The sequence below is a fragment of the Sorex fumeus genome, unplaced genomic scaffold (assembly GCF_029834395.1).
Source record: "Sorex fumeus unplaced genomic scaffold, SorFum_2.1 ptg000006l, whole genome shotgun sequence".
Lineage (NCBI taxonomy): Eukaryota > Metazoa > Chordata > Mammalia > Eulipotyphla > Soricidae > Sorex > Sorex fumeus.
Genome location: NW_026606063.1, coordinates 47000196 through 47122091, shown reverse-complemented (window position 1 = coordinate 47122091; position 121896 = coordinate 47000196). Strand labels below are relative to the sequence as shown.

The window sequence follows — 121896 nt, the reverse complement described above, 5'->3', positions numbered from 1 at the left end:
ACTTATCACTGTCACTGTCACTATCCTTCCGTTGTTCATTGATTTGCTCGAGCGGGCCCAGTAATGTCTCCATTGTGACACTTGTTACTGTGTTTGGCATATCGAATACATCACGGGTAGCTTGCCAGGCTTTGCCGTGTGGGCAAGATCTCTCAGTAGCTTGCTGGGCTCTCTGAGAGGGGCGGAAGAATCGAACTCGGGTCGCCATGTTGGCTGCGTGCAAGGCAAACGCCTATCGCTCCAGCCCTTTTACACTTATACTGTTTTATTTGTGTGGGGTCACATCCGGCTGTGCTCAGGGCTTACTTCTGGCTCAACTCAGTGCTCAGGGATCACTACTAGTCAAGTTTAGGGCCTTATATTTAGTTCTTGAGATTTAACCCTGAATGAATGCAGGCAAAGCAAATGACTTACCCACTGCGCTATCTCTTTGGCCCTTACACAGGCTATTTTAAAGTTATTTCCAGGGGATGGGAGGGAAACTGGGGACACTGGTGGAGGGAAGCAGATACTGGTGAAGGGATTAGTGTTGGAACATTCCTGAAACTTTCATTCATTTTTCATTTCATCATCCTGTTAATCGTCGATTGCCTCGAGCAGGCCCCAGTAACGTCTCTTTCATCCTAGCCCTGAGATTATATTCACGGCTCTTTAGGAGAATGAGACCCATAATTGTTACTGTGTTACTGGTATTTGGCATATTTGGTACGCCACGGGGAGTTTGCCAGACTCTGCCCTGTGGGCAGGCTACATTTGATAGCCTGCAAGTATGTCCAAAGTAGGAATGAGATAATAAGATGTCATAAAAAAAAAAGTTCTGATAAGATGTTCCAGGATCTGGATTTTATAGTCTCTGAGTCTTGGCCGCTGATGGGATTACACGGCGCCAGGGGGCCAGGTGGTGGGTGTGACCCCCGCCTGCTGGAATTTGGAGGATCTGGATGGAAGATGCTCGACTCCAAACCCAGTAGGCTTGGAGGTCTTGGCCCCGGAACCCGCGTGGCTTTGTCCCTCTGCCAGAAACTTTATCTTCCTGAAACTTTATCATGAATAACTTTGTATATCGTGATTTACAGCTCTAAGTATTTCCTTATATAAACCCATATGGGGACAAATTCTCAAGTTAGGGTTGCATATGCACATGTGATCATATGTATACCCACACAAAGCACTCTCTTGGATTCCTGCATCTATGATCAGTTCCACTAGGACACATAGGGGTTTGTATTTCCCCAAAGCTTCAACAACACTGACAAATCATTGTGTGACCTTTTGATTTCTTTATGTATATTGAGTGCAAAAGTGATATCTCAGCTAGTCTTAATATGCATTTTGCTATTTACTAATGACATTGAACTTCTGTTCAATTTGTATTAGCCATTTGAGTTACAACTTCTGAAAATTGGTTATTGAGTCTCTATCAGTAGTTTGACAAAGATTCCTTGTTTCACCAAATTTCAGTCATGTTCTTGAAATTTCTTTTTTTTTGTTTCAGAAATCATATTTATTTATTTATTTATTTTAATGAATCACTGTGGGGTACAGTTACAGATTTACAAACTTTTGTGCTTACGTTTCAGTCGTACAATGATCGAGTACACCCATCCCTTCACCAGTGCCCACTCGCCACCACCAATGATCCTGGTATCCCTCCCACCACCCCCACCCTATCCCCCCCACTCCACCTGGCCTCTATGGCAGGGCATTCCCTTTTGCTCTCTCTCCTTATGGGTGTTGTGGTTTGCAATAGAGGTATTGAATGCCCATCATTCAGTCTGTAGTTTATTTTTAGCACACATCTTCCATCCCGAGTGGGTCCTCCAAGCACCCCATACTTGGTGGTCCCTTTTCTATCTGAGCTGCCTTTTCCCCCAGCATGTGAGACTGGCTTCCAAGCCGTGGATCAATCCTCCTGGTATCCATCTCCGCTATTCTTGGGTGTAAGTCTCCCATTCTGTTACTTTATATTCCACAAATGAGTGCAATATTTCTATGTCTCTCCCTCTCTGACTCATTTCACTTAACATGATACTCTCCATGTTGATGACTTATATGCAAATTTCATTACTTCATCCTTTCTAACAGCTGCATAGTATACCATTGTGTAGATGTACCAAAGTTTCTTTTACCAGTCAACTGTTCTAGGGCACTCGGGTTTTTTCCAGATTCTGGCTATTGTAAAAAGTATGTAATGAACATACAAGATGTCATTTCTACTATATTTTCTTGACACTTCTCGATCCATTTGTGCACCTCCTTGTAAAAGTCAGCCTTAGAATTTCAAGAATCACACTAAATCAGTTTAATCAGTACTCACAGAAACAACTCCCTTTATTATATATGATCAGGTTCCTCATCATCTACCAGGTGATGGTTTCATACTCTGATGTCTTCAGCAAGATACCCATGAGATCAGTTTAGAACTGAACGCTTTTTGCCCTTCATGTGTCACTGAGTAATTTTCTATCCAATAATCCTGCCCTCCTCCTAGGCTATAAATTCCCACTTGCTGCCCTGTGTTCCTCTCAATCCCTGCACAACAGTCCCTGAACCTGTAACTGGAGACTGCCTTACCATCTTTTACAATTTCTACTTGGTGCTTTCTTTGATCTGCTGGTGCTCCTTTTACATGCTTGCATATGCTAGGTTTTAATTCCTTGCTGGTTTGAAAGGTCTCCTAAATATTTTCTTTCAGTCTATCCTTTACCTGCATTGTCTGTTGGCCTTCATTGAAAAGAAATTCTTAATCTTGCTGAAGTCACATCTCGGCTGGAACTTTGCGTGCAGGTTCAATTCCTAATACAAACGGTCCCCCAAGAACCACTAAGAACACACAATGAGTCAAAGAAGTCCCCAACCACAGTAGGATATGACCACCCCTGTAAAAAACTCCGAGGGTGGCTCTTCCCCTGGCCGCCCAGGTTCTGGGGGGGCCTGGGGCGCCTGGACCATGGAGCAGGCGGTGGAGGAGATGAGGGCCAAGCCGGCTGGTTGATCAGATGCTGTTTATTCCAATCTCATCCCTGTTCACTGTCTCTCTCTCCTTTTCTCCTGGGCCCTGATCTGGAACCCCTCTCTCCTGGCTTGGGCTCTGGATCTCGCCCTTGATCTTTGCACTCCATCTTGTAGCCTTCTTTCTCTCTTCGCTCCATGTGCCTGTTCCTGTATTCTTCTATATCTTCTCTCTCTGTCCCCCTTGCTAGCCTCTCCAGGGTCCATTATGATGCCCTGCTCTCTCTCTCTCTCTAGCTCTCTTGTCTCTTCAACTCCCACTCCCCACCCCCCCACCTCCCCGCACTCTGGGCTGACTCTGCACCCAGTCAGGTAGCAAAATGAACATAAGAAAGCCCTTCCTGAGGGCCCACCAAATTCAAAGGGAACACCACCTAAATGGTATTTCAAAGCCCTTCCTGACTGCCCCAGGCAAAATACCTCCTAAGGTGTTTTTCTCCTTTCCTCAGTCCAATAACTATCAACATCTTAAATACTAGTTATTTTTGTATGGACACAGTAAGAGATACCATTGAGGCTTGTAGGGCAGCTCTCCTAGGATCATCTTACCACAGACTTAGACTATAGCTCTCAGGCCAGATTAATCATTCCTAACCCTAGCAGGGTCCAAATCTAGTTAATACTTTTTGGATCATGACAGCATTTGTCCATGACCAAGCTCTTAACTTATAGTTAAGCATTATGGCACTTTGGCCAGGCCCATCTTGATGCCAGGGTAGCACATAGCTTACCGCTTGCCCTGGTTCCATCCAGTCCCTCCTCAGGACCCTGCTTTTGGGGGTGCTAGGAAGCAAAGACACCTGAGGCTTAGGTGAGAGAACAGATGCCCAGGAGGGAAATATCACTGAGTCACTTTACAAAAGTATGTCTTCTTGTATCCATACAAAAAGGACATTGCTCTGAATAAACTATGCAAAGGACTTAGGGAGAAGAGAAAAACAGTATTTACAAGTCAACAGAGCAGAAAGAAAGAAGTTACAAATAAACACAGAGGAATGGGAGCATTGTGATTGGAGCAACCCAATAAATCTAAACTACCCTAGGCTATGCAGGAAGGACAAAACAGTGTTACCCTATACACTCCCATTTCTTTTTTAGTTTTATTTATATGCACATTCCAAAATCTGAAAGCTATTCTACATGCTTTTCTATTGGCATTTTCAATTTGTAACTTTATAGGGGATGCAAAATACTAAAAAAATATGATTATAATTTTGGGGCACCCTTCACATTGTGAACACATTTCTGGATAATAATTCTATTTTCATCCATAATGTGGTTTATCGAGTAGTAAACCCAGTGACTTTGGTGCAGATTGGTGACTTTAGAGGCAGGAGTCCTTTCTAATGCAGGCATTAGTAGGTCCATGGGATACATATTTTCTCTCTCCTCGCTCTCTACCTAGTCCAAGCCACCAAGATCCCATACTTAAAATCTGGTGTAAACTCCTACCTGGCTTCCTTGCTTGTATTTTTGGTTTTCCCCCATTTATTCTTATCGTAGCAAAGTGATAGATCTTAGTATGGGCACATAATAATTATTTATAAACATTATTGTTATTATATTATAATCAGCTATTATGACAGAATTTGGCACTCACTAAAATACTTACATATGAGAAATGTTTAGTATCATACATTGTACTAGTTAAATCAAGAAAGGCTACAATCAATCTTAATCAATCTTTTGTTTTACTAAATTTAGACCAACAATCTACCTTTCATCATTAGGTCTTTGTCATGGCCCCAAGATCACCATCCTTACGATCATATGTCCTCACTGCACAAGATGTGCATAGCTGGAGATTTAGCACTATAATATATAGGGAACGTTCTGTAATTTGTTTAGCAACTCAGCCCTTGCTTTAAGTTCATATTTTAAACTACTTTTATCTTTTTCTTGGGTCAGTCAAGGTCCAGTGAAAACAACAACAAAAAAATCATATAGTAATCAGAACAGAGAAAGCTTATATCATGTATAGTAACTAGAATGGCAGGATGAGCTACTAGAGTGAAGGGAATGCTAAAGGATACAGGAATGGTAACATGCGGTGCAGTTACTATTTCTAGGTTCCCACCTTGATATGCAGTTAAGCACAGTTGAGTTCCAGCACCTACTGGCTGGTATGAACCACAGGGAAGGAAAACTACATGAGAATAAAGAAGGGAAGCATTTTTCTCCTGTGATAGTTTCCACACTTTTTACTGACAAAGCATCATATGAGCTATAAAGTCACAGTCACAGTCACAGTCCTCCCGTTGTTCAATGATTTGCTCGAGCGGGCCCAGTAATGTCTCCATCGTGAGACTTGTTGTTACTGTGTTTGGCATATTGAATACGTCACGGGTAGCTTGCCAGGCTTTGTCGTGCGAGCGAGATACTCCCGGCAGCTTGCCGGGCTCTCCGAGAGGGGCGGAGAAATGGAATGAGCTATAAAGAAGAAATGTTTTTATTTCAGGGTTCAACTCCAGCATTATAAAACACAATAATGAAGGGTAGATTTGAAATGAAGAATAAGTTGAAACTGGAACATCTATTAAAAGAAATTCTCTTAAATGGAGAGTTTTAATTGAGTTCTGGTGAATGTAAGTTTTATGATGACAAAATCTAATCTAATCTAATGTGGCATATACATATCAAAAGCACCCAGGAATTTGTGAAAATTCAGAAAATAATGTCAGTAATTCATTAAATTTATGTGTTGCCGGTTAACCATGACGTTTATGCTGTTAAACCCTTAGCAGTGGAATTTACACTTTGTGCTAATTTCTTGAGATTTAAAGTCAATGTCTGATTTGTTCATATTCTTTCCCCTAGTCATAGAATATTGACCAGCTGGTATCATACTTATTTTTTTGACATTATTTCACCAGGTAATTTAGGAACCTATTGATTTACTGGTAAATCTTGGTAAGGTTGGCAAATCAATGGGTTCCTAAGTTAATGAAATATTGTGAACTACTTTATAAAATAAAAAAATTAAGAAAATTTAAAAAATTCAATGGGAGAAAAATAGGTTTCTAAGTTACCTTGTGAAATAATATTGTCAAAAAAAAAGAAATATGGTATCAGGATCTGATTATTTTTTGGTGAACAGATGAAACTGCACTTCTGCTGCAAAAAGCTAAGTTCAAACCGCAGAGCAGAGATTGAAGTCATTGCATTTAACAAGAAAGTCTGGCCTGGCCTTTGAGACTTTCCCACTCACCAGAAACTATACCACCTAAGGGTGGACTTTAGCCAAGGGACAGGGCAAAGATAGCTAACCAATGTGTTAACCCTTGTTTAAAATTATGTCCCAGTGTCATATAAGCCAATAGACATCCTCCTGCTGCTGCCTCAATTCATACTTACAGTCTGGATTTGGTCATGAAATGGCTCAGAGCATATGAATCAAACTCTGAGATTCAACTTCATTATCTGTAAGATAAATTTGGAAAATATTATACAAGTGCATGTTGAAAAAGCACAGTTCTCCAATCAAAATACAACGATTTACATATCCATTATTCCTTTACGTGAGTATCCAGAGAGGTCATTGTTGTTCCAGGATGGAAATTATGGCAGGCCCTTACATTTTCTAGCTACTCTGACATCACAGACTGTCAGTTTCTGTTATAAACACTGACTGAATACAGAAAAAGAACGTCTAGTTTAATCTATTAATCAAAACTCCAAATCTGATTTTAAGGACACACCCTTTCCCCTTTAGCTCAAGACTGCTTCTTTCTGAAACTTCTTATAGTAGAAAGGGGAAGAGGCATTTGATGGCCTTCCTCAGCACTCCTTCCTCAGGACTCCTTTCCAAATGCATGATGGTATCATTATGCCAGCTGCCTTCCTGAGATCCACTCTTTATCCTTTCTACCTTCCTCTCTGTGTAGAGGGGTTGACCCAGCATGAATGTTCTACCTTTCCCTTTGGCTTCTTCTGTGAGGTGTGGTCAGTGTGGAGCCCAGAATGAGAAACAAAGTTGAAGGTATTTAACCCCATGGGTTTTCTCAATGACTTGGTGAAGTCATCTCTGGTTATGTCAGGTCATTGCTCTTCTTACTGTGCTCTGTTCCAAATAACACTCCCTTCCTAGGTTCTGATAATATCCCCGAAGGATGTCAACCACTCTATTGCTTCCAAATGCCTAGATCCTAGACTATCCTTGGGGTTTCTGTTACATTCACCAAATCCCTTGTAAATTGTCTCTTGAAAAGGAACTCTTGTCAAATTATCCTAATTTAAGTGTGCCATCTGTTTCCTGTTGGGACCCTAACTGGAAAAAAATACATCAAAATTCATATTGCATAGCAACACTTGAAGTTAAAAAAAATCCTTCGTTTTTTCCTCTTCAGACTAAGGCTGATCACAAAACTCACTCTTGACGCTTGCTCCACAACATTATTATCAAGATCGCTCAAAAACTATGCTAGTGTACATACTGGGTCAATTCTTTGTTCAGAAAACCAGAATCAGTCTCTCGTCTCCCTCAGTGCATCTCTTTCTTTCCTTTAAGGACTTTCTCTGTGGCAATCTCTCCCACTGGGAGGAACATGTATTCTAATTAGCTTAAATATGTTCTTGAATTAGTCTAATACATTCCCAAGAATATGTTAATTTTAAAAGATAACTCCAGGATATAAAATGAAGCTCTACTAACAGAAATTTTACCCTGTGTCTCTGGGAGTTAGGAAGTTTGACCTCATCTAATGTGACCAAGATAAGGCATAATTTTCTTGCATCTTTGTTCTCAATCATGTCATCCAGAGCAGAGCTTCAAAGCCCCTGTTCCAGTGCCTGTACAGTTGTTCAGAACTTTACAACACATCAGTTATGACCAAATTTTAGCACATATTAAGAAGAGCTTAGGTTTCCCATTCTGAAAATATACAAAATATACCAAAGATTTATAATGCTTTGTAATCTTAAAATCATTTTTATAATGAATCCTAAAATCATTAATGTCACCTCTCTTTTTCACATGCCTCTGATCAGTCTTGCCTAAGCAGTCAGACATAAAATGAAGGAAATCAAGTAAACAACTTTTTAGCAATCAGGGGACCCTAAAATAGCAGGGGCTTTGCTATAGGTTAAGCACATACCACACACAGGCAATCATTCAAATGTGGTACCTGCCAAATAAGGCTGACAATTTATACTTGGCTCTGAACTGGTTATTTGAAAAGCCTGCTTGTTGCATGGCATCAATATAGAGGCTAATTCTGTCTTGCAGCCAAGGTCCTACTAGAAAGTCACATTCATATGATGATTCTCACGTAGAAACTAGTAGCTTGTGTGATTTTTTTCAAATGGCAAATTAATACAAAGGTATCCACTAGTGCCTGTAGAGTTAAAGTTTTTTTTCTTTCTCTCCCTCCTCTGGTTGAAATTGGTTTTATCCCACAAATATTTACAGTTTGCTATGTGCCAAGTACTAATTCGGGGGGAGGGGGAATCTATTCACTGTTGAAGAAAACATGAATTCAAGCCTGTTGCATTCCATGTGAGAGGAAGACAGGTGATAAATATGTAAACAAAACAAATAAATAGTGTAATCACGGATATAGTACAGTGGGTAGAGCATTTGCCTTGCATAGGGCTGGCCAGGTTTGATCCCCAGCATCCTGTATGATCCCACGAGGAGTGGCAAGAATGATTCCTGAGTGCAGAGTCAGGAGTAACCCTTAAGCATCACTGGGTGTGGCTTCAAAAGCCCGGCAAGCTACCGAGAGTATCTCACCCGCACGGCAGAGCCTGGCAAGCTCCCCGTGACGTATTCGATATGCCAAACACAGTAACAACAAAGTCTCCAATGGAGACGTTACTGGGCCCGCTCAAGCAAGTCGATGAACAACGGGAGGGCCTTTACCTTTTTAAATGAAGTAGAATGTGATAAGGGCCATGAAGAAAATTAGGCAGGGGAAATATGGTAGATAGTACCCAGGTAATGATGTGGTACCTGGTGATATCTGAGTTGGGACCTGTAGATGGAAGGGAGGCATGGGAGGCTGCAGTTTGACAGTTTTGGGAGAAAAGAAAAGAAACTTCTAACCTAGGGTTGAAAGGATTCTGGTGTTTTGAGAGAAGAAAGATAGGAATGTAGCTGAGACAGTATGATAAAGGGCTTGGAAGGCCATCGATGAGATAAGGCTGAAGAGTCATGTTAAAAAGATATGTGAGGGGCTGGAGCAATAGTACAGTGGATAGGGTGTTTACCTTGCACACTGCCGACCCGGGTTCGATTCCCAGCATCCCATATGGTCCCCCGATCTGGGACCAATCTACTGCCAGGAGTAATTCCTGAGTGCAAAGCCAGGAGTAACCCCTGTGTATCGCCACTTGTGACCCAAAAAGGAAAAAAAAGATATGTGATGCTATTGGAGGTTATGCAGGAAATCTGGGAAGCAATTTGGCTCACTTTATGTATTTTTCATTTATTTTATTTTGGGGTCTCCTAAACAGTGCTCAGAAAATGGAGGCTACTCGTGGTGACACTTGGCCCAGTGTAACTTGGGCACAGCAGTGCTGGAGGTCACCAAGGCCACTCTGCCAGTACTCAAAATCATGGGGAACTAAACTTAGGGCCTTTCTATGCTAGCATGTGCTTCAGCCCTTTGAGCTCTCTCTCTGTCCTTAATTTATGTTTTAAATTAGTAGGTAGTAAAGTTGGCTACTTTGTGGAAGGTGGCTGGTAGAAGAAGACACAGAAGCAGAGACCAGGAAGGAGGTAGCTCAGAAGATAGATCCCAAGGGTTCGGCCCAGGCTATCAGCAATGAGATTGCTGCTAGCCCGTAGGGTGCTTTTGTGAAAATTAGGACAGGCTCCCTTTTTCATGAAGTGATTCTGAATAACAAATGGAGTTAGTGGGGTGTGAAGAAGAGAGGGAAATACAGAACAATTCTGGATTCCAGGTTTACTCCTCAATACCTCACAAAGGAAAAAAAGTAGCAGTTACAATACTGGCATTAAGTGTCCCTTCAGCTGACTCTGGAAACCTGACATTGATACAATGTAGATAACATTTGTGAGAACTTCAAGCAACATGTTTGCCTTCCCAGTAAATTCTTGCCACACCTCCTTGAGCCCCATAGGCCCCAACTTCCTGCTCACTGAGAAGGTGGCATGCCTTGAATTATGGGGAGAGAAAAAATCCAGCCCCAAATGGGAAAATCATCATTTATCTTTGAGTTCTAAAATAAGATTAAAAATGCATAGCAAAGCAATAGTTTGATATCAAATATTCTTAATTAGCAAAGGTCAGACTTTGTTAAAGAGAAAATTATATTTGCAAACACCTTTGAAGCTGAACCTAGAAGAATACCCCCATAGAAATCATAGATAGTGCCAGGAAGAACACAGGAGATGATGTCAGAGCCATTTTTCCATAATGGAAAAAGGAGAGAGTAGTTCAGACAAGAGGCAGGAAGCTGAGAGAATCTGAGGGCACCTCACCTCTGCTGAGACAGCAGAGGGTTGCCCCAGCTGAGTGGTAAGGGAGCCCTTCAGCTGCTTTTCAGTTGTAACCTGGCCAACCACAGAGAAGGGGAAATTCTGTTTAGGAAAGGAGAGGACTTAAGGTTGTACTTCGAGTTCTCAGGGCCTGTTCAGTCTACAGGAGACCCCAGGGAGAATGAAGGCTCATAGCATTAATAGGCTAGAAGAGTCCTGGTCTGGTGCCAAGAAGATGCAGGAACAGTGTGGTCTCTATAGTTAGGGCTGCAGCAGGTGGGATCAGTGGAGGCCCAGAGACCAGGAAGAACAATTTCTTCACCCAGGGAAGCCAGGAAGCCTGTTGGTAGAGAGATTTCCCATGTACCTCTCTGGAACTTCCTCTACATGTGGGCAACAATTTTGGGAAATGGAAAGGGGTAGGAGAATCCTGGGATGAGGAAGAAACCAAAACACCAAATGGCTTCTAAAGGATTTGTTTTAAATTTTAAGGATGGTAATAGCTTAATGGACAAAATTTAGTTTTTCTACCCAAATCATGAGTGGTAGCTACTTAGCAAGAAGTTGTTATAGACAAATATCTCTTGGAACTCTGCCACAGCAAGGCACCAAGCTCCACAACTCTTGAACTCTGCACACTACCATACCATCTCAGGTAGATCAATCACCCAGCTGACAATATGATGGCCTTTCCGGGACAGGGCAGGTGCATTCCCCTCCCTCCCAGTAGGTTGGTTTTGTAAACTGTCATGTCTCTCCATGACCCATCTGTGCTTGGCACCCAAACACAGCCCATCATTTCCTGTAGGAAGGCTCTCCCTTCTACAAGGGAAAACATTCCCACTAATCTCATCACTCTTGTTTGCCAACCTGGATTGAGGCATAAAATGAATCAGTGAAAGAGAGCAGTTCCCATTCTGGTTATTTCCACTCCTTTCCACTGAGAAGCAGTGGGGAAGTGGTGGAAAGGACTTGGAAAGTGGAATTAAAGTAAGACTTAACCTTTGCCAGCTACTAGATTTGGGACTTCAGATGAGTTTATTTTCTGCATATCAGAGTTAATGCAAATCTCATTGGGTTAACCAAGCACGAATCTACAACTCTTTAACTGTTCTCAAGACTCAATCCAAGAGAACAGAGGCTAAGTTTATAACATCATGCCATCAGTTAAACTCTTCTGCTTTACCTGTTTCTATCTAAGACATAAACCAATTTTCCTCTGCTCTGCTTTAATTAATGTTTTCATTTGCAAGTAACAGGTAACTCAAGCCTAAGAGTTTAAACTTTAAGGACTTAATTGATACAAATAGCTTTCTCTTCTTGGTGTTAGCAAACCAACACCACAGCCCTTCCTTCTGTTGAATTTTAATCACTTGGATCTAGATTAGACTGTCCACCCTTGAGCCAAAGATTGAAGAAAGGGAAGAGGGTTTAGCATGATTAATTTAGAGCAATGGTTCTAAAATGTAAGCAGAGATGTTACCTAGAAGGTATTTGGAAATGTTATGTTAGAGATGCCACTGGCATTTGGTGGTGGGAGTCAGTAATTTTTATGTCTTTTGATTACCAGGACAATCTCATACAATGAAGATTTGCTCTGACCCAAATGCCTATAGAGATATGTGCCCTGCCAAGAAATACTGGCTTAGGGGCCAAAAAGAGTGAGCTGAGCGCTTGCCTTGCATGTAGCCAACCAGGGTTTGATCTCCAGAATCCCACATGGTACCTGAGCACTGCCAGGGGTGATTCTTGAGTGCAGATCCAGGAGTAACCCCTGAGCTTCACTGGTTGTGGCCCCCAAACAAAAACAAACAAAATAGAAATGCTGGCTTAGAATAGTAGGGGCTTAATTTCCTCTGAAGTACATAAACCAGTCCAGTTTGACTCTTGACAAAAATGAACACCTAGCTTCCTCCTAGTTTTATCTACTCCTTTTTGCATTCAAATATTTTTCAGTGCATTGTCATCCTCGACAGTAGACCTTCTTTCTGTAGTACCTAACTATATAAATTCTGTAGCAGATGCTCAGTATCTTCCAACACTTTAATTTAAAGTGTAAGTAAGCACATGAATATCCATGATAATTTGTCAGCCCCTTTGAAGCTTACTGTGTCATGGAATGAAACTATAGCCAACGAATTTTAATAGAAGTAGGATATTCTTCTCTTGATTTTTCCTTCTTGTTGACCGGAATGAAAATAAAATGAACAGAACTAAAGACATGATTTTAGATGAGAACATGAAAGCCAGATCTTGAGGATGACAAAGCAAAGAACTAGAAGAATCTTGACCCCTGACACTTTGGTGCTCTATTCTTGTATTCCTATATCTAGATTTTTATGTAAGATGGCAATCAACTCCTTTTATGTTAAAACAGCTGCTATTTTTGTCACTTGCAATGAAACAACCAATACAATACTGAATCAATTTGCCTCCTCATGCCAATACCAGGCATTCTAAATGCTGATGGTCAAATCACCTAAGTAGATCAGCGCCAATACCTACTACTCTATCTCCAAAAGAGACTTTAGTAGTGCAACAATGATTCAATTCTCTCCAATAGCTACTGCATTCTTCTTTATGCTCCTCAAACATTCTGCCTGTTCTTCTCCCATATCAGTGCATCTCTGCTTTCTTAGCAGTTTTCCTAGGAGTCCAACAGAGGAAAGAAAGTGAGAGGTGGATCACAATGGGCACAGAAAACCCTTATTCCCCCATTGCACTGGAGTGAAGTTCTCTCCTATTCCATGACCTGAAGGATGTTAGGAAATTGTAAGTAGTGCTTCATTCTTCACAAAGGGTGATGGGTCCAGTTATATGCAGGACAGCTTGTTATTTTTAACTTCAGCTTTTATGGCAGATCAAATCTTTGCCTCCATCAAGTATTTTATTTCCTTGAAGAGACCTTCCTTCAAGAAAATAAAGAGGAATACCTCTATTGCCGAAGACCTTTATGAAATGAAATCAGAGAAATAATTTAAATTCCACTGTGCAGGTCCAAATTATATTACTGATTTAGGACTCCAAAAGAATTTTGCTTCAGGCTACTCTTTTAATCATATTGATCACAACACAGGGCACTTTTGATACTCTGGATTTGTTTGCTCCAGTACATACTACCTCCCAGTACGTTTGCTAGTCATAGAATAGTTTTTCTCCAGGAGGTTCCAAAAAAGGATCAAGTTTTAGATATTATTAACTTATTCACTATCTCAACGTCATCAAATAACTGATCTCCTGGAATTTCACAAAACATTGTTGCTTAGATACCACAGCAGAAAACAAAAAGAAAACACTGGTATTTCAGAAATGCTATGCTAGCTGGAAATGAATCCCACAAACAGAAGCAAATGAAAGGGCCTTAATAGTCACTGTACTCTTGTTATCCAGGAAGATGATGTCACTGAACAAGATTCCATTTTGTTTAATTATGATCGTATTCTCTAAAGACTTCCATCACCTTCTCACAAACAGAAAATTTGAAAAAAACAAGTAACAGAATAGATTTCCTGGCAATGTTCGCACATAAAACCATGTGAACTTCTCGTGTATAAATCCCTCACACGGAACTATTTACTTTAAAAGTGTACTTGAAAATGAAACTGAGCATTTGGAAACCCCGTGGTTACTATCATTGGTAAGCAGGCTTAATTTACGACAACGAAGAAATACATGGAAAGGTTAATAGCAAATTTACATTTGAATTCCTATTATAACCAAATATTTTTTTGCTAATCAAAAATATGTTAAAATAGGTGTCAGGGGTCAAATAAAATTACGTTCTGATGGAACTGTGTTGAAAGTAGGTAAAGGGATAGATCTGACTGATAACCTTTCAGAATCTGTATTACAAACCATAATGCACAAAAGGGGAGGGAGGAAGAGAGAGCCAGAGAGAGAGAGAGAGAGAGAGACACAGAGAGAGAGAGACAGAGAGAGAGCAAGCACAAGAGTGTGAGTGAACCTGCCATGGGAGGGGGGTAGAGGAAGAGAGGCAGAAAGGAAACTGGGAACATTGCTGGTGGAAAATGGACACTAGTTAAAAAAAAAAATTCTGATAGAATAACAGTTCCTTGAAATGCAGTTAGGGAATTTGACCGTTTTGGTTACCTCTCTTGAATTTTGTCCCCTAAACTATGTCCTTCCAGTAGGGTTTCAGCTATAAGTAATTCGGAACATTCTTTCCATTAGCCATTCATTCACTGACTTAAAAGGTCCTTTGGCGCCCCAAGATGACTCAGTGTCTTAAAGTACTTGCCCCACAAGTAGCAGACAGTGAGTTCAAACCTTGGTGATGCTTGCTCATGTAGACGCAATCCTGACGGCTGTGCGCGGTTTGGGATCTCTGGTGATAAAGGGCTGGGAAAATGTGTCATTAAAAGGGCCCAGGGCAAGCATGAGGTCATGAGTTTAATCCTTGGTGCAGTAGCATTTGCTGCCCTGGCTAGGAGTCCCAGCCAGGGCAGGAGAAAGTCCTTAGGCTGAAGATAAGATCTTATGTTCACTTAAGAGCTGTCTTCGTTGTATTTTGAAGAGACTGCTGAGCTCCCTGATTAAAGTGATCATAAATTGATTAGACTGGGATCATCTGCTCTTACAAGTCTAATTCCAAATGTAGGTCCAGCACTGAAGTTCTAGGGCACTAAAATGAGGCCAAAGTAGTATTAAATTCAAAGTACTGGATTACTTATTCCCATAGGGTATCAGGCAATGATATTCATAAATGTAGTTGGATCCAGGGAGTTAAACATGATTTTACAAAATTACAGGAAATGTTGGCCTTGACATAACTAGATCTTCTCTGAAAGGGAGGCTGCTTATCTTGATATTTTCTCACTCTTTACTCAATTTCTACTTTATCTGCAATGAATAACTGACTATTGTTACCTATTCTGATAAAGAAACTTCTAAGAACTGTTATCTGATGCTAGAATGGATTAAGACTTGGACTCAGGCCTTGTCTGAAGAATTCCTTGTATTTGTGAAGTTCCACCCAGACATTTTCAATGGCACTTTTGTATTAAAAGAGGGGATTTAAAAGTTTGGCAAATAAATATAGCCATATTTGAAGTTGGTTGTAATAATAAAACTATTAAAAGTATCTTTAAACAAATTTGTCAACTTTCAAAATCTTATAGCATATACTATAGCAGAAAACACACTTTAATGCTTCTCTGTAAAAGGCTATAATATATCCCAAGTCTCTTTAATTTCGTCACAAATATCCCTTCAGTTAATTTGTTTGCTCTGCAAGTAGACAGCAACTGTGTGTTGGATTCAGGGAGTTTTGCCTCAACTGAATTAAATAAATTAAAAAAATATATAATCAATTTTTCTATTTGTGCAGTATGGTTAACATAAAAATTACATTAACCGTCTTGTGAGAATTTACACACTTAAGCAAACACCTGCAGCCCCAACCCCACCCCAAAGTCTTCTTGAGAAGCTATACTTATTTCAAAATTGGGAGTAGTTTGGGGTGTGTGCTTTATGAGAGCACCTGTAAAATGAGGAGAAACTGTTATGATTCCTTCTTACATCTCCACGTAAATTACTATGGCTTCTCTGGTGGCGGCAATAATACATTCTCAAGCTCCCACTCTTCTCACTGTCTGTGCAAACTTCACTTTGGAAGTAATTACTTTAGGGATCCTAAGAAGCATAGAGGGGGATTCCTCCCAGTACCCCTCTTCAGCTGCCAGCTGATTTCTGCTTTGGGAGCTCCTACAGGCTGTGACCACCTTTCTGTGGAAAATTTATTCTCTCATTCCTGTACTTAGCTTAGTTCAATCCAGCTTTTCCTCAAGTACTGCCTCTCATGATTCAGGACTTAGACATTTAAAATTCATAGACAACTACTTGCATTAAAATCAATGGTATTAAAATTCACAGACAACTACTAAGATGCAAAGACAGATTGAACTAGTCATGAATGCAAGTCATGCACTATGCCACTGAGGCACACAGCCCTAGTTCTCGTGCTACTCAGGGTTTTATCTTATTTTGTTACAGTGCCACATGAAATTTCCATGTTTCAAATGAGAAAAATAAAACCTTTTTGTGCTCTTTTTAAAAATGCTAGTGGACTGGAGATAATAGCTTTGCATGTGGGTGGCCCAGGTTATAGATGTCTGGGATCACATGGATTCCCAAATATTTAGCCTGGAGAAGATACTGAGTACCATCAGGTGGGTCCTCAGATAAGACAGAAAATCTTGCCATTCTTTTTAACTTCTGGTTTTGGGGGCCACAACTGTTAAGTACTAAGAGCTTATTACTGGCTCTGTGCTCAGGCATCACTCCTGGTGTGGTTAGGGGACCACGAGCAGTGCTGGGGTTCCAAGTTGGGTCTGCACAGTTATTGATGTTTATTCTTCTTTGCATTATAATCTGTGGCATTACTGATAATCATTATTAATGGTAATGATTACATGATTAAAGGTAATCATTGGAAAATTATGGTACTTAAATCCCACTCAGAAAAAAAAAAGAGGGGAGAAGTAACAACAGTAACTGAAGCAAGCCTTTTAAAGTTCAAATTCTGCCTCCTTATTAGAGCCACGGAAAACTTGGGCAAATTATCAGAGCTCTAGCAAGTTTCTTTTGTAAAAGGAAACAAAGGCTCTTATCTCATGATTCCTTTGTGTTTTAAAGTATCAGTAATATATTTAGAATGCTGCATTTAGAATAGTGCTTGTCACAGAGCAAATAAATGACAGCTGTGAGGAATTTTTTGATGCTGTGGTTTAATATACAAGCTGCATTTTATAATCTAATGCCAATCTAAACAAACCAGCATTCCCATCATATCACCTAAAAATATGTTTGGACACAATACAATTACACTGAAGAAATATTCTGATCTTAATCTATGTTCTGCTTATTATGTTATTAAATACAGTTATATTTTAAAGAAAATTGAAAAGTAAAAATCCAGACCTAAGAGTCTAGAATTGTTTTCTGAAAACATGTGTGCTAGGGATTAAACCAGGGTCTCTTCCAACAAGATTAGGGCTCTAGAGTTGAGCCATATGTGAATATATTCTGAATATTAAAAAAACAAAACCTGATTTTGGAAAATACAGCTGTCAGGGCAACACCCGCCTGGGTTTGATCCCCAGCACTATACAGTTCCCTATCACTGGATATGGCCCTGGAAGGGCCTGGGCAATACCACAGTGGCTTGGAAAATACCCTAGACTGCTAATCTAAGGTCTCCTGAGCACCAACTGTGAGTTCATACAAATAAACATAAAACAAACACAACTTGTGCTCTGCCACTGCCAGAAAAGAGCAGAAGTGGCAAAACATTCAGATTCAGTTAAACTGAGGACAAAGATTTTTAAATGGCAACCATGAAGGATAAAGGTACATATGAATGAGAAAAGTGAAAAGCTACCAAAACACATTACTGGGGCCAGAGAGATAGTACAGTGGGTAGGGTGTTTACTTTGCATGTGGTAGACCCAGGTTCAATCTCTGGCATCCCCTATGGTCTCCGGAGCACCGGCAAGAGTAACCGTTGAGCACTGCCAGGTGTGTTCCAAAAACAAACAAAAGAACATAATGCTATGCCCAGCACAAGATTTTTCCAGCAACTCTACAGCAGCCCTGACCTCCAGAACTCATTTCCTCAGAGGGCAGCCAAAAATTAAAGAGAAAGCAGAGGGGGCCCAAATTTCTGTCTCAGTGAAAGGAAGTTCATCATTAGGAGGAGTATTTTATTTCTAAGTGAGCAATAAGTCTTTGGAGAACACAGGTCATTGTGTTACGACAGTAGTTTTAAAAAAAAACAACTATGCAGTGAAAACTTACTTTTGTGGCAAGTATCTCCCATAATAGGTATCTTAATGCTCAAGATTTAATTCCTGATTCCAAAACCTATCCCCAAATCTATTCTCATAATCTTCTCTTCTTCAGTAAGACAACTCCATTCTTCTGTTACCCAGGCTGAGCAGAGTCCTTTGATTCTTTTTTCATACTCATTATCTAATCTGCCAGTATATATTGTAAACTGTCCTCAAAACATAACCAGATTTCGTCAAACCACTTCCTCTTCAACTTTAACCTTGGCCATAGTCCTTCACTCCAGGATTAATGAATTGGTTGCCTAACTAGTCTCCCTGACCCCACTTCAATCCATTTGGATTCTATTGAAATCAGGACATGTACTTCCTTCCTACCTACAGCTTCATCTCAGAGTGAAAGCCAAATTCTCAGGAGGCCTCCATCCCCACTTAACCTTTGTCACTTTACTCAACCTTACCTCTGCTATTCCCCCATTTTCCAACCAATCAGTTGCACTGGCTTCTGATGATATAGAGTATTTAAAGGGAAAGAAAGCACAACTAGGCAAAGCACATGCCCCTTATATAATCAGCCCCAAATCTAATTTTCTGACATTGCACGGTCCCCCAAGCACAGCTGGAGGTGGTCCCCAGTACCACTGGGCATGCAAAGCACAATACTCTTGAGTCCAAGCTTTCAGGCATACATATCTTGTTTCCTCCCACCTATCTACCCCCACAATATTCCAAGCACACTTCCAATTCAGAGCCCGTGCAATTGCTAGAGCACCGTGTGATAAATGCTCCTCTGTGTAGCCACTAATCTTACATAATTATCAACTTTCCAGTGGGGTTTTCTCTTGCCCTGATACTTAATATTGCAAACTCTATACAATCTTTCCCTTGCATTATTTTGTATCTTTTTTCCAACTCAATCTTCAATACTATCTACTATCACTCAGGCTCTTTATTTCATTTCAATCTCCCCGACTCTGATACATACCTTATGAAGGAAAGGGACAATTTTTCTGACCACATCATACAATAGCTATACTTAGGAATTGGTGCAGTGGCTACGCCACTAACTGCTTGAAGATCGAAAGTACAAAATCTGAGGGTGTGGCCTTCAAATATACTTATATGTGAGTAATACTGTAAATGGGAGGCAGATAATGAAGATAGTTCAATTAAGGGGTCTTTTTGTGATGTTATGCTTCAGGCAGAAACACAATAGATCTTTTAACATGAGATCTCTGAAGTGAAATTATAAAATGTTCCTCTATTGCTTTTCATGTTCTAGAAGATTTTCTATAAATGGAAGTAAACTAATTTCAAGATACCCTGATAAAAGTATGGGAAACCATCATTAACAGTATTGTAAATCACAGAATCTCAATTAAGTAAAAAAAAATAATTCCTTTCTTCTGAACACCCACCATCTTGCTCCATGACCCTAATATTTCAGTGGAAGCAAACTGAATTTTCAGTAGCACTGTGGGTAGTACTGTTCTCCCGCTGTTCATCGATTTGCTCAAGCGGACACCAGTAACATCTCACAACAAATTGTGAGACTTGTTACTGTTTTTGGCATATCGAATACGTCACAGGTAGCTTGCCAGGCTTTGCTGTGCGGGTGAGATACTCTCGGTAGCTTGCTGGGCTCTCTGAGAAAGGTGGAGGAATCAAACCTGGCTCGGCTGCATGCAAGGCAAACGTCCACCCACTGTGCTATCGCTCCAGTCCGAATTTCCAGTACAAATTAAAAAACATATTTAGATCACTCTGATAAAGAGGTAAAGACAGAAAGAAAGCCACTTTCGTGAGAATAGCATTAGGAGACCTAAAATAACGATTTCTTCTCGGCTAGATTACTGACATTCCCTTAATAAGTAAACCAAGCAAGCAGAAGTGTTCTATTAGGCTTTGGCAAAATGACAGAATATTCAAAATGCTTGAACAGAAAAATACCTAATAAATCGAATTACCTGTTATCAAAACTTGAATTTGATAGAAAAGGAACCAGATTTTTCCAGCTATTATGAGCATATTCAAGAATATTCAGAAAAACATCAATCTTTTATGGTCACTGAAGCACTACTTAGTTTAGTATGCAACGTACAAAAAGAAAACTCTCTTGAGTAGGACTTAACTCAGAAAAGGTCTCAATTATTTACCCACTAAAGAAAATTCATTTATTAATATGAAATGCTTTCACAAGAGAAACAAAGATTTAAAATGTTATAGTAACTGAAAATTCCTCATTTTTTTCCAGGTAAATACTTCTAGAGTGTGAGGCAGATTTTCCACAAGTCAGTTACACAAAAATGAACCCATTCTCAGTTATGCAAAAATGAATCCACAGAGACAAATTGAAGTTTCTATTTTGAAAAGTATTTTAGTTTGAATAAATTAATTGCAAATAAAAATCAGCTACAATATATAGCTTGAATAGAAATGACTAGAACAAATACAACACAGGACTTGATTTCCTTGCATTAGTCACAAAACATGTGACAATCTAGAAAACTTTAAAATCAATTATACATCTTTGAAAAAGGGGTAACAGTATTTACTGATACATCACAACTAGTAAACTTATAATACAAGTTTCCTGACATGCATTTCCTGAGTGAACCCAAATGATCATTTTTAAAAACAAGGAAATTTTGACAAGTTGAAGTAAAATAAAAAAGGTTCATGGCTTCTAAGGAACAAGTTTTTTTGTTTTGTTATTAAATCAAAAGAAACTTCAGAACAGCATTGTAATTGGATAAATTAAAGCTATGCTACCACGTAAAAAATTTTCTAGACAATTATTATATAATTTTTTGAGCTAAAGGAAAACAAAGATCAAAAAATAATTCTGTCTACTCTAAAAGTGTATTTATTTCTACAAGTGTCACAAAGGGTTTGATGTAGTGCAACTGTCTATACTTTGTGGTACATTAGAAAAAGGGGCAAGGAGGAGAGACAAAGTTTCTTGCTTCTGAAGGCAAATATCTTACTAGTATTAGGAATAAACAGACCATACAAGTATGTTCCTCTACTCCGCAGTCTCTGGTGCTTATCAGCCAACCAAACATTCCTCTGAGTCACTCTGTGGCAACTCTATAGAACTCAATTCCACAATTAAGGCTGGTCTGTTAGATTAAAAAGGGGGGCACTAATGTCATTCAACCCATTACATCTAATTTCCTAATGCCTGGGTAAGGACAAATAGAGAATAGTCATTTCTTTTTCTAAAAGCAAGTCAATCCATTCTTTTTTCTTGTTAATTTATGCTTTTCCTCCTGGGAAATTTTTTTTTTCTAGAAACAGTGAACAGATGAACCACAGTTTATATCTAAAAAATAAACTTGCCAAATGTTGCTGATACTAAAAACAGATTCGTTATCATGGGAGAAAAATAGATAATCTGGATTAAATTGCATATTCAAAGGAGCATATAAAATATTTCTTAACATTAAATTTTTGTTATAGTACTACAATTGAAACATCAAGGAAAAAAATCTTTCCTGGTTATCTTCAATGTGGTTAAAAACAAATACCTTTTACACAATGAGAATATGAATTTGGTTTTATAAATATTCTAGTTTATCAAATTCCATATTGAAATGGGGGGTGGGGAGAGCTCTCTTGTCCTTCTTCCTACTTTGAAAATCCTTGAGTTATGCTTGCTAAACTACCATTCACACTAAAAGTGTGACACCATTGTTACCATGCTACTCTATCAAAAACATTCTAAGATATCTCCTATAATAAAGATAAATAGAAAAAAAGTAAATATACATGTTGCGTATTTTACAACGTTTGCAACGAACTGTAAACTAACATAGTTTGAACCAACAGTACCCTCAGTTATACAAAACAATTTTCAGCACTGAGGATGGGTGATTCAAAACACTAAAATGAAGGCATCAAATTAGACTGTCTTTTTTTCCTCAAAATATATCTTCCACACTCAAAAATTCAGAAGTCTGGTTACTTTCGGAAATTCTTTTGCTTGAGTTTCCCAGATTTTTTCTCATAAACTGCTATTATAAAGGTTTAAAAAATTCTTCATCTTAATGCAAATGACCAAAGCAGAGAAACTGTGATGTGGACAACAGGTTGGAAACCCCAACTTGCTTAGCTTATAAACGTATACCGCAGTCCTGGAGGACAACTGTCTGTTAGTCTAGAGGTCCTTGGAAAATAAGTCTGATGTAGCCTTGTTCACCAGCCAACTGATGTGCGCAAAAGGGACAGGCTGCATGGAAAGTGTGAGTACCATGAGGAAGCGGGATCTGGGACCAATAGGCAGTTGTCTTTTCGGAACATACATGCCCACAAGGGCTGAATGCATGGGTGGGAGGGCCGGCGTCCACATAAAATCCAGCTTCGCATCCAAGCCACAGAGGGACATAAGGACCAACAGACCTACACATAGGGCATTCACGATCTTTTCCATCACGTTCTTCTTTGTTTCCCCAGTTATGATAGCCATGCACATGGCCGCAGTTTAAATATACCCATGGTTGCTTTTCATCAACAACATCTTTCCTCTTCATACTAGGAAATGCTAGTGTGTTGAACCCTACAGGGCACTGAGGTCTTGCTGCATTGATTTCCTGTCTTAAAGCTTCTAGATGCTTCACTGTAGGAGTGTGGGAAAGGCCTTCTGCTGTACGCCACAGCAAAGTTGCACCACACAGGTCAATTAATGAGCCATCTTGTAACTGATTGGTTTCAATCTCCACCTGTAGGGGGAAGGGTGAGGTGGAAATCAAAAAACATATTCACCACTGTGTTTTGGACTTAATAATATTTGGGGATGACATGTTCCTTACCTGAGAATCAGCATTTCCTAAATATTTAAGACGCTCTAAAGGCAATAATGACAAGTGTTTATATCAAGGATATATATTGGATAAAATATTGAGCAGTAACAAACCTCTTTTCAGCTTTAAAGAGGACATATGATTAAACCATCTGGGTAATTAGTAAGTTTAATATTTACAGTTAGGTAGATATCATGTAAGGTCATAACCAAAAATAGAAAAAAATCCTGTTACTTATTTTGCACATGGAATGCCAGAGATCAAACCTGGCACCCTGCCCACTGTACTATGGCTTCAGCCCTTTAACTCCGTTTTTTTTTTTTTTTTGGCTTGTTGGGCCATTACCATTGGTCCCCAGGAGGGCTTACTCCTGGCTCTGGGTAGAGGTTGATGCTTTAATTTAAGAAAGGTAGGGGTGAGACAGTACAGTGGGTAAAGTACTTATCTTGCATGCACTGACCTCAGTTTGATCCCTGACATCCAATATGGTCCCTATAACCCACCAACAGTGATTCCTGAGCACAGAGTCAAGAGTAAACCCCTGATTATTACAGGGGTGGCCCAAACCACCCTCCTCCCAAAACAATTTTTATTTTTAAAGAAATCTTAGGTCTCAAGATATACTAATGTAGTAGAAATAAAACATCTTTAAACATTAAGATACAGTCCCTAGTATAGTATAATATTTGATGATCAGTGCTTCACAGTTAGACTTGGTACTCTGCGTCAGCAGCAGATTTAAGAGTGATTTAAGATTTAAAAGTATTTGGGAAATACTTGTAGTCCAAATCATCCAATGTGCTGATTATGGGAGATAAAACAGGAAATTACATCTCAGGACTTACCATTTTTCCTCTCTGTTGAGCTGATCTGGTTTCACGCAGACTGAATACATTTCCACATACAGATATTTCTCTCCATATCCCAGGCTTGGAGTCTTCTGTGAACCCATTGCGGGGATGCATAACAAGAACACCATTAGTGGTTAAGCCATCCATCTGCCCATCTGATGTCTTCCATTTGGCAGCCTTTTCCTGGTAAGAATAACAGCAAGTTTCCTTTTTTTTGGTGATTTTTCAAATAGAAAAGTATATATTTAAAATGTATTGTTCGGACAAAAAAGATTTTACCCCAAGAAAGATGTTTTTGGACGAGTCAAATCCTGCAGCATAAATTCGTGCTGTAAATGGGGGATTCCGTTCACATATGATTCTACAGGCAAATCTCGATATAGTACTTTGCACGGATTGTGTATCTGAATTAGTCTGACTTCCAGGAACTGTGTCAGTTACTACAAAATCAATTGGACTTTCAGTGGATCGACCAATCTAAAAGGAGAAATTAAAAACATCCATAAACTTTCAAAGGAAAATAGCTGAAAATTCATTCAATAAAGTCACAGGTCCTGTGAGACAGTAAGGTAAGAAAGACTTGCATTGCATGTGGCCAACATGGGTTCAATCCCTCGCACTGCATATGTCCCTGACTCCCACTAGGAGTGATCCCTGAGCAGAAACAGAGCAGCTCTGGGTGTGGCCCAAACCCTCACTCCCTGCAAGAAAAATAAAAATCACTAAGCCACTAAAATGTCTAAAGCTCAACTTATCATATGCTTAATTCTGAGAATATCTGTATTTTTGAAAACCAATCTCAGACTTTTTCTGGTGCAGTAATCAGGGAGCATAGAATTAAGTGAGAACTTATGACCCAGTAACACTCAAGGGAATAAAGAATTTAATATGACTGAGCTTCCAGATGATTACAGATTTAATTATTTCACTGTAAGAAAATATTCTACAATAAATTACAAACTTTAAGAAAACAGTGAACATAATTAAAATATTTTATGATTCCAGGATATGACACCAAATATAATTTTTTTTTTATAGAGTCAGGAATCGAACACAAAACCTAGCACAATATATGTCAGGTACTTGACTACTGAGCAACATCTGTAATCTAAAAAGCATTTTATTAAGTTTCAATGCACTGATGTCTTTATGAAAGTGTACAAGAATGTTCTTCTTCTTCCTTAAGTTCATATTCATATGGCCTTGTTTTGAGGTCTTATGTAAACTTCATACGTTTTCTTATGTTTTTTTTGGTCAGGTGTCAGTTATTTGTTGCTACATGTCTAAAAGCACACCCTCTTCTAACTAGCTACTCTTGTTCTGCTATATGTTGAAAAACCGCACTGCAAAAGATTCTTGTTGAACGCCTAAGAAATTTCTAGGTAGTACTGAAAACAAATTTCAGTACTATATATGTATGCTCAGGAGACCACATGGAATGGATCATATGGAACCCAGGTAACTTATATGCAAGGCAAACACCCTACCCACTCTGGCCCCTAATGTGGAAAATATCTAATATGCTTAGGTGTCTTTTTTCATTTTATTCTTGTTTCTTACATTTCAGAAACTTGGCTTCCAGTTCTGGTAGAGGAAGTGCCAGCAAATACACATCTTCAGAGGTGCTTATCATTTTGAAAGATAACATTTGAAGAAAAAAAAGATCAGAGAAATAGATGATAAAAGTAGAAACAGTCATAGGTTCTTCGGAGATAGTACAGGGGTAGGGCATTTGCTTTGCATGAGGATGACCCTGATTTGATCCCCAACATCCTATATGGTCTCCCAAGCATGTCAGTAGTTCCTGAGTGCAGAGCCAGGAGTTACCCAGAGTATAGCCAGGTGAGGCCCAAAACCAAAACCAACACAAAGAAATGATCAATTTATTTGATTTTTGACAAAGTAGTATTATAAAAAGCTAAAGAATGTGGTGCTGAGAAAAAAAATACTACGATGGCTCTTGAAATAATTCTCTGTATAGTTATGTCTTAAGAATGCTTGTATCAAGACTTTTAGATAAAAATGCTAGTATTTTGTCTTATCATCAAGTATAAAGTCCAGGATAGTTTTAAAGGAGAAACTGATTGGTTAATAAACATAAGACTGTATATGCCTTTTATTTTTAAATCAACAATATTCAAAGGAAATGGTCTCAGACTTTTGAAATGAAAGGCATTTCTCCTATTATAAAAAAATTAAAGATTTTATTAAAGAGTCAGAAAAAGAGATCTCAAATATTTTTCTATTAATTATGGAAGATATCGCCAAACCTTTTCATCTTCATTTAATATTAAAATTCTTTAATCAAAAAATAATTGGAATAATAATAGATTATCTATTTAAATCTGTAAAAAAAACCCCAAGAATTTATGAAAACCAAGTTAAGGAAGATACTATCATAAATTCTATTTACATCTTTGATTTTTACATCTATTATCTATCAGTTTGTAAAAATAACTGCATGAACTAGAACAAAGAGTAAGAGAAAAAAGCTGCCTTTTCTCTAATATCTTTCATCAAGTATGAAACAAGTGTCACTTCGTATTTTTAGAGACTGCCATGAGAGTGAAAGGCAGAAAAAAGTAGCAAACAATGGTCATATACATGTATAGAATACTTCCTGGTTCTTTCTTTTGGATAATGATAGCTAATGGAGTTTTAGCCACAGCTACTCACTCTTATTAATACTTGTACACAGCTCTGAAACATTGACTGTACTAACACGTTTCCCAATAATCATGAAGGATGTTCTATGATCTCCACTTTATAAGAGGAAATTGAGGCAGAGAGTACCTAAGCAATGTTTCCAGGAAATCTGATTTCAGAAACTATTTTTCAGTCATTCCAAGATATTTAAAAACGAATTTAGAAATTAACATATATTTTAATAAATACATTATGAAAACACAGCATTCTTTAATGGCAGCAAAAGTTACCTTTATAATGGGCTTTATATATTCTTTTTAAAGGCAAAGAACCAAATAATCTATTATAATACCTGAAACATATCAGTGTTGCTGTCATGAGTATATTCAACCACCACTGTCTGGGCACGAGATAAGGTGTATGATATGCTATGCTGGTCCTTGTTGCTTATTGCCTAAGGAAAGAAAGAGTAATTGCAAAAATGAGTAAGTAGGCCAATCAGATTAAAAAAAGTTAGGCTTATTATATACATGTTTTATCCTTGAGGTATGGGGTAGAGATTAATAACTTGCATAATATCTACTGTGACAGCAATTTCTTAATTGAGCAGAGTATATAATAAATTGAGGAGATATTAACATAATTTTGTTGTATAAAAAATACTAAAAAATCTGAGTCGCCCTTGGTAGTATTTTAAATAATTAAGCAAACAAAAAACCAAATTCCACATAGAGAACACAACATTTTTCAAGGGAAACTTTATTTTTAAAGTAATTCCAAGAGTTAAAAAAGTTAATTAATAAGCAGAGCTAAAAGTATTCCTAACCATTTTGTGTCTCTCTGAATGACAAATACTTGCTATGTGCTAGCTGAGCTATAGAAAAATTCATAGAATGATCAAAACATTATCAAAGGAAACTGATATAATACCTATGACTATATTCCTGACATTCAAATGTACAAAAAACTGCCAAAAATACTTTTCCAGTTTTGTTTGTAGGCATTTCTATGTATCTGAGTTAAAGATAGTATCAGAGGAATAGAAGAATGGTACAAATTAAGTGGAAACAGTTTGTACAGATCAAAGAGTTGCTCTATATACAGCAAAAAGACTAACTGAAAATAAGTCATTCTTAGCAGAAAAACCAAAAAGCTTCATAATTTTACTACGTCTTAATTTGTAGTTCCGCTGTGCTATCACTTAGGTCTGGAGCAACAGCACAGCGGTAGGGTGTTTGCCTTGCACGTGGCCAACTGGGGTTCGATTCCTCAGTTCATCTCAGAGAGTCTGGCAAGCTACCGAGAGTATCCCGCCCACACGGCAGAGCCTGGCAAGCTCCCTGTGGTGTATTCAGTGTGCCAACCACAGTAACAAGTCTCACAATGGAGACGCTACTGGTGCCTGCTGGAGCAAATCAATGAACAATGGGAGGACAGTGCTACAGTGCTTTAATTTGTAGTTAATGTGTAACAGATAAAGTCTTGAGACATTAGCTCTAATGTTAATAAAGACTGAAAATTTCAAATACACAAAAAGAATAAACAACTGAGTATTTCCCAGTTAGCTCTATCCAAGTTTAGTAATATGTCCTTGTCTGATTTTTAAAAAGCAACTGAGGGGCTGGAGTGATAGTACAGCGGGTAGGGCATTTGCCTTGTACGCGGCTGACCTGGGTTCAGCAGTAACCCTAAGCATCGCCAGGTGTGACCCCAAAAGCAAAGATAAATAAATGAATAAAAGAAAAAGCAACTGAACTCTAAAAATACAACAGACCCTTCTTCACATGCCCCTCATTCTCTATAGGGGTAACCAACTTTCAGAATGAATACAATGAAAAATTTTTAAGTACTGATTTATAAAATATAACAGTTTAAAAAAACCTATTATTTAATTCAGCTTTAAACAACTTCTTTTTTTTTTTTGCTTTTTCGGTCACACCCGGCGATGCACAGGGGTTACTTCTGGCTCACACACTCAGGAATCACTCCTCACGGTTCTTGTGGGACCATATGGGATGCTGGGGATCGAACCCAGGTCGGCCGTGTACAAGGCAAATGCCCTACCCACTATGCTATCATTCCAGCCCCTAAACAACTAACTTTTAAATCAACTGACTTGATAATTGCTCAGTATTTTCAGTTAGTTCTACATGACTCAAAGGATTTAAGAACAGATTTTTTTTTTGAGGGAGGGTATGGGCCACACCCAGTGGTACTTAGTGATCACTCCCAGCAGGCTCAGGGACCTTATGGGGTGCTAGGGATCAAACCTGGGATGGTACGTGCAAGGCAAGTGCCTTACCCACTATACTATCATTCCAGGGTCTAAGAACACATTTTTTGGTCTTTTATCTAGAACACAAAGAACAGACTTAGACTTTTGGTTTATTCTGATTTTTCTGGTTATTAAATCAATTTTTAAATTTCTTAAATTTAGAGTAACACTATTTCTAGAACTAAATTCTCACTAGACTAGAAGGAAGTTTTCTCCATAACCTCACTAATACAGTCTTCCAAAATTTAAAGAGTCAGTATTTAATTATAAAGTTGTTATCTAGGGCTGGAGCAATAGCACAGCGGTAGGGCGCTTGCCTTGCACGCAGCCAACATGGCCGACCCGAGTTCGATTCCTCCGCCCCTCTCGGAGAGCCCGGCAAGCTACCGAGAGTGTCTCGCCCGCACGGCAGAGCCTGGCAAGCCACCCGTGATGTATTCGATATGCCAAACACAGTAACAACAAAATCTCCAATGGGGACATTACTGGGCCCACTTGAGCAAATCGATGAACAATGGGAGGGCCTTTACTTTACTTTACTAGTAAAGATAATAAAAAGCTGACAATGAAAATACGAGAAACACAACAAAGCAAGGAGCAAAAAGTGAAAGTCTTTATAGAGCCTTGCACGAGGCCTTTCTAGTAGCAATGTAAATTCCCTGATTCTCAAGGCCGGCAACTACATCATCCTAAGGACTTGAGGATGTCCCAGCCTCACACCCGTTCATTAAAATTAAGGAATGGAATTGTTTCGAATATCCACACACTCATTTGTCCAATCCTTTTCCATCTGGCACATGTTTAAAGACTGTTACCAAGTGCCTTCTCCCATTTAAACAATAGCAAGCTTCTGGTACAGAAATGTTCAGAGAGAGCTGGAGAGACTGCTTTGCGTGCAGGAGGCCCAAGTTTGCTCCCAGGCAATGCTGCTAGCATGGAGCATGGAGCCAGCAGTAACCCTGAGTAGAGCCAGAAAGAAGTTGGTTCTGAGCACCTCTGAATGCATCATAAAAACAAAACAAAACAAAATAAAAAAGAATTGTAAAGAGTATGCTAAAGAATGTAAGTGACATTTATGGTTTTCCAATTTCTCCAGGTTAACACAATTTATTTTTTAAATTTTTACCTTTGCAGCCTGAGGAGTACAAGCAATATGCACAGTGCTGGGCTTCACCCCATTTGCCTTAGGTCTTTTAAATAAAGCAAATCTACTTTTCCTTCTTCCTCTGTCTCCATTTGGGAGAGACCCATTATACCTGAAGGGAGAAAAGAAGTTTAGAATAAGATGAACATATTTTTAAAGCAAATATTTTACTTTGCCTTACAGGATCAATTCCCAATTATCAATTAACATAATGTAATTATCTCAAATTCATTTTAGCAATCACTGATCCTCAAGCTAGTATAAAACAAAATGAGATTCTTCCTGGCTACATTCCAAAGCACAGAGAACTTACCTTTTGTATTATACATAGTCCTAAGATTATACATAGCTCCTTTTTCTTCCCTCTTCTATTGAAGAACTGATTAATAACATATCTGTCTCCCTATGATTCATTCAACTTTTTTGAATAATAAATGTTTGCATGTGCTAATATAGCCTTTAGAGGAAGTATGAATTGTTTAAAATAGAATCACCCTTAATTGTGACTCGAACACTTTAAAATAGCCTATCTTTTGAAATAAATTTTAGACTTGCTTGTTAAAAGTTTCAGTTACTTGAATATACACACATTGTTGACAAAACTCATCCAATTGAGAGGACTGCAAAGTAACAGTTTAAACAAGACAATGGTGAGTTCTTTGTGTTTCCTCTTATGCCCAATATACCCTATATTCAGAGCTAAAGAACTCAACAACCCCAAATTACCAATTGGGGAAAAAAAACCAAACCAAAAACAAAACAAAACCCTAACCAAAGGATGTTTTCTGTAATCAAAGGAGCAAGAAAAGAAGCAGCATTACTAAGACAAAAAACTTTCTACTAGGAAAACAAACATTCAACTACAGCTAGATTGTGTGTGTGTGTGTGTGTGTGTGTTGTATACTCTAAAGGTAAGTAAATAATCAAGGACTTGAAGTAATAAATGAAGATAAAACATTTGGTATTTATTCTGTTGTAAGCATTACTGGGTTCTATTTCATATATCACTTTAATTCATACATTCTCACACGAACCCTGTGAGACTGATATCACTTCCCATTTTTACAGATTAGTAATTAAAATTATTCCTCAGAGAATTATGTTCCTCGGAGTCTCAGAGATATTATTATTATCTGAAAGTCAGGCAAGTGACAATGGCAAAGTCAAAAAGATAAGTCTAAATATTTGCCAAGTCTTTTAACCTTTTTGCTACATTATGGCATAAGCAGTAGTTTAATGATAAACTCCTCATTCACTGCAGGGAAGAAATCAGGCAGGGTACAAGGAACCATATGTGAGGCACAAAGAGGAGAGCTTACTCAAAGACTGCCATGTGCAGAAAAAAAAAACTCTTTATGAAAAACGAAACACTAAATTCTACTGGAGCAAGGAATTGGTAATTTTGTTTAAAAAGGAAAGTCCCTTAAGAGACTATCAATTTGGCTAGTTCAGGCTGTGTGCTGTCTCAAGACCACAATGTGGTTTATTATACTGATCCTCACTATTGTTCACTAAGTTGCAGAATTTCTTCCTCTTCTAGAAACAGGCTCTTTCTTCCATGTCAAATTTCTATAGCTCAAAACACTTTGCTAAGCAACAATAATACAAAACTGCTGATCCTATCCTGTGCTTTACCTCTTTTTCTAGTGGGTTGAGAAGCATTATTTGTATTTAGATACCAAGTGCCAGATACAGAAATGACTACTATTAATGAGGATTAACTGAAAAAATGCTAAGTGAAATGATTAAATGTATTAAATTTAAAACTTTAGAAGCTGGTGTGCTAGTTCAGTGGATATGGTGCTTGCTTGCACATGCTGACCTGAGTTTGGTCCCTAGCATGTTCTGTATGTTCCCCAAGCCCACAGGAAGGATCCCTGAGTACAGAGCCAGGAGTAAGCCCTAAGTACCTCCAGGTGTGGTCCCAAAACATCAAATTTTCTTTTGATTAATTTTAGTCTTTAAATGATTCCAATTTCCTGCTAAGAGAATTTAACTTAGGACAGGTGTTTGATAGTTTAAAACTGCTTGTTATCAAAATATAAAGATATCTATTCAAGTGGCATTACAATAGTTATTTTATTAAGCTTATTGTCTCTTTTTTTGGGGGGGGGCAGTGGTGGTGGTTGTTGGTTTTTGGGTCACATTCAGCAGCACTCAGGAATCACTCCTGGCTATACTCAGGCAACTGTATGTGGTGATGAGGTTAAACCAGAGTAGCTGCATGCAAGCCAAGAGCCTTTTTACCCCTGTATTTTCTGGCCCCAACTTTATGACTTTTAAAGTTCTGGGATTTTTTTTTTTGAAACATAGCCAGTGATGCTCAGGGGTCACTCCTAGTTCTGCACTCAAAATTGCTCCTAGGGGTGCTCAGGGGACCATCTAGGATTCCGGGGCTTGAATCCAGGCTGGCTGTGTGCAAATTACAAAAGCCCTGCCTGCTGTAGTATCACTTAGACCTTAAGTTCTGGTTTTGAGGGAAAATTATTTGTCTCTAAGGAAATTAGCTAATCTTCTCTGTCATTTTCAGGAGAGGAAACAAAGGTCCAAAATGGTTAAGTGGCTTATACAAGGCCATATGGCTGGCAATGTTGGAAACAGCTCAGAGTCTAGAATTCCTCACTCTCCACCAAGAACTTAAGCTTATTATCTCCCCAGTTTCTCTTATTTTATCATGTGAAATGACAGGTACATTCTCACTGAAACATGAACTTATATTATCAGGCTGATTCTAAAACATCCTATTACGTCTAGAGATTTCTTTAGGCAGAAGAGAAACAGCTGGAAGAAAGTAAAATGTATGATTTCTAGTTTTTGAGATTTCTACTTAATTGACGAACATGAGTCTCATCTCATTTTGACAGTTATAGCACTTTAGATGAAATAAACTGAAATATTGGCATCATCTTTTCTTCAGTCTTTAGACGGTCTCTGTAGTAGCTGTATGAATCACAGTACTTTTGAAGCCAACAAGTAACAAGATCCTGGGCTTCAGTCATCAGGAGTCTTATACAAGTCCTTTCATCATTATACAGGACCATAATAATAAGCACAAAGCAACAACTACCTCACGCAGTTTCAAAAAGCAAATAAATATCAATCTATTTACATTGATCTAAAGGGAATGATTCTTGGAAAAATCAGTTCAGATAATTTTTTTCCCTAAAATATGGGATAGGGACAAAAGATAGAGTAACTTTAAGTTCAAACACACCTTTCATTTCTTTAAGAAATTGTTCTTATGATTGCCACTCAATGCCTCTTTTGCAAACCACAGCACCCAAAAGGAGAGAGAGAAAAAAAGGGAATGCCCTGCCACAGAGGCAGGGTGGGATGGGGGGGGGGGGGGGCGGAGGGATACTGGGATCTGTGGTGGTGGGAAATAGGCACTGGTGGAGGGATGGGTATTTTATCATTGTGTAATTGAAACCCAAGCACAAAAATTTGTACGTCTACAACTGTACTTCATGGTGTTTCACTAATAAAAATTAAAAAAAAGAAGAAACTGTTCTTTCTAGGAGTAAGGATGTGGCAAACTTCATATGGCATTTAGGTACTTATAATAAACAGTCTAAGAGTGATGCTTCTTGATTTAGTAATAGCACTTAATGGCTTCATATCCTTTTTGGAAATAAGTATGATATGAATTCTGAAAAAATAGACTTTTAACCTAATGTCAAAGTTCTGTAAGTTTTTCAATGTCACGTGTCATTGGATGGAGAAAGCTTACCCTAAGACAATGAGTTCACCATATTTTACTGGTGCTTTGGATGGATGATTTTCTTGATCAGGAGAAAACATGAGCTTGGCTTTTTTCTCAACTCTCTGTTCACTGGTCAGGAGCCTTGGGACACCTTTTGCATTATTTCCTAAGAAGGGAAAAGTTATCATTAATGATGTGAACAATGAACTTCAGTTTACTTAATTAAAAAAAATTTAATTGAATCACAGTGAGATAATCACAAAGCTTTCATGATTGAATTTCTGTCAAACAATGATCAAGCACCTATCTTTCCACCAGTGTACATTTTCCACCACCAATGTCCCCAGTATCACTCCTGCCAATCCTACTCCCTGCCTCTGTGGCAGACAATTTCCTTCTTTCTCCCTCTCTACTTTGGGGCATTATGATTGGCAATACAGAGACTTAGAGGCCACCATGTTTGGTCCTTTACCTACTTTCAGAACACACCTTCCATCCTGAGCGATTCCTCCAACCATCATTGACTTAGTGATCCCTTTTCTATCCCTGCTTCCTTCTTACCCAGTTCATGAGGCAGGCTTCCAACTGTGGATAAATCTTCCTGGCCTTTGTCTCTACTGTCCTTGGGTGCCAGTCTCATATCACGTTATTCTATATTCCACAAATGAATGTAGTCATTCTATGTCTGTCCCTCTCTTTAAGGGTGGAATACCACTGACCAAGCAAGTGGAAAAAAACGTAAACAAATGGGACTACATTAAACTAAGAAGCTTCTGCACCTCAAAAAATAAGAAGTGACCAAAATAAAGAGAGCACACTGAATGGTAAAAATTATTTACCCAATACCCATCAGATAAGGGGTTAATATCCAGTATATGTATATACAAGACATCAGAACTATACAAGAAAAAAACCTCCAACCCCATCAAAAAATGGGAGAAGAAATGAACAGAAACTTCCTCAAAAAAGAAATATAAATGGCCAAAAGGCACATGAAAAAATGTTCTACTCACTAATCATCAGGGAGATAGATACAAATCAAAACAACAATGAGATATCAGAGATATCATCTCACACCACAGAGGCTGGCACACATGTGGGGAGAAAGGGACTCTTTTTCATTGGTGGTGGGAATGCCGACTGGTCCAGTGTTTCTGGAAAATAATATGGGCATTCGTCAAAAAAAACCCTAGAAACTCAGCTTCCATATGATCCGGCAATACCACTTCTGGGAATATATCCCGGGGTGCAAAAAAGCACAGTAGAAATGACATCTGCACCTGCATGTTCACTGCAGCACTGTTCACAATAGCCAGAATCTGAAAACAATCCAAGTGCTCGAGAACAGATGACTGGTTAAAGAAACTTTGGTACATCTACACAATGGAATAGTATGCTATGTTAGGAGAGATGAAGCCATGAAATTTGATTGTAAGTGGATGGACATATCATGCTAAGTGAAATGAGTCTGAGAGGGAGAATGAATTCCAGTTTAAATAAAGATGTTTTCTAGTAATTCCCAGTAACACAATATCACACAAAGTATCCCATAGTACACAAATTATGTGTCATTTCCCCTGTTCTATAATGGCTACATATTTGATAGAACTATTTAAATAGGTTTAGGCTGGAGCGACAGCACAGCGGGTAAGGCATCTGCCTTGCACGCAGCTGACCCGGGTTCGATTCCTCCGCCCATCTCAGAGAACCCGGCAAGCTACCGAGACTATCTCGCCTGCACAGCAAAGCCTGGCAAGCTCTCTGTGGCGTATTCGATATGCCAAAAACAGTAACAACAAGTCTCCAATTTGTTGTGAGACGTTAATGGTGACCGCTCGAGCAAATCGACGAACAACTGGAGGACAGTACTACAGTGAAGTGCTATTTAAATAGGTTTAAAATGTAAATCTGGAGTCTTCTTTTTCCAGGAAGATGAAATAAGGTATACTTTTCTGTTTCTTTTGCTTGGTACAACTAAATATCCCTGAACATTATATAAGGAGGTCCAAAGAAATAGCTCAGTGGCTAACTGCACCTGTCTTGCAAGCATGAAACCCTGAGTTTATCCCTGGTGCTACTCACATATGCTGAGTGTGTTCTCTGCACCTCTGCCACCTTGAACTCCTGTGGTTACAACAGAATATGTATAAACACAACCAAGTGTGGGGAGCCCCTGCCCGCCACTTCCTCCCCTGCCCGCCACGTCCTCCCCAGCCTTTCATCTCATTGGCAACAACAACAAAAGGATGGGAAATAAATGAAGCTTAATTTAATAAGGAAAAAACATATTACAAGATACAAACAAACCATTGTAAAGGCAGACTAACCAGTTGGGACCTTGGGTCCCAACTAACGATAAACTGATGAGTTCTCTGAGTTTCCTTTTTTGGCCTAATATATTCCATACTCAACGCTAACGAATTCAACATCCTAGAAATACCGACAGGCAGAGACCAAGGGGGAAAAAAACTTAAAAGTTTGCTTTCTGTAATCACAGGAATAAGGAAAGGGTGGAGCAGGAGAGATAGCACAGTGGGTAGGGCTTGTGTAGCCAACCCAGGTCAATCAGGTGCCACGTAGGGATGTACTATGTTCTCCCCCCTGGCTTCACCCCCACCCCCTGCCAGGAATTATTTTTGTCGATCCTGAGCAAAGGGCCATGAACAAACACTCAGCATAGGGAAGGAGGGAGCAAAGAGAAAACTTTATAGATTAAAAATCACTTTATATCCGGCCAACACAACACAAAACACTCCATCCCCATACTCCCCCACCAGACACTAAACACACACCTGCTGCAGTTGCCTAGATTTCTACCTCATGAAACGACATGGAAAGGTTCTTTACCACCACGATAATGTCAGCCAGGGCATAAGCCAAGACTTGCACTCCTCTGGCTGTGACATAACCCCCATTTCTGCTCTAGCAGTATCAGCGTGTACCATGTGGGAAGCAGAACCTGCACCCCACCCAACAATAACAAAGAGCTCTTTTCATGCGGAGGATGAATAAGGAATCAGGAATTCTAAGACCACCAGTGGAATCAGAAGGCACCCACGAAGTCACTGCCGAAACGTTTAAAAAAGGCTAATGAAAACAAAAACTGTAAATAATATCACTCTCAGAATACTATAATAAACTGCCCAAATTGCAAGAGAAAGTGACTCATCATTATCTGAAACTAGGAAGATTTAAGATAATGAAAAAAAAAATCAATGGATGCCCAAGCTGGGGTAACATCAATGTTGCCTGGTAGATATTAGTGTGCAAATCACCTAATCTAAACAACAGAGAAAATAAAAATCTAATTCCTTGTGGATCTAACATTTGTAATCACTGGAACCCAGAAGAACTAAGAATGAAAGTGAAAGTTCTCAAAGAAGAATGGCTGAAAATGTTACCAATTTTGGAAAAAGAAAAATAAAAAAAACCTATAAACCGATTAAGTTAAACTCCATGCATGATAAAAAAAAAAAGTCATGCCACGTCACATTTAATTAAATTTCTAAAACCTATTAAATATAAAGAAAAAATATTTTCTTTTCTTGGAAAGCAAGCGTGTGTGTGTATGTGTGTGTGTGGGTGTGTGTGTGTTAGTATGTGTGTGTTCGTTCACCCATCAGTGGACTAGAGAAATATCTTGGGCTGGTAGTGCAGGCCTGGCAGTTTGGGGTTCTGGTTTGGTGATTCAGAGCTGCTCAGGACCATCAGTGCCACACATACTCAGAGGTCATGTGGTGCCAGGGATGGAATTTGGGGTCCTGTAGCTATGGAAGAACATGTGCCAGTTCTCTGAGCTATCTCCCTGGTCCCAAGACAGAATACTTTGAAAGAAGCCAAAAGAGAAACTATACCTACCTGTGGGGGGAAATAAACAAATAACAGTGGATATCTCATTAGAAACAAAAGAACACAAAAAAAGTATTAGTAATAATAAATATTAATAACTGTCCTCTCATTGTTCATCAATTTGCTCAAGCGGGCCCAGTAATGTCTCCATTTTGAGACTACTTGTTACTGTGTTTGGCATATCGAATACGTCATGGGGAGCTTGCCAGGCTTTGCCGTGCGGGCAAGATACTCTCAGTAGCTTGCTGAGAGAGGGGCAGAGGAATAGAACCCAGCTAGAACAGGCTGGCTGCGCGCAAGGCAAACATCCTACTGCTGTGCTATAAGTTAATAGAAATATTATAAATGAAACATGATTTTAGGTGCTGAAAGGACAGCTAATCAGAACTTTATATCCAGCAAAAATGTAGGAGAAATCAAGACATTCTCAGACAAAGAGAGAATTAAAATAATTTGTCACCAGATTTACTTTCATGAAGAGCTACAGAAAAAATTTTAAGCAGGAAAAAGTTAGAAAAATGCAATAATAAAGTTTTCCTTTTGGGTCAGAGAGACAGCTCAAAGAGCCGGAGCACTTGTTTTCATACAGGTCAGGTTCAATTGCCAGCACTGCAGGGTCCCCCCAGTACAGTCAGGTGTGCCCCCCCCCCAAATGGAAACTTAGTTTCATATAAAACCTGTAAAAAAGTGTTTATAGCAACTATTCCTAAGAGTGCAAAATTGGAAACAACCCAGATGTTCTTTACTGTGAAAACCATTAAGACTTCTGAACAGCCGTATTGTGGAATACTTCTCAGCAACAAAAAGGAATAAGCAATTGGTACATGAAATAGCATGGGTCAGTCTCTAAAGAACTTGAGTAAAGCAAACCTCACAAGATTATATAAATGATTCCTTTTTTTATGCAATCCTTTTGAAATGACAAAATCATAGAAATGGAAACTAGTGACTATCGTGGGTTATAGACGTTACTGGGCCCCCTCGAGCAAGTCGATGAACAGTGATACAGTGATATTCTGGAATACTATTTTCTGTGTGTACTAGGAAAATATGGAAAGTTAGCCATAAAATCCATTTCTTAGTAAGTCTCAACTGTTTTTGAGACTGTTTAAGTTTTGGGGTTTCTTTTTTGGGATTTTTTTTGGGGGGGTATATTCATCAATGTTCAGGGGTTATTACTGGACCCACATCCGGGAATTACTCCTGGCTGTGCAAGGCAAGTACCCTACCTACTGCACTATCTCTCTAGCCCAAGAAATGACCATTTTGGCTATCAGGAGAGAGTTCTGCAACACTCACAAGTAGAGAGAAGGAGCCGCTGCAGGTAAGCAAAGGACAAGTCAGAGAGGAGAGCAGCAGTCAGAACCTGCAGGTCTTGAGGGTCATTTAAATGACTGATTTGGTCGATACAAAACTTTAGTCGTTTGTTGTTTTGGGTTTCCCTGGTTGTGTGGGAGCCATGAGGGCTAGACCTAGTGGTGGTTTCCTTTTCCTAAAGGAAAGATTTCTACCTCTCTAATTGTCAGTGAAGGAACTCTGGAAAACTAATCTTTGTCTCAACTGGTCCTTCAGTAAGACACAGCTTTTCCTTTGTTATTTACATGGTATATAGCTTTTCTGCTTACACCAAGGCAGAAATTTTGTGCAAAATTTTTACCCTGGGAGGGAAAAAGAGAAAACAAATGGCAAGCAAGGAACAAACAGATATAATGCAGATGTTTATACAATCTTTTCTACACTTCTATTTGGCAGGCAGTAAGTAAGCATAATGGCAGAGGGCACGGAAAGGTTGGGGGATGCTTTAAAACATGCAAATTATGTACAACTGTGTATGGTTAAAAAAAAGTGAATTATATACTGTCTTGATGAAACCTTTTCATCTATACTAGAATTCCCCTGTTGCTGACTGCAAAGCGGTGACTCAAAAATGTTTTATATGGTAAATTTACAGCACTTTCTTCATAAAAGTGAAAATTTGGTTATATTTTTCATAATTAGCAGAACTAATAAACTGCACTTTGCCATTACAGGAGAGAAAGGATGTCAGCAGTAGGAATGTAAGGTTCCTACTTCAGATCAGTGACTTTGAATTTAAATTTTCAATATAGCAAAGGAGGATGTGAACTCCATTCCTCCTTTCCAGTTAGGGCACCCACCTGAGCAAACTCATATTCCCATCCTAGGGCAACTGAATATCAAACCTGTTTTCTAGCTCCTGCATGGAACACTTTTTCATCTTGAAAAAGTAACATCTTTCCATGGTCAGTACTCACTCCTTACACCAGGATTTCTCAACCTTGGCACAGCTGAAGTTCTGACACTACAGGGAAGCTTAAGGGCATCCCTGGCCTTTAGATCTCCTAGACTCCTAAGTGGCACCTTCTATGATTAAAAAAAAAATCTTACTGATCTCCCCCCATTCCCCACACCCTGCTCATGTACCAAACTGAAGGAGACAATTTTTTTTGAGAAGAGTTTCACTGCTTCTGCCACAGGGCTTGTAAGATATTTAATAAATGTTTGCTTACAAACATCATCATCCCAATGTCTTAATGGGTTATTACTAAGACCTGTGTTATAAAGGCAATGGCTTTAAAGGTACCAGAGGCAGTTTCGGTGTTTTATTAGTCCTGAAAGAGTGGCTGAGATTAAGAATGGGAAACTACCATCTTATCTTGATAGCAATTAATTACTAAAGAATTCTGCACATTTAAAATTTTTTTTCAATCTTAGCAACTTCTTTCTAGTGATTGAAGGAAAGGAACTGGAGCTAGGATTACCATAGAGGCAGCACTAAGGCCAGTGCTGGGTAGCCTGACGTTTAGAAAAAGACTAATCTGTGGAGGCCAGATAAGGAAGTATCTTCTTGACCTAGGAGACCCATATCTAGAAAAATTAAAAGTGGGTTTTGGAAAGCATAAGGGAATCCTTTTAAGTCAAAAGGGGTGTCAATTTGAATCAACCTTGGATTAAGGTCTAACTTGCACTTGCATAGAAAGTTAATTAGCAAAATGCTTTCATATAAGATTATTTTACTTGACCCTCACAATAGCTCTGTGAATTAGGTAGAAAAGTCTTATTAAACTCCATTTTCCAGATAAGAGAACTGTGTGTGTCAGTCAGAAAGGTCAAGTGACTGGTTCAAGGCCAAACAGGTAGTATCTGCCAGAGTTAGAATTGAATCCTGCTATTAATTAAACATAATAAACTCATTTAATTTTTGCTACAACTATATCAAAATCCTTTACCACCGCTTTATAAAAGGGAAAATGGAATACGGCCAACCAGGTTCAATTCCCATATTGTCCCCCAAGTCTCACCAGGAATCTCTGAGCTCAGAACCAGGACTAAGCCTTGAGCACTACAACATGTGGCATGTGCGCAGACGCAGACACATACACACACACACACACACACACACATACACACACTAAAAACGGCGGGGCCAGGGAGAGGATCTGAAACTCCTAGAGTTAAGTAATACAAGTTTCTTCATACGTCACAGTAGCCAGGTTGGCTAGAGTTGAGTCCTAAACAGGAATAAAAAAACCTTATCATGAACCCACTTTTGACAGCAACTAGAAAGTAGAGCTCTGTAAAACTCTCAAACAAGTTACACTCCAGTACAGACTGTAATAGCTATGCAAATATGACTAGTGCTGTTGGAGACTAAGTGGACCTCTGTCACTTCCTTAATACTCACTGTATTTGTCAACCCTACTTCCTGGTGGTGGCAATAACAAAAACGTCAGTAAGCAAAGTGGACTTTGCATGTTTGTTTCAAAAAATGGGGAGGAGAAAAAGGTAATCCCCAACTGGAAAAGCAGGGTGCTACATTGAGGCACACTGCTGGTACTTCTAGGCAAAAAAATACGCATTACAAGTGGGTTCAGACAATAGAGTCACAAAAACTATTATGTACTTCTGAAAAGCAACAACTAAGAAAAAATTTTGCAGGGCAGTATTCTTGACTGGGAAAAGGCAGTTAAATACAAATTTGTCACCTTAATGTCAAACGATCAGGTAAGTCCCCACATCTAAAAACTGTATTTTAAAAGGCAGAATTATGGACTCAAAACTTTTTCTACTATCTCTGCCCATGCGTAGCCTATTTTCAAAGTTCCTATAATGCTATATACTTCTCAGAAACAAGGGTAGAAACTGTTTAGCCATTTAACTCCTAAACAAAATTCCACAGCAAACGGTAAAACTGGTAGGATTAATTAGCAACTTGGAACAAAAGTACAGGATTAAAGCACATTTGTGGGAATTTCTATCATAACACTAGTGGCCAATTCAAGTCAATTTTATTTTCATAGTGGCTAATACTCATGGATTCTGTCTGTTGTCAAGTACTGTTCTATATGCAATTTACACCTATTACTTACAGAGTTAATCCTCTGAAGAACTTTAGAAGATAGGGCTACTGTAATTCAGTTATTTTTGCTTACTATTTGTAGTGTTGGGTATTGAACAATAAGCCTCATTTACAGGTAAGAACACTGAGGTTCTAACTCAAACCCTATTTAGCACTCCAGAACTGCTGAAAGCACATAAAAGGGAGAGGCGGAGAGAGAAGGGGGGGGGGGGGAAGAGGGAGGGAGAGAGAGAGAGAGAAGAGAGAGAGAGAGAGAGAGAGAGAGAGAGAGAGAGAGAGAGAGAGAGAGAGAGAGAACACAGTGTTAAGGTGCATGTCTTGCATGCAATCAACTGGATTCAATATCCAGCACCATCAAGAGTAAAGTCCTGAGAACTGCCAGGTATGCTCCCTAAACTGAAAACAAATAATAAAAGCACATGAAGTCAGAGGGAGAGAACAACATTGGGAAACAAAATTAAACAAATAAGAACCGCCCTCCCCTCTTTTTACTATAAGGTATTAAGGACTGAGAGTTTACATATGCTATTACTTTAACATGAAATAAACTATAATACCAATAGTTCACATTTTCCCAGCAGTTCAGTCATTTAAAGTTGAGTTTAAATGTTCCTTGAACAGGGGACAGAGATATAGTACAGAGGCTAAGGGCCTTGCCTCACATGTGCCCCAACTAGGTTCAATTTCTGGCACCAAATATGCTCCCTGAGCTCCGTCACAAGTGATCCTTGAGAGTAAAACCAGGAGTAAGTGCTGAGCACAGCTAATTATGGTCCCCCAAACCGAAAATGAAATAACTTGGCTAAAAATGAATTTTTCTCAGTCTAAATCTGTAACAGTTGGATAAAAAAATTAATCGAACCCGTCATATTTTTATATTTTAAGAGTAAATAATATTGGGGCTAGAGAAAGAGTATAGCAGGGATGCTTGCCTTTCACATACCTAACTCAGGTTCAATCCCTGGCAACTCATATGGCCCCCTGAGTCCTTCCAGGATGCAGAGCCAGGAGTTTGCCCTTAACATGGCCAGGTGTGGTTCTCCTGCAATCCATAAAAAAGGAAAATAATAGTATAGGCCCTTAAAAACAACAATAACAACAACATTGTGTTGTGTAATACATTTTTAGGTAGCAAAGTTACTTCCAGAAATAAAATTATCTAGGTTATCTCTAGTCTTTATTTTAAACACTGATGAGCAAGAAACAAGCATTTTTTTTTAAAGCATCAATAATAGTTTCAGAGTATCTACCCCAAGACATCTATTAACTGAACTGAGAACACTGACTTCAAAGTGGGAAAAAACTGGCAGATACCATCTTTTTTGTTTTAAAGAATACCTTTTTGTTTCAAAAACATTTCATTTTATTTTTATAAAATTGCTCACAATGATTTATTACATTCAATATTCCAACACCAACCCCACCACCATTACACCGTCCCACCACCATTATTTCTTATTTTCCCAAACACTACCCAAGACTGCCCCAAAAGCAGGTGTTAAGTGATTTATTTTGTATTGCTTGTTATAGTTCATTTGCTAAAAATGATTTAAAAAAAAGTGTGCAAAAAGATTGTATCTCACCCAAGAGCCATTAAGCTCTTGTATGAGAGATGGACATGTTGTTACAGGTTAAGCCTTGTGTGTTAATATTTTCTTAATCAAAATTGGATCCTTCCAATTTACATCCTATCCAATGAGTAGTATGTGTGCTATTCCTATTATATCAGTGATGCAGAGTATGAGCTGGCATGGTCACACGCTGTAGGAATTCTAAAATTTTGATGGGGTGATAGAGCTGGAGTTAAACTTTTAACTGGATGGAGACTTTGGAGTCCAGAAGCATCTGGCAGACACCATCTTAACCAACTAAACAAGGTTATCAGACTTGTAAGATAATTTGATATATCATGTATCCCTGATTATGATGCACTGAGGATACATTATTTCTGTGCTATGTCTCCTCCAAATATATGGTACCAAGATAAAACCAGAAGGGGGAAAAAAAAAATCAAACAAATCTCCAACTTATATTAACTTTTTACAAAATAATTATTATCAAAAGCACCAACACAATAAAAGACAAGGGCAGACGGAAGGAAACTTGCACACTGGAGATTAATGAGCAACAACAACTCCATGTATTGTGAAATCATAAACTGGGTCCTGGTAGTGGATCTCTACTACCTCCACTACCCGGCTGCTGCCACACTCCAGGACGCTTTCCAGACACTTGAACCAAGACTCATGCACTACTGAAGCCCCATAGAACAAGATAAGCGGAACTGTGAGACCTTGGACTCCAGGCTCAATAGACCCCGGGACAGAGATTCTCTGCTTGCTCCCACCAACAACAGGTGATAAAGGGATTAAAATCAGGAGCCCCACCCTACCCTGCCCTGCTTGCTTCCCAGGGATTGGATTGCACACGGAAGACCCACCCTACCTCTACAGGTACCAGATAAATACCTCACCAGCAGACCTCCACTACCTCCACTACCCAGCTGCTGCCACACTCCAGGACGCTTTCCGGACCGCGTGGCCACTTCACGGTTGTGCAACACATTATAAGACACTTAATATCATTCTTCCAGAATTGCCGTACCATATTTGATAGTAAAAGGATATCAATGGAAAACTATCTAAACTTGCATATTGAATATATAGTTTGACAGTACTATGCCAGTCTCCATTTCCTGGTTTTCAGAAAGCTACTTGGTAATAGATTACTAATTAGGAAAAGTGGAGTAAAGAATATTTATAGGGGCTGGAGCGATAGCACAGTGGGTAGGGAGTTTGCCTTGCACGCAGTCAACCTGGATTCAATTTCCAGCATCCCATATGGTCCCCCAAGTACCGCCAGGAGTAATTCATGAGTGTAGAGCAGGAGTAACCCCTGTGCATCGCCAGGTGTGACCCAAAAAGCAGAAAAAAAATATTTATAAACTCATGCTATTTTTCCAAGGCTAGAAGTGTTTCAAAATAAAAAAGTTCTGAAAAAAGAATTCAAACAAGTAGACAAAATAGCCCTTAAAATTTATAGTAGGCACTGAAAAATGAACTCGAGTCAACATTTGCCTGTTTACAACCTAATGGTTCAAGTCTTCCAAGCTGTGCTGTTCCTGTTGGGTAGCAGTGCCTGTCAAGTGTCCTTTTCTCCACTGAGAAGCTGCCCTACTCACAGCTTCACTTTCTTTTGGTCAGGAAAGTTGTTACTACACAACTGTGTTATTACTCATTAACTAAGTGATATCTGAATCAAAGTAGCAATCCATTCACATACTATTCAGAACTTAATAAAACAATGTTTTATGTCTTTTTCTTAAAAAAAAAAAAGGTTTTATTAAAGGGTAATTTTAGGACTGATGGGATAGTACAGAGGTTAAAGCACGTGTCTTGCACTCAGACACCCTTGTTCATCCCCAGGCACCACACATGGTGCCTGAACACTGCTGGCGTGGTCCCCAAAAGCCTCAAAATGAAAGTAAAATAAATTATAAAAATTTTAAAGGACAATTTTACTTTTGAAGTAAACCTTTTAGAAAACACTCTGCGTTGTTCAACTGTGCTGTAGCTTCTGAATTAATGCTGAACACACTAAAATCTCAAACAGTATTTGAATTTTAAGTTTGATCTACTCACCTGAACCCTAAGCCTTTAAGAAGAGTCTGGGAAAGAAAATATGGGAGCAGAGAGGAAAGGTGAAAGCAGCAGGCTTGGATAATTTTGATGTATTTCATTAAAAAAAAAAAAAAACTTGAGGTCTGTTAAGTAGCTGTAGCAGATATTCTAAAAACCTAAGGAGGGTTCTTCTCAAATCTACAAGAACTACTTAGTAGCACACAATTTTCCTGTATTATGAAACAGTGACAGCATATTCTGTATCTCATATAATTGGTCACAAGGACTGAATCAGAACAAAGCTTCAGTGAGTTTTGCATATCAAGGAAAAATGTAGCTGAAAATTCAAATTAAAACTTAATTACTAACAGTTTCTAACAGTAAAGTCAGTTATTTGATTAGAAATAATTTTTAAAAGATGACAATAACTAATCTCAGTTATAAAAATTTCATCAGATTTTTAAGTTTTCTCTGGTTCAGGAGTTCTCAAAAGCTACAGCTGATCTTTCTTTTGACCAAATCATAATGTTTTCCCCATAAACTTTTATAGCAGTAATTTAGAGACGTTGTGTGTGGGAGGCTAAGAACATCTATTTTTTAGCACAGTGAATATTTTAAATCACTCAGTGTGGTATTCCTATTTAACTTTCTCTATTAGGAAAATGGTATATAGAGCTGAAATAATTCTACAAATTTCCTCTTTCCACTCTGGTTTGTTATCACATTACAAATACGCCTATTAGATAAATAATTACTATCAAATTTTCCTCCTCAAATTAGCAACTTTTCTTTTGCCAATGGCTTAAATTTCATTTTATACATGTAAAAGAGAGGGAGTATTTCCCCCTCACAAACAGGTTAGAAAAATTAATAAGATAAATCTATATTATTGGGCACTCTGGCAATAGTCTAGCTGATTCGATTATTCATAAATTTTCTTTACAAAAGAAGAAAAATGACTCAATTATACCTTTTCTTTTAATGAAATTAAATGGTTCAGCAAATAATACTGCTGGAAATTTCTGACTGTTCATTTTTTAGTACAAAGGTTTCCTACCCATCAATCATTAGGTCTAAAATTAATAAATCTCTTCCCAGAATCAGAGGAAAAAAACAAAAGAACATTTAGATAGACCCACTACTTAATATCCTTATAAAGCACGATACTCAATTTAAAAAAAAACTAATTTTTCACTGCTTTCTGAAAATGTTTATACAGTAAACTGTAATTGTCTTAAAGGCTTAGCTTTTTAGAAGATAATTTATAACCAAAATCCTAGATTCTGAATAAGCTGCCAACAGCTGACCAAAGTACAATGACAGTACCATCATTCTGGCACCCAAACAACTTTCTTCAGAGAGCAGCATAATTCTGAAACTTAGTAAATCAAAAGGAAACAATGGGACATATTATGTTCTAGAGCACTTTTTAAAAATACTGTAAAGCTTGCATTGAAAAAAATATTATAGAATTCTCAATTTTCTGACCAATAATCACCAGCACTAAACACTTGTAGTTATTTTCCTCATACTTTCCTTAAGACTGACAGGAGGAGAGATTAACAGCGTACATTCCCCCCCCAGACACACAAAAGCTCTGGGGCTTGAGATTTCTTTAACCCTCTAATACAGATATATATATTTAATGAATACATAATACAGTTCTAAAGTTCAATATGTAAAAATTAAAAACAAACAGTCTGATTGAATCAAATTGCTCTCTGTCATTAATCCTACCTTTACACTGAAGCACTGACAATGACAAAACTATACAACAGAACACTTACCTCTTTATTCCACTGCTGGCAGCACAAGCAAGACAAACAGCCTTCTCATCAGCAGATAGAATCCAGATAGTATTAAAGCATCTCCCCATTTACAATTGGAATACACTGAATTGCTGTCTGCTCAGTGTTCTTTCACTTAAGGACTTCATAATATGTGTGGGTGGGCCTGTATTACGCAAAACAGGTAAACACTATATAATTCTAGATTCTATTGGCTGAAATGAGAGCTAACTTCTCTCTTACCTCCTCCCTAAGGAAGTCTGTAGCCCGAAAGGGAAGAAACGGAAGTCAAAGGGAAGCACAGAACAATTTTTAACACAGACTTGATTTTAAGATCTGGAATAAGGTACTTCCAAAAGGAATATTCTATTTATTAAAAGGCTGACTGAATTAACTGTTGAAGTGCTCTGCTAACTGCCAGAAGTATGATTAAGATGCCGAAGCTGAACTACCTTTTCATAATAGGGTAACTGCCCATTTTCAACATTTAATAAAATAGTCAATCTGTTAAGAAACATTCCATTTTGAAAAAATAAAAAAGAAGATTCAATCCAATTCACATGTAAAGAAAAGTATCCTCTTAGCACTGTCAAATAAATCTGATTTTTGAGATCTTGTTATAAATCACTATATAATTCTAGGCATAAGAAAAGGTGAATATTCTATCACATTTTCAATTACCATGTTTATTTCCAGCTTTATACTTAAAATAAAGTGAATCCATTTGGAAAAGCAAAGCAGAGCTAAGCTGGGATTGGACTGCTTTCTCAAACAGCTACTGAAGGCACCAAAATATACTGGCTTTATATTTTTCTTATCCTACTTATAAGCTTCATTGCTCACTACTCCAAATTCTCCTTTTCCAAAATAAAAGTGGTCAAGGTTTGTGCATGGAACCAGTCTAGTCCCCTAGTGAGCGAAAGAGAAACTGGTTTTATGTTTTTTTTTTATATTGGAAGGGGTGGGGGGAGTGGGGTGGGGGAGAGGTAGGGTGAGACCCAGCAAAGCTCAGAGCTTACTCAGGGTTCTTACTCTAGGGCAGTGCTGGGGGCGGGGTGGGGCATGGAGGATTAACAACTGTGGGATACACCTGGGTTGGCTGCATCAAAGTAGGCACTCTACCCTCTGTACAAGTTCTCCAGTCTTTTATACTTTTAAAAATATGTTCTAAATTAAGTTCAAAAAAGCTTGTTCATACCTGCTCAAATAAACTGCATATGCAAAGAGTCTACCCTCTCCACTCATTAAAGTCATGTTCCACTTTGTGTAGAAGGGTCAATATTCCTTTATATAAACATTCTTTTGGTAGCTCCAAGTCTAGTAGTACCTTGTCACCTACTGTCTTGGCACACAAGGAACCACTCTTTATCTTAAGAACTGCAAATCTACTTTTTTCTTCTGTTGCTTCTCGGCATAACTTTGGCACATCCCTTGAAGCTATTCTGCAGTAAATATGCATAACATTTCTTTTGCTCATTCAGCTGGCAGCAGGCCCACTTAACTTATTGTGAAATAAATCTGCTCAGGAATCCTACTTTTTGTTCAACAAAGATACCTGTCCTCCAGGAAATATATCCATAACATGATCTGGAAAAATTCTAAGTTTTTACTCTTTGGTGATCTTGCCTGTCATGTGAACCAGGGCTGATGAGACTACTCAAGAAGCCGGATGTGACAGGTTCAATACTCATACCAAACAGAATGTGGTTGTGATTCTTTATGCCTTAAACTTGATTCCACAATAAAATCTGAGAACCTGCCATTCTTTAGACCAGCATTATTCAATAGGGACCCCCTAGAATATTCCAAAGGAGCTAAAGGTGAAAATCAAGTGGAGGGCAACACATAAGACCAACTGTGAGGGTTTGTGGTAAGGGGCCAACTGGTAGGACCAGGATAGAGGGGGGCACCATAGGAACACAACAATCTTGGAAGGGACAACAGGTGAAAAAAAAGTTGAGAAACACTGTTCAGGTAAACATTTTGGTTCTCTTAGTTGAGTGTTTTTCTTGCTCAGCTCCTTGAGTAACTAGGTATCTACAGCTCATATTCTATCAATTGAACTACCTTAATAAATTAAATACAGCACTCAGAGTAGAAAAATTTCTTATATATTTCAAACTGTGTTTATACCAAATAATGTGTTAAGGGAGTATGTATATTTTCAAAAAGCTCTAAGTCACTAAATATAAAAACATTCAGGGGCTAGAGAGAAAGAACAGCAAGTAAGGTGCTCACCTTGCATGTGGTTGAACTAGGTTCCACCCGCTATGGTTCCCCAAGTATTGCCAGGAGTGATCCCTAAGCAAAGAGCCAGGAATAAGCCCTGATCATCACTATTTTTGGCCCAAAAACCAAAACCTAAAACAAGCCATCATATTTTCTTAGTAATTATAATGGAACAAAGAAACAACATGAAGGGAGAGAAAGGGCTAGATTAAATTTCTGAACTTCTCTTTCCTGGTCAAACTCTGATTTAGTCACTTTTGTCACTTAAGAAAACAAAAACAACTTTCTTTTTCTTCTCACATATACTTTATTTACAATGTCTGGCTAATAATATCAACAAGACCAATCAAATACAGAAACTAAACTTTTAAGTAGGTTTCTTGGCTAGTGGAAACCAAAGTAACCAAACTCTGGTACAAGGCTTATTAAGATGTCTTAAATATCTATATAGCATCTGAACATAGCAATGATCTCTCGAGCACAGTGAAAAATGTAACAGCTCATCTCAGAAAAAAACAAACAAACAAAATCCAAGCAAAACAAAGTACACTTACCTCACAATTTCTAGGACTTTTCAAATGTTTCTTTTCTTATGGTCCTATTTTTACCAGCTGAAGTTTAGGCATTGACTTCACCTTTTTACAACAACTGATCTCTGAGACCGTGATTCTTGTCTAACCACCTCCAAACACTTCTAAGGATGTAACCAAAGACTCATTCCTCATAGTTCCTTTACTTCTAGCCACACCCATAGCAGGTGTGTAAATTATTTCATCCTTTAGTTCTACCTCATTGCTGATGCTTAGGCTGTGATCCTCTAACCTGTAAGGGTAATTCACATAGATGGCATCTGCTATTCCACAGTAAGGTTTGACCAAGTACCTACACACAGTTTTTTCCTTTTGGGAAAAGTTACTTTGGAACCTAAGATTTTTCAACAAGGCATATTTCTACCCTGTCAGGGGCAAGAAGGAAAAAAATTAACTGGACTTCACTGTATCATACGACCAACTTTTGAAACTGGAAAGAACTTTAAAGAATACTTTATCTTGTTCAGGGCCTGGAGATGTGATTCAGGGGTAGAGCACACCTGCCTTGCACACATTCTCACATAGGTCCCCAGCTCTGTGGCACTATAACCAAGTACCCGTGGAAAAAAGCAACCAGTGTGGAAACCCTTGCTTCACAGTAAGAAGGAAAGCTATCAGTGATCACAGGATACATAAGGGGGGTACTAACAGACTTCTTGTTTCTAACTTAAGAGTTCATGAATTTTGGAGGGAAGGACTAAGTCAGTTAACAAGTAACTGATCCCTTGACAGTTTGGGTATTATGATATGACAAGTTCAAGAATTCACCTTTAGAGTGTGTGTGTGTGTGTGTGTGTGTGTGTGTGTGTGTGTGTGTGTGTGTTTACTGCTATAATTACCATATAGGGAAAGCTAAAAAGATGACAAAAACTTATGAAAGAAATACCAAATTATTTGCTCACTGGATTAGCTATATTTTTCTAAATCAGTTACTTAAACTCCTACTGTGCAGGCTTTGCTCACCTGGAAATTTCCTTAAACAAATGAGAGAAATCTAGATATAAAAGAACTGTTATAAATAGTCCACAGAAGAGGGATACTTGCAAACCACATACCTAATACAGATGTGCAAATATATACAACTGAAAGACTCTGGCAAATAAAATAGGATTTACCCGATATTTTTATAGAGGATCATCATAAACATTTCTATAAAGAAGATATACAAATAGTGGTAGTACATGAAAAAATATTGCTCATTAGCCATCAGAGAAATATAAATCAAAACTATTGCCCCAGTATTCTAATAAAGTAGGCTTTTGCCAATTTCGTGTGAATGTTAATATGCCTGACCCAAAACGTATGCTGTGGCAGACACAAAAAATTCATTTTGAGATTCTTGGAAGGTCATCTCAAAGAAAGAATTAGGTAATAAGAGAAGTTAACCTGAAAACGTAAAGGAAAAATTATGCCAAAATACATCAGGATGAAATGGATGGTGTAAGACAAGATGCAACAAGAGAAACAGACAGCAGGACTGAACACTTTTTGTTACTGATGCTCAGTCTCAGTAATACTGTGAAAATCCTTATCAGTGAATCCAGAAGGCTAGGGTATGCTCCCCTCACCATTTGTGTACAAGATGGAGAAGCACTGGTTCAAGAAGCAGGGATGGGCTGATTCCTTTCCATTTCCTCAGGCTGAAGAGACCAAGAGAAGGCCAGTAATAGAGATCTTTTCAAGATGGGTGCGTAAGTCCATTCTGTATAAACTTATTCGGAGACTAAATTTTAATAAATTATGATTATCATAGCAATATTTCCTAAACAGTTTTAAGTGAATCTGGTTTTTATTTACTTATTTTCTTTTTTTGGGTCACACCTGATAATGCACAGAGGTTACTCCTGGCTCTGCACTCAGGAATTACTCCTGGAGGTACTCAGGGGACCAAATGGGATGCTGGGGATTGAACCCAGGTCAGCTGCGTGCTAGGCAAATACCCTACCCACTGTGCTATCGTTCCAGCCCCAGTGAGTCTGGTTTTAACATTCATAAATTGGCTCAAACTGGAACTTTGTTGTCTCCTATATTAATTTAGTGGTGGTTAAAGTTTTGTTCTTATTTTCAATGGGACCTTTACTACAGCAGCTATAAGTATGTTAACCATAGTTCTTTTCCTCTTTGAAAAATAATTACTGTATATGAAATGAGAACTAACCTGGTAACCATAGGTAGTTGCCTCAGTTTTTTTTTAATGTCAGAATTTAGTTTTTTTTTTTATTAAGATCTGAATACAGGAATGAAATTATTTTTTCAAATCTGACCATCTTTATTTCTGTCTTATCTTCTCAGATAAAAAGACTCTTCCCACTCAAATAATTTAGAATCTATACCCTATATACAAGGAGAAATACCATTTTAAAAATTATTTTTAAAGTAAATTCAGTACAAGCTAAGATAGGTTGATAAGCAGTATCATCAGTTTCTTACACAACAGTGCTCAGGGCTTATTCCTGATTCTGTGCTTATGGAAATATATTTTGTGCCAAGGATCAAACCAAAGTTGGGTACATGCAGGACAGCATCTAATAAACCTCTGTGCTATCTTTCTGGCCCTCAACTGGTTCCTTTATACTCAAAACTAAGAGCCCACCTGTACTAAAATTGAGGTAAAGAGGTGAAGAAGCAGGGGGTTGGGGATGTGCTAGTTCTGGTGTGTCCTGAGTTCAGTTTTAAAGTACGTGTGCATGCGTGCATGTGTATGTGTGACTACTACAGGGTCAGATATAATTTGTTTTTATTTCAATAAGCTGAGTTTCATTCATTTTACGATTCTCAACCAGAATCATCTCTATTAATATTTCATTTACTAACAAAGTATTAGGCATTATGTAAACATTATCCTTTACAACAAACAAAACTAATGAACATAATGTACTTTCTCTCTGACCAAAAAAACTGCTGATATTTGAATCTATACATTCAGTCTTTTATTTGATTATTGTTATTTTGGGGTCATACATGGTAGTGCAAATTCCTGGTGCAGTTAGTACTGGGGGACCAAACCCTGAGGTTTCCACATGCCTAGCATGTGCTCTAGAAATTCAAGTCATTTCCCCAACCCTGTTTTTAACTTTGATCTTAAATTCTTTATCACTTAGTTTGTTGAAGTACCTATTAAAAAGAAATGGCCAAGGTTCCTGTTCCTATCCATTACAGCTAATCAATTATATTATTCATACTTATTAAACACTTGCCAAAAGCCCCTTTTTGTCATGCCGGTAAAAAGAAATCTTATAATTAAAGTTTATTTTGTTTTGAAAAGTCAGGGTTCTAAAACTCACAATGTTACTTTGCAACTATTGCTTCACTTGCCTTCAACATTGTGTAGGTGGAGGAAAGAAACCAAGACATTCAGAACAAAATGTGAAGTGGAGAAATTTTTAGACAGTAATAAATTGTGAAAACCACTTAAGCCTACTGTCAGAATGATCTTTTGTAAAGAAACATGAATGCAGGCACTTTAATATATCTCTGATATTTAATGAAAAAATACTAGGCTCAGAATACCATAAATTTATATCTTGTTTCAACTAATTTGGACTCTTTCATGTAACTCAATAAACTGCAATTAAAATTTTGTTGAATTCCTCTTTGTAGTGCTTTTTAAAAAGACTAAGCTTTTCAAAATTCATATTCTCCTGCCATTAATGATTATGAAAACATTCTTAAATATTTATAAATTTTGCATTTATTTTGGTGGCCACACACTGTTGTGCTCAGAGCTTATTCCTGGCTCTGTGCTCAGGGATCCCTCCAGGGGCTCCTTTGGGGGAAGGTAATGATATGAGGTGCCGAAATCTGAAAATGGGGGTCAGTCATACCAAGGGCAAGCCAGCACCTTAATCCCTGTACTATTTCTGGCCCAATAAATTTTCAACTAAAGTCACAATGTAGATTGGAAAGTCTACTGTAAATGAATCTTCTATATTTGTAAACTACACTAAGGCCTACCTAATGACTAAGAAAAGCTGTTGATTCTAGAAAATATGCAATACACCTAATATTGTTGATTTATAAACAGGAATTTTAAAAAGATTCAAATGTTACCTAGTAATATGTATATACACATACACACACATATACACAAATATATAGTAGTCACTGTCACTGTCCTCCCGTTGTTCATCGATTTGCTCAAGCAGGCCCATTGTGACACTTGTTACTGTGTTTGGCATATCGAATACATAACGGGTAGTGTGCCAGGTTTTGCTGTGCAGGCAAGATACTCTCGGTTGCTTGCCGGGCTCTCCGAGAAGGGCGGAGGAATCGAACCTGGGTCAGCCACTCACAAGGCAAATGCCCTACCAGCTGTGCTTATTTGTTTTGATTTCTGGGCCACACCTGGTATGCTCAGGGCTTCTGGCTGTGTGTTGGGGGATCACTACTGGTGGGGCTCAGGGGACTACACGGAGTGCCAAAGATTGAACCTGAGTTGGTGTGTGCCAGGCAAGCTCCTACCCACTGTATCTCTCCAGCCCCACCACACACTGTTATGAGAATGTAACACAACCCACCATTCAATAGCTATTTGCATGGAGGTGGGGGAGAGCAGTGCAGAGACTAAAACTAGGGCCCCACCTAATGCAAGGGATGTGCCCTAACCGTGCTATACTCCCAATCTCCATCAGCTATTTACTGTGTCTCCTGGTGCCCAGGGCTTTGCGCCAACCACTCAGATCTGGGAACCCGACGGGGGACCCGCATTTCCATCTTTTCTCCACAGACAGCTTTGTAACCTTGTACTCCCTGTCCCACCGTCTTGTAAGACTTTTCCCCCCTCTTGCTCTTTTCCTTTCTTTCATAACATAGGCCTCTTGAATAAAGCAAGGGCTGGATACGGTACAGCAGGTAGGGCGCTTGCTTTGCAGATGGTTGATCTGGGGGGTTGATGCTCAGCACCCAATATGGTCCTCTGAGCCCTACCAGGAGTGATCCCAGAGCACAGCTGGTGTGGCCCCCCCAAACAAAAACAAAGCAAACAAGAAAAAAAAAAAAGAAAAAAAAGAAAGAAAAGAAAAAGCAATGTGAAGTAAAAAGCCAACTATTCCAAAGCAAACAAGAGTCTATTCCCGACGGAAAGAATCTGCCCAGGGGTTTCTGGGGCGCCTGGCCCTACTGCTCTTGACCTTAAAAGCACTGGCCACCATGGTCCCACGGCTCCAGGGCCAACAATCAGTGGGTGACACGTCCAGGGCTCATGCTTATCCTGACGTCCAGCCATGGCACGCTGACTCATCCTGGCCACTGCAGGGATGAGATTTTTCTGCCCTGCTAAATGAGAAGATTTTTTTTGGGGGGGGGGGGGTGGGATGGGGGAAGGGAGGTGTTTTAAATGGCAGGATATAGAGCTCAAGCTCAATTTCCATTTACGTGAAGGCTCTGGGTCTCGTTCTGCCCAAGTTCGGCTTGCAGCTGAGGTCTGCCCTGGGTCATGCTTCACAGGCCGGAGCAGTTCCTTCCTCCTTCTCTCCAGAGACGCCTCTCTGGGAGCTAGGAAGGGAAGAGGAGAGCCTCTTTCCTGATCATGGTGCACCTTGCCTGGAGGGTGGTGTGCTCGGGGTGTGGTTCTGCAGAGCTGTGGGTGTTGACCTGGTCCCCTCCACTCTTTCTCCCCTGCCTTTTCCCGAGGTCCAGACGTGGGACTTCTCCTTCTGCAGGGTAGCGGAGGCACATCTGGTGGTGCTCGGGACTTGCTCCTGACTGTGTGTTCAAGAGTGACCACTGGTGGTGCTCAGGGGACCATATAGGTAGTGCTGGGGATATAGTAGTAAGGCAATGTAAAAATGAAAACTGTTAAGTCTTCATTCTTCTAATTTTCTCCTAATAACAAAGTTTTATTAGAAATTATTTTTAAATTTAAAACCATTTATCTTTTAGATTCATCATAATTCCAATGCTTTCCAATTTTCCCCCAAATTTGAAGCAACATGGTTGTCTCTGTTACATATATCATACTTTAAAAAATATATAAATAAAATGGAATACATAATAATGCTCACTAAATAATAATTTGCTTTTTATCTCTTTTGTTTAGGGGGAGGGTGTTTAGGGAGAAGAGGAAATAAAAGTGGAGTTGTCTAAAAAGTATGTTTGTTTCCCAAGAGTCAATAAACATACTAGGCATAGAATTTAAGTGCAAAAACAAGGTTCAAAACAGACTCTTTCTTATACATCATTCTGATATTTCAGAGTCCACTCTCCTCAAGAACCAGCTTCCCTTCGAAGGCTACAAGACTGTATTTTCTGCCTTTTGTATTGGCCAATACGAGTTTTTCTTTTCTTTTTTTCTTTCTGCCACATAATTGGAGAAAGAGAAAGTCATCTATAGAAGTTGTAAATAGCAAACAGATGTGATTTTTTTTCACCAAAGCCCTAAGTTAAAGCTTATAATAAAATTGGGCATTCAACTCTGTACAGAATCTAATACAAAGACATGATAAATCTAAAATTCCTAGTCAATAGCAGCTGATAAAATTAAATTCAAAGGAAAATTGCTTGGGAAATTTTCTTAAGACTTTTAAACATCCTAAACTTTTTAAAAACAGGCAAATCATTGCATAATTTCAAGAGAGGAAATAGTTAACCATAACCACAAAAAGTATTCACTTTAGGCGCATGACAGGAAAGACATGTTGAATACCCAAGTCACAGAAAGTGTTTAGCATATAATTTAACATGGTAGTAAGCCACAAAAACTAAAGCCACTTATATAGGGGCTTAAGCACAGTGGGTAGGGCATTTGCCTTGCACATGGCTGACCCAGGTTCAATTCCCAGCATCGCATATGGTACCCTGAGCACCACCAGGAGTGATTACTGAGTGCAAAGCCAAGAGTAACCTGTGAGCATCCCTGGGTGTGACCCAACAAGCAGGAAAAGAAAAAAGAATAAAATAAATTAGTGATTCCATTTCTGTGGATTTTGGTGACAGTTGCTAACTGGAACGAGGCAAAAAACAATACAAGTGGCATAAAATAAACTAAGAAGTACATACCCTTGTACTTCTCAGATCACAATGAAGTGAGTTTTTTACCTGGGTATTTCAGATTTCTACATTTAAAACACATGTACAGCTTATTTATTACTTAGCTCTTATTAATGTTCTTAGTAAATAACGTTGTTTATTTTACAGATAAAACATACAGAAGCATCTGTGAAGACTTGGTTAAGAGTCTATATATATATATATATATATATATATATATATATATATATATTAGTTACTAAGAGTGGATGATTGCCTGCCTGAAAGGGTTGTGAGAATTCAAGTGCTTAACTCACAACAGTAGCTCAAAATGGTTTGTTATAGTTTTGGTAGTCAGCTGTATATTTTTTATTATCAGTTATGTAAAAAATAATTACTTTGTGTAGAGAAACTATTTCCTGCTAAAGAGAATTTAAAGGTAGACAATCTTCAAAACTAGTATTTTGATGGGAAATAAAATCACTCTTTAAATAAAACCTAAAGTAGTCAAGTACACTTGCAATTCAGCAAAAGTTGACCTCAACCACAGGAATCTGAGGTACCTTTAAGAGGTGGATTAGGCAGAGTTTATTTAAGGACTTTAAAGTCAAGACAGAATTTAGAACTGAGGTGAGTACTTAGAGAAGAAACTAATGTACCTACTTTATCCCCATCCTCCCAGATTCTCAAATGATAAACCAAAATTTACTGACTACTCCAAAACCTGCACTACTCCTAAATCTTTCCAGTTTAGTAAATGGCATCATTATTAACCCAGTTAAGTCCTTAATACCATCCTTCTCTACTTCCTCTATGTCCTGTTTATCACCATGCCCTATCATCTTACTTCTAAAACATAACTTCCCCACCTCAGGGTCTTTGTTCATGTGATCCCCTCAGTCTAAAACAATACTGTCTTGCCCAGCAGAGCTTGGGGATCACTCCTGTGATGCTGGAGGGACCATGAAGTGCCAGAGATTAAATGAGGGGGCTACAGCCTGAGGTATCTATTACCTCCTTAGAAGCTTTCTTTGATGCCTGAAACAGTAAACGGATTAAGGTGCCTTACATGCAACCGATGCTGGTCCCATCCACAATATCACATATATTTCCCCAAACATGTTCAGGAATGATTCCCAACACAGAGCCCAGAGTAAACCTGAAACACAGCTGGGTATGACCCAAAAACTTGAAGAAAAAAAAAAATCCTGGCCTTCTTTGACTGTCCAGTATAACACGGGCTGCTTCATGTAATTCTGATAACGCCTTACTTTGTATTTGCTCTTATATTGTTTTCATTTCACTCTTTCATTGTACAAGTACAATTGTCAAAGGGTAATTGCTTAAAAAAAAAAAAACAACCTTAGAAAAATAACTTTGAAAGTAGTAGTGTAGAATGTGGGAGAAGGCCAGACAGGAAAAACATGAGGAGTTAGAAGATCCTCTGGGCGGATCTCAAGGGTATATCACATGCTTGGCATCTGTGAGCAGCTGAATTCAATCTCCAGCACTACATGCCTGCACAGAACAAAACTGGCCCCCATAGGAAAAAAATCTTTTAAGACCCCCTCAAAGCTGGGGAGATGGTTAATTAGTACAGCTTCTACCTTCATGTGTTAAGACACTGGATGGATCTCTAGCATGACAAAAGCAAAAAATAAAAAATATCTGGAGAAATAGTCAAACTAAAATAGCTAAACTCATGCTTTGCATGCAGAAGCCCTGAATACCCCAAAATGACAGGGTTCTCCCAACTACCATCAGGTGTAGCCCTAGTGGCACCTAGTGTAGCCCTAGTGGCACCTAGCATTGCTGGTCCAAGCAGCACTATATTTCTGGGCATAAACACTGAACTATGGCAGAGCCTGGCAAGCTACCCATGACGTATATTCGATATGCCAAACATAGTAACAAATCTCACAAAGGATACCTTACTGGGCCCGCTTGAGCAAATCCATGAACAACGGGAGGACCGTGACCGTGACCGAAACACTGAACTATCTGGCCTGTCTACTGACCAGGCTGATTATCACCCTGAGTGGCGTGTGGGCCCCAAAAAAACTGCTGCCCCCCTCCCAAATAACTCAAGACCTTCTGAGAGACCAGAAGAGCCTCATAAAAACCCTTAGTACAGGGTCTAAAGTACCTGCCTTGTACAAGGCCAACTCCAGTTCAAATCTGGGCACTACATATGGTCCTCAGCCCTGCCAGGAGTGATTCCAAACGACAGAGTCAGGAGTAAGCCCTAAGTACTGCCAGGTATAGCTTCCAAACAAACAAACAAACAAACAAGACAAAACAAAAAAATTTGCAGAGCTAGAACTTGGGCCTCTATTCCACTGCATTCTACTTCATTATGTACCCGCCAAACAGACATATCACTTTGAATTTATCTAATCTGAGGTTTAGCCATAGAAACATTTAGGTATTGCAGTGGTATTAAATCAAGTTATCACAGACCATTTCAATTTGTTCCTACTTCATTTGGAATTTTATTCAATCATTTGTTTACAATGTCACAAAATGTCTTAGTTCCCTGCTTCAGAAGAATTTTATAAACTGGGTGGCATAAAAACATGGATTCATTTTTTAAAGTTCTAGAGACTAGGAAGTCCAAGATCAAAGCAGATTCAGTGCTAGTTAGGGGCAACTTCCTGGTTCAGAGGCAACAATCTTTTGCTATGTTTCACATGAGAGAATGGCAGAGTTCCCTCTACAATCTTTTATCAGGCAATTAATCTCATCCACAAGGGCTCTACTCTCATGACCTAATCACTCCTTCCCACATACTACCATGCCAAGGATTAGGATATCTACATATGAATTTTTGGGGGGGAGGAGGGCAGGGAAGACACAGACATTCTATATACAGTCTTATGTGAAGTAGTCTATATACAGTATTATGTGAAGTAGAAACATGCTATCCCCGCCTGACAAGAATTCTGAAATATACATAGTATATTTCAACACGAACACTCAAAAATGTGAACTCAAGAGTCATATTTTTATAGGTAAATTATTTAAGGTCATGTAATGTGACCTTATATTAAGTTTGAGATGTCATATTTTCACCTAGAATGCCAATCATCAAGCTACAGGGTATGCTGTGTACCATAAAGTAGTTTGAAGCTGGTTTGAGATCAGTTATTAGTTCAATCTGCCGTGGTCTGTTCCAGAAAAGGCTTTCATAAATTTGATGACCTTAAAAGATATGGTAACCGAGTCCACCAAAGGCTAAGTGAAATATATGAGAACATAGCAACTGAACCAAAAATCTAGTCTTTTTGATTTCTGATATGGTGGCTTTTATTCTGGTCATACTGCAGCTCTTCTGTGACACATTCTATGTAATCCTTTCTACTCAAGAAAAAATAAAAATTCAGTCAATTCAAGTTTAATTTTGAATAAATACCTTCAAAATTTTATGTTCTATGATATAAATATGTGTAAAGTACATTCAAAGATTAAATGAAACTCTCAATCTCTAAGTTGTATTACTGTGATCAATGAATGATCTCTGATTCAAATTGTTTTATTGACAAGTTTACTTCTTGGTGAGTTTTAAGTTTTTTTATAGCAATTCTTTAGAGTTTAGCCATGATGACTCAGGGTACCTAGATGCTATGAAGAAGCTTTCAATTTAAGTAGTGGGAGGAAAGTGAGGGGGTATATTGAATCATTAACAACCTACTCAGTTCTGAAACCTAACAAATCCTTTTTGGAAGCCATTTTAAACACAGCTTCAGGAGGCAAATACTAGTGAAAGCCTTAAAAGAACGGTTTTTGAAAGCTGAAATATAAACTAAAAAAAAAAAGCGTGCTATTTCTTATAGATATGGTTTTAGCAAAATGCTTCACTTTATTAAGTAAGTGCCAATTGTGAATTTTAAAAATGGTATTACTAAAATTACAGATCTGCTCTATGCTGAGTAAGTTTTCAGAGGGACAGAGAGATAAAATAGCAGGCGAAACACTTGTCTTGCATGCAGCTGACCAGGGTTCAATCTCTGGCACTTTGGATGGTACCTAAACCTGCCAAAAATGATTCCTGATTGTGGAGCCAGGAGTAAGCCCTGAACAGTGCCAGGTGTGGGGGGGAAAAAAAGAAGTTACCAGAAAGTCTTTCTATAGTTCTGTTTTTTTTGTTGTTGTTGCTGTTGATTTTTTGGACAACCCCTGACAATGCTCAGCAGTTACTTCTGGCTCTGCATTCAGAAACCACTCCAGGCAACGTTTGGGGGACTAAATGGGATACCACAGATTGAACCCAGGTTGGCTATGTACAAGATAAGAACCTTACCTGCTGTACTCTCCCAAGCACTGGCCCTGGTTTTTCAATCAGAAAAAAACAAACTTTAAGGAGACACATTTTTTTTTCCATTAATGTAACATTTTTAATGATCAAGTCTTATTTTGTAACTTGGATATATTGGTGCTTTGGAAAATTATTTTATGTATTTACATTGTTGTAGAAATCACACCAGGTGATGGCAACTGGGTGCCCTGTAGTGTGAGAATTCAAGTCAGGGCCTTGTGCACATAAGGTCATGTGCTCTACCCACTGGAGCCACAACCCTGGTCTTTTTGATATGGTATGGTAGTAAGAAAAAAATCCACTACGTTAACTGTAGTCTAAAACTAAACAAATCAGCATTTAGTGCTTCCAGTACATGCAATTCATTAAATCTGGTATAAACCCAAAGAAACATTAAGTATTATAGATACTAACTGGGCTGGAGCGATAGCACAGTGGGTAGGGTGTTTGCCTTGCATGCAGCCAACATGGCTGACCCAAGTTCGATTCCTCTACCCCTCTCGGAGAGCCTGGCAAGCTACCGAGAGTATCTTGCCTGCATGGCAAAGCCTAGCTACCCGTGACGTAGTCGATATGCCAAACACATTAACAAATATCACAATGGAGACGTTACTGGGCCCGCTCGAGCAAACTGATGAATAATGGGAGGACAGTGACAATGACAGATACTAACTGCAAGAACCAGGAACACAAGGGAGGGAGGGAGGGAGGGAGGGAGGGAGGGAGGAAGGAAGGAAGGAAGGAAGGAAGGAAGGAAGGAAGGAAGGAAGGACTTAATTGTTCCTTCTAACGATTAAACCAGTTGATATGCTGAGCTTGGTAATAAGCATCTACCAACTGGCAGAATCAGGGCAAATCAAGTCACAACTCATTCTATGGACAGAACTTATAAACTTTGTCACCACGTTACTGATATTCTCTCCTTTCTACTGTCAAAAAGAAACTCAACAGAAATCGTGATACAATTTTTCCAAGACCATTTGTGAACTAGTATTAAAATGAAGAATCCACGCCACATAGACACTGTTTTCAGAAAAGACAGCGTATTTAATTTAATTTTTGAAATTTTATTAGGCTGTTAAATTTACTATCAAATCCTGGTAATTTAGGTACAGGTTCTGAATAAGGCAGGATTTACTCATAGCATCTCTCCACCAGAACACACACCAAAAATCTCAAAAAGGGCAAGAAAAGATAAAAAGAAAAACAATTGGGAAAAATATTACACTTGCCATCTACAAGTTAATTCTAAGTCCACTTTATAGATATTAAAAAATGTCACAAACAATTGTAGAAACGACTATGGAAGACCAATGGCACCACCAAGGTTGGCAAAAGAAGATAATAAACTGGGCTAATGGGAGTGATAAAGAGATGAAAGTGAGAGATGAAATGAAAGAGACAGGAATGTATAATTAGTGTACCTTTGCAAAAACAAACTGTAAAGAATTACCTGGAACCTGATGCTGCAGAAACCTACAGAGCTTAAGCAACAGGTTTAATTTTTTAAATAGTGCTTAATTATTGCTAGTTGTCATCATCTTCATCATTATTATCAGTTCCAAATTTAAATATAAGGCTTTATCATGATCTTAATGTTTAAACCACCATAAAATGTTTCTTTTGCAAAACAATTTTTCCCCTTAAAGTGGAACCAGATTATTAGTGTTCTTTCACTTTACTTAAAAATTTGGGTCTTAGTTCACTAGGCCATACAAAGTTTAGATCTAAGTTACAAAAATTACCTTGTAGTAATTACCTTGTAGGAGCCCTTTTTTCTTTCACTTTCTAGCTCCCTTCTCTCCTCCCTGCCTTTGTCAGTCTCCTCCAATATGTTATTTATTTATTCCATAGCCACCTTTTTTTAAGCAGATGAATCAGAAAGCTAGTTAAGGTGTTTCAGAGTTAATGGAAAGCAAAATAATTAAAAATATAGGCTATGTTCCAAACATAGGCTAGTGTTTAAAACACATTAAATAGTGCTATCTAGCAGTTCCTGGAGCGATAGCACAGCGGTAGGGCGTTTGCCTTGCACGCAGCCAACATGGCCGACCTGAGTTCGATTCCTCCGCCCCTCTCAGAGAGTCCGGCAAGCTACCGAGAGTATCTCACCCGCACGGCAGAGCCTGGCAAGCCGCCCGTGACGTATTCTATATGCCAAACACAGTAACAATAAAATCTCCAATGGAGACGTTACTGGGCCCGCTTGAGTAAATCGACTAACAACGGGAGGGCCTTTACCTTTACTTACTTTATCTAGCAGTTCAATCCTGAATAGTATTTGTGAAGTACATGAAGAAAAATGTGGTTGCACATGCATGCTCGTGTACACACACACACGCACACACACACACACCCCATCCCACAAAGGTATACATGGTTGTGAGTGAATTAAAGAATAAGAATCCTAACAATTTTCTGTAAAATATTTAAAACATCTTTGTTAAAACATTCCTTGTACAGTTTTATATTAATATTCTTTAGTGGTTATTTAATATGTTATTATAACTATAGTTTACAAAGTCTACTCAATCATATTCTATCTACTGGTGAAAAATATCAAAAAAAATAAGAGGAACTATGGATGTATCTCAGTGGTAGAATACAAGTGTCAAATGTGTCAGTGCCTAGTTTTGATCCACAGCATCACAAAAATAAAAAAGAACGAAACACCCACAAAAGAAAATACCTTCCCACATGTGAAATTAATTAGAGAACGTTTTCAATTCAATGTTATCAGTAGACTAAAAATCATTGAAATGAATTTAGTGTCAGGGTTTGGAAAACTTATTCCAATCTATAAACTTGCACGATAATCATTCCAAACTTGCAACTTCTACAAGTATATTTTCCTATGATTACAAAAAGAAAAAGAAAAAAGAAACGTATTTACAATCCAGAAATGTGGCTCAGTTGATAGAGTTCCTACCTTGTATGCTTGAGGCCAGAAGTCTGACCACCAAACATTATCAATACCTCCACTCCCCACCACTTCATGTAACAAAACACATGTGAACTCCAGACACTAAAACAAATTCAAACCACTGGACAGTAATTTCTGAAAGAAAACTAATGTTTAATGTCTTCTTTTTTAGGAAGGAAGGAGAGGCCTTCAAATATTTTGATGAGACCCAATTTTCCTATAGTTTTAGTAAAAGTTTAAAAGCAGTTGTTTCATGGGAAAGCAGAATGTTCTTGAAATAGATATTAATCTATTATATCAAAGCAAGAATACAAGGGACAGATTTATTTCTAACAATAGAAGCTCGCTACTCTTTCAGTTCCACAACTATAGGTCATAGGAACAACAAAGGTATAAAATTTAGTAACAGTGTGTCATTCTTAGATCATAAATGCATGAGACAAAAATTATTTGAAACTTTCCTTAAGTATTAAAAAACTTGCATGGGGACTGAAGTAATAGTAAGATAGTTTGCCTTGCACTCAGCTAACCTTAGTTCAATCCCAGTCATCCCACATGGTGGTCCCCAAAGCAACACCAAGAATAATTCCTGAGTGCATAGCCAGGAATAACCCCTGAGAATTGCTGGGTGTTACCCAAAATGCCAAAAAAACAAACAAAAAATGCATGGCCTCTGTGTATATCTGATGTTTTAATAAATCAGAACTTAAATTACAAATGGTATATTCACTTTTATATTAGTCTCTCTTGGAAATAATATATTCACACAAAGTGATGCTACAATTGACCAGAACACTTTAAATCTACAGAGGATCAGATTTTTTTAAAATTTTTATTTATTTTTTTGCTTTTTGGGGGTCACACCCGGCGATGCATGGTGGTTACTCCTAGCTCATGTACTCAGGAATCACTCCTGGCTGGTGCTCGGGTGACCATATGGGGTGCTGGGAATTGAACCTGGGTTGGCTGCGTGCAAGGCAAACACCCTACCCACCATGCTACTACTCCAGCCCCCAAGCCCCCAGAGAATCAGTTTTTTTAGAAACCTGTGAGACATATCTTCAGACCTCCTAAGCATTTCTTGAGAGGGTCTTACAAAGAACATTTTAATTAAAAAATTTAATATATCACTCTGAAAATTGCATTATCAGGATGGATCTGACATTTTAAAATAGTTTGGTTATTTTCTCTTTTTCCTGTCAGAATCCTTTGAGTCATAACTGATAAATAAAATGGGACCTTAGCCTAATAGCCCTTTCTTCTATTTACAAGTAGCTATTTTCATATGTAGCCCTCAAACTGGTTTAGATGGCAATTTTTTTTAATGGAGTTCCAAAAATTACTTTGCACAATACTAACGTTATTGAAGTTTTAAAAGGCTTCCAGGAGGGTGCCTAAAGTGGATTTATTATAGAGAAGTGTACAGTGTAAAATAAATATTCTTACTTTAAAGTAAAACTGGACAACCAGGCCTTACACAATCTGGTCTCTTCTATTCCCCTTTCTCTTTCTATCTCCTGCTACTTTTGTTCTAATCCAGCACACAGGTCTTCTTGCTGTTTGTTGCCTTGTAGTAAAGCTCTCCTATTTCAGGGACACTATTCTTCTTGCTCTCTCTGCCTGGAATGTAGAGTCCCATGATCACCTGCAAGGTTATTACTCCCTTACTTCCTTAGGTCTTTACTCAAATGTTCTATTTCTCATGCTGCCAATGAAGTCTTTTCTGAATCCCCCTACAATCACATACTTAAAACCCTCACTTCCTCTGCCCTATGTATGCTCTTCTATGTATAAACTGATCACTATGTAATTTTTCAAATGTACAGAAAAAATGTAAAACACTCATGTATCTACCATCTCTACCTTCAAGAGTTTGTAATATATGGCCAATCAAGTTTCATGTATGTTCCTCTGCCCTCCAAACTAATTTAAAGTAAAAAATTCCAGGTACCTATATTGTAACTCTAAATGGTAAGAATTCTTATTTTAAGACTATATTGCCAAACCTAAGAAACGTAACAATTTCTTCTCCCATCTATCTAGTCTGTGTTCAAATTTCCGCTATTTTTCATATATATATATTTTACGTTACTTTGTTCAAAGCAGGATCTAAGGTATATCCCATACACTGCATTTAAGGAATATGCTTATTCCAAATCTCTGAATCTTATTACTTCCCTTCCTGCTCTTATTTTTATTATTTTCTGAAGAAACGATTTCATCTGTGCCTAAACTCTAAAATATTTTACTCATTTATTTCACTGCAGAGTTAGTACAATGTAAGCACTGTAAAACAGATTTAAGTCTGTATGATATCAGCACCTAGAACCGTGCCTGACATGTAAAAGGCATTCAATGAATACATACTGCATGAATATCTGGCATTCATGCCAAATGTCTACTGCCCACAGCACTCTTTCCTAATGAGTCTGAACTAGAACTCCTGAACTAGCAACTCCTCCTTTACTAAACCTAAAATCCTAAGCAATCACCACCAACCACCATCAGATTTGGTACCCAAGGTGAAATGTACTTACTATTCCTACTTTAGCCAGTATATCACCTTTTACACTGAAATTTAGCTGAAGTTGATCATAATAAATTACTGACTATATTTCTTGTCATGTATGTTTAAACATGTCTTGGTTTATTTTAGCCAATCTTAGAGGGAAAAACAAATTGCAGCCAAAAACCTAACAAGAAAAAAAAGTGATTGATGGTGGGAAACTGGGGACTATATATTTTTAGTTAACAACATCCCTAGAGATCAGTTATAAACTAAAAATCAACAATAAGCTATCTGAAAAGTAAACTACATGAATACTGCATTAAAAACTAAAAAAACAAAACAAAAAAAAAAACAAAACAAAACACCACTCCATGAATTGTCAAGTTTAACTGGTAGATAACAAATGTCAAGATTTTCCCTTTTACGAATATAGCCTGTTTCCTTTAAATAGTTACAGGAGTGATATAAGATGTATTGGTATAAGTAGACTCTAAGAAAACTTGAATATTCTGAAAATATATTCAGGTCTTCTTAGACTCATTTACAATTCATTTCTCTTAAATTACCTGATGGAGCCCTTTGCCTTTGAGTTGGATGGAATCTATGCTAATTAAAAGGCTCCACACAGATATTCAGGTTTCAGTAACTTATTTTAACTTGAAAAACAATCGGAAATTACCTAACATTCACTCAAGGAATCTTGTTTTTTCTCTGTACTACTTGCAAATTCATTGAGTAAAAAACCAAAAAGAATGCAGGATCAACAAGTTAATAGGTTAAGCATTAATTTTCAAACTCTGCAAGAAAAAAATACTAGAAGTGGTCTTTTAACATTAAAAACAAACAAAAAATTATACCAATCTTTTACTGACCAATATTTCTTTATTTCTTATCTGGAGGTTCCCATATTTGTCCTGGAAAATATTTCTCTGCAGAGGTCAAATTTAGTGAAAAACAATTAACCCTTCACATGAGTGAAAATTTTCAAACCTAAATCTCTTGAAAGAATGGTTTCTATTTTTCCCGTACAATGTATTTAGAGAGAATCTAGAAAAGATGGTAGAAATCTATAAACAGAAGTGTTAAGTGAAATTCACGGTTTCTAAGACTTCAGTTAGAATTCTGTCCTTCAACTCATGCTGCCAGGAATCTTAATATTATACTCTTTAAAAACATCTTCATTAAATCTTCTTCATTCTGTTCATTTCCTTTTTCCCACTGGCTCTTAAATTTATTTTACTCACCTCAACTAAGAAACATAATAAATGTAACATTTAGAATAGTACGATTTTTCAAAAAAAAATAAATCCTAGAGCCATCTCTGCCAAATTATCATTGTGAAATTTTAACATACCATGTGTACAGTTTAAAAATACATAATAAAATAATCTTCCTGTATTTTTCAGGTAAGTACTAAGATCTGTACAGATGTGCCATCTATGTATGTGAGAATGTTAACTTTCAAATCTAAGTCTTTAAGCTTAAAATCTTTTATTAACTATAGAAGCTTCTCTCTGAAAATATTAAGTTGTGCACAAAGTATACTACAGTGGTCCTTATCATCCAATCTGTTGGATAATAATCTAAGTACTGGACAGAACTCTGGGGACAGAACTCTCGATATCCAAGAAACATTTTGACAACATGAAAGGAGGCTCAAACAAATCAAATAAACATACTTAGGCTTCTCCTTGAAACTTGTCTGTCTAGCACTCAATAGTACTACAGACTGTCTCCTGCCCTGTCATTCCAATTCCTTTTACAGGGTCCCAAAGAAATTTAGAGACACCATATTTCATTCAACAGAACTTCTGCCTTTGGACTCCCAGTGATGGAGCAAAGTCACCGTATTAATCATTACCTTTAAGTACAAAAACTTTAATCCAAGAAGACATTAGTACACCTAAGTTCGTCACAAAACTACTTACAATAGCTAAATGTCCATTAAGGAATGGATAAAGAAATTGTGGTGTATCTATACACACAATGAAATACTACTCATCTGTGAGAAAAGATGAAATTTTGCAACTTACTGCAACTTGGAGAGAATTGGCAGTTATGCTGAGTGAAGTGAATCAAAAGGTAAAATATAAATGCCACATGATGTAGCTCAAATGTGGGCTATACAGAAACTAAGAAGGAAACAGACAATACTCAACGGAAACAAATCTTGAGACATGATCAACAGAGCTAGCTAAGGGGTAAGGGGGCTGGGGAGTGGGAAGGAATTGTGGTTTTTAACAGGTGGAGAGACCCGGAATCACTGGTAGTTGAATGAGTGCTCTGCAACTTACAAATAATGACCCTAATACCATGGAAATAATACCGCAATTAAAAAAAATAAGTACAAAAACCTTTGTAAGTTAGGGTTGTAAATTCTTCAACTGTATGATCCTTTTAAAGTGACAATTTTAAGGAGGGCAGAAACAACATTTTCCCCCACTCCCATAAATATCTGCCATTAAGGGAGAACTTTTTGTTTTGCTTTGCCATGCCAGGGATTTAACTCAGGTCTGTGCATACAAGGTATGAGCCTTACCACTAAGCCACATCCTAGGCCTTCTTAGTTCATTTTTTCCCCAGGTCAATAAATATTATACCATTATGACACTTCAATAACACTAATAAAATCCTAAGTGACAGTTTTCTCTTTAAACACTGTAAATTAGATGAGACATTATAACCATTACACTACATCCAACTTTCCACATATGGAACTGTTTTGTTTTCTTGTTTATAAACTCAAGACCTCTTTTTAACATTCTGCAGAAAAAAAAGATAGGTAGGTAGGAAGACTGAGGCTAATTTTTTTTTTTAAATCTCTTTTGGTTGGCACCACAGTAACTGAAACCTGGGGGGTCACTCATATTATACTATGAAAGGAAATTCAAGAGAATTTAGGGTAAAAGAAAGTAGTACCTATGACTCCAGGTCTGATTCACCTCAGGAAATAACCAGTAGAAATGAGGCTTGATTTAAATTTTTGGGTACCTTTCAATTGGTTCAACTACCAAAATAAACAAACTCGCCCTCAGAGTTAAGTATTTTCCACCAGAAAAGGCTGTAGCGTGAATAAAAAGCTTAAGGAATTTATAGCCTGTACTTATGCCACACAAAGTTTTGAGAGATGCAGATCACATCACACAGAGAAAAAAACATCGCCTGTTAAAAAGAAAAACAAGACCTGAAGAAACGAAAATTTAAATTCATACAACACCACACGCTAAACATTCAAAGTTACTAATTCACAAGTCACAAAATTAAAATAATTATAGAATACATAAATCTTATGAAGGGGAGGTGTTAAAAAAAAAAGGGTGGGGGGGCCACGCCGGTTCTGAAAACAAAAGATCAGCTGCTGGGAAAGCCAAGTAACAATGTGCTGAGTTAAGGGGGGGAAAGTCCACAGCCTTCGAATCAAAACAAATAGATAAGCTTTTCCTGCACTCAAAGCTTCAGTCCTGAGTACAAGCAGCCCTCTCCAAAAGTGCTCAACATCCACTGAGATCCCGTTTGATTCTCAACGACAGCCGTGCTGGTGGAGCTGTTCAAACCGACACGGGTTTCCTGTGCGCCGCGATTAAGATCAGTGAACGCTACATTTCTTAGTCGCTCTGCCTGGCCCCCAGCCTTCCGCCCGGAGGGACCCACCGGCCCCCAAATGAAAGTAGCTGAGGAGCAGCCGCGTTTAGGATTTAGAGTCTTTCCCACACCACAGGAGCGTTTTTCAAGAAGGTCCTTTGAAGGTTCCCCCCCCCCACTCCCCTTCACAGTCAAACACGAGGAAGAATTATTGTTTGAACTACCTAACAATTACCCAGACTTCTTTTAGACTCCAGTTAACCCCGTAAGGAAAACGAGCATCTTGAACTTTTCCACGGGGCACTGGAGAACGAGTTCTTCCCTCATAAACGCTTTCAAGGTCTCCTCGGACCTGGACGAGACGCGGCAGGAGGATCTGGCGTATCCATCAATTAAGAGAGCATCTCGGGGCCTCAGTTTACCCACTTACGGAAACGGGCGTATCAACTAGTTTCAGAAGGGCCCGCGGGGGGTGGGGAGGGGTGGGAGTTGTAATTAATTTGTGTGCGTGTTTTTTTTTAATGCCCTGAGATGCAGAGATGAAAGGAAACGGCGAGAGACTCGCCGAGATGATGATGATCATCCTCCTCATCATCATAAAAAGAATGACTAACTTGAAAGTCGGCGTTACGTAAGGAAAGGAGAAAGAAGTTGTCAGATTCGCACAAACAAAAGAAAAGCCCACCGACCCCTTTTGTTTCTCCGGCCTTGCCCTCGGGCTCCCCGGCCCCCGCGGAGCCCCCTCGGGCTGCGGGGCGCGCGCGCGGGGCTCGGACTTGGCGAGGGGGAGGGAGCGCCGGGCCGGCTGCTCCTGACAAAGGCGCTTCCTCCAGCGAGGGCGCGGGATGCCGGCGCCGCAAACTCCGCTCCCGGTCGCCGCGGCCGCGGGGGCGCGCAAGGCGGCAGGCGGGCGGGGGAAGCGTCGCGGCCGCCGGCCGTCCCCCCCCCCCCCCCCGCCACCTCCCCTCAACCCCCAGCCGGAGTCGCCGAGGAAGTTGCGCGTTCTCGGGCCACGCACCCCGCCGCCGGCCCTCCCGCGGCGTGCGGCGGCCACACTCACCGGACAATTGCTGGTGGCCCGAAATCCCTGCACGGCCCCCAGAGGCCGGACGCGGAGGTGAAGTGTGCGAGCGCGGGGAGCGCCCACGGACCCGCCGGCGTTCGGCCGCGCCTTCCGCACCGGGCGGCCCAGCCGGGGCCGAGGGGGAAGTTGGCCGCGGAGCCGAGTGCCCGAGGAGCTCGAGGTGGAGGGAGAGGCGCGGGGCCCGCTTTGTGGTGCGATCCCGGAGGGCTCGAGACAAATCGGTTGGCGCGGCGCGGCGGATGCTGCTGCTGCTCCTGCTGCTGCTTTTGCTGCTGGTGAAGGAGGAGGAGGAGGAGGAGGAAAAAAAGAGGAGGCGGCGGCGGCGGCGGCAGCGGCGCCCCCCGATGGTCCCTCCGCCTCTCACCGCCTCTGGGTCACTGACACACACTCGCAGGGAGGGGAGGGACTAGCGGGAAGGCGGGGCCAGAGGGAGGGAGTGCGGGCGGGGCCACAGCAGGAGGCGGCGCCGCGGCGCCGAGGGGTCTCTTGGGATTTGTAGTTTTCTGAAAGCATGTAAAAGGCTACATTGTTGTCGCGGACATGTCCCGGCTCGCTCGCTCTCTGTACTGCGCATGCTTCCGGGGAAGTGGTTCGTCCCCACTGTTACTATGGTCACCGACACACTGAAGACGAACATGTTCAGGGCCACTGTAGATTGAACAAGGCCAGTCTTGTACTGTGGAGCAGTTGGGGATCCCGCCCTTAGCTAGTCCTTCTTCCTTCGCTCCACACCCCTCCCCCCGACTCCTAACCTCACCACTCACAAGTGCCCATTGAAACCTAACTTTGGTCGTTTTATTTCGGTCTTCCCTGCCGCTTGGATTTTCTAACAAAACCTAAATTACAAGTACTTCTCCATACAAATTGTCCCAAGCCAATCTTATCAACCTTGATTTCAATCTTGTGGCCCAGGCTGTTAGGAATACGCTATCAGAACACCACAATTTCTTAATTCAGTTAGTCACATCTGAGTAGAAAAGGTAAAGATTAGGATTGAGATGATTACACGATGGTATAAAACACTACAGTTGATAGAGGGAGTTGTGGAGGGTCTTAGGTACAATGGTAGTGGTTTTGGTGGGGAGGGCTCAAACTTCGTAGGTCAACTTTAACAATATTGTAACCCTGTTTCCAAAACTAGAATAAAAATACAGTGTTAATGTCTAAGACCAAAAAAATTATTAATTTTTGGTGAAATATAAGTAAAGTTGAAAATTGTTTAGCTGTATCTATTGGCGAGTATTTATTTGCCAATGAAAGGCCTGAGCCAAGGTCTGAGTATGCTGCTGGGCTGGTCAGCTACACCCATACTGGCTCCCAGCTTTGAATCTGGTGGAGGAGGCTGGTGAAAGAACAAGTTATTGGATCTTCAGAGTGTTAAAGGTAGCATGTTACAAGGATTTATGTTTTCTACCTACTGAGAGCCTCAAACTCTGTGAAAGAAAACAATGCATAGACATCAGAAACATTTAGAGCAGGAAAATGTGAAGTTTTTCAAATAAGGCAACATCAGCATCATAAATGCTTGTGTCTACAGACCACATAATTATTCATGCATTTTTAAAAAAAGTGCATACTATGTCCCAGGTGCTTTTATTAGATCTCAGAAATAAAGATACAAAACAAATGCCTTGTTTTTAAAGAGCTTTCTGTGCAGAGTAGGAAACAGGTAAATAAACAGACTCTGTGACAAACACTATAATAGGAAAGTACATAAGGTGCTTTGGATACACAGCTACCTCAGATACAAACAAGGTCAGGAAATGCTTCAAAGAACATTTAAACTTGAAAATGACTAGGAGGAGTTAGTGTGTTTGTGTACTTTGACAAAGGAGGGGCCATAGAGAAATGAGTGAGAGCATTGCAGGTGCAAGAGCAAAGTCCTAAATGTATGAGATCAAAAATAATATTTTGGTTCAGCAAAGAGTTCAGGTTTGCTGATGGTAGAATGAAATTTGGTGAGGGTAGGGGGAATGAAAAGAGGAGAGACAGAAAAGGTAAAGGAGATGACTTAGGTCATGAAGGACCTTATATACTAAATATGGAATGTGACATTTTTTTGAGGAAGCAATGGAAAGTCATGCTAGAATTATAGACATGAAATTTTTGTAAGATGCATTTTAGAAAGACTTTTGTTATGTTTGGCATGACTGCACCCTGTTAAATTATAAGAGGAAAATAAAAATTTAATAGAATGAAGGAAGGCGCTAGCAGCGATAGAACACAGAACTGAAGGTAATCAGACATTACTTAAAGAATATTAGTAGAACTTAGTGCTTATGGATGAAGGATAAAGGAAAGTTATAAATTCTAACACTTTTGGTTGCAAGCAGCAGAAAACCCAACCCCAGTGACTAAGCCAATAAAACAATATTGACCCAGGAATTTTAGTAAAAAAGTAAGCTACAGAGGTGAATGATTCAATAACTTGATGAAATAATTAAGGACGTTTTTGTTTCACTGCTTTTACTTCCTTACAATTAACTTTTTGGCCTAATGGCCTATGCCATTAGTTTTACACTTAAAGACAAGAAGAGTAACTTTTGGCAATTCTTTTCTCAGAACTCCCAAGCCCCACCCCCAGACCTTATTTATATATCTATATATAAACTAAAAATGGAGGTCATGGAATGAGACCTCCATTTTTAAGACAATTACATATAGCCTGGAGCAATAGCACAGCGGTAGGGCGTTTGCCTTGCAAGCTGCCAGCCAGGTTTGGTTCCTCCACCCCTCTCGGAGAGCCTGGCAAGCTACCAAGAGTATCTTGCCTGCACGGCAAAGTCTGGCAAGCTACCCGTGACGTATTGGATAAGCCAAACACAGTAACAACAAGTCTCACAATGGAGACGTTACTGGGCCCGTTACTGGGCCCGCTCGAGCAAATCGATGAACAACAGGAGGACAAGTGCTACAGTGCCACATATAGCCTACCCCTAGGCTCTATAGATGCTCACTTCCCCAAAAGTTGTGATGAGGAGGTGTGGCTATCCTAGAGAAAACTGAGGACATTGACCAAACAAAATAAGCGACGCTGAGAATTGGGGACCACAATATCTAATATGGCGAAGGAAGATGACTCAGAGGCTTCTGTGATTATGAGTTAGAGTGCTACTCATTGACTTAGGGAACACAGGAAATCAAAGTCTTTGAATTTGATGAGTTCTGTTAGAGTTTATTGAGCTTGATATTATTGAGCTTGAGATGAATCTGTTGTCCAGATGGAAAAGTAGAGTGAGCAGTTATACAAATTCTTTGAAGAGAACTATGGACAGCAGAAATATAAATGGAATATAGCACTGTAGCACTGTCCTCCCATTGTTCATCGATTTGCTCGAGCGGGCCCAGTAACGTCTCCTTTGTGAGACTTGTTGTTAGTGTGTTTGGCATATCGAATACATCACGGGCAGCTTGCCAGGCTTTTCTGTGCGGGCGAGGTACTCTCGGTAACTTGCCAGCTCTTCGAGAGGGGCGGAGGAATCGAACCTGGGTCAGCTGGGTGGGCCACAGGTGCAAGGCAAATGCCCTAACCACTGTGCTATCGCTCCAGCCCTGTCATATAAATTGTAGTTAAAATTATGGAAATGAATGAGATTATCCAGGAAGACTACACAGCAGGGAAAGAGGGAGCATAAAAATACTGGTTTTCCCAGACTTAGAGGACTCAGAAAGAAAATCATGAAATTGACTGGGACTAGCAAGAGAACTAGTAAACATGTGCCCATACATAAACTAATGCTCATTCAGTATATATTACTTTGAAACTGAGTCACAGTAACAAGGGAAACACAATTTAGACATGTGTTGGGAGTTGAATTCTGAAGCTCGATGTCAAAAATTAAAGTGGTTCAATGCCTCTTTTGCAAACCACAACACCCAAAAGTAGAGAGAGAACAAAAAGGAATGCCCTGCCACAGAGGCAGGGTGGAATGGGGAGATGGGGGGTGGGAGGGATACTGGGACCCGTGGTGGTGGAAAATGGGCACTGGTGGAGGGATGGGTGTTTGATCATTGTATAATTAAAACCTAAGCACAAAAATTTGTAAATCTACAACTGTACCTCATGGTGTTACACTAAAAATAATTTTTAAAATAAAGTGGCCTTCAGATATGTTAAGACACACACACATATACATATATATGTACATTCTGAGATTTTTTTGCAGCTATGTTCACCATATAGTTTTTGTACAGTTCTTCAATTTTAGCCTTTTGATTTCATGAATGTTTGGCCATAGAAAATGAGTACATTTCCTATTACTATCTTTTGGTCTACGTGTCCAATTTATTCCCCATACCTCTCTGACCAAAGCAACTATCCTGTTCTCACTTTTCTGCTCTTTCAAGTTTCATGCAAAAAATCATCTACATATTTTGCTGCAGAAATCAGCACTGATAAAGACCAGTGAAATACAGAGGAGCAAGTTCTGAGAGTTGAGAGAAATTAGGATTATTACACAGGAGCACCTGGCAGAGCCCCTGCTCAAAAGACTGGGCAGACCAGATTGTTGGTGGTGGTGCAAGAGGAGGGGTCCTGTTTTATAGGGTATCTGATTAGGGAGGTGGCATTTGCAGGCAGCTGATGGATAAGTACAGGAGCATAAATTATTTTCATTTTTTAAAGATTTTATTATTTAATTACTATGAGATAGACCTTTAGAAAACTGTTCATGATTAGGTTTCAGTCATACAGTGTTCCAACACCTATCCCTCCACGTGTGTACATTTCCCAGCACCAGAGTCCCCAGTTTCCCTCCTATTATAACCTGTCACACCCTATCTCTCCCAGCCTGCCTTTTGTAGCTGGCTCGCTCTCACTTTCTCTCTCTCCCCTCTCTCTTTCTCTCTCTCTCTCTTTCTCTCCTCTCTTTTCTCTCCCCCCTCTCTCTCCTCTGTCCTCACCCTCTCCTTTTGGGTATTGTGGTTTGCAGTACAGATATTGAAAGCTTCTCCAGTATATCCCTTTACCTACTTTTAACACCCAGTGTGATCATTTCTATCTATTATTGTCATCCCGGTCCCTTCTTAAGTATGTTATTTGCAAAGCAAGGTCAAGACTATCTCAAGGTCACAAGCACATTTGGAGTACATTCTGTGGTTACAAAGTAAGGTTATGACCATCTCAAGGTCTTCACAAGTGCATTCTGTGGTTACATATAGTAGCCCAAATTTGAGCAGTTCTCACTCCACTTGCCCTTTGAGATGAGAGAAGCCCATTTTCCTCTCCAGTTTCACTTGGAACTCTTGTAAATAGGTTTGGAGATGGTGATAATTTCTTAAATTCTGAAGAATTTTGATGAGGGAAAATTGCTCAGTATATTTCACATTTCCTTACCTTCTGGTTATATAAAAATCAACTAACAATAATCTATTTCTACCTTCTCTCCAATACACATGAAAACAGTATATAAGGATAGCAATGATGAGAGAAACTATAATACTGATACCTAGCTCTAAAATGATACAGGGGAAATCTTATGACTTGATTAAATTGTTAAAACTTATTTTTCTTCTTTTATTAAAAATAATCATCCACTTAAATGATTCTCAGATTTGAGAATTGCAAGGGTGTGTGTGTGTGTGTGTGTGTGTTTGTGTTTGTGTATGTGTGTGTGTGTCTTAGGTACATTTTAATCGTTGAATAATAAGTAGGTTATCTTTTAGAACTCTTGCCTCCCAACATTTTCCCCTGAAATAAAAATATTCTCATCTAATGTCCTCAATGTCTCCAAATAGCTCATAATGAACATGGAACACATTCCTATTTTAAAACTGTGAATGGCACATAATTTGAGGGCCTGGGCTTTCACTCAAAGATTTGTAGGCCCCAAATGTTGGCTTTGACATTTTAGATACATTTGGAAATGTCAAAGACAAGCTAGTTAAGATTTTTATATTTTAAAGTAGAATGCTTATACACCAAGACTGAAGCCTTTAGATGCTCAATATTCATTTAGCCAAAATGTACATAAGCAGTTATTTTGAAACTTTAAAGAATTCTGCACAACAGGAGAACTGGAAAGCTCATAAAAAGATCTAGATCGTGCTCCCACCCCTATTGATATGTGCACATTTATGTACTTATGTCTAGTACTTGTACTTTTTCATCTCAAATTTGTACATGCTTTCATTCATCACATAGTTATTAAGTATATTAAGGTTTTTGCTGCTTTACCTTTATGAAAATCATAATATCTGTTTTGCTAATAGAAATCCAAAGAGGAAAGAGATGTGAAAAATTTTCTAGGGAAAATGCATCAGTGTTTATTTTGTCATAGCCAGCCTCAGCATATACCTGAGCAGGAAGAGCAGCAGCACCAAGCTTCCTGATTATTTACACTGTCTTTATGTTAGTCAGGTCATTTCTTCTTACTTTTTATCACATGAATTAATGTTACTCTAGGTGTGGTGTATTCTTTGATATGATTTAGCAAGTGACTTTTGATATCTTGAAACACTCAAAAAATCCAAATATATTAATGGCAATTGCTTCTTTACTTTCAGTTCATTTTTATATAAGAAAGATTTCATAGGAATGCTCCTCTTTTAGAAAGTGAAGGATAAATGTAATATGGTACCAAAATAAGGATGCAGGGGCTGGAGAGATAGCACAGCAGGTAGGGCATTTGCCTTGCACACGACCAGCCCAGGTTCAATTCCCAGCATCTCATATGGTCTCCTGAGCACGGCCAGGAGTAACTCCTGAGTGCAGAGTCAGGCGTAACCCCCTGCATCGCCAGATGTGACCCAAAAAGAAAAAAAAAACCAACCGGATGCAAAAATTAATTAGCCATGTTTAAAAAGCTAAAAAAATTTTTTACAAGAGCCAGAGATAAACCCCAGCACCACATGGTCTCATGAATACTGCTGGGAGCAACCCCAGAGCACAGCAGAGGGAATAACCACCAAGCAGTGCCAAGTGTGGCCCTAAAACCCAACACATCCCCCCAAAGCTTATAATATTGTAAATAGATAAAAGCAAAAAGTTTCGCCCAAACTTTTCTGGAAGCATATTTCAGGAATAATCATTTTTCATGAGATTACAGTCATAAAACCTTTTAAAGAGGAAACACTAGAGGCAAGTGCTGAAAATGGGTAAGTACTCATCAAGTAAGCAAAGACATTGAAGGAGAACTTACACTGTAAGAAACTACATGAAAGAATGAAGTAACAGTTTAGAGAACTGCAAACACTTCAATATGGTTAGCTTATTGGGTGTGAAATGGGTGTCCTGAATGATGAGGTTGGAAGAATTTTCTGGGATCAGATCACAGAAGTTTCTATATACCAGGTATGTCAAGCAGTTTGGCAATAAGGAACTGCTTAAGGAAGAGTATATAAATCATATTTGTGTCTGATGACTCACATTGGGCTGGAGTGATAGCACAGCGGTAGGGCGTTTGCCTTGCACAGCAGCAAATATGGCCGACCCGAGTTCGATTCCTCCACCCCTCTCGGAGAGCCTGGCAAGCTACCGAGAGTATCTCGCCCGCACGGCAAAGCCTGGCAAGCTACACGTGATGTATTCGATATGCCAAACACAGTAACAAGTGTCACAATGGGCCCGCTCGAGCAAATTGATGAACAACGGGAGGACCGTGACCGTGACCGTGACTCACATTAACTATGAGAACAGTAAAAGACTATGGAATCATTTAAATAAAAGATTGCAGATAGACCAACTGTGGGCATAAAAATAAGAAAACATGGGGTTAAAGTGGGTAATACAGTGGGTAAGGAACTTGCATTGTGTGTGTTCAACCCAAGTCCTAGCCCCAGCACCCTATATAGTTCCCCCAAACCCACCAGGAGTAACCCCTGATCACAGAGCCAGAAGTAAACCCTGAGCACAGCTTGGTGTGGCCTCAGAACAAAAAGAAAACAGAGAAGAAAAGAAAGGAGATACTAGATACCAAAGATGTTTAAGAAGTAAAATAAACAGAACTTGGCTGTTCATTGATATGGAGGTGAAAGAAAGAGAAGAGAAGATTAATTCTGAAATTTATGGATGTGTAACATTGGAGTAAATGATAAATATAATTAATGTTAAAAGAGAAGTAACTTTATGGAGAAGGTTAATGCATTTAACTTGGGTAATCACTGTCACTGTCACTCTCCTCTCGTTGTTCATTGATTTTGCTTGAGAGGGCCCAGTAACGTCTCCATTGGAGACTTTGTTGTTACTGTGTTTGGCATATTGAATACATCATGGGGAGCTTGACAAGCTCTGCCGAGCGGGCGAGATACTCTCGGCAGCTTGCCGGGCTCTCCGAGAGGGGCGGAGGAATCGAACTCGGGTCGGCCATGTTGGCTGCGTGCAAGGCAAACACCTTACCACTGTGCTATCACTCCAGCCCAACTTGGGTAATCAAAGTGACGTAATGAGATTTGGAGACGACCGCTGGACTAGAGCTGTTACCGACTGGATTTCATGGGATGTCAAAGAACCGCATGGCCGCCCGCCAACAAAATAGTCAGACTTCTTCGTCAAGACCCTGAACAATCGGTTTGAGGCTCCTCGTGTTCCTAGAATGAACAGACACCACTGGGCTATACTAGCACGTGACAGGGACGAATGAAGACGTTACTGGCACCCGCTCCAGCAAATCAATGATTAACGGGAAGTCAAGTGATCAAGTGATCAATCAAAGTGACAATATTCTGTACATGTGACTTAAATATTTAGAACTCATAAGTTCACTAAAATCAAAAGTGCAGATAATACCACTCAGGAAGAATATATAGAATAATAACAATACTAAGCATTGACAGTTATATTTTTTGTCAGTTGTAGAAAGCTTTTTGTTCTATGTTATCAGGTTTAATCCTTGCCACAAATCTATGTGTACTTGTAAAGATTAAGTTTATGTGTCAACTTGACTGTGCCATAGAATGGCCAAATATTATTCTGGTTGTGTTGTTGAGGGTTTATTTCGATGAAATTAACATTTGAATTTGTAGACTGCATAAAGCAGATGGTCTTCCCTTAAGTGTATAAGCCAGCCTTAACAGCACAGAGAAGCTGACTCTCCTGAAGACAAGAATGAATATAATCGTTTGCCTGACTGCCTTGAGCATGGACCACCCTGTTCCACATAAGACTCCATATGACATGCAGGTGCTTTTTGCTTCTTAAACCTGTCAGAAATTATGAGAACTACATCATTTTTCCTGGCGCTTTAGCTTGCCAACTACAGATCTTTGAAGGTGCAAGCATCTGTAATCATGTAAGACAAGTCCTTTTAATGAATCTCTCTCTCTCTCTCTCTCTCTCTCTCTCTCTCTCTCTCTCTTTCTCTGTGTGTGTGTGATAGATTTTGATTTTTAATGAACACATTGGGCTGGAGCGATAGCACAGTGGTAGGGTGTTTGCCTTGCACGCAGCCAACATGGCTGACCCGAGTTCGATTCCTCCGCCCCTCTTGGAGAGCCCAGCAAGCTACCGAGAGTATCGCGCCCGCATGGCAGAGCCTGGCAAGCTACCCGTGACGTATCCGATATGCCAAACACAGTAACAACAAAGTCTCCAATGGAGACGTTACTGGGTCCGCTCGAGCAAATCGATGAACAACGGGAGGACAGTGACAGTGACAGTGACAATGAACACATTAAAACAAAACAAACAAACACTGTCCTCCCGTTGTTCATGGATTTGCTCGAGCGGGCCCAGTAATGTCTCCATTTTAAGACTTGTTGTTACTGTGTTTGGCATATTGAATACGTCACGGGTAGCTTGCCAGGCTCTGCCGTGCGGGTGAGATACTCTCGGTAGCTTATTGAAGAATATATGTCCCCAAGGTTCTAATCAGTCTGATTTTTGGTCTGGTTTTTGTTTTTGTTTTGGGTTACCCTTGGTGCTCTAGGATTGCTCTTGGCATGCATGCAACTCTTTGCAGTCTCTTCAACACTGTCAGTCTGGCTTCGGGGCCATGCCTAGAACAACATTATGAGATACTGAAGAAGATAACATAATATAAAGAACATATTCTCCAAATATTAGCATAATAATGACCTTTCCCACTTCTAATCTTTCAGAAAATTCTCTTGGGAGGCTTCAGCATAAAATAAAACCTGAGATCTTTGCTTCAGTCTCTTCCTTAAAATTTTCCTCTAGTTTAGGGGCTTAAGCTATAGGCAGCAGGTAAGGCCTTGCATGTGGTCTACCTGGGTTCCATCCAGGACACCCTATATGGTACCCTGAGCGTAAAGCCAGGAGTTAGCTTGAACATAGCTGGGTGTGGTCAAAGAACACAAATTCCTCTATTTTGGATATCTACCCTAAGCTACTTCTTAGAGTCAAGTTCAGAGACATTTTTAAGTGTTGTCACACTGAGTCACAACATTAGTATCCCTACACTCCGAGACCCCCTTTACCTCAATCAAGATTCCTATAGAACGTTACTCTCAGAAAACACTCTCAAAATAGCATGTTGTAAACCATGGGTTGCTAGATTGGGCTTCCCTTTGTTTATATGAGATCTTACCAGCAGTCATTGCATTCTAAATTTAAGAATTTCGAAGATTATCTAAGAAGTTAAAAAAAGAAATCCCTGACATGAGGGTCTGGGGGCAAAGATTCTGAAAGTCTACTAGGGTTTTAATGGTGGTATTAGGGATAATAAGACTATTATTATTATGATGATGATGATGATAAGCAACTGTTTTAGACCTGACCTGACTTATCAACTTTTAGAAAAATTGTGAAAGGAAATCTTATCTCCCAGAAGACTAAAATTCAGGAAAGTCCTGTCACCTAGTAGTTTTACTGATTAGTTAGAATGAAAAGAAATTCAGCAAAAACCTTGTCCTATACATATAAATTAGTAGGATTAATATAAAATCAGAAAATCAATGTATAATACATGTAGTTTCAGCTTAAATTTTTGTTACTCAGTTTCTAAATTTGATAGTTCAATAAGGACCATGTAATACCATTTATGATATCATTTTGCTATCTAAAGCAATCTGTTGTAATTCATTGACTACTATAGCTAGCTACCCTCATCCTTCACTCTCCAGCTCCAACTATTTAACAGATAATTCAGGTGAAGGATTAGACAGGGGTAATATGAATAATCTCACAATGGAGACATTACTGGGCCTGCTCAAGCAAATCAATGAACAACGGGAGGACAGTATAATAGGAGTAATCAAACAGGTAAAATTACACCAAAGGTAGATTTGTATGTAAAAACTTGAGAACTATCACAGACCTGGTTAGTGATCATGTATAATTTTAGATCTGAAATTTGGGAATGGTCTTCAGCAGGCATTCATTGCTGCAACTTATCTTCCCCTTTGAAAATTATCTGCTCTGTTGCAATCATTGAGCAAATGCCAAATGCCTTCTGGGATGTTCTGATCCTGCCAAGAGTACCCACCTCCCTGAGCTCTAATGTTCAGTAGGAAAGTTCTTGAATTTCCACACACTAGATGGCCACACCTAAGGTTTGGTCAACTAAACCTAACAAGCATGTAGTTCAAGTAGTCCCGTAGATCTCTTAGGCAACGAAAGATGTTCAGGGAACAGAAGAATTTCGAGTATTGGTAGTAAAGTGTGCCTGTTTAGAGCTTATGTCTGAATCAACACAGAAAAATGAAATTGCCATTAGAATTCTACTGACCTTGGGGTTGAATTATATCTTGATTGATAAACATCAGAAGATCCACAAAATAAACTTGATTGATAAACATCAGAAGATCCACAAAATAAACTTTTCTTAATAGATAAATGGTAGTGAGATAGCTATAAATTAAGAACCCTTTCACAGTTTGAGGTTCAGTAGAAACTGTTGTTTATTCAATTTTTAATTTTAAGTGATCTATTAGTATATACTACTTATGCTTTTATTGTGTGATCCTAAACTATTTGTTACTATTTACTTCTCAACAATACCCATCTGCCCCCATATTTTAACATTGTGTTTGTTTCTAAATTCCAACAGATTACTCAACTGTAAGATCAGATTGAGGTAGAAGTTGAAAACTTAAGCTCAAAGAAATGAAGCACATAATGCAAATATTTAGTTTTTCTCTTTCACTATGGAATGAGTTAGGTGTTTTTAAAAAAACATTAATACAAAAGGACATATGCACATGCAGCACTATTTGCAATAGCCAGGATCTGAAACAACCCAAGTGCCCAGTAACAGATGAGTAGATAAAGAAATGGTGGTCTATATACACTGGAATAATGATCAGTTAAAGGAAAGATGTTATTTTTCATTTATTGCAATTTGGAGAAAATTAGAGATGTCATGCTGAGTGAAGTGAGTTAGAAATAAGAGATAAAAATGGATAAACTTATTAGAGAGTATAAAGAAACAAAGAAAGAAATTAGACAATCCCCAATGGTACTAGATTTTAAAATGTGATCAGTAGAGCCTGGACCTGAGAAGGAGGGGTGGGGGGTGGAGGGTGAAGACATGGAGAGGGAAACTTCAGTGAAGGGATTTATTAATTAGCATTGCAAGTATAAAACAATGACTTCAATTCTACCTTCTGTGCTATTGTAAACAATGATACTTCAATTAAAAATAAAGATACACAGTCCCTTGAATTTTTATTGATGACATGCTTATTGGCATGGTTGACTTCATTGAGTAAAAGGTAAACATTTGCATGTGAAACACAAACTGGTTGGTTTAGCAGAAATCTCATATTTATATAAATGGAAAAAAGAAAATGGAGTCAAATAACAGAAAAAAAGGGAAAAAAAGAAAAAGTTTGTCTTAGTCTTATGATTAAAAAATAAAACACCAGTTTTCTTCAGTTCATTTATCTAGTAATGAATAAACTAGTATCCACTAACCCAGAGGTAAAGTTAAAATCTCTGAGCTGCTAAAAGAGTAAGAAAGTTTGAAAAGCTACAAATTAATGCTCACAAAGTTAATTAGTAATTTTTTCCTAACATTTAAGCTCATTTAAATAAATGCTTTTCATTCACTCTTCCACAGAAGACTAAAAGAATGTTAGTGTTAATTCCCCCCATGTTAGGAATCTGGGAAGAATGGGTGGCAAGTGGCTCTGGCAATTGGATCCCTTCAGGGAAACACCCAATAGAAGGCAATAGAAGGAAGTAGGACAGAAATAGCAGAATAACTTTCTACAGCAGTCATATTATAGTGATACTACACACACACACGCGCGCACACACACACACACACACACACACACACTTTATATTTATAAAATTGTAAAAATATTTTATTGACTTCATTGAGTAAAAGGCAAAAATTTTTTAAAAAATATTTAAAATATTAAAAAAATATTTTTTTCATCAGAAAGAAAGGACAAGGGCTGGAGCAATAGTAGAGCGGGTAGGGCTTTTGCCTTGCACACGGTGGACCCAGGTTTGATTCCCAGCATGCCATATGGTCCCCTGAGCACCGCCAGGGGTAATTCCTGAGTGCAGAGCCAGGAGTACCCCTGTGCATCACCGGGTGTGACCAAAAAAAAAAAAATAGAAAGAAAGAGAAGGACACCAGTATACTTTTAAGATATTTTACTTAAAATCAAGACCTTCAGTGCTAAGTAAGCAAAGGATCTTTCCTTCCTTCCTTCCTTCCTTCCTTCCTTCCTTCCTTCCTTCTTTCCTTCCTTCCTTCCTTCTTTCTTTTTTCCTTTCTTTTATTCTTTCTTCATGCCTGTGACTGAAAACCCTAATCCCCAGACATGCAAAGCAAGTACTATATCACTGAGCTACATGAGAAGGATTTACTTTCTTTCATTTTTATTTTTTGATTTTGGGTCACATCCAGCAATGCTCAGGGCATATTCCTGGCTTTGCACTCAGGGATCATTCCCGGACAGTTCAGGGAACCATATGAGATGCCAGGATAGAACCTGGGTTGGCCGTGTGCAAGGCAAGCACCCTACCCACTATACTACTTCTCTGGCCCCAAAAGGGTTTATTTTAAAGAACAATGGATGTGGTAAGTTCTAAATGCAATATTATCTATACTTCCTACACTTTCCATAACTATAGTGTTATATTGAGTATTGATGATTTGTATATGATTGGGCCTCTTCTCTATTAGAATTAAATATATAAAACTACATTTTTACAGTAACATTTGATTTCCACCTTTAGAAAAATTAGCCAATTATTGCATATCTAGTGGTTTTTATATAAGGGATAGATTAGTTAGATAACTATTCCATCAGCTTATTCCTGGAAATATTTGAAAAATGTTTATAGAAAGTTTTACAAGGAAGATTAGAAAATAATATTTTTATCTATTGTACATTACTTTTATTGGCTTGTGTGTTCTTTTAAATGGCATGGGGGTATGGTGACGCCAGCAGGTCAATCTGTACCTGTGAGGCTAATGCATCAGTAGCCTGATGGTGCCTTCAGACTTCCAGATACCCCCAAATTATTGCTGTGCCTTTGGTGAGACCCAAAAAACTTGGGGCAAAGTTTACCAAGAAAGTAAAAGGCCAAAAGTTAGGTATGTGGGAGACATACCCACAAACCACCTCCAGCTATGTAATTGGAGGCAAGCCTCTCTGGTTTCTGATCAAACTGCTTAACGGCCATGATCCCAGAGACTCAGAGTCAAATCTTGGAAACCAGCGGCTTTTGGCAGAGATCCGTCAGGTACCTAAAATGGGTTACTGATACCGGACCACCCCAGGGGGAAAAGGGTGCTGTTCCTCCGCCTGCTCCCCCTTGGTGGCTTGGTGGCCACCATCCTCCAGAGGCCACTGGACAGTCAGGTTTGGGCCCGCAGTGATGAGACACGTGGGGCCTCATGGGATGGGGGTGGAGCCGACCCTTTCCTCCCCGCCCCAATGAGATCCTGAGTTGCCGCCAAAAAACAGCCTCTCTGGCTCCTGATCAAGCTGCTTAACTAAAGCCATGATCCCAGAAACTCAAAAATAAATCTTGGAACCCAGTGGCTTTTGGCAGAAATGCGTCTGATCCATGAAGTAGGTTACCAGTGCCAGGTCACCCCAGATGGGAATAGTTTTCGTGCCTTGGTCTGTTCCCCCTCTGTGGCCACCATCTTCCAGAGGCCATTGAACAGTCAGATTTGGGCCCACAGTGATGAGACACACAGGGCCTCATGGGATGGGGGTGGAGCCGGTCCTTGTCTCCCTGCCCCAAAGAGACCCTGAGTCGCCGCCCATGAATTGCCTCTCAGGCTCGTAAGAAAGCAGCTTAACGGCCATGATCCCAGAGACTCAGAAACAAATTTCGGGACCTAGGGGCTTTTGGCAGATATGCATCTGGTCCCTGCACTAGGTTACTGTCTCTGGGCCACCCCAGGGGGGAAAAGATACTGTCCCTCTGCCTGCTCCCCCTTGGCGGCTCGGTGGCTACCATCCTCCAGATGCCACTGGACAGTCAGGTTTGGGCTCGCAGTGATGAGTCACATGGGGCCTCACAGGATGGGAGTGGAGCCAACCATTTCCTCCCCACCCCAACGAGATCCTGAGTCGCCATCCATGAACGGCCTCTCTGGCTCCTGATCAACCTGCTTAACGGCCATGATCCAAGAGACTCAGGAACAAATCTCGGAATCCAGCAGCAGGTTTGGGCAGAAATCCCTCCAGATTTAATTGTTAAAATTTCGGAATTCCAAAATCACGCGGCCACTACTGTGGCCCTGTGACATCATATGTTATTCATAACCAGCAATAGAAAACAAATTGTCTACTGTTGCCTTTTTGGCAGATCTGTGTGTTGGGATAAAATCCCAAATAATAATTGTGGGTCTGGTGTCAAAATATTAAATGTAATCAAAATAGAGATAGAGTAATGTGAAAATCATCTGCCCCACAGGTGGGGGTGGGTGTGAGATGGGGGTATACTGGGGATTTTGGTGGTGGAAAATGGGCACTGGTGAAGGGACGGGTGTTTCATTGTACGACAAAGACTTACACCTGAAAGCTTTGTAACTTCTTTCACGGCGAATCAATAAATAAAATTATAAAAAAGGAAAAAAATAAAGTCCTTTCTTGTTTAGGCATGATATAATTTTAATTAAAAAGTTCAATTATTAAAAATTTAAATTGTTAATAATTCTTACAAATCCTTAGTGTAAGAAAATAACTAGTAAAAAGTTTAATCAGTTCATGATATTAGACATAATATTCAAATAAAAAATACCATTTGCAACTGAATATTTTAACATTTTACTTGTGTTACAAGAAAACTATGAAGAGACAGTTTAAGCCTTCATAATTGTGTTCTTAGAAGTAACACTAAAACATAATCAGAAAAGTGTAATAATTCTATTGGAATGATGTATGCATGGAAAATATGATTAACTATTAACTATTCTAAATCCTGTTATCGCAATAAAATTTTTTTAAAAAAATATAGTAACAACAGTAAAGTCTCCACCAAAATGTTACTGGAAATAATAAGTGAATATAATAAAGTTTCAAACTATAAAATTTAAAAATGCAATAATGCATAAACATTAATTGTTGTTCAAACCTTTGTGTAAATTGTGGGATTTTTTTTAAGTGAGAAAATGAATGTTGTTTAAGATATAAAACTTGGGAATATATTTTAGTCCTGGTGTTTACATGATTGATGGAGGATTGTAGCTCTATTTTTCTTTTTTTCTAGATTTTTCTAAGATAGTTTTAACATCTAATTTTAATATTCCATTCTGAAACCATGTTTAGATATTCACTTTTAGATTATTGACTTTTATTTTCATTTGAAAATGTTTGGATTTCATAAAGTAATAGTCTAATATTTTAAGGAGAATCTTTGTTTTTCTTTTACCCTGAATGATAGTAAGGACATCAAAAGAGTTTTCAAATGTGGATCCTATACTAAAAACTAGAGCATTAAATTAATAAAGAGTAAGTGATTTTGAAGAAGTCTTTTAGACTTCAGAAATCTTATGAAATATTATTTAAGCCTTTAACATAGATCTACTTATGAAGGTTTATTGTGGCAGAGATAGTCAGAAACATTTAATTTTAAAGCTTCATATAACATATATATACTTATTAGTCTGTAAGCTACTCTAGAGTCTTTAAAAGAAAAGATTTTAAAGTATTTACCATTTCTTAAGACAGCATTTCAACCATGTTAGAGAATATATCTTCCCTTCTAAAAACACTCGCTATAATTATATTTTCTAAGAAATTATTTAAATGTTGAATCAGTATGACAGACCTTGTCAAAACAACAATTGAGTAATTGGCCTAGAATAGTACTTTGCACACCTAGAGACTAGAATCATTAAGAGAACATAATGTCCTGCTTTTTTTCCTTTTAAAGCAAACAAGTATTTTAGAAGTAGCTGTATGAAGACAGAACATACCTCTTTCTTGCTCATTAAAGAAATGTTGGAAGTGATGCTTATGTCTACCTCCTTCACATCATTTTAGAAAAAAAAAATCAAGATTATAATTTCTTCCCTTTTTGTCTTTACAACTTTTAGTTGGTTCAAGTGTTCAAGATCTCAGGGGATGATGTCACCTTGAATTTTCAGGTGCTGTATTTTCAGTATCCTAATGCCCAGGCATACACAGTGAGTGGTCCCTAAAACCAACTTGTCTTTGTGTCCTCCTTATGTGTCCTCCTTATGTAGCATGTATTTTGTGATGGTAACAACATACTTCTTTTACATTGAATTACAGTGAGATATACAGTTATAGCACAGTGGTAGGGCATTTGCCTTGCGCACAGCCAGCCTGGCTGAGCCGGGTTTGATTCCTCCACCCCTCTCGGAGAGCCCAGCAAGCTACCGAGAGTATCTTGCCCCCACGGCAAAGCCTGGCAAGCTACCCATGATGTATTCAATATACCAAACACAGTAACAACAAGTCTCAAAATGGAGACATTACTGGGCCCGCTCAAGCAAATCAATGAACAACGGGAGGGCAGTAATACAGTGATACAGTTAAAAAGTTGTTCACCATTATTAGGTTGAACGTATAATGTTCCAACACCTGTCCCTTCACCAGTGTACATTTCCCACCACCAACGTTCCCAACAACATGCTTTTTACATGTGAAAAAAGATTTCAAATTAATATATTTTCTGAAATTAAAGTAGTCACACACACAGCCAACGTGGCTGGCCCAAGTTTGATTCCTCCGCCCCTCTTGGAGAGCCCGGCAAGCTACCGAGAGTATCTCACCCGCACGGCAGAGCCCGGCAAGCCACCCGTGATGTATTCGATATGCCAAACACAGTAACAACAAAGTCTCCAGTGGAGATGTTACTGGGCCCGCTCGAGCAAATCGATGAACAATGGGAGAACAATGACAGTGACAGTGAAAGCAGTCACACAGAAAGTTATATACCAGTACTAATAGTATTGACTCATATTATGACCTTGAAAAGTTCTTTAAAAGACAAAATTAGACACATGTACCAAGCAGAAGTCTTATAAACATTTACGTATTTGTGTAGATTGGGCCAAAAAGCTGCCACAGTAAACTTAACACTCAATTCATGTTAGGAAGTTTAAAATAAGGGAATATTTCTGTTTGTATTTATTTCCTAGTTCTGTGTCTTTTTATAAGTAATTGTAAGTAATGATACTAATTTATAAGTAAATAGTAAGAAGTGATACTAATTTACATTCTGACTAACAGCCAAATCTTTTATGAAGTCTTGCAAGAGTACATATGTATATACTTATGACTAGATGGATCAAAGATTCCTATGTTATAAACTTTTATGTCTAGAAAGATACAAATATAGTGCAGTGTTTGAGTGTTGTTTCTGAGGTATTTGACAATTTTTCCCAGAGACCACTTGTGGATAAAAATAATGAATTAAATGTTATGATGATTTTCATAAAAGAAACTTGTTTTATTTACTTTAAATACAATAATTTGCTCTTTTACCCAATTAGTTTTTGTAACTAAAAACTGAAAATGAGAAAAGGGAACCCATGACTTAAATATATTTTCTCTTGTTCGTATTTTAAGAAGCTTAATATACACATAATGATAGTAAATTCTTATTTAATTAGATAAATATTTAATAATGCAACTTTTAGACAAGATATATATATATAGTTTTAAAGTATAAATACTGTTATTTATTCAGCCATTGATTAAGCTGACCGAAGCTGGCATGGACTACATATTATTTTTTCTTTTATTTAATTTTTAATTGATTATCTATAAGATTGACCATTACAAAACTGTTGGGCTTCAATTATACAATAATCCAACACCCATTCCTTCACCAGTGTACATTTTCCACCACCAATGCCCCTCATTTCCCTCCATTATCCCTCAAGCTCTCCCACCCCCCTTACCCCCAGACTGCCTCTATGTCAGGGGCTTTTCTTCTTTCTCTCTCTGCTTTTCCTTTTGTTCATTATGGTTTGCAATACAGGTAGTAAGAGGTCATTGTGTTTGTTCAGGGCATTCAGTATTTTTATCGGGAAAGTAAGGCCAGAGTAACTTTTTTTAATTGGGTGGCAACTTTGGGGTATGGATGACTGCTGAGTACAGGGAGGTGAGGGCAGTTAGCCCATCCAGACCCCGAGAAAGCCTGGAGATTTCAGTCACAAAACCTACATACCCAAATTTTCAACAGATTATATCTTGGTGAAGTCAATCCAGAAATGTTGGAGTCCATCCAGGGGCATGATAGCGCTTTTGGATTGTGGAAGCAAGTAGCTGGAAAGGGGGCTTCGTGGGCGGACACCAGGTTGCCCCAGACCCCTCTGATTTACCATGGTCTGTTCAGCCTTGCATGGATCTGAGATTAATTCTGGCTTTTGATCTCTTTTGAGATTTACTTATGGGTTTCTGAAGCAAGGCCAATAAATGAGCTTGTATAGCACAGTAGGAGGTGGCTTATGGATGTGGCTCCCACATACCTAACTTTTGGCTGTTTAATTTTCTTTGAAACTTTGTCTAGCTAGAGGCATAGTGGCAAATTTTGGGATATCAGGAAGCCTAAAGGCACCATCAGGTTGCTTGATGCACTTGCTCCATGGGTACAGGTTGACCTGCTGGCAGCACCACACCCCTACACAATATACTTATCTGAAACTTTGATAGAAGCTTGATAGTTGTTTTTCCTCTTTGTTAAAGCACACTACACATAACTGGAAAAAAAGCATATCACAATATCAGCATTGTATATGATGTACTTTTTTATATTTTTGACTGTACTTTTTATATTTTTATATTTTTGACTATTGACTACTTTTAGCTGCTTAAGACAGTTACAGTGAAGGAATGTTTGCTTCAAACTTAAATATAGCACTAGTGGTCTCCTAAATTTTCTAATCTAAGTTCATCAACAAGGAAGAGCAAAACCTTTCACCATCCTTTATGGTCAGAATTCTTCTGTGATGTCATTCTACCTCCCCAATGTTCACCAGCAGGAGATCCAGCAGCAGCTCTCAAGGACTCCATTTCATCATTACTTGCATTAGCTTAGTTCACAGTTCTTTTCCTTTGCTGTGCATCTGATATCTCCAGAGAGCCTCTTTAATTAGTTTTCAACTAAAAGGGTTTTACTGAAGAGGAGAATGAACATTGGTTGCTGGAGAATTTCACATGAATATACCACAGACAATATATTAAAAAATGTACATAACATGGAATCAAAGAGATGTGTTATATTACGTACATGTTATGTTATGCGATGTTAGATTCCACTGTTCCTCCTGCATTAACATACGCCTCAGAGACCTGGGACCTAGGAAAACAGGATGAGAACACTATTCGGGTCTCCCAAAGAGGAATCGAAAGAGCTGTGCTTGGAGTATCACGCTTCACTCAAATGAGACAAAGAATCCGGAGTTCTGACCTCCGTCAATGGTCAAGAATCAGGGACGCTGTCTCGTTTGCCAAGACATTAAAAATCAGATGGGCTGGACACGTAATGAGATTTGGAGATGACTGCTGGACTAGAGCCAGTTACTGACTGGATTCCACAGGACATCAAAAGATGGCGTGGATGCCCACTTACGATATGGTCAAACTTCTTCATCAAGACCCTGAATGATCAGTTTGAGGCTCTTCGTGTTCCTAGAATGAGAAGACACCATTGGGCTATACAAGCACACGACAGGGACAAATGGAGAAGTTACTGGCACCTGCTCGAGCAAATTGATGAGTAACAGGATGTCAAGTGACCGCGTACACAACATATTTTTCACATTTGTGCCAGTAAATAGATGGAATCATCGTCTGAGTGATTAGATTTTTAAATATCCTCTACAGACACCATTTTATCAATGTGAAGCTTTCTCTTAATATGATTCACTTTATATGCTGGAATGTCTGCCCTTTTCTCCCTATTCTCAACTGCTATTAGGTAAGAGTCTCCTAGTAAGTTGTAAGTTGTTTTTTATTCTTTCAGTTTCACCTTTATCTAATATATTCTGCACCTGATGACAGAATGATCTTTCTACAAAGCAAATCTGATTATATCACTCTCTGAGTTACATGTTTGAATGTTTTCCCATCTCTTTCAGGATGTAATCCAAATCCTTTAGTGCTCTTTAGGATTTTGCCTCTCTACCTAAATCTCAGTTGTTCTGCTTCCTTTCAAGTATTATCCATCTTATAGGCATGATAAATGGCACTAAAGCACTGCTCTAAGACCACCATAGCTTTTATATCCAATCCCCTGGAAAATACCTACATGTTCTTTGGGACTTTTCCAGAGTCACGTTCTCTGAGAAACCATCCCTGAAGGTAGCTATAGTGGATGCTGTGGTGTGCTGCTTGTTACTCCACCTTAGATTTCTTTAACCCTTTTACACTTGCAGACCTGCCCCTGACCTGTGTACTAGTCCACAGATATGCAATTTTAATGTAGGTGATAAACCAGATATTTTCAGCCTTTCTATACTTGTGAACTGGCACCTGTACATGGACTTGTTAAAGTTGGTAAAGAGTTGTTAAAGACAACTCTTCCTCTGAATCTGGAGATTTAATTCAGTGGGTAGGGTACTTGCCTTACATGCAGCTGACCTGGTTTCAATTCTGGGACCCATAAATTCCCCTGCGCTTGCCAGAAGTGATCCCTGAGTGCAGAACCAACTGGGTGTGACCCAACAAAACAAAACAAATAAACCAACAAATAAAATAAAGACAACTCTTCTACCTCATCAGGCCTAGAATCTCATTCTTCTAACTTCTGACCAGGGTGGTTACAAATATATCCTATTAAGTTTCATTTTGGAGATTGCCCTTAAAACAAGTTGTTTGCTTACAGTCATGCCTTGCTTTCTATGGGTAACCCCTATAAAATGAATACTTGTTATCACAAAGCCTGGCTCTGTTGGAGTAACTCTGTAGACCATCCTAACGCTTTATTTTTTTTCTATGGGAAAGCTTAAAACTTGCCACGTCATCACTGATGGTCACCTCTTACCAGTGCATCTTTTTCTTCCACCTACAGATCTTAATCCTGAAAGTATGTTTCTTCCACACAAAACTTAAAGTCTGCTTTATGGGAAACCAAATAGCAACACTGGGTTAGAACCAGCAATACCACTTGCTTAGTCCTATTGTTTTGTCCCATTATATCATAATTGTCTGTTTACTTTTGGGTATATGCCTGAATCAAGTAATTCGAGAACAAGAGTTTTTACTTTTGAATCTTTTCAGCTTCACTTCATTTTAATTTTCTTATTAATATTTTTAATAAATGAATTTGTAAATGGATACTTGAGAGAAGATCACCATCACCAAAAGCCTCTGAGGGGCTTTCCTAAAATAAGTCCTGAACCCTTTAGGAATAACTCCAGAAAAATCCAGGATTATCTCTTCTAAGATGTGTTTTAGGTTTCCTGCTGCTCATACTTTGTGAAATTGTGAGGAACATGGATTTGGAGGTCTGAATTTAGAATTTGGCAATGAATTCTCACAGTCATCAAAGACTTGAGATTCTGATCAAATCATGTAAGTATCTCATTTCCATATCAGATAGAAAATAGTCCATAGATATTGCTTGGTGGTAAATAAATGAGCTAAAGTCTCTGTAAAATGATAGTACATAGTAAATAGCAAGTAAAATTTGCCCGTTTTATCTCCTTTTTTTTAATTGAAATCACTCTGTTTTTGATAATGTGCAAAGAGGTACAATTATAGTAGTTTGGTCCTACTGAGATAATCTCACTGTCCCTTATTTTCTTTTTTCTAATGCTTCCCCCCACTCCAGCCTCCAATATGGAAAATACATTATTCTGTGCTACAGTTCATTTTTTAGAAGTGAAAAGTTGCTGCCAAAAAGATCTACTCAGCACTGCAAGTCCCTACTTGTTTCAAGTTTTGATATTTATCATGAGGCATCAAACTTGCTACTGGCAAAAGGTGTTGCTAGGTGTGTCTGAGAGTGAGCAAATGGCATGAACATAACACTACCTGTAATGGGTTTCAGTGAAGCATAAGAAGGGCTAAAATGATTAACAGAAGGCACCCCAAAAAAAAGGTTATAGGTATGGTATCCCACATTTAGGTACTTGATTTAGTCATCTTTTTCATTATTTTCTTCTTACTACTTGGAAAATCATATTTCTCAGCATTCCTGTAGCTGGTGAACCATGTGATAACTCTGACTAATATTTGGTAGAAGTAATTTATCACTTGTAGGTGAAATATTTAAAAGACATTGATGAGGTCTCATGTAGAAGTCTGAAGTATCTAAGGACATGTCCTAGAAAATCTCCCATGCTTGGTGCAGATTTTATAAAAATCAAAGTAACTTTTTGTTGTGTTAAACTGCTGAAATATCCATTTTTCTTGCCACCACTGAAAGATTTAGCCATTTCTGACCAATGAATTGGGGCTCAGAAAAGATTTTAATAAATTTATCATTTCAGGTAAAACAGGAAACCATGATTATCCCTGAAAATAGACCTAGAAGGTTGTTCAGGATCTTCATTTCTGAACTCTATATAGTCAAATGCTAAAATAATTTAGATTCTCTGTGCATAATAGTTCTTTTCTGTGTCAGCTTCTCTTACCTCAAATTGCTAGTTATCTTCCTCTGTATCATTGCATCTCTGTATCATCCATCTTTCATCGTGTTACAAATAAGTTAGGCTGATTTGGATAATCATCAGAAAGTATTCTGAGCCAGACTACTTCTTAGCAGTCTACAAATTGACTTTCTTTGAGTCAGCTGCACTCCTTAGGTACAATTAGCAATAGCAACGGATTTAGGTCATGAGATACAAATCATAGCCACCCAGATTAAGGAAAGACTTGGGGAATTCCTCCACTATCAGGAACAGGGGGTTGATGTTCAATTTGTTAGGTACTGTGATTATGATAGATGCTTGTTAGTCTGTGTACTAATCTCAGATACAAACCTTTCAGGTTAGTGAGAAAGAGATTATTACTACATTGCTGTGCCAATTGACCTTAGAACAAGTTGAACAATGCCTTGGTCTTAACCTTAACCTTAACCTTGTGACTTCCGGGCTGAAAAAAATTTTTTATTGAACTGACTAGTTTTACTAGTCAAGAAATTTCCCTAGATAAGCCAGGAAAAATGGATCCATTGACCCTGGGTCAAATGCAGAAATTTTCTGACCTCCAAGACACTTTTTTTTTTTCATGCTGCACCTAGGTATGCTCAGGGTTTACTCCTGGCTCTGTGTTCATGAGGGATTACTCCTGGTAGGCTTCAGGAGGATCATATGAGTGTGGTTCTGGAGAATCAAACCCCAAGTCAACTGCATGCAAGACAGGCAATTTACCTGTTGTGCTGTTTGTCCATTAGCACTTGTTAATCAGGATATAAAAAGCTTGATGCCAGAACTGTTTTCTGGTTCAGACCAAAACAAAGGGTAATAGTTAGGATGAAGGATAGCTTACTTAATGGACTTAGAATGGCCTGGATATCACATGATCCCCTGAACATTGCTAAGAATGTACCCACACTCTGCTGAGTGTGGTCCTCCAAACAAACAAACAAACAAACAAACAGAAAAATAAAAAGCTGTAGTTGTTTTAGGTCAGTGTTATAACCTTTGGTTTAACTATGGTTTTAATGTTAAAAATAAATTATTGCCTAGTCCACTTTGCCCTGGGCATTTGATTACCTATTCAAAATATGAAATGAGTTTCCTTTCCACTTTTGTTTTCTTGCTTATATTTTGCGTTCTTTTTTTTTCAGAGCTTACTACTGGCTCTGCACTCAGAGATCACTCCTGGCAGTGTTCCAGGGACCATACTGGGGGCCTGGGATTAAACTCAGGTTGGCCATGTGCAAGGCAAGTATTCTGACTACTATCTTATCTCTTCATCCCCTTTTCACTTTTGATGTCACCATTGTACCCCCATAGTTTCTTATAAATATGATTTCCAATGTGTGATAGTCTGTGTTTATTGTTCATTTATTTACATGCCCACTGTACTATCTCCCTGGCCCTTGTTTATTCCATCTTAAAGTTGATTCTTAAACTCAGTCTTTATTGTTTAACTTCCTGAGGATTAGTTATAAAGGTTAGTACAGGAATGGAAAAGGGGTAAGGCACTTGCTTTGCACATGGTTAACCCAAGTTCAATCCCCAGCAACTTACATGGTTCTCTAAGTACTGTCAGGAGTGGTCCTGAGGACAGAATCAAGGGTAAATCCTGAACATAACCAGGTATGGCCCCACTTACCCACTACCCTCTACCCCCTCTGCAGCTTAATATCTTTTTTGTTTTGTTTTTTTTACTTAGTTTTGTTTTTGTGTGTGTCAGTGCTCAAACCCAAGATCTCTTACATACAAAGTATCCCTGACCTTCTTCTTTTTCCTAAAGTTCTCTAAAGACCTCTGAAAAGATATTAACCCTATAACAACTCTTTTCTCCTCTCCCTATCAACACACCCACCTCTCCTACCCCAATCATTGTTCTGAGGTGATCTCAGTTGGTGTTAAAACATAATAAGCCATTTAACTACTATAAACTAAGAATTTCTGGTAGCTAAATTATTAAAAATAAACATAATGAAGGAAAATTTTTCTTGATCAGAAATGTCTTACTGCTATTTTAAAATTATCACATTTATAGGTTCTTACAACTTTCTTTTGAAACTGAATACAGAATAGATATCTCCAACAGAAGCTTAGTCAGAGGTACCCAGTGAATTTAATAGTTTTTTGAGAAACCCTCACCCATTTAAAGTAATTTAAGACACTCTCATTTATAAAATACATTCCTACTCCAGGGATACTAAAATTAAAAAAAAAAAAACATGTGCTATAGATTGTACCATAACATGGTTACCACAGACATGGGGTCAGTGTCCTGTGGGTGAGCAGTCTTGGGGGTGTGGGGAGCAAACTAAACTTTAACTGAGATGACATTGGATTCCCAACCCTGTCTCTTATTAGCTAAGTGGCAAAATAACTAGTAACTTAAGTAAAATAAAATAACAAAATAATTAAAATTGTGTAACCTGGGGCAAAGCATTTAATTGCTTTGAGCTTAGGCATCTCCATATGAAAAATGGGGTAATAATAATTACAAAGTTACTCAATGCTTTATGTAAGATTCTGTATATGGACATTTCCAACTTATAGCAGGTCTTACTGGACATTTACTGAATGCCCTTTCCTCCACTCACCTGTTTGGGACATATCGATGGTGCTCAGGGACTGGCTCTGTGCTCAGGAGTGACCCCTAGAGATGCTTAGGGGACCACATGTAGTGCAGGGAACTTGGTCGAAGCATGAGCAGCTGCATGCAAGGCAAGCACTCTGCCTGCTGTACTGCACTCTGGCCCATCCCTTTTTAAAAAGGAAAATCAGGTACAGTGAATAAAATGACCTGATGGTTTCCATGGATATTGACCCAGTAAGAAATAAAGGCATGAAAGCAAATAAGTAAGAGGCATATAGCTATTTTAAAAAATGGTCACTCTTTTAATTAAAACAAACAAACAAACAAACAAACAAAAAAACAAGGTAGATTCCCAACATCTTCAGTTATTTGTAAACTGTTGTAGAATCATGGGTGATATAAACTAAACTTTATCACAAAGAGAATTGCTTTTATAGTCCCTTCCCTCTTGTTAGAGTTAATTTTGGTTTTGGCATCAGGTTACAAATTTTTTTTTTGCTTTCCTACACTGTATTTGGCACCTTCTCTATCAGGCCAATATCTAAAGTAATCATCAGGCAAGAAACAATAAACGTAAATATTTTTGTGTGTGTGTATGTGTGTTTGTGAGATACATGACACAATGAGGAAACTATCGGCATAGGAATTGTTGAATAAGTTTACATTTTGGCTTTATCTGTTATTTATGAGCAAGTTATCTAGTATCACTGAATATCAGTTTTATATTCTGTATAAGAGATAACAAAACTTGTGGGATAATCCTAAAAGCTCTATGTAGTAGGTATTTAATAAGTACAACTTATTCAAGTCCTTGTACACAAAATAAAACATTTTTCAGCCATTTAAATGGTTGTTTGACAACAACAACAACAACAACAACAACCAACAACAAACAGTCTCCTGCCCCCGCGCCTGGCTGTCCTCGCCGGGGCCCCTTGGAGGGGAGCGGGTTGAGCTTTCCTCCCCGCCCCGACCAGGGCTCTGGCAGCCAAAGACCTCCAGGACCAGCCACCACCATGCTGAGACCACTCTCCGCACACATGAAGGTACTGGCAGAGGGACAAAGTCACGCAGGTTCCAGGGCCGAGATCTCCAAGCCTACTCGGATTGGGGCCGAGCATCCTCCACCCAGATCCTCCAAATTCCAGTAGGCGGGGGTCACAGCCACCACCTGGCCCCCTGGCGCCGTGTAATCCCATCAGCGGCCAAGACTCAGAGACTATAAAATCCAGATCCCGGACATCTTATTATGACTTCTTATTATCTCATTCCTACTTTGGACAAACTGGCAGGCTACCAAATGTAACCTGCCCACACGGCAGAGTCTGGCAAACTCCCTGTGGCGTACCCAATATGCCAAATACCAGTAACAATGATGGGTCTCATTCTCCTAAAGAGCCTTGAATATAATCTCAGGGCTAGGATGAAGGAAACGTTACTGGGGCCTGCTCGAGGCAATCGACGAATAACAGGATGATTTGTAATTTGTAATTGTAATTTAAATGGTTGTATTAAAATTTAGGTGCATATTAGTACATTAAATATATAGTAGGGGATGCATTTGACCTTATTATATTAAAATCGCTATTAAAATGTTCTTACCTTAGGAAGTCTCCTGGGACTAATACAAATGTCTAGCCAGAGTAGTAAACTCTGAAAAGGGAAGGCACAGGTTGGAATCAGCCTTTAGGTGGATATGGATTTGGTTATCAAGTTTTGCCTTCCTTCTGGAAGGGCAATAGTTATATATAATATTTGGAATTATTGTGTAAGGAAAAATTTCTGACAGTGACACTCAATTATATCAGTATGGACACATGTATATTCTATATAATGATCTAATGCTATGTTATTTGGTTGTTCAAATTGGTTAAAACTTAGACATAGGGACTACTTTAAGGTCAAATCCCATTGTAACTTTGACATACTTATATTAAAAAAATTCTTTGCTTTCAGGATCTTAGAATACTTTGGGCTCATTTTGTATTTTCTCTGTCCCATAGAATTTGTCAACTCTTTATGGAGCCCTTGTTCCTTTAGGGGAAAACAAAAATCCAAGGTTGAGATGGTCTATGGGGCTAAGAGTTTAGGTCTTTTAGACTCTAATGGGGCAGCAAAGTCAACCCAGGAAAGAATAGAATATATGAGGGCTGGAGCTATAGCACAGTGGGTAGGACATTTGCCTCGCATGCGTCCAACCCAAGTTCTATTCCTAGCATTCCATATGGTCCCCTGAGCACCGCGAGGAGTAATTCCTGAGTGCAAAGCCAGGAGCAACCCCTATGCATCACCAGATGTGACCCCTCCCGCCTCAAAAAAAAGAGTAGAATAGATGACTAGCAGCAAAGTACACCCGGGAAAGGATAGAATAAAACAGTTTAAGGTCTTTTAGATGTAAAGGACGACAAAGACCAAAGTAGAATAAGACATTGTCACAACTTTATGAGTTCCTGTTGATTGACTACGTGAGGTATCCTAGCCTCTACTCTTAATGTATCCATTAAATTTGCTCTGCTTTCTAATTGTTCTTGAGTCTGGCGCCTTTAAGTCTCCAATGGAGATGTTACTGGGCCAGCTCGAGCAAATCGATGATCAACGGGAGGGCCTTTACTTTACTTTACTTTTTACTAATTGTTCTTAAAGTTTTCTGTTAACTTAAACTATGGCTCACTATTGGGACCGAGGGTGGCAGAGTGATAATGTATTGAATAAATATTCAGTCTGTGATCTTATTGATGGGTGCCCCGGTGACTCCAAAGCTTGGACAGTCCCTATGTGTTTCTTCGTCTCCTTGGGCATTTGTCTCATTCTTTGTGACCGACACCCTCTGGATTTAGGAAGGTGACAATCTGATTTGCTTTATTGTGGTAACATGCTACAGGAAAGAACATTGAGAAACTCATTACAGAGTTCTAGACATTCCAAACACTTATTTTCTGAGCATTTTCTATCATGTTGTTCTAAGTACAGGACATACAATAGTAAGCAACCTCTGATATATTAGAACGTATATTCTAATAGACATGAGTATTAAAGGTGACACTATAAGCAAAATGTCTATAACTATACTAGGGTTGTAAAAAGTGCCCTCAAACACTGCTGAATGTAATTAACCTCAACCCTTCAAAGATGGTCATTTGGAGGAAATCTTAGGTCATATGCAGTATTGACACTCCAAAGTTACCTAGACCTGCAATGCAGGGACTAGAAAATAAACTTACTAACAGTTCCCAGAGGTGAGACTTACTTGAAAGAACACAACACCAAATTTCTCAGTTTCCATCCTTATTTTTAAGTCCCTTTGTTACTGGGTGCACTGGAAAGTTGCTGCCTGGGAGGGTCTGTGCTGAGGAGGAGAGTCCAGGGTCTCATACAGGGTATCCAGATTGAGAACAGAAGAGTCAGAAACTAACACCAAGCAGGTGGTAACCAGAGTCATATCTGAGGCTAAAGATGAGAAAATTACCCGTGAGAGTAGAATTTGAGAGGCTAACACATGAGATGGAGATATAGGAGCGACTTTTCTTACAAGCATAAGACCGACCATGAATCAAGTCTGCCCTTCTCAACTCCATCTTGGAATATTGAGATTATTAAGAGGAAGTTTAGTGTCCTCTTGACTCTATAGCTTGCCCCTCTGACTAGGGCCCATGGCATCATGAAGTTTAGAAGAAAGAGGGAGGAACTCTTTAGGGAGAGAAGAGAGCCTAACTAAGATGATAACATCTTTTAATGCTTCTAAGATGATGACATCTTTTAATGCTTCCTCTCATAAACTATATTCTTCTGCTACAGTCTTGCCAAAAGCACATTTTAACCCATGCTTAAAATGCAAATCAGGAGCAGCACATGGGCAGTCATGCAGGGTGATGATGGGGATAAGATGATTTGTCCTTAAAGTCAGGCATAAACGTTGCACTTCCGTGCACATCAGGACTTTTGCAGAGCACTTTATGTTCCCTGAACAGGGTTTTTTTTTGTATCCTTAGCTGTCTCAAAGTAGAAAACAAAACCCCAACAAGAGATTCTAAACAAATTTCTATGCCTCCTTGATAGCTGCAATATTATACATAGTAAATATCTAGGGTAAACCAAGAAGTCACATGGGTGAATGATATTTCACACCTCTATTTTGGAAGTATGTGCAAATTTTACCACATCCCTCATGTTGAATATCACATAGTTAAATTGATAATCACCCCAGATGAACATGATGATCTGTAGTTAAATTATTAGTCATTGTTCTGTTGCATAAAAATACTTGATTTCTCAACTCATAGACAAAGTCTGTAACAAAGGTTACTGGCTAACAAGTTAATATTTACCACTTAATTATGAAAGTTCATAAAAACTGATTAACAATGGTGTGATATTGTGATTTATAATTAGAAATAGATATTTGGTTTTCAACCTGATCCTGGCATAGCACTTCTAGAACCTCAAAATTTCCTAAGTGGTGAAAGTAATAAAAATTTCTTTTGTTATGTTAATAAGATTATTTTTGAAAAGCACTAATATAACATAAGGATGAGTGCTGATTGCTAGTGGGGCCAACTACGTGATTAAGGATCGGAACTTTCAGTCTTCTCAACCTCCAGGGAGAGAAGAGGGGCTGGAGATTGCGCTGAATCAACAATGACAAATAACTCCATTAATCATGCCACTGTTATAAAAGCTCCATTAAAACACCCATTGGGACACAGTTTGGAAAAATTTCTGGTGAGCATTTGGAGGTTCAGAGAGTATGGAAGTAAGTAAGAGAGGGCATGGAAGTTCTGGGCCTCATCCCCATACCTTGCCCTGTGCATCGCTCTCATTTGGCTGTTCCTGAGTTACATCCCTTTGATAACAAACTAGTAATCTAGTACATAAAACATTTTTCAGAGTTCTGTGTGTCATCCTAGCTAAGTAATCAAACCTAAGGAGGAGTTGTTGGAACTTCATATCTATTGTTGGTTGCTCAGGAACTCAAATGATAGCCTATACTTTCCACTAATATCTGAGTGTGGGTGAGGTGGTCCATATTTTAGGAATGATTTCTTAATTTACAGGATCTGGTTATCTCTAGGTAGATAGTGTTAGAATTGAGTAAAAATGGTGCTCACGCATCTCTTGGTTATCTAATGATGATTCTTGACCAAGTAGGCCTGCAGTTCAGAGCTAGGACCTGAGGATGCAGTGATATATGGGTCCTAAGGTGCTCAGGGGCTTTTAGAGATGCACTCAGACACACTCAAGGAAACGCGCAGTGCCAAGGATCAAATCAGGCTGGCCACATGTATTTCTCAGGCCCAAGTGTTGTTGTTTTGCTTATTGACCCTCCCATTGGAATTGAATGCAAAACCATTAATAGACTTAAAAAATAATGACTAATTAGAGAAATTATTAGGTCCTCTCTTAAAAGCATGGACTCTGTTTATGAAATTTCAAAATCAATTTCTAAGAGAAGAGCAAAACCAAAAGGGCTTTTGCTTTCTAAATGCCTGGGCACTAGAACTCTGCAGATCTGCATGGTGTGCATTAACCATGCTTAAAACAGTTCTGGGAAACAGGTCTAGCTTACCCAGGGATTCACAGTACAAACCACCACATGAGTCATTTCAAAATGCAATTGTTAAGAGTTTAGAACTCTTGGGGATATTGTAAAAAAGTAGATGAGATTTAATATATGTAAATGCATGTAGCACACATAAAACAGGCACTTATCACAATGTCTCACACATTGTAAGCACCTAATAAAAATTCACTGTCATTTTCCCTTTGTTTTCAGTATATTTTCCTCACGTTGCACTCTTCTACCTCAACCCTATTACCAAATTTCTCAATGTCATTGCTATCACATCATTCAGAACAGTTAGTCATTGGTGTGGAAAGTGTAAAAATAAAATGAGAATTATTTATTGAGTACTTATGAGATAGTAGACACTGTACCTTTATATGCATCATCACCTATGATGCTTTTTACATACATATAGTAGGTATGTATCATGATCATTCCAATTAAAATATGAGGAAAATTTTGACTTTTTATTTTCTTTAAGCATAATCTCCAGCAGCTGATTTAGAAAGAAAAAATGAAAATGTACAAACTTCCTATTTAAGTCAAAATAAGTCAAACAAAAAAGGCTAAAAAGACTTGAATCTATTATGACTAGCTATTATTGTTATTTTTTGGTTTGGTGGCCACACTTAGGGCTACTGTCAGCTGTGTTGTGCTCAGAGATTCATGCAGTACCAGGGATGGAACTCTGGCCTCCTGCATGCAGGCCATGTGTTTCAGCCTATTGAGCTCTGTCTCCAGCCCACTTACCATTCTTTCTACAATTTTTCAGTAAAGAAGTGTTTATTTATCAAGTATTGGTTGTTTTATATGCTATGTTAAATATTATGGTGCAAGAGAAATTGACTCTGAGAAAAACTGTCATAATTGAAGTGATAGTATTTGTTTGTACCCAATTGAAAAGATTTTTTAAACACAACACACATTTATTTTGGAATAATGTTAACCTAACCAATTTAACTACTGTTTTCACCAAAAATAGAAATACTATCTATAGGGTTAGTCATCTTCAGAAATATGGCATTTTCAGTACTTAAAATGATATATGAATTCTTTTTACATTGTTATTTTTTCACATTTGATCACTTGACAATCCTTTACTCATCGATTTGCTTGAGCAGGCACCAGTAACATCTTCATTTGTCCCTGTCGTGTGCTGGTGTAGCCCAATGGTGTCTGCTCATTCCAAGCACATGAAGAGACTCAAACCGATCATTCAGGATCTTGACAAAGAAGTCTGACCATCTCGTAGGTGGGCACCCACTTCATCTTTTGATGTCCCATGGAATCCAGTCGGTAACAGCTCTAGTCCAGCAGTTGTCTCCAAATCTCATTAACTGTCCAGCCCATCTGATTTTCGACACCTTGGCAATGAGAGACAGCATCTCTGATTCTTGACCGTCGACAAAGGTCAGAACTCCGGATTCTTTCTCTCATTTGAGTGAAGCTTGATATTCCAAGCATAGCTCTTTTGATTCCTCTTTGGGAGACCCAAATAGCGTTCTCATCCTGTTTTCATAGGTCCCAGATCTCTGAGGCATATGTTAATGCAGGAAGAGCAGTGGAATCGAAGAGATGTGCCTGAAGCCTGAGGTTCTTCATCCTCTTAGCTATCTCTTTGACACTCTTGAAGGCGTTCCAGCCGCTCTCTTCCTCCTGCGCAACTCAGGTGCCAGGTTTTTCGTCATATTGACTTCTCGACCTAGGTACACATAACTGTTGCATTCGGAGATGTTCATTCCGTTAAGAGTGAATGGAATGTCAGGAACGAGACCATTTCTCATAAACATTGTCTTCATGAGATTCAGCTGTAGTCTGACCTTTCGACATGGTCGAAGTCGGGCAGCATTTGTGCCGTTTGACTAATGTTTGGTGTTATTAGAACGATGTCATCAGCAAAGCGGAGGTGGTATAGTTGCTGACCATCTATCTTCACTTCCATTCCTTCCCATACCAGTCATCACATGATGTTCTCAAGGGTGGCACTGAAGAGTTTCGGTGAAATGTTATCACCCTGCCAAACCCCTCTCTTAACATGGATGATCCCTTCCTTGTAGAATGGTGAGATCCTAGTAATGAATCCGTAATACAGCTCACGGAGGATCCTGATTATTGAGTTTGAACATCTTGTTTAGCTAGGGCTTTGATGATGGCTTCAGTCTCAACAGAATCAACGGACTTCTTTAAATCAATGAACATTAGACAGAGTGGGATCTTGAACTCCCGAGAAACCTCAATGAGTTTGGTTATTGTGTCGATAAGTTCGATTGTGCTGAATCCTTTGCGGAACCTGGGCTTGCTTGCATGGCTGTCCTTCATCTAGTGTTTTGCCATTCCTATTCAGGATGACTTGAGTGAACAGCTTGTAGACGACAGACAACAGGCAGATCGGGTGATGGTTGCCAATGTCATGAATGTCTCCCTTCTTGTACACAGTAGTACAGTCCTGCTGGTTTTCCATTGGGACAGAACCTTGCATTCAGACAGGTAGCGTGTGAAGAGCCAAGCCAGTGAATTGATGAGTACTGACGGCAGGTTCTTCAGGTGTTTGGGTTTGACCTTGTCTGGGCTGGGTGCTATTTGCTTCTTTTTTTTTTTCTTTCTGTTTTTCTTTTTTTTTATTTTATTTTATTTTTATTTATTTATTGAATCACTGTGGGAAAGGTTACAAAGCTTTCAGGTTTATGTCTCAGTCATGCAAATATCAAACACATTTCCCTTTACCAATACTTATTTTTTACCATGAAGAACCCCAATAAGACCCCACCCCCCACCCCTCCCCGTCCCTGTGAGGCAGATGAATTCTAGTTAACACTCTATCTGCTTTGATTAGATTCATTGTTTCAATAAAAGATTCACCACTATTATTTAGAGTTTACCCCCCCCCCAAATCAGACATGCTGAAAAAGCATTGTGAAGTGATTTGCTTTCTACGGCTGGGTTCAAGAATTAAATGTTGGTTTTGGATTTCTGCTCTTTTACCTATTGACCCTGGAAGTATTTCTACTGAAAGTCAGATAGTTAAGAAATTGGTTTCTGTGTTCTGGAGTCGTGGCCGTGCTGGAGAGCCGCTCGCGGGGGGCAACCGGTGGCCTCGGTAGGGCGTGAAGGGCGGAGCGAAACGCCCCCCTTCCCATGAGGTTTTAGTCGCCCCCACACTCCCGGCTCATACCTGCTGTCCACAAGGCTCCCATGTGGCCGCCATCTTTCTTTCCAGAGAGGAGAGGGCGAATGGGGCAACACCCTTTCCCCTCCGGCAGACTTGATGGCCTGGATCAATGCATAGTCCGTTCACTTTTCTGCTCCAAGCTGCTGGGTTCTGCATTAAGTCCTTGTGCTTCTGGGGCCGTGGCCGTGCTGGAGAGCCGCTCGTGAGGGGTGACTGGTGACCTCGGTAGGGCGTGAAGGACGGACTGGAACGCCCCCCTTCCCATGAGGTTTTAGTCGCCCCCACACCCCCGGCTCATACCTGCTGTCCACAAGGCTCCCATGCGGCCGCCATCCTTCTTTCCAGAGAAGAGAAGGCGAATGGGGCAACACCCTTTCCCCTCCGGCAGACTTGATGGCCTGGATTAACGCATAGTCCTTTCACTTTTCTGCTCCAAGCTGCCGGGTTCTGCATTAAGTCCTTGTGCTTCTGGGACTGTGGCCGTGCTGGGGAGCCGCTCGTGGGGGGCAACTGGTGACCTCGGTAGGGCGTGAAGGACGGACTGGAACGCCCCTCTTCCCATGAGGTTTTAGTCGCCCCCACACCCCCGGCTCATACCTGCTGTCCACATGGCTCCCATGCGGCCGCCATCCTTCTTTCCAGAGAAGAGAGGGCGAATGGGGCAACACCCTTTCCCCTCCGGGCAGAAATGATGGCCTGGGTTAACTCATCGTCCGTTCACTTTTCTGCTCTAAGCTGCTGGTTTCTGCATTAAGTCCTTGTGTTTCTGGGGCTGTGGCCATGCTCCAAACTTAACTCTGATTTTCAGGGAGAAAGATTGGGTGGTTTACTTCTCATTGATCACTTTGTATATAGAGAGATGTCGCGCGGCTGCGTAAGAGGCCGCGCGGTTTTGAGAAAAAGTCCTCGTTCCCGCATACTCGAGCTGTGTTTGTAGAGGCTTCTGGTCACCAGGGTTCCATCTGGGGGAGGCGGGATGCGGCGCCTACTCCATCTGGAACTTGCCGGTGCTCTCGGCTCTTTTTGGAACCTGTTTTTTCTTTTTTCTTTTCCTCCGGGATCCCGCACCCTCCATGTGTTCCTTCTCTTATTCTGAACGCTTCAAAGATGGCGCTGGGGGGCGGGCTGTGGGCGTGACTTCCGGAATCAGAGGTTACCTGGGAGGTGTAGTCCGGCAGATTTGAGAAAAAGTCCTCGTTCCCGCATACTCGAGCTGTGTTTGTAGAGGCTTCTGGTCACCAGGGTTCCATCTGGGGGAGGCGGGATGCGGCGCCTAATCCATCTGGAACTTGTCGGTGCTCTCGGCTCTTTTTGGAACCTGTTTTTTCTTTTTTCTTTTCCTCCGGGATCCCGCACCCTCCATGTGTTCCTTCTCTTATTCTGAACGCTTCAAAGATCGCTATTTGCTTCTTTACTGACGAAACGGTGTGTCGAATTTTGAAAGGGAGAAGGTTGGGAATGACATCCATCCTGCGGAATTTGGTATATGGGCAGGTGGATGTGGCTATCGAAGAGATCTGAGTAGAAGTCATGGTAATCTTCATTGCCCTTCTGGAAGATGTGATAGATCCATCAGGACGTCGGAGGGCAGTCATCTTGGTCCTGTAGTTGGCAAAGAACAGGCAGGCATTGCAAATGTTTTTCCCCACTTCTGCCTCATCTGCTAGCACTGTTACTCTTCTCTCTTTGAAGTCTTCCTTTATCACTTCTCTGTACTGCTTTGCAAGCTCGAATGTTCACTTGCGGTTGCCTGAGGCATGCGCCAAACCACGTTGGCGAATAAACTCAAGAGTTTTCAAAGAGAGGCGTTTTTTTGTGGCTATCTCTTTCTTGGCGTTCCTCACACAATTATGGAGGTGCTGAACCAGTCGATGGTATTGCTCATCAATGTTGTCAATGACAGCATCTTCCCATGTAGCCACAATAGTGCCAAAGAACTCCAAGTTGGTGGTTGTTCTGTGAGTTCTCATCTTAAACTTTGCAGTCCTTTCTCCCTGCTTCATGAAGTAGAATTTTGCATGAAGGAGACAGTGGTCCGATCCCTTTTGGAATTTTGGGACAACAGCAACATCGGTCAGGCAAAACTGTCAATTGAATATGATGTGGTCAATTTCGTTGTGAAACGGTTCATTGGGAGACTCCCATTTTCAATGTTTAGATTCGGCCTTCTGGAACTGTGAGTTACTATGGATGGTCTTGGTTGACATGATGAACTCAGACAGTCTCTCACTCTGTTCGTTCCATTCTAGGCCATGGGTCCCGATGTGGAGTTCTTCGGCTGATCTTCTCGGTCCTATCTTGGCATTAAAATCACCAACAGTGATCATGTAGAAGGTGTGGTCTTCTTTATAGAACTTCTCCAGCTCCATGCAGAAGTTCTCAATTTCACCTTCATCACAATTGGATGTTGGTGCATAGACAATGAAGGTAGAAACTGCCAGCAGTGAGCCACATCTATTCAAGTGTAATCATCTGATTCAAGTTGTTAGGCATTTGAATGAATCAATGCTCATGGCCAAGTTCGTGTTGACAAGAACACCGACACCACCAACGCCTCTTTTGTCGCATGTTCTGAGGAACAGTTCTTCTCCAGTGTTGAAAATGGCATGATGTGATTGATGCCTTCTCATCTCAGTTAGACCAATGATGTCGTACTTGATCTTTCGCGCTTGTACCATCAGGTCCTCGATGGATCATCTTATGCCATTGTATGTGCATTGTAAGTACAGACAGTTAACAAAATAGGAGATTAGTACCCAAGAATAGCTGAGATCAGTACCAGGAGGATTACTCCATGGCTTAGAGGCCAGCCGGGCATTCTAGGGGAAAGGGCAGCTCAGATAGAGAAGGGAGCACCAAATAAAGGGTGTTTGGAGGATCCAGGAGGGGAGATGCATGTTGAAAGTAGACTATGGACTGAACATGATTGCCACTCAATGCCTCTCTTGCAGACCACAACACCCAAAAGGAGAGAGAGAACAAAAGGGAATGCCCTGCCACAGAGGCAGGGTGGGATGAAGGGGATGGGTGTGGGAGGGATACTGGGATTCATGGTGGTGGAAAATGGGCACTGTTGGAGGGATGGGTACTTGATCATTGTATAATAGAATCCCAAGCACAAAAATTTGTAAATCTACAACTGTACCTCATGGTATTTCACTAATTAAAAAAAAAAGAAAAAGAAAGAAAGTACAGAAAGTCATTTTTGTCTTTCTTCATTTTGGCAGCCTAGTTCAGCCTTGAGATTTTTAACACTGCTGTATTGGTCACTCTTTCAGGGTCAGAGGAATGAGAGCCATTGTATTTACTGGTTTTGGCATACCAAATACGCCTTGTCACACTCTGTCGTGCAGCCAAGATATTTTTCACACAAAATGTCAATTAATCATAAATATCAGAGGTCATTAAGAACTTACTATGTGACAAAGTGGGCAATGTGTTCATTGAAATATGGAAATATTTGGTGAGGGAGCTAGAGAAAAGTTGAAGAAAGGTTCAAATCAATATATAATTAAATATACTTGTACAAACTAAAAATTAAAAAGTGTGCTCCCAGTGGACTTTCTGGGCCTTCTTAAAGCACAGTTTTATGACTTTTACTCAAACACAACCATCTTAAGTTATTTCAAGTTTACTCTTCTGCTCTGGCCCCAAGTTTTCCTAGAGCAGAAATTCCAAATTTGCACTCCAGATTGCACTCAATTAACATAGGTTATTTTTGTTTATTTATTTTCCTGTCATATCTGGTGATGCCTAGAGGCCCATTTAGTGCCAGAAATCAAATCTGGATTTGATCTTGCATGTAAGTCATGTGCACCAGACCTTGGAGTTATCTCTTGGGTTCCCTGTGCTAACTTTCAAATGTTAAAAAAAAAGTTCAAGGGATGAGAACTAGTAGATCAGAGATCCAGCCTTCTCTCTCTGGTCTTGAAGGACTCTGGATCTCTCACTATATTCCTTTCTATGTACCTATCCTATACTACTCTCCCTGAGTCTGCGTCAATATTTATTTGCAGTCCTAAGTTTCTAGTCATTGTTTCTCAATTATTTTTTCTGACATATGAAAATGTATTGCTACTGTGCTTTCACCTTCAAATTTTCTCTTGTTTGCTCCCAGCATCATCAGCTGAGCAACCACAACTAGGATAAAACTTTAAATTATAAGGACTTGGTATGAACCTTGTAAATTATGTTTTTTGGACTACACCCTGGTTAAAAAAATACTGAGACATTAAGGCTGATAAAGTGCTGTGAGAGTAAAGCAGAACATCTTAAGATTTTTCATAAGCAAGCATGTAAATGTACTTGAAAAACGAGTCAATTGTGCACTTTTCAGTTTATACGACTCAAATCCTTCAAGTATGCTACTAGGGTACTATTTGATTTCCTGTGGTTTGAAACACCTGTGGTATGAAAACTTGAAGGTACTGCAACCTGATAAATGACACTGTTTTAGTGATGTTGGCAAGCATGCTTGGCACTTAGGTGTTTGCCTATTTAAAATAGCATCGATACTTATTGCTTTCACTTCTACCTGGGACAGTCACTAAAACCTGGGACATGCAAATAATGGAGTGGTAAAAGATGCCTGGCTCAAAGGTTGGTTTTGGTGTTTTATGATACAAATTGACAAAACTGTATGATATATAATTTAAAAGGTGTCTGCAGTTAAGGTAGCTGCCATATTCATAGTATTTATCATCCCATCTTAAAGTAACAACAGTAAGGAGAAAATTGATCCTTTATTATCATTTGCTTAACAGAGACACTTGCTTTTTATCATGAATCAAAACTTTCTATGGGTTTGCATTTTCATTTTTTTTTCTGGTGCACTAGAATTTCTGCTTTGCATACCTAAGTATATTTTGCTTAAAGTAGACACAGAACCTTGCTTTAAAAAATATTATTACAAGAGACAACATCTCTTAGCATTTGTTAGCTTTTCTTGGTGTGCAAAATTTTCATGTTTGTTTACCTGAATCAAGGCATCATATATCATTGACAAAACTATCTTAATCTACTGTATTTCTTTTGTTTTTTTGGGGGGAAGGGGTAACAACTTGAGGTGCGCAGGGTCTACTCTAAGCTCTGTGCTTAAAGATGGATCCCGTTGGTGCTCAGAGGACTGCACAGTGTTGGAAATAGAGCCCAGACCTCCTGCATACAAAGCAAATAAGCCTGTTCTACTATCTTTCTGGCCCTTTACTTTCTTACATAGTTCAAAAGATATTTTAGCTTGTATAGTATTTAAATGAAAATATTACTTTCAATGAAGCATTTATTTAATAGCTTTTATTTTTCTAGCTTTCTTGTCTTTTCCCTGAAAAATGATTTGCTTATGGAGTATATATAATGATTGCAACTAGAGTCTTAGATTTTGAATAGTGTTTGATTGTTAGACTAAAAGGATATAAGTAAACATATCATATACTATTAATATGTAAGACTACATCAGTTTCACCTATAATTACAATTGCAGAATGTATGCAATATGATTTAGCATAATTAAATGAATACAAATTTCAATTTCTCAAACATTAGTAATGACTTCTAGAACACTTTTCCATATTTATTCAGAAATAGTGTCTAGAGATCTGAAATATAATAAATGCACAGTTATAATAGAGAATTTTCACAGTTTTAACTATTCTTTTGAGTGTAAAGTAAGTAGGGCTATGGGACCTTGAACCCTCACCAAAAAGGAATTTATGGGTGTTTTAAAAGAAAAAGTGATATATTCAATATATTCATCAAATAAGAATAATTTAATAAAAGAGGCACTTATGTGACAGAATTAATACTAACAATGCCAGTGATAATGATGAGCTGATTGAGCCTGGAAGAAGGTTTTTCTGATGCTGTAATTTTTTAATTACTTGAATTGGGCTGTCCAAATTACTTTCTACAGTAACAAAATCCAGTTTCATACCTGCATTGTCAAATATGGCAGCCACTAGTGGTGGCTCCCTTGAGCCCTGGCAGTATGGCTATGCAATTAATAATTTTATTATTATAATTAACTTAAGGTTAAATTTAAATAACCACAACTTAACTAGTGACTAGTGGCTACTTATGGGACAGGCTAATTCTATTTTTGTTTGTTTTTGTTTTGGGATCACACCCAGCAATGCTCAGAGGTTACTCCTGGCTCTGCTCTCATTAATTACTCCTGGTGGTTCTAGGGGTAACCATATGCGATGCCTGGGATCAAACCTGGGTCAGCAGCATGCAAGGCAAATGCCCTACTGCCCTACCCACTGTACTACCAATCTGGCCCAAGGGACAGGGTAATTCTAAAATGTTATTGATAAAGCTTCTGAATAATTTATTCACATATGCTAACATATATACATATATGTACACACACGTATAACATATATACATATATGTACACACATACATACATGTATACATATATGTGCATATATATACACACAAAATTACACACACGCACACACTTCATCTTTATTAATTCAACAAGTATTTTTGGGACCCCGTCTTTGAAGCACTGAGACTAGAAGGTTCATAAAACTGATGAAGTCCTTGCTTTAAGGAAGTTTATAAAGTCTCATGGGGTAAACACCAACCCAATAACCACACAGCTTGTGGGGATTAGAACATGAAGATGGTGAGATTATCCTAAGTGCTGATTTCCCTGAGAAAACCTCTTTTCAGATTTTTCATACTCTTTAAAGTCTTCTGGTTTCCCTCAAGGAAGTGACCTCTGACAGGGATTTGATACTTGGCCCTACCAAGGGCGGGAGATGCTATCAGCTGACAATATAGAACTCAAACAGAACTGGTAGAAATAAATTTATTTAATTGCCATGATAAAAATACATAAAAACAGAATCGTTGATCCTCTTTAAGAGGAAGAAAAAGAATGTCAGGAACCTAGTGGTGTAGACACATTAAAATGATCAAAGCTGGGCAGGAGAAACAAAACACCACATAGGGTACTTGCCCTGCACACAGCAGCCCCAGGCTTAATTCCGGGCATCATGTGTAGTACCCTGAGCCTTAACACCACTGGATATGGCCCCAAAACAAACAAAACAGCAACAATAAAAAGCTGCCAAACCTGAAAGTAGAGCAGCTAATCATAGTATGTCCAGGGATTTTCTTTTTTTTTTCTTTCCCAAAAGCTTTTTTATTTTTTTATTTTTATTTTTTTTTAAATTTATTTATTTATTTATTTATTGAATCACTGTGGGAAAGGTTACAAAGCTTTCAGGTTTAGGTCTCAGTCATGCAAACATCAAACACATTTCCCTTTACCAATACTTATTTTTTACCATGAAGAACCCCAATAAAACCCCACCCCCCACCCCTCCCAGTTCCTGTGAGGCAGATGAATTCTAGTTAACACTCTATCTGCTTTGATTAGATTCACTGTTTCAATAAAAGATTCAACACTATTATTTAGAGTTTACCCCCCCCGCAAATCAGACATTCTGAAAAAGCATTGTGAAGTGATTTGCTTTCTACAGCTGGGTTCAAGAATTAAATGTTGGTTTTGGATTTCTGCTATTTTACCTATTGACCCTGGAAGTATTTCTACTGAAAGTCAGATAGTTAAGAAATTGGTTTCTGTGTTCTGGAGTCGTGGCCGTGCTGGAGAGCCGCTCGTGGGGGGCAACTGTTGGCCTCGGTAGGGCGTGAAGGGTGGACCGAAACGCCCCCCTTCCCATGAGGTTTTAGTCGCCCCCACACCCCGGCTCATACCTGCTGTCCACAAGGCTCCCATGTGGCGGCTGTCTTTCTTTCCAGAGAGGAGAGGGCGAATGGGGCAACACCCTTTCCCCTCCGCCAGACTTGACGGCCTGGATTACGCATAGTCCTTTCACTTTTCTGCCCCAAGCTGCCGGGTTCTGCATTAAGTCCTTGTGCTTCTGGGGACATAGCTGTGCAGGAGAGCCGCTCACGGGGGGCAACTGGTGACCTCGGTAGGGCGTGAAGGACGGACCAGAACGCCCGACCCATGAGGTTTTAGTCGCCCCCACACCCCCGGCTCATACCTGCTGTCCACAAGGCTCCCACGTGGCCACCATCTTTCTTTCCAGAGGGAGGAGGGCGGAAGGGAGCAACACCCTTTCCCCTCCGGGCAGACATGATGGCCTGGATTAACGCATAGTCCTTTCACTTTTCTGCTCCAAGCTGCTGGGTTCTGCATTAAGTCCTTGTGCTTCTGGGGCTGTGGCCGTGCTGGAGAGCCGCTCGTCGGGGGCAACTGGTGACCTCGGTAGGGCGTGAAGGACGGACCGGAACGCACCCCTTCCCATGAGGTTTTAGTCACCCCCACACCCCCGGCTCATACCTGCTGTCCACAAGGCTCCCATGTGGCCGCCATCTTTCTTTCCAGAGAGGAGAGGGCGAATGGGGCAACATCCTTTCCCCTCAGGACAGACATGATGGCCTGGATTAACGCATAGTCCGTTCACTTTTCTGCTCCAAGCTGCTGGGTTCTGCATTAAGTCCTTGTGCTTCTGGGGCTGTGGCCATGCTGGGGAGCCGCTCGTGGGGGGCAACTGGTGACCTCGGTAGGGCGTGAAGGATGGACCGGAACGCTCCCCTTCCCATGAGGTTTTAGTCGCCCCCACACCCCCGGCTCATACCTGCTGTCCATAAGGCTCCCATGCGGCCGCCATCCTTCTTTCCAGAGAAGAGAGGGTGAATGGGGCAACACCCTTTCCCCTCCGGGCAGACATGATGGCCTGGATTAACGCATAGTCCGTTCACTTTTCTGCTCCAAGCGGCTGGGTTCTGCATTAAGACCTTGTGTTTCTGGGGCTGTGGCCGTGCTCCAAACTTAACTCTGATTTTCAGGGAGAAAGGTTGGGTGGTTTACTTCCCATTGATCACTTTGTATATAGAGAGATGTCGCGCGGCCGCATAAGCGGCCACGCGGTTTTGAGAAAAAGTCCTAGTTCCCGCATACTCGAGCTGTGCTTGTAGAGGCTTCTGATTACCGGGGTTCCATCTAGGGGAGGCGGGATGCGGTACCTACCCCATCTGGGACTTCCAGGTGATCTGGGCTCTTTTTGGAACCTGTTTTTTTTTTTTCCTCAGGGATCTGTGGTTCCTGCCCTCCATGTGGTCCTTCTCTTGGGTTGTATGTTCTCCAGGGATTTTCTGAGTCATGTTTTCTCATAGCATTAAAAAGGCACAACAGTTCTTTTTCCTTTATTGAAATAAGTTGGAGAACACACACACACACACACACACACACACACACACACACCACAATTTTCTTAAATAAATATTTAGATATTCTTGATACTGAATGTTGGATGTTCCTAAAGATACAGTTCCTAATACAAACTATGATTCTTGTGATTTTGTCATATGACATAGCACCGATCTCTTCCACTTAAATGTTTCCTGGTACCCTAGAATAGTTACCTGTTAAATAGCCAATCTCAAGGTTCAGGAAACAAAACTATTTAAAAGGAGCATGAACAGTGATCAGAATCTTGTTTGCATATAGAATTCTAATTTTCTTTGCAGTTCTAGCTGATAATTTAATTAACCATGAAATGATATATGATAATTTTGAAATAATTATGTGCTCTTAAATGAGAAGCCACTAACCTACAGAAGTACAGATTAAAATAGCACATGGCACTTTAATTTTACTGCAGTAATGTTAATTTGAGGTTTGGTGTTAGGGTGGCACTGCCTTTTCAAAATATCCTCATCTTGGTGCTGGAGTAATAAAACAGTGGATAGGGTGCTTGCCTTGCAATGGGCTGACCTAGATTTGAACCTTGGAGTCCCATGTGGTCCCCTGAGCACCACCAAAAGTGATCCCTGAGTGCAGAGCCTAGAATCAGCTCTGAGCACCAATGGATGTGGCCCACACCGTGCCCACCTCCCCACCAAAGAAAACCCAAACAAAAACAAAACAAAACATAAAGATGTAGAGAAAATATTCAGACAAATTCTTATGAGAAATACAGTCTCTTGGAACCTGATAATAACTCAGTGGTAGAGTACCTGCCCTGCAAACACAGGTTCTAGAGTCTGATCCCTGGCACCACCACCATATACTAAGTATGACTCTCAGAGGTATTCTAGCTAGAGATCTTCAGTGCCATGACAAAGGATGTGATCTTAGATGTAACACAACCAAAATGTGTGTGATCTCTGGTCATCACAACTACAGCAACAACAAAAGGAAGGAGAAAGCCTTTTTTAAAAGATATAGTTTCTAGTCCTCAAAAGAAGGCAAAAAAAGTATATCTGGCTCCTCCTCAAGTGCAGTTATTTCCATTTTATGACATGCTGCCAGTTGCCTGAGCTCTATTCACCATCCTCCTCCTCTTTCACTGAGAATACGTGAAACAGTCTAGAGGCATTTTCTAAATCAAAGGACATTGAGTTCAATGATCAGAGATCACTACATGATACATATGTGGGACACTCTGGGAGGCTGCTATCTAGGGCCACAGAGAAGTGATGGGTCAATATGTGACAAATACTGACAGTGTCCTTTTCTGAGCATGCATGAAAATCCTATATAAGTTATGAAGGTGATGGAATGCTACTTCATAGTCATTCTGAAATCTCTGACCTCTGTTGTTTTGCCAAGTTCAATTTGTATAAAATCTGCCTTTTTATCAGGATGAAACTTCATCTTTCTCCTGAAACAGAAATTTCTAGATTATAATTACCTTATGTTCAGTCTTTGTAACCTATTATGTCACATGAAATAATTCTGATTGATGGGTTGAGGAGGTAATACAGTGGTTAAGGTACATGTCCTGGATGCAACTGACCCTGTGTTGATCCTTTATCCTGTCTAATTCCTAAGCCCTGTACAGACCTGTACAGCACTACTTGGGAAGCCCCCAACCCCACCTTCCAAGAGTTCTGATTAAGTAGTGTTTGGAGGGAGATTCTAGCAGGAGAGTCTGAAGGTGGAGAATTTAGTTTGTTTTCCTAGTGATCACTAATGCCTCTTTAAGCTACCTTAGCACATGGACCCAACCATTATGTAAACTTTTACATGTATTTTTTAAGTAAATGATCTTATGGGATATTTGACTTTTCATAATGTAAATTTTCAAATTCATCCAAGAGCAGAAACTCTTGAATAATGTACTGTTCTCATCATTCAGCTTCTACATCATCAACATTTGATCAGTTCTAGCAATGCTCCTTCTAATTTACACCTTTCTGTATTATTTTGAAACAAATTCTTGATTGGCTTTCCCCAGAATCGAGTCACTAAGTCACTTCATTAATAGTCTTAGAATCTTCTCTGGCCAGCCAGAAGAAATGGTGATTCTTGAGACTCTAGTATTTTATCTCTACATTTTTCCTAGCACTATTGCTTTTTGTCTGCAATTATAGATTGTTTTGTACATTCTGTAGTTTCTATTGAACCTCAGAACTACAGCTAATTAATTTAGCATTCAATAAATATTTGTTGAATGAAGGAAGAAATGGATATAGGAAGGTAATAATAAACGTAATACAGATTATAGTCAAGTCAGATCCACATTTGGTTGTGGAAATTAAAGAAAGAGACCTATAGAAAAAAGAAAAAAGATAAATACAGAAATATAGATGATCCAGGAATACCACTCCAATGCATATATCAGAAGGACATGAAAATACTAATTCAAAACTATACTTCCACCCCTGTGTTCATAGCAGTATTATTCACAACTAAAACACAGGTCCAACCTAAATGCTCATCAACAGATGGCTGAATAAAGAAGTTGTGGGACATATAGTCAATGGGATACTACTCAGCTATTAAGAACCCTGAAATGGTGGGTTTTGCAATAAATATGAATGACCTTGAGGTGATTGTGCTAAGCAAAATAAGTCATTGAATGAAAGTTTACCAGATGGTCCTACTCATGTGGAATATTAATTACGAAAGGGAAAAAATGGCAAACACAAGAAATAAAAACAGCTCATAGTCTAAAAGATATATAGCTGTTAGAGAGAAAGGGGGAGGGAGTCGAAGAAACCGTTAGCAGGGGTCATTTTGATAGCATGATGATACTCCAGAACTTTGGTGTAGATATGGTATAATATTTTTATGGGTATGGTGTACAGAAGTGTGAAGACAGCTGTACTGTCCCGAAATTTGTAGTATAATGAACTCATGTAAGTCAATAACATTTGCTTTTGAAAAGAGACATTTCTTTTCTTGGTTATTTGATCTGACTTCTGTTTATAGATCTTAAATACAAACTTTGATTTCTCTAAATGCCAATATGTCCTTCACACAAAATATGTTTAATCTTGAATTCAATAGTAAAGGAGCTAAACATGGTTCAAGATGTATTCATATTTTATAATAATACAAGATACAAACAGGTCTTTCCATGTAGCTATGTATTTGATGTGAAGATCCGTATTTTGTCTGAAAGAACAAAAGAAATTCCAAAGGTCACTATTCCTTCATGGGGGAAGAAAATGGTCTTTGGATTAGGCCGACCTGGCATCAAATCCCAACTTTAACTTGAGCAAGTTATTTAGATTCTCTGACCCTCCATTCCTAATTTATAAAAATGGAAGACTTTTCTTTACTTCATGGGATTATGAAGAACAAATAAGATAAGCATGAGAAATCTCATATACTACCTATTACATAGGACTCCATGTCTCTTATGTTTTGGTAATAATAATAATAAGATGATGATGATGATGATGATTAAGAAAGATAGCTTTTTTCTTTTGCTATATCATAAACTGTTCTTCCTGCATTAACATATGCCTCAGAGACCTGGGCCCTATGCAAACAGGATGAGAACACTATTCAGGTCTCCCAAAGAAGAATAGAAAGAGCTATGCTTGGAATATCACGTTTCACTCAAATGAGAGAAAAAATCCAGAGTTCCGACATCCGTCGACGATCAAGAATCAGGGACGCTGTCTCATTTGCCAAGGTGTCAAAACTTAGATGGGCTGGTCACGTAATGAGATTTATTTATTTATTTATTTTTTTATCATTTTTTTAATTAGTGAAACACCATGAAGTACACTTATAGACTTATAAATTTTTGTGCTTGGGTTTCAGTTATACAATGATCAAGTACCCATCCCTCCACCAGTGCCCATCCTCCCCCACCACGGGTCCTAGCATCCCTCCCACCCCCCATCCCCCCCCACCCCATCCCACCCTGCCGCTGTGGCAGGGCATTCCTCCCTGTTCTCTCTCTCTTCTTTTGGGTACTGTGTTTTGCCAGAGAGGCATTGAGTGGCAGTCATGTTTGGTCTATAGACCACTTTTAGCATGTCTCTCCCACCCTGGGAGGGTCTTCACAACACCCTTTATTTGGTGCTCTCTTCTCTATCTGAGCTTCCTTCTCACCTAGCACATGTGGCTGGCCTTCAAGTCATGGAGCAAAATTCCTGGTACTAATCTGAGCCCTTCCTGGGTGTTAGTCTCCCATTTTGTTGCTTTATGTTCCCCAGATGAATGCAATCTTTCTGTGTCTATCCCGCTCTTTCTGACTCATTTCGCTTAACATGATACTTTCCATGTAGTACCACTTGTATGTAAATTTCATAACTTCATCTTTTCTAACAGCTACATAGTACTCCATTGTGTAAATGTACCAAAGTTTCTTTAACCAGTCATCTGTTCTCGGGCACTCAGGTTTTTTCCAGATTCTGGCTATTGTAAAGAGTGCTGCAATGAACAAACAATTGCAGATGTCACTTCGACTATACATTTTTGCCTCTCTGGGATATATTCCCAGGAGTGTTATAGCTGGGTCAAATGGGAGATCGAATTCTAATTTTTTGAGAATCGTCCATACTGTTTTCCAAAAGGGTTGATGTCACCTAATGAGATTTAAAGACGACCGCTGGACTAGAGCTGTTACTGATTGGATTCCACGGGATGTCAAAAGACCGCGTGGCCGCCCACCTGCCAGATGGTCAGACTTCTTCGTGAAGATCATGAACGATCGGTTTGAGGCTCTTCATGTTCCCAGAGCGAACAGATGCCATTGGGCTACACTAGCTAGCGACAGGGACAAATGGAGATGTTACTGGCGCCCACTCGAGCAAATCCACGACAAACGGGAAGTTAAGTGATTAAGTTAAGTGATATCATAAACTGAACCCAGAACCTCACACATGGTAAGTAAGTATTCTTCTACTCCCTAACACACAAGATTTTTTGGGTGGAGGCCACTTTTGGCAGTGCTCAGAAATTACTCTGGCAAGGCTCAGAGGACCATATGGAATGCCGAAGATAGAACTAAGATCGACCATGCACAAGGTCGACACCTTATCTGCTATACCATCTCTCCAGCCCAAGACACAAATTTTATTCACATTAATCCTTATGGCATGTTTTAGGATGGTATTAATATTTTAATTTTCTGACCAGGAAACAGATATTACCTTAATTAAATTAAATAACGTGCTCAAGATCTCACAAATAGATCAAACTAGGATTTGAAGATTTTAACTTCGATCTTTCTGAGTTTAAAAAATATTTTGTGGCAATGGGATATGTTCTACATCAAGGAGTGCTCAGGGGGAACTCCTGACTGTGTGTAGGGATCTCCTCTCTTGGTTATTTGATTTGACTTCTGTTTGTGAATTGTAAGTACAAACTTTGCTTACAATACTCAAGGGGGTTGTGTGTGGTTCAGGGAACTGAACTAAGGTTAGCTGCATGCCAAGCAAATAACTTACCCCCTTACTATCTCTCTGGCCTCTAAAGGAGACTATAACTACATGCCCCTTAACTTTCTTTCATTGACGTTTCTTTGAAGCTCTATGCAGAAAAGGGCTTTCCTTGGGACCAGAAACAGAATGCAGTGGGCAAGGCAGTGACCTGGAGCTTGATACCTGGCACCCTCTGAGCCCTGCCAGGAGTGATACCTACGTGTCAGGATTTAGCCCGGAGTATCACCAGGTGTGGGTCCTGCCTCTGCACTCCCAAAAGAAAAAGACTTTTCTTAAAAATATTTAAGGAAAATATCTTTTCTTTTAACTGTATATTGCTATTATAACCATAGGAAATAGAACCTAAGAAATGTACATTTTTGAATAATTGAGATTTTTTTTAACAGAAAGAGATCTATTAATGGAAGGGTAAACATTAGAAGATAGTATTAATTTTTATGCTCCACGGTTTGGAAGCTGGCAGCAC

The 121896-nt window shown here is 39.2% G+C and overlaps 1 protein-coding gene across 2 annotated transcripts; it reads right to left on the bottom strand.

Annotated features, from left to right (window-relative positions):
* Positions 1-20615: 20615 nt before the first annotated feature.
* PELI1 (pellino E3 ubiquitin protein ligase 1) lies at positions 20616-71822 on the bottom strand. Of its 2 annotated transcripts, none has more exons than XM_056125679.1 (7): positions 71488-71822; positions 33707-33845; positions 29959-30088; positions 26910-27011; positions 24191-24388; positions 23906-24094; positions 20616-22979 (listed from the first exon to the last, which is right to left on the bottom strand). In XM_056125679.1, the coding sequence occupies exons 2-7, from the start codon at positions 33775-33777 to the stop codon at positions 22413-22415; spliced, it is 1257 nt and encodes a 418-aa protein (XP_055981654.1). In that variant the 5' UTR covers positions 33778-33845; positions 71488-71822; the 3' UTR covers positions 20616-22412. The 2 variants fall into 2 exon arrangements, with proteins under 2 accessions (XP_055981654.1, XP_055981657.1); XM_056125682.1 differs by lacking the exon at positions 71488-71822 and adding an exon at positions 47314-47381.
* Between the last annotated feature and the right edge of the window lie 50074 nt (positions 71823-121896).

What these genes read in the sequence shown, in the direction of transcription:
- PELI1 (XM_056125679.1), bottom strand. Translation starts at nt 33,777, where the DNA reads ATGTTTTCTCCTGATCAAGAAAATCATCCATCCAAAGCACCAGTAAAA. An exon ending in GTACTCCTCAGGCTGCAAAG is followed by an intron (nt 27,012 to 29,958) that starts GTAAAAATTTAA and finishes TTCTTTCCTTAG; the next exon opens with GCAATAAGCAACAAGGACCA. An exon ending in CCAAAAACATCTTTCTTGGG is followed by an intron (nt 24,095 to 24,190) that starts GTAAAATCTTTT and finishes TATTCTTACCAG; the next exon opens with GAAAAGGCTGCCAAATGGAA.